At 42.3% G+C, this 144,179-nt stretch overlaps 1 protein-coding gene across 2 annotated transcripts; it reads left to right on the forward strand.

Annotated features, from left to right (window-relative positions):
• The first annotated feature begins 3,454 nt into the window (after positions 1–3,454).
• BASP1 (brain abundant membrane attached signal protein 1) lies at positions 3,455–105,268 on the forward strand. Of its 2 annotated transcripts, none has more exons than XM_075826768.1 (2): positions 3,455–3,523; positions 103,675–105,268. In XM_075826768.1, exon 2 carries the CDS (start codon positions 103,685–103,687, stop codon positions 104,396–104,398), a length of 714 nt encoding a protein of 237 aa, XP_075682883.1. In that variant the 5' UTR covers positions 3,455–3,523; positions 103,675–103,684; the 3' UTR covers positions 104,399–105,268. The 2 variants fall into 2 exon arrangements, with proteins under 2 accessions (XP_075682883.1, XP_075682882.1); XM_075826767.1 differs by lacking the exon at positions 3,455–3,523 and adding an exon at positions 3,896–4,056.
• The last annotated feature ends 38,911 nt before the right edge of the window (positions 105,269–144,179 follow it).

Genomic DNA, 144,179 nt, shown 5'->3' on the forward strand with positions numbered 1-144,179 from the left:
ATACACAAGTGTCCTGATAATGAATACACATGACCTCCAGCCTGGACGTCATGTGTACTCAGAATCCACACAAGCTGCGGATTTTAAAAAAACGCACCACATTTCAATTTCTGAGCATTTTTCTTCTTATGTATGCAGCGTGTGGATGAGGTGTGTATTAGGCCTTATTCACACTAGAGTATATATCACGTGCGTGTTAAAACAATGGACGTCACACGGACCTAAGCAATTCAATGGGGCTATTCAGACATTCAGTGTTTTTCACGCAGCGTCTGTCTGCTGCGTGAAACTCACAGCATGTCCTATAGTTGTGCGTTTTTTGCGTATCACGCACCCATTGAGGTCCATGGGTGCGTGAAAATCACAGACAGCAACGGACGCACATCTGTGTGCGGTTCGTGATCCACGCAACAGTTTCTAAAGGAATGATGAGAAAAAGAAAACCTCCTCCTTCAGTTTATTTTGATGATGTAAAAAAAACACGTGACATACGGATGACATGCGCGCGTAAAAAATGCAGACACGCATCATACACGCATATCACAGGGAACTGTAATGCAGGAAAAACTCAGCGTTTTTTACGCGCGCAAAATGGACATGTTCGTGTGAATAAGGCCTAAGGCCTTATTTACACGAGCGTCGTAAGCGGCCGTCCCACAGACCTTTGTAATTCAATGTGGCCGTTCACACAGACGTTGTTTCAACGGACCGTGTGAAGGGTCCGTGAGAAAATATGACATGTCCTATTTTTTCACGCGTCACGCATCCCTCCATAGACTCATCTATGGGGGATGCGAGACATCGCGTCCCACAGCGCAGAGCACGGATGCAACTCGGACGTGAAAAACTACAGTTTTTCACATCCGAGATGCGCCACGCTCGTGTAAATAAGGCTTTGTGCTGCAGATTTTACGCAACAAATTCAGTTGCGGAAAATCTACAGTATTTACGCAATGTGTGAACTGACCCTATAAGTGTGCATTCAAATTAAGCGGTCAATCACCGAGTAGGACTGTCCACGAGACTCCTAAGCCCAAAATGAGCAGAGGTTTAAACAAACAAATGGCAAGTTATACTGAATCTTTTCCCACAAAAATATACATCAATCTGCTCGGATCACCCTTGCTCTAGAAGGCCTTGCTCACACAGTGCAGATTTGCTGCAGATTTTGCATGCATTTTTAAGCCAAAACCAGAATGGGCTCCAGGAGAGGAGACACTTTAAGGCTGGGTTCACACAGAATCTGCCATAAAATTCCGTTTGGAATTTTGAGGCAGATTTTGCTCTGCCTGCACGCCGATTTTCGCTGCGTTTTTCGCCGCGGGCAAAAAACGCTGAAAAATGTTCTCTCTGCCTCCCATTGATGTCAATGGGAGGTCAGAGATGTAAACGCCTGAAGATAGGGCATGCCGAATCTTTTTCCCGCGAGCCGGGGTTTCCACGCACAGGAAAAAAACGCCTCCCATTGAAATCAATGGTAGGCATCTTCGGACGTTTTTTGGTGCGTTTTCCGCAGCAAAAAAAAAGTGTCAAATACTCTGTGTGAACTTACCCTAAGGCCTTCCTTTATTTATTTATTCCGTTCGTGTTCCGTTTATGGTTTTGGCTTGAAAATTAAAAACACAATCTGCAGCAAATTTGCACTGTGTGAACCAGGCCTAAGGGTGGATTCACACATAGCAAATTTTGTTGCAGAAGTTTCCGCCACTTGAATGGAGTGGTTTCTGCAGCAGGTGCATGGATTTCTGACGAATGGAAGTGATTTTCAGTCGCAGAAATTTCTGCAACAAAATCTTCTGAGTGTGAATCTAGCCTTGCCCGCAGATTGGACTGCATTTTCAATGTGATGGGTTCCCCTTTACATTTTTCTGTTCATACGACTCACGCTACTGTAAACCTAGTAATCAGTACGGCCTCACTTACACATTTGCATTAGTATTGTGAAACCAAACCAGGAGTGGATGCAAAGAAGAAGTAGAAGGCCGAATGCACACATTGGGTATAAGGGTATGTTCACACGTAGTCAACAAAAACGTCTGAAAATCCAGAGCTGTTTTCAAGGGAAAACAGACCCTGCTTTTCAGACGTTTTTTTACCAACAGCTGTCAAACGACGATGCGTAAATAACAGGTTGTCTGCACAGTACGTCGGCAAACCCATTCAAATGAATGGGCAGATGTTTGCCGACGTATTGGAGCCCTATTATCTGACGTAAAACGAGGCATAATACGCCTCGTATACGTCTGAAATTTGGCCGTGTGAACATACCCTTACAGTATCGGCAAAGTCAATGAGATTTTCAGAAATCTCATGTCCACGCTGCATTTTTTTTCTGCAGGTAAATTGACCCGCGGTGCGTATTTTCGGTACCGCAGCATGTCAATTTATCTTGCGATTCCATCTCCCTAGTTCTGAAGAAATATGCAGCAAAACCTGCAGCATGAAAACGCAGCAAAAAGTAAAAACCGCACCGAAAGATGCGCGCATTCATGATCTACAACTACAAAGATACATTTATAGAGTATATTCACATGCGTCAGATTTGTCGCATAAATTTCTGCGCCTGTCCCATTCAAATGAATAGGGTTTGCAAAAATCCGTGCACATGCTGCAGAAACAGCCCCATTCACGTGTACGGAACGGACTTCCATTCCAAGAAATTTCTCAAACAAATCTAGCAACTGCTTTGCAAAAAACAAACAAACATTTTGCTGTATTTTTGCAGCAGCTGCAGTAAAAAAAAACAACGCGGGACTTGACTGCACCGTTTGAATATATCCTCAGGGCTTATTCAGACTGTGCGGTTGTTGTCAAGCAGGTTGAGAACCACGCGGTTAAAATGCATGCAGTTTTAGAGCGAATCTGAACAAACCTAACCTGTCCTAGCTGCGGAATTGCAGCTGCGCGGTAACAACTGCAGCACAACGCATGGTCTGAATACACCCACACCCGTCAACACCACAACTCAACAATTTAATGTGGCGGCTTTCCTTTACTACCTTAGATAACAAACCGTCCTGTATTTAAACAAAATACCAAACAAATCAAATAAATATGTAGAAGAAGAAGACTCCACATACGAGCTACGGCCGAACACATGGAATGCATTTTAATAAAACACCGAGTTTGCGTAACATTTTTTAGATTTCATTGACTCATACACAACATGCCCTGCAGGGGGAGCCAAAGTGCTGATCCTTTCAATTTACCTAACATTTTCAATTCCTATTAAAATATTTGAATAAACACAAGTCTATAGAAATAAAATGTCACTTTTACATATAGGACTAAATTATTACAAATAAGCTAATAGTCTTAATACACTGGCAGCAATATATTACTTCAAGCACCCCCACCAATAAAAGGTGTACTATTTTTTGTTGTTGTTTTAAATGAAGCTGAAGACCTGTTTGCGTCCTGTAAGGAATAGCAGTCCATTGCAAAGAATCCTTCCGCTCTAGGATAGTCCAAGTAGTGCAATCTCCATAGGGGACGCCGACCACCTGCTCACTAATTGCCCCAGGTGAGTAATTAGGCGATTCCAGCCATCAGGGGTCAGTCTAGCTATGGAAGGAGAGACCACATACAGTCATATATATATATCTCCTCTACTTCTATCTGGACTCTGAAGAGCACCATCGCATCCAGGGGTACCCCAATATCCACTCCAATGCTGTAGTTGTAAGCCTGCCATCCACACTGCATGCCATATAAAGCTCAGGGTAGGTAAGGTGCTCTCCCAAATTTGAATGCAAGTATCATCAGCACACACTTTAATATTTATTACAAAAAAAAAAAAGCCCCACAGTTGCATATGGACAGGGGAGAGGGAGGGAGTGGGAGAGAATAGGGAAAGGGGGAGACGGGGGAGGAGAAGCACAAGGGGAGGAGGGAGAGGGAGAAATGCAGAGGCAGCAGCAGCACAGACATTGCTAATCACTACAGTGCCAGCCACCGAGCGAGGGAGACATAGGCACCCAGGCTAACCAGGGCAGGACCCTCTGTGACACCGGGGCACACTAACACAACCAGGACAGGCACAGGCTAAACTACAAGGTAAGCTGCAGACTATTCCTCCGCACTATATGGATGCAGCTCATCTCTCTAGAGCTGCCACTCTGCAACCTAGATGGGGAATGGGTTTTATTAACCAGTTAAATCCCTTGTACACATCGGCTCCAGTAATATATAATGAAGAGTAGGTGGAATCGCTCCCAGGAGCCCCGTGCAGGGCTGTGTAAAGTACACGTGTTGTATATAATTGATGGATGTCATAAGGGAGGGTGACTGCACTGATCTCGGCAGAAAAGGCTGGGGATCTGCACATATTCATCTGGAATCCTCCATTTGAGCGACGAATGACCTAAATGCTGTTGTTTTTAATGTGTTCTTTGTCTTGAGCCGTGCGGGTCTTGTATACTTGGCTTCTCTGATGTCCATACTGGGCGTTTCTGGCTTGCGATTGCTTGACAGCTCGGGGCAGGAATGGGTTAAATGTGCCCTGCCATCATGGTGAGGATCCAGTCACCCCCAGATCTGGCGCTAATAATGGCTGATGTGCTTAGTGCATATAATCGGACTAGCAGAATGTCGATGCTCCTGACTATTCCTGTTAGTGGGAAGCTTGGCTTGATGCATAGGCAACAGCTGGATGACATCTGTCCACAGGAGATCTGCTGCTGCTGCAGCCATTGCAAATCCCACTATTGTCTCGTCGTGTATTCCTAATCAAACACGTGAACATATCATGGGTTAATAGATATATGACCAGTATATAGGTGCTGCTCTGTGGTTATCCGTCCTATGGGCATGGATTATGGAGGCATTTGCAGAAATCAGGGCATTAAGATGTTAACATGGAGTGACCGGTATGGGGACTGATGTGATGATCCGTACATGTCGGTCTCTTGTCAGGTGAAGACTGCTGCAGTGCAAATGAATGAGACTTTACAGTAATTACCAATTCCTTTGTCTTTGACTCGCGCATGCGCAGAGGTGTGGGGCGTGGAGAGCTGCCTCTTCTTCTACGAGTAGCTCTCCTTGGTACCCTGCATCCCTCTCACTGAGAAGCCAAAACCTTCTGTCACAAATACATGGCACAAGCCTCATTGCATTAAATGAATACAAGTTTATGAAAATCTGGCATTCTCAAGTAACATGGCACCTCAGCCTCTAATCTGCGAGGAAGCCATGCCAATACCTAAGGCAGAGATTAATATTGAAATGGCACAGATGGAAAATATTTATACACTTGTCATTGAGAAGCAGCCGCCCATATCATGTTAAAACATACTAATACATTTAAAAAAATATATATATATGTATATGTTACGCATTTTTATACTGTATAATATATGGATAAATGTGTCTGTGTGTGTGTGTGTGTGAAATTCAGATTTTTTTTGATTAACCTGTGCAGGGGAAATGTGCACAGACAATTTTTCAGAATGGCGACGGCTGTCAGTCGACGACTGGATATTTTCAGCTGCTACTTAGAAAATATCACGTGTTCGTTCATGGGGTTGCCATCCAAGTGACGAAGCTCGTTCATCAGAATGCAACTAAAAATTTGTGGCGCATCTTGTGTGAAAGTGGCCGTATACGCTAATTTCTACCAGTGGACAAAGCTGTGCTGATGTTGATGATGGACGTGTTGGTGGTTTTCTGAGTCATGTGAACAAATGGTAGTCCGTTAGCTGCTAGGCTTGAGTCTAGCGTGTAGTCGACTGTGCCAACAGTCCAAACAACGGAACCCGTTCACAACGGTGACAAACGGAAACCATTAGCTAAGCTTCCGACACCATTGGGATCAATGGTGATGCAAACGGAAGCTAAGGTTTCCGTTTGCCTTTCCGTCGAGGGGTTACCCGACGGAAACCTCTGACTGAACCCCTCAACGGAACGGCAACGCTGATGTGAACAGGCCCTTAATGCTATTTTGGCCACGACTTGAAGACCTGAGAGAATGGGGACAGACTGGTTGCTAGGAACACCCTTCCTGACAACCCTATATATTAGTCTTTATTTACATGACTTGGTTACAGCTCATTTTGGATATTATATGTTTCATGACAAGCCCAGTATTGGTTCTCTTTCGTAAGCCCCTACTGGTTTTTGTCTTTTTTTTAGGGTAGGGTTTTGCTGATTTTCCCATGAGTGTATACGTTCCCATCACTCACACAGAGCTGTAATATGGCCAAATGAATAACTTGTAAGGCTGTAGCTCCTAGGCAGTGTATCCATAGTAACCAGATTGTCTCACATTGCTCAAGGCCGAATTGGAACTTTGCAGGCAAGGGGAAAAAGAACTTGGCAGCGTTCACACCATGCTATTCTATATCCCAGTCAGCAATATTAATATGAGAACCAAGAGGGAGATTTGTCAAAACTGGTGCACAAGAAAAATGGAGTACTTGCCCATGACAACCAATCAGGTTTCCGCATTCATTTCCCAAAGGACCTCTGCAAAATGAAAAGTGGAATCTGATTGGTTGTTATGGGCAACTACTTAACTTTTCCTTTGCACTAGTTTTTATAAATTTCCCCTCGTTTATCGGTGTAGAGCTCATCCTTTTTTTCATTTAAAGCTTTCCACACTTTCCTAGCATATTGGTGCAGGTTTTTTTTACTTTGTTGCCTGAAACTAATTTCGAATTAATGGTGGCTGGCAGATATTTCGGCCTACGCTTTGTTTGGTCCTTTGAACGATAGTTTAAATCTTACATGAACAATCAGTGGTATGTAAACATGTTTATATGTCCATGGTGACTATTTTACTTAATAATAACAAAATGATTGAAACAGAACGGTCATTGACATCGTGGAAACCGTTTGTTGTTAGACAGTATTTTTTTTTTCTCATTTTACATTTTTCTTTTGTATGTAAAGGGACAGGATGATCACATTCCCCTGCAAAAAAGTAGAGGAATGACCGCTCAGAGCAGTTGTATGTGTATGCAATCTTCTTCAAATGCAGCTGTGAACCTATTTATAGCATGACTTGCGCCAATTTATATGAATGGGGCACATCCGCACCCATTAAAACCCCCTGTTGAACAGACGTCGTGGCCACTTAATTGATACATATGCTTCTCTGTATACCCCTTTATAGATTGTAAAAACTATTTAAAGGGGTTTTCCGGCCCCTAAAAATTGATGGCCTATTTCTTCATTCCGCTGATGCGGCGGTTCACAGTATTCCAACCTTCTCCATTCACTTTAATGGGAGAAAAGACTGCAATGCCTGTGAATTGCTGCTAAATGTGTGTCGAAGATTCACAGTGAGCAAGAAGAAATGAAGAGGAAGCAGTGCTCGTATGAGCGCTGTGTCCCCTTCAAAACAGCTGATCGGCGGTGGTCCCAGCGGTCAGACACCAAACGATCAGCTATTGATGGCCTATCCTGAGGATAGGCCATCAATTTTTAGGGACTGGAAAACCCCCTTTAAAAGCTATTTCCATTTGTCTTATCTGCCAGGAAGAAAAAAATGATCATTTACATATCGCCTATTTTTTATCGGTAGAGTTTAATTGATGGTAATCAATTCAATGCAAAATAAAAATGATCACAGGGTATCCACCAAGATAGATAAAGAATAAGGCCTGTGCCCTTTAACCTCTAGTCTTTACTATGATTGCATCTTGAATGATCACAGTTTTGGGGTGTATTTTGAGGGAAAGGCAGAACATGAATAGAGGAAACCGCAACTGTCAATAAAGAATATGATGAATTCCTATAGATCTGGTTATTGGAACCTGCGTTCCAGCTCTGTTCAGGAGGTGTAATCTGAGTGTTAAGCTGGAGCCACCATACAGGCACATGAAAGTGCTAATGTCCATGCGTGTGACCCTTGTACTTCACTTGTAAAGATTACTGAGGGATACTTTGTGTTTTGATGGTGAATTAATAATTATTTTAGCCACACAATTTCAAAGAAAATTAATCTTATTTTAATATCATTTAATGTCTAATATAACCATTTTGATAGGCTATGTCATAAAACACTGGTTGGCAAAGATAGACCTCTCGCAACACAGGAGTGGACACAAAAGAAAGGAGATCAGTCTTTTCCTTATCTATCTTCCTTTTTAGATCCACTTCTGGCTTTGGCGGAAAAAAAATGAGCCAAAAACTGCATCAAAACTGTGTGTGTGATCCTGGCCTTAAAATGAAAATTTAGTAACTTTTTTTTTTTTCTTTTTTTAGTGGTGCTTTTCATTGTGTGAAAAAAATGGCCACCAAAAGTTTACATAGCCTTTAGGAGCTAAATGACCAGACCAACAAAAATATGTCCTATTGTCATGTAAGGAGCTGAAACGTTGCACGGAGGGTAATAAAGTATTTTTTCTGTGTTCATCTATAGATATAGCAAAGCTAAATTTGTAAATGTGTATGTCATATCGTGATGAGCTATAAAATTGCAGGTATACCTTCTGTATTCCACTAAATAGTAAGTTCTAATCATGAACATTGCATGACATTCCCCAATGAGTTGTGGCTGTTGCCTAGCAACAGGTGCTGCAGTCTTTAAGTGACGTGCCACCAGCACACCCTCCCCAAGTATTGGGGATTACTATTACAAGGTAACAGAAGCATGCCATTGTATATTGGCTAAAATATGCAGGAACCGTGACATATCAAATATTTCCAGGATCCTATTCACAATTAGCATTCTTGTAAGTAAAAATATGTCTCGGTCAGCTGCTGCAACGTATGAATACATATTCGCAGGCAAACATGACATATTAAAGAGGCTCTGTCACCACATTATAAGTGCCCTGTCTCCTACATAAGGACATCGGCGCTATAATGTAGGTGACAGCAGTGCTTTTTATTTAAAAAAACAATCTATTTTCACCACTTTATTAGTGATTTTAGATTTATGCTAATGAGTTGCTTAATGCCCAAGTGGGCGTGTTTTTACTTTAGACCAAGTGGGCGTTGTACAGGGGAGTGTATGACGCCGACCAATCAGCGTCATGCACTCCTCTCCATTCATCTAATAAAGTGATGAAAATCGTTTTTTTAAATAAAAAGCACTGCTGTCACCTACATTACAGCGCCCATCTCCTTATGTAGGAGATAGGGCACTTATAATGTGGTGACAGAGCCTCTTTAAAGGGTAACTAAACGTTCAACAAACTTCTGACATGTCATAGTGACATGTCAGAAGTTTTGATTGGTGGAGGTCCAAGCACTGAGACTCCCACCAATCGCTAAAATGAAGTGACAGGAGTATGTATCGGAGTACAGGCTCATAGACTTTCTATTGAGCCCGTACACCGCTACATTGATTTCCGGAAAAAGCCGAACAGAAACGTAGCGGCTGAGAGCTCACACGAGCACTTCTGCCACTTCGTTTTAGCGATTGGTGGGGGTCTCCATGCTCTGACTCCCACCAATCAAAACTTCTGACTGACGTCACTATGACATGTCAGAAGTTTGAACGTTTAGTTACCCTTTAACCCCTTAAAGACCAGGCCAATTTGAGTTTTTCATTTTCGTTTTTTCCTCCCGCTTTCCAAAAGCAATAACTTTTCTATTTCTTCGTCGACATAGCCATATGAGGTCTTGTTTTTTTGCGGGACAAGTTGTAGTTTTTCATGGCACCATTTATTATACTGCATAATTTCCTGGGAATCTGAAAAAAATTATTTGTTGGGTGAAATGGGCAAAAAACAGTGATTACAACATTTATTTATTTTTAGGGGTTTTGTTTTTACGGCGTCCATCAGGCGGTAAAAACTACATATTCACCTTATTCTACAGGTTGATCCAATTACGGCAATATGTAACATTCATATGTCTTATGTTTTACCACTTTTAAAAAAAAAAGAAAACTATTTGCTAAAAATTTTTTTTTTCTGTCGCCATATTCTGAGAGCCTTAACTTTTTCCCATCAATTTAGAGGTGTGAGGGCTTACATTTTGCGGGGTGAGCTGTAGTTTTCACCGATACCATTTTGGGGTACATACAACTTTTTTATCACTTTTTATTCCTTTTTTTTGGAGAGCTAAGGTGAGCAAAAAACAGCAATTTGCATAATATATATATATATTTTTTTTTACGGTATTCACCGAGCGGGTTAATTAACGCTATATTGTGATAGTTCGGACTTTTACGGACGCGGCGATACCAGTTATGTTAACTTTTATCTTTTTAACGTTGCTTTAGAGAAAAAAATGGGAAAAGGTGTGTGTTTTTGTTTTTTACTTTTAATATTCCTTTTTTTTTTATTTTTTTTTTAATTAGTCCCCCTAGGGGACTCGAAGCGGCGATCGTTGGATCGCTTGCATGATATGCTGCAACACTAATGTATTGCGGTATATCGTGATTCTGACAGTCTCCTTTGAAGCCCTGCCAGAGGTAGGGCCTCAAAGGTGTACAAAGAGGGCAGACCTGGGGGCGTTCATTAGGCCCCCAGGCTGCCATAACAACCACTGTAGACGGCTGATCGTGCCATGGGGGGAGGGGGGGCACGCAATGGCGTGTTTGAGGGGGCACCCCCTGATTGTAACAATTTAAATGCCGCGGTCACGATTGACAGCGGGATTTAAGGTGTTAAACGGGCTGAATCAAACTGATCTTTGATTCCACCTGATGCTGTGAGATGTCGGCTGTGTAACACAGCCGTCACCTGCGGAGTATGGAGTGAGCCCCCTCCATACTTCCCCTTACGGCTGCCGCGTACCGGTAAGTGACATGTCAAGGGGCATTCACAAAAATATTTGGACGTTTTCATATGAATTCACGTTTCAGTGGAGTTTTTGGTGCATTTCTATGTGGGTCAGCTGACATTCTCACTTACAGCTTATTCTGTGGTGTAAATACCTAGATGAACCGCCATAGTCCTGAATAATCTTCCAGACCTTAATCCTTATAAACCAGTCACATGCCTAAATTGCTGTGGCTGAATATATTTTAGATTAAATCTCACAGGCTTCAAGCACACGACCGTGGTTAACGATCTGTAATTACTGATGAAATTGCAGACCAATTCATTTCTATTGGCCACGGACACCTTTAGGGATGTGCGTCCGTGCCGTAGACCTAATCCGCAAAATATAGAATTTACCCTATTCTTGTCCGCAATTGCGGCACCGACTTGCCCATAGAGGTCTCTGGGCGCTTCCGTAATTTTGGACAGCTACTGATGTGTATCTGTAGCCGTCCGTAATTGTGGAAGTGTTGCTATGTGATGGTAGGGGATTCACCATGGAGAATTTTTCATGGGGTAGGCACATGTGAGTTTCATCATTTGTAGCCTCCTTTTTTTTTTTTTTGGAGGAGGATCTGTAAATACAGATGCATTATGGACCGTATTTGCGGACATCGTCCTAGATATGCGGATGACTTGCAGATGACTATGGATCCGTGTTTGGGGACAGTAGAAAACACTACGTCGTGTGCATGAGGTCCTACTTTGGGTAAAAGCTGACAGTTCAGATTCGTCCGTGGGTTCTGGCACTCTACATCCCCACAAAGTAGGATTTACCTTTGCTGTGCCATTGTTACGGAGTGGCCGTTTTATGATGAGCCAAAAGCCTATATAGGAAATGGCCCTTCCTGCTGGTTAGAGGGCGTTTTTCATACATAGACTCCTCAGTGGCTCATGACCGTGTAATAGCCTGTTACAGGCTTCACTTGCGGCCTAAAAGATGACAATGGGGGTCTCCAGAGAGTCCTACAAACCCTAGAGTGATATAAAGCACTATAACTCGGCCTTTTGAATGTTCATTTTTTGGACGTTACCTAAATTATAAATCCTCCCTAAATGGGTTGTCCAGGATTATGTTCTTCCAGAAACTGTGTCACACACGGGTTGGGTCTGGTATTGCAGCTCAGCTCCTTTGAAATGAATTGGATTTTGCTGCAATACCAGACACAAACTATATAAATGTGTGGTGTTCTTTTTAGAAGAAGCAGCCAAGTTTTTCTAATCATGGACAACGCCTTTAGGGTATGTTCACACACTTAGCAAAATCGTCTGAAAATACGGAGCTGGTTTCAAGGGAAAACAGCTCCTGATTTTCAGCTGTTTTTTGTTTTTTTTAGCAACTCGCGTTTTTCGCTACGTTTTTTACAGACGTTTTTGGAGCTTTTCTTCTATAGCGTCAATGAAAAACTGCTCCAAAAATGTCTCAAGAAGTGACATGCACTTTTTACGGGGCGTCTTTTTACGTGCTGTTTTTTCAAAATGGCCGCCTAAAAAAACGCCCCGTCGGAACAGCGCCATTTTTCCCATTGTAATTAATGGGCGGATGTTTGGAGGCGTTCTGCTTCTACAGCCTGAAAAACGTCTGAAAATAAGCCGTGTGAACATACCCTCAATCTATTCTTCAAGCCTTACTCCACTCACAGATCCACATTTCTGTAATCTAATGTCCCTTACATACCTTGGAATATGCTGCGGTGCTTTTTCCACTCAAACTCTACCTTCATGTTCTGATGACCTTCTCCAAAACTGTCAATGATTTCCTGTATCGCTAACTACACTGTCTATACATGCAGTAGCCAAAATATCTGTGGTTACTGGTAGTTATTCTGCGTATCACTGGACACTGTCCAGTAGGGATGTCACGATACAAGAATTTGGACTTGGATACCGATACTTCGTGTAGTATTGTGATACTCTATACCAAAACTATACTTTGCCAACAATAATAATCATAATAAAAAAAAACGTTCTTCCCTTTCTGATGTGAGGCGCGTTGTGTGATGAATTTTGAACCTCCATGTGCCTCACGTTAATAATAGTTAACCCCATCATGTTCCTCAGTCATAATGGACAACATTGGGTTAATTACTATTAATTACATTAAAAAATAAAATAAAAACTGCTTTCTTTCACTTATTAACATCATAAATGACGCTATAAATTTATTATTGCGGTCGCGATGATACCGAATGTGTGTGTTTTATGTATTAAGACTTATTTTAATGTTTACTGTAAAAGTGTTTTGTTTTTTTAAATTTATCATTACCTTTATTTTATTCTTTTATTTTTAAACTTTAGTGTACTGTCATATATCTATACGCCAGTACATAAGACTGTGTACTGATAGTACACAGGCAGTTGTGAAGGACTTACCTAAGGCCCTGTTCACACAGTTTTTTGCAGGCATAAAAATTCTGTCTTGAATTTTGACTTGCCTGCACACCGTTTGCTGTGTTTTTCTGGCATTTTTTGCCCGCGGCGTTCAATGGAAAACGCAGCGGGAAAAAACTGCAAATGGCGTGCAGGCAGGTCAAAATCTGCCTCAAAAATCAAGATGGAATTTTGAGGCAGATTTTTCTACCTGCAAAAAAACTGCATGTGTACAGGGCCTTAGTACACAGGCAGTTGTTAGCACATACCTATCGGTACGCTTTCTCTGCCGCCCAAAGATAGGGCATGTCGCTTCTTGTCATGTGGTCTTCGCCTCTCTTTGAAATCAATGGAAGGCGTTTTTTTGGCACGTTTTCCGATGCGGTTTCCACATAAAAAAAAGTGGCAAAAAACTGTGTTGAACTCTCCCTAAGGCCTCATTTACACGAGCGTGTGCGTTTTGCGCGCGCAAAAAACGCAGCGTGTTGCGCGCGTTGGCATTGCGTTTTGACAGCGTATACGCTGCGTTGTTGCGTTTTAAACGCGCGCACGACTAGCGTTTGCCACGCACGTCAAAAACTCAGAGAGGATTCATGGCAAGCCCGCCTACAAATAGGCCAGCTGGCCCAACCCCTGCTTGCTAGGAGAAGCAGGTTTAGCACCTTAATCTCCCGCCTCTGCCGAGCTCGTCGATGTGTGAAATGTGCCTTTGGCATTATGTCGAGCAGGTGGCGTGTCTTTCTGACGACAATGCCATTGTCCATGCAGAATGTGACACGTGTTATAGAATTGTGTGTCGGGCTGCATAACTTGTGACGCATTAATGATGCTACCTTTGATGCAGAATATATTCTTACACATGCAGGCAGCAGCCTCACTGTCCCGGTTCTTCCTCTCGGCCGATCTCTCTCATCCGGCCTTCGCGTGAGGGATACTTTGGCGGCATATTTTGAGTGTCGATCTGGAGCCGCACCGTTGGTGCGTGATGACCTTTGAAGGGTTCTCTGTTGTTTGTCGGCTTCCCTACACACGTCACATGTGGCCTGTGGTTTTTCTTTTTTTAGGGGCTTGTAAAACGAGGAGTCTTGACGCGGGTTGCGAGCTTAAATCTGTTGGGGTTTGAGCAGGACTTTTGCAAGTTGGCAACCTTCTTTCTGGAGATAGAATGTTGTGTGGGCTAAAGTTTGGAATGTCCAATTGCTAGTGTACATAGTTTGCCTCGGGGCCCATGACAGCACCTAAACGTTCGCACCTCTTGCAAACCATATCAAACCCCGATTGATTAACTAAAACCTCATATCACGTGTGTATGCATTGGACCCAAAGCCCAGAAGTGTGAGAGGGTATAGGCAAATGAAATGTGGCACAAACATTGTGTTGAGGGGTATCAATGAAAAACCACACGAAATCTAACCAATCAACATCCAATTTTTTAATACTGTGTTTTGCAAAAACACAAACATTTTGCTTCAACGCAAAAAACACCAACATGGTGTCTAATATACATCCAAAAAACAGAGGCTGGCGAGTTGCCTTCCCTGCAGCAAAAACAACTCTGGCGTCAAATATTCAGTCCTCCAACACACTCAAAGGTGTTGGTACTGGTGGCCCGGGGACGAATACGCCGGCATTTCAGCACCACTATGCTGGACCTGGAGTTGTGGAGGTTGTTCCTCGCCAGCATAGTGGTGCTGATGTTGCCCGTGGTATGTTGGGGCAGGGAAGTGGGGAGCCATAGGGCGCTTATAAGGATGCGGACGTGGCATCTGGGGGGCTGGATGGAATGGGCCCGGCACCTGGCTGAACTGCGCCACTGCTCAATGGCCGTGAAACACTGGTTGGGATTGTGGAGCGGTCTGGAAGCGTCGATCAACGTTACGATCGACGCTTGCAGACGGCCCATACGGTCCATGGGGACCAGCCGGAGTAGGGGAACGATGCTTCGCCCAAAGGCGTCGTTCCCGTCCTCATCTGCGGCTCGCCTCAGATACTCCAGGACCCGGGTATCTATTTGCCCAGCTGCGGAGGCCTGTTGAGCACGGGCCCGGCGAGTGCGGGTACGCACGGGGCGCTCCTCTGCCCGAGAGGCGACGGCCCGTGCAGACTGGCCAGGGGCGGGCTCCAGGGGTGTCGGCTATGGGCTAGGGGGCAGGACATGAGCAGCAGGAGGTTCCGGCAGAGACTCTCCAACGTCTGTCTCCTCTGTGGTATCCTCCAAATTGTCGGTTGTTCTATAATGAGAAAATTACGTTAGAACAGAATATAGAACAATGCCCACAACAACACGATGGCAAACAGGACATGGGCGAACACACATTAGACACATGCAAAAGCAGAAACTCTTACATGCGCATCTCCATGATGTCCTTCAGGAACATCAGCTGTTTTGTGTACATATAGGGTCGCTTGCGAGATCCGCCATCTCCGCTGCGTCCCTTCTCACCCATTTCACGGCGGAATTGGTCACGGCAGCTCCGCCACCGTGTTTTGATCTCTTGGACTGTTGGAGTAAAAAACAAATATCACGCGATCAGACCTATGCCCTCTCACTTAAATCAGGGGCCCTGCACTGCCAATTACATAGTCCACGGTGATGCGCCTGCTGCACCAAAGTTCCTCGGGCAAATGCGCAGAAGACACATACAGGGCCCCAGTTCTTCAATAGGGATGACATGCATTGACAGAAAAAGCCTGGTACTCACCCAACCGACTGCGGTCCTGGGTTCGGCCACTCTCCCACTCCTGGCCAAACAGCTCCCTCGCGACCTCCTCCCAGGCGTCCTCCTTGACCGTGCGGTCGTGGTACGCCTCCGAGCGAGTGTCCCAAATTGCAGGATGTCCCTGGACCAGGACAAAGAGGCGCTCCACGTCCATCCCACGCGGCATGGCAGCAGATGTTCAGTGGAAGATAACTTCAGTCTCCAGTCACTAGCCTTGCCCACTCGCAGTGGAAACGCAAGCACTTCCTGGTTTTTGTTTGCTTTGTCCAGCTTTATAGACTGTCTTTCATGGACATAACAAGTGATGCGTGATTTTCGCGCATGCAACGCAGGAGCGTCCGTGTGGCATGTGTTGTTTTCACGCACCCATTGACTTCAATGGGTGCGTGATGCGCGAAAAACGCACGATTATAGAACATGTCGTGAGTTTTACGCAACGCACACGCACTGCACAAATTTCACGCATCGTCTGCACTGCCCCATAGAGTAATATAGGTGCGTACGACACGCGTGAAATGCACGCGCGTATATTACGCTCGTGTAAATGAAGCCTTAGTATACCCTAACAGGAAATATGGTCAGACAGCCCTAGGGTCCTTCAATGGACCCTGGGCTGTCTGCCCATATAGGGCACGTCCCTCGATCGCGTCACAGGTATTCCCTGTGACGTGATCTAAAGGACACCCCCCCCCCCCTTCTCGTTTTCCCCTTGAATATTGCGCTCAGCTTTTGATCGCAGCATTCAAGGGAATAGCGGCGGCGATGATGTTTCTCTAATCTCCACCATTAGAGCGGGGCTGCGGCTGTGTATTACAGCCATTGCCCTGCTCCTGACAAAAAGATTGTGCGCGCGGTCAGAGTGAGTTAATGCGGCCAGTGCTGCATTAATGAGCGGCGGCGCAGGCGCTGAAGACAGAACATGGGCACCCGCCATGTTGTGTCTTCAGTGCCGGCGCTCATTAGTGCAGCACTAGTCGCATCACATCATGCTGATCGCGAGCACTTGTCAGGACTCGGGAGCAGGGCAATGGCTGTATTACACAGCTGCAGCCTCGCTCTAACAATATTCACGTGGTGCTTTTCTGTTTACATTCAGAGTTTGAATCACGCAGTTCGCACAGAAGTGCTTCCGTGCGACATGCGTCGTTTTCACGCACCCATTGACTTCAATGGGTGCGTGATGCGCGAAATATAGAACGTCGTGAGTTTTACGCAGCGGACTCACGCTGCGCAAAACTCACGGTCTGTCTGCATAGACTAATATAGGTGCGTACGACACGCGTGAAAAGCACGTGCGTCGCACGCACGTATATTACGCTCGTGTAAACGAGGCCTTGTACTAAGCTGTGCGACTGCACAGCTTAGTATCGAAATATATGAATTCAAGGTATTAAGCCGTTTGAGGGTGCACGGCATCTAAATAGTATCGATCTTTCGATGCATTGTGCAATGCTACTGTCCATCGTGGTAACTGACCAGAAGTCAGATGGTACCTGGTAAAATAGCCTGTATAGCAGTATGTGGCCAAATTCAGTGTTGTTACTTAATGGTTTTCAAGTGTCAGACTGTCATGTGCGGACATTAATAACCCATGATAGTATTAGTGGTGCTGGTAGACCTGACCAGTAAAATGGATCCCAGATTGAGTACACCATACATTAATGTCCATCTTTAAGATCATGGCATTGAGACGTTTGGCTAAAAAAACTCAACAATTTTGATCCATATTAAGTCCTAGTGAAATTACTCTTGGATATACTGTGTTTAGTAACTAATTTATATAATACAATATCCAAAAATGGTGACCGCACTCTACGAACACTAATGCCACCTAAACCCTATAAATGAATAAATAAATATGCATTGCTGCTGAATCTACTTACAATAGTGCGGTTCTTGGCGCACATTTAGATCAAATTGTGTGAGCCCACTTGCCACGACAAGGTGACGTCTATAAGGTGGGTCCCTACGCTAGCTTTTATGTTTCCTTTTTTTTTGTATTGGTTGCTGTAAAACTATTAAAGCTTCCTCTATATGAAATCTATAGTTACATGTTTTCACATTCAGACCCTTCACTTTAGTTCATTGTTTAGGTTCTAATGGTACATAAGGAATATCTCTAAAAAAAAAAAAATTTTCTCTCCAATGACCAATTATAATTTAGTTCTACCAGAAACCTTTACATTAATGTATATACAAGATCATCATACTTCAGACTGTCCTACATCTGTATTTATACAAGAATGTCAAACGTAGCCTTCAGAAAGTCCAGCTGTCATGTAGTGTATCCTAAATAAAACATCATGTGCTGACATTAACATGCAAAAGAGACACAAATGTCTATGTGAATGATTTATTTATAGAAAAAATGGCTGACGGTGCTTCGATAGACCTTGGATTATCATGCTTCGTGGTATGTGCGTCTTCACCAAGCATCAAATGGAAGTGTAGAGCTGTATTAAATATTACGAAGCCATCAACCTTGCAACGCTTGCTTTTCTTTATGACCCCCATACATATATAACACACTATGGACCTATGTGGAAAGAGCTGTTGCCATAGAAATAAAATAGACCAGGAAAAGCGATTGCATTTTTAATAATGCAGTGCATTACTGAGCTTTGCATACAGATGTAGTAGAGCTGGATCTTTATTTAAGAGCTGTTTTATCAAAGTTTTTTCCTTCTGTTTCCATAATAGGGCATTTATTCATTCGGTTTTCGGTTTTGGTGTTGGATGACTTTTTTTTTTATATACATTTGTTTTATCTTAAGAGTAAACCAGAGAACTTTATCTATTACCATGTAATTTACTTTTACAGTATGGTTTCCATACATTTAGTGTAAACGCTGGTAAAAGCTCCCGTTGTATATGTTAACTGTAGGTTGGGATGAATGTCGAAGAGTGGCATCTGTCACCTATAGACTATTATGTTCGTTTAAACTATCCTTCTTGAAAAGCTATTGAAAGCTCATGACGTATGTGCTTAACGAATGACGTGTGACGTTTAGCGTGTGAGTCGGTAGCTTTCCTGCCGTGCATGCTAAACGTAAAGCAAAAACGTGATGTGAATGTGGTCTTATTGGCTCAAAGCACACAGCACAGCTATGACATCACACCAGGAAGAGCATGCCCACTCAAAAGGCATAGAGAGCAAAAATTAACACTCTCAGAAACCAGCAAAGCGAAGGAAAAATACTATAAATATGCAGGTAAGGGCTTCATCACATTAGCGTTGTCTTTCCATCAGAGGCTTCCGTCGGGGGAACCCTTCAATGGAAATGCCAACGGAAACCTTAACTTCCGTTTGCAACACCATTGATCTTGTCAGGTCCATATTTCACACCGAATAACCACCTCTGTAAATTGAAAGCTGAAGGCATGCCTGGAGAGAAGTACACCACACAAATGTCTGAGGTACAGCTTCAATGTCAGCCAGGAGGAACTGAACTTTATTCAGAACAAAGAAACACACACAGAGAAGACGCATGCCCCTCCCTATAGATGTGGGACTTGCTTGAATCCCATTGGCTCTTCTGCTGTAAGTCTTCCTATACATTCTTCTGCACACTCCTCTTTGCATTCCAGGGGGCGGTGTCTTCCATAGGTGTGTCCGACATGAACAAAGAACTTGATATATATATCAGTATATTACACAAAGAACTGAAATGTATATACATATGTGTGAGGATAATATTTTTCAGACAATATACATAGTAATGATCCCTGACAATCTCAATGATGACGGAAACTTTGCTAATGGTTTTCGTGTGTCACCGTTGTGACAGGGTTCCGTTGTTTTTGACGGAATCAATAGCGCAGTCGACTCATCGGAAAGACAACGTTGATGTGAGCATAGCCTTAAGCCTTATTCACACAAACTTTTAATATGTCCGTGTTGTTTCAACGGACCGTGTGAAGGGCCCGTGAGAAAATAGGACATATCGGTTTTTTTGTGTGCTTTTTGCATCCCTCCATAGACTAGTCTATGGAGGGATACGTATTAATGCGAACCGCATCGTACAGCACAGATACACATTGAACGTGAAAAACATCAGTTTTTCACGTCCGAGGTTCGCAACGTTCATGTGAATTTAGCCTTCGAAACCAACATTTTATAAAACTCCTAATCCATGGCATCATGCAAGTAAAAGGGTGCAGCGTTATTACACTATTTTGGGTGGAAAAAAAAAGAATTGGTGTCAAGGGTCAATATGCATTTTGCATTATTACTTTGCTATTTTATCTCAGCCTGATTTAGGATTGCCATTGATTGAGGTTTCTTTGTCTGCTACATTATGGTGTGTCAAGAGCCTTTTACACCGGCCGACAAACGGCCGGTGCAGCAAACGCCGATCAACGAGACATCGTTGATCGGCGCTAGTTTGCTCCTGTCACACGGAGCTATGGATGGGGATGAGCGGTCGTTACTCCGATCGCTTGTTACTCCGATTGCTCGTCCCCATACATTATCATGTCGGCAGCGCAACACCCTGTTTACACAGGAAGATGTGCTGCCGACAACGATAATATTTCACTTTTTTAAAACTATACGATTAGAAGATGATCGAGCGTTTGCTCGTTCATTTGTTGATCTTTTAAACCAGGCAATTATTGGGAACGTGGGTTATATGCTCGTCTGCACGATAATCGCCCAGTATAAAAGGGCCTCTGCAGCACTACATTGCAGCTCTGCACATTGTGTCACAGCTGTTTACTCAAGTAACATTTCACAGGCAGCAATCTAGTCAAACAGGATGTTTTTCAACTACCTTATTTGGCACCTTGTTAAAGAATTCCAGGATCTGTTTTATAAAGAATCATATGACTCCGTATATGTGTGGCAATTAACTGCTACTGAACAATTGATACAGGTGTATCTAGAAGAAGTGATGCTGTTTTGAAGGAAAAGGGTGGTCACACCAAATATTGATTTGATTTAGCTTTATCTTCTGTTCATTCACTTAGTTTTTTTTTTAATCAATTATCAAAATACAAACGCTTCTATTTCCTAAAGCATTCTTACTTTTGCAGCATCTTTCCACAACTGCCTAAAACGTGTGTGTGTGTGTGTGTGTGTGTGTGTGTGTGTGTGTGTGTGTGTGTAATATATATATAATATTTTACAAAATGTGTTTTTTTTTTTTTTTTTTTTGTTTTGTTTTTTTTTTAAATGGCGTCTTGGTTTCTTGTATGTTATTTGGTCTTTTCTGTTACAGAAACTCCTAGTGCGATTTTGGTTTTAGCTAATACGAGCAGCAGGTGGTGCTTCAGGATAAAACACGAGGGAGGTATTGAGCAGCAGCTTCTGCATATGAGACTGGGTGTGTTTTTCAGACTACCTTACATTTAGGATCCTCCCAGAAAGATGCTAAAAGAAAATACAAACCCCAAGATTCGTGTTTATTGTTTCTCTTAACCTGCATTGCTTTATGCTACATATATTTGCTTTTGACTCATTGGTTCTGCCAACTCCCAGCGCGCTGCCCAATTTAGTACCACCAAGGCTGGAATTGCAGATTTTCGAGAAAAACACCGCGATCGATATAAACAAAATTAGATGTATAAAGTTGCCCATACACAATAGCTAGAACTTGGTCGACTATCTACGTGCACATAGCCCATCCAACTCTCCCTCTTTGGCAGATGTCGGAGGAAACCACGGTAGGGAATGTTGAATTTCAACATGCCTGATCCTTTGGTCTCAGAAGATAAGTCGCTGCCAGAGGTGTGTGACAGCGGCTTATTCCCCCTCTCCCTAATGAAATAAACATGCATGCTTGGCTGAGCCAAGTTTACATGTATTTGGAGAATCCAGAGAAATAACTGTTGACTGCACAAGCGTTCAGACAAAATGTATCTCCTTAGGTCTAATTTTTTTTCATCCTACTGTATTTGTATGGCTTTGGTAAAACAAAGCATACAAACTACATCTGTGATTCCTGCTCGGATCTAGTATGTGAAACTAATGCAATCTACTGTGTGAATAAAGTTTAAGGCCCAATCACACGAACATGATTTTGCGGCCGCAATTCCTTAGAAAATCCGCAGGAGAATTGCGGCCCCATTCATTTCTATGGGCCCATGCACACGACCATGGTTTCCACGGTCCGTGCGTGGCCAAGGAGCTGGAACCGCAAAAAGAACGGACATGTCTTCTTACAGCCGTGTTCTGCGGTCCAGGCTCATAGAAAATAATGGACGCGGCCATGTGCACGGCCCTCGATTTGCAGGTGACACTCCGCTGCCGGCCGACCCGAAAATCACGGCCGTGCACATGGCTACGATCGTGTGCATGAGGCCTAAGATATGTGCTTTTTCCTGTTAAATATATTGTCTAATTAGAACAAATATAATATTTGTTTTATTCTAGTGTATTTGGAAATTAATTTACACTTTAAAGAGCTTTAAAGGAAACCTTTGATCACTTTTTAATAAAATGATGTATTTTGGTGTTTAATGCAACTTTTGAATTGTTTTTTTATGAATTATATTTTTTTTACTTTTTATTTTTTTATATACATGGAAGCTGTATCCTTTGCTGAAACTCGAATTTGTCAGGTCAGCGGGACTGACGGCCTCAGTGACAGACACGCAGGATCCACCCGTTACCGATCACATTTACAGTGAAGGAAATAAGTATTTGATCCCTTGCTGATTTTGTACGTTTGCCCACTGTCAAAGACATGAACAGTCTAGAATTTTTAGGCTAGGTTAATTTTACCAGTGAGAGATAGATTATCTAAAAAAAAACAACAGAAAATCACATAGTCAAAATTATATATATTTATTTGCATTGTGCACAGAGAAATAAGTATTTGATCCCTTTGGCAAACAAGACTTAATACTTGGTGGCAAAACCCTTGTTGGCAAGCACAGCAGTCAGACATTTTTAGTAGTTGATGATGAGGTTTGCACACATGTTAGATGGAATTTTGGCCCACTCCTCTTTGCAGATCATCTTTAAATCATTAAGATTTCGAGGCTGTCTCTTGGCAACTCGGATCTTCAGCTCCCTCCATAAGTTTTCGATGGGATTAAGATCTGGAGACTGGCTAGGCCACTCCATGACCTTAATGTGCTTATTTTTGAGCCACTCCTTTGTTGCCTTGGCTGTATGTTTCGGGTCATTGTCGTGCTGGAAGACCCAGCCACGAGCCATTTTTAATGTCCTGGTGGAGGGAAGGAGGTTGTCACTCAGGATTTGACGGTACATGGCTCCATCCATTCTCCCATTGATGCGGTGAAGTAGTCCTGTGCCCTTAGCAGAGAAACACCTCCAAAACATAATGTTTCCATGTCCATGCTTGACAGTGGGGACGGTGTTCTTTGGGTCATAGGCAGCATTTCTCCTCCTCCAAACACGGCGAGTTGAGTTAATTCCAAAGAGCTCAATTTTAGTCTCATCTGACCACAGCACCTTCTCCCAATCACTCTCAGAATCATCCAGATGTTCATTTGCAAACTTCAGACGGGCCTGTACATGTGCCTTCTTGAGCAGGGGGACCTTGCGGGCACTGCAGGATTTTAATCCATTACGGCGTAATGTGTTACCAATGGTTTTCTTGGTGACTGTGGTCCCAGCTGCCTTGAGATCATTAACAAGTTCCCCCCATGTAGTTTTCGGCTGAGCTCTCACCTTCCTCAGGATCAAAGATACCCCACGAGGTGAGATTTTGCATGGAGCCCCAGATCGATGTCGATTGACAGTCATTTTGTATGTCTTCCATTTTCTTACTATTGCACCAACAGTTGTCTCCTTCTCACCCAGCGTCTTACTTATGGTTTTGTAGCCCATTCCAGCCTTGTGCAGGTCTATGATCTTGTCCCTGACATCCTTAGAAAGCTCTTTGGTCTTGCCCATGTTGTAGAGGTTAGAGTCAGACTAATTAATTGAGTCTGTGGACAGGAGTCTTTTATACAGGTGACCATGTAAGACAGCTGTCTTTAATGCAGGCACCAAGTTGATTTGGAGCGTGTAACTGGTCTGGAGGAGGCTGAACTCTTAATGGTTGGTAGGGGATCAAATACTTATTTCTCTGTGCACAATGCAAATAAATATATAGAATTTTGACAGATTTTCTGTTTTTTTTTAATTTTTTTTTTTTTTATATAATCTATCTCTCACTGGTAAAATTAACCTAGCTTAAAAATTCTAGACTGTTCATGTCTTTGACAGTGGGCAAACTTACAAAATCAGCAAGGGATCAAATACTTATTTTCTTCACTGTATGTCCCGCTGACTTGACTGATTCGGTTTGAGTGCAAGATACAGCTTCTATGTATCCAGGCAACATAGAACCTGTATCTCAAAACCAATTTTTTTAATAAAAAAAAGTTTCATTATATGCTATAATACATTGTTTTATTAAACAAAGAAAAAAAATTCTCAAAGGTTTCTAAAGCCTTTAATTTTTATTGAAGCTTCACCTTGAAACATTAGGTAGCCAATAAACTAGAATGTTTGAAATAAAGATTAATGTACGTTTTGTGTTATTGCTTATCTTTTATTAATTTTTTTGCTACATGAAAGCCATCAAAAATTAGGATCTTTCATGCTGACTTATCATGAGACAAATAAAGCAATAAAAAAAATTGAATTGCTATAAGCCAGATCTGTAACTTGAGGCCTCTGAACCCCAATGCAAGCACACTAGGGACCCTATTGCATGTCATTCATAGTACTGGTCTATTCATTTGGGGCAGGAGGACCATTTGGACCCTCTGAGGCTCCGGGGCCTGTGTGTCTCCAAGGCCCCTGTACTCCCTATAGTTGCAGTTAAAGGAAGGCTTTATTCGTGTCTATACCGTATTGTACAGGTTACAAAAGTAGAACTAAAATAAATTAAAGCAAATTTTTAAACCGAGAGGAAATTTTCCATAGGCAATGGAAGAAAATTTAATTCTGCTCACTTGCGTTTTTTTGTTTGAATGACCCCATAGTTAAGAATTGACTAAAATGTATGTAGTGACTTTAGACCAAATAAAGTCAGACTGGGAATGTAATTATTTGCTATTTTAAATATTTATTTGGCATTCATCCCGCATATTTTCTGTTAAGAAGAAATTGTGTTCTTAAATTTCAATATTTTATATTAAAGTAGAGGTCACACATTTCTCAGAGCCAGACATTGTCAAATAACAATCCAAGGCAAAGAGATAAGATAAATGTGTAGATTTCTTGAAAACGCTGAGCACATCCTCGGTTCACCACAGGAATGTAAATAGAGAGCCATTTGTGGAACATGTCATTTTCAATGAAGCTGCATTCTTTTCCAATTACAAAGCACCAGTTCAATGTGATTAACATCATCCTGCTTTCTGGAGACCTTAGAATTCTCCCGATTTCAAGCCAAGTTTATTAAATTCAAACTTAACGTTAAATCTTCATTGTGCTTGTTTTGTAAAATGAATTAGAATCTAATACAGAAGTAGGCAACATTTGACAGGTGGAGATCTACTGTTAAAACTTGGGAGGGTCTTGAGATCTAATTGGTATCGTGTTGCGACAGGACCATGGGGGTATGGTGAGTAAATTAACAATCTCTCAGTCCCATAGACTTTGGCTCAACACCATGCATGCTCACCTGCTGCTACATTCAAAGTTCTCCGCACTGCGGTTGTGCAGTGAGAAGGAATGGGGGTCTCGGGACACCCGTTCTAGTGATCGGTTGGGGTCCCAGCGATAAGACATTTTATCACCTTTTCCTGTGGATAGGTGACAAATGTCAATCTTGGGACAACCTCTTTAAATTCAGCTATACAAAACACCGTAGAATATAGCACTACACAACAATTGCATGCAGTGACTAACAGGTGACGTCTTCTTTTATTGTAGACATTCTCAGGTAATATCGCATCAGGGATATGACTAGGAATACTATAACTAACTTCTAATACACCCTGTGTAGAAAACATGTAATTTCCTCCATGTGCAAAGTTGGCAAAAAGAAAATGATGGGGCCAGGTGGCATCTACATATATAGAATCTCCTCACTCTTGTAAAATTGTCATCCGCTCTCCTAGTACCAAACCTGTCCCTGAGACATTACTTTCTCCAGTATTTATAGTGATTTTACAGAGACTTGCAGTTTGTTTTAAGATCCCTGTAGCCGAATGCTATTGTACCCACACGTTGCTGGTGTAATATGAATGTAATCCCGTTGTGGGTATCTCTGCCAGTCTGTAATGAAGGCTGAAGCATACATATAAACCTGCTCCATCTCCTGCTCCGTTCCCCGTTCCGTCCTTCCCTTGGAGTTGCTATAGAGACACCCACTATGTGGCCAGGCACTCATTTCTATGGCAACATTACAAATTCGCCCCCTCCTAATTTCTCCCAATACAGGTTTGCAGCTCTTGCGGTATCTCTCGTCAGTTGAGACATTTTCTCTTTCTTCATCTTCTGAAGCACCGTAAGAGGGGCGTGGCAACGCGACTAGGCACAGGATCAGTGATGCTTGGCCCTTCATTTGCTTGGAACCCATCGGCTATCCACCTATCGATAATGATCGTCAGGTTGCTGACCTCTGCTTTAGTAGATATTATTTTGTATAACGACTTAAAGAACTTTTTTAACTAATCAACATCAAAAAGTGGTCAGCATACATGTAGGAGAAGTAGATATATATGTAGGACAGGTAGATCTATTTGAAATTGCCCCTCAATGTGTTTTCCAGGGTCTTGGCAACCTAACTTTTCCTAACCTATGAATGTTTTCAGTGTACTGCCTTGTGGAGGAATGCTAGTGACAACTGGTCTTGATTACATCATAGCTCAGATATGTGGTTGTCACTCTTTTTTAGCCGCATCACAGAATTCTTTCAAACTGCACCATCCTATGAATTTAGTATGAAGTCAGGGGGAATCAAGAACTTCTGTTATATTTTCAGTCGTCATTAACAGTAACTAAAGAGGGTCTCACCACTTGTATTTACTTTTATGAAATAAATATAGGTTAGTGAACAAGTTCTCAACTCTAAGAGGTTTGGGAGTTTATAAAATACTCCATCTCAATATGCAGCAGAGTACAGATGCTACCAATGTTATAGTGTTCAGTGACACAAGAACATTTCAGTAATGTAACTGTTAAGGATCTGCCGGGCACAGCTTCTGTATCCACGCCCATAGGTAATCAGTCTGCACCTGCTTCTATGTCTGTGAGACTGACTCCATCTTCCACCACTCAGGATGGCAGGCTTAGGAGTGGGAGAGCCTATCACAGCCTGGCCAGACGGAGCTAGCTCCCACCCTCTGTCTATTTATACCTGCCTTTCCTGTTCCTCCTTGCTTGTGACTCTTCTCGTTTTGTTTCCTGGCCCTGCTGCAGCTTCTTGAACCATTTGACCCTGCTTCATATTGACCCTGGCTTACTGACTACTCTCCTGCTCCTGGTACCTCGTACACTCCTGCTTTGACTCGGCTCGTTCACCACTCTTGTTGCTCATGGTGTTGCCATGGGCAACTGCCCCTTTTCCCTTAGCTTTTGTGTACCCTTGTCTGTTTGTCGTGCACTTATTGAGCGTAGGGACCGTCGCCCAGTTGTACCCCGTCGCCTAGGGCAGGTCGTTGCAAGTAGGCAGGGACTGAGTGGCGAGTAGATTAGGGCTCACTTGTCTGTTTCCTTACCCCCATCATTACAGTAACAGACACAACATACCATGTAACATGACTGCAGTGAATTCCCTGTGGGATTCCAGTTTTGGCTCAAAATGATGTCACCCACCCTGCATCTGTTAATCAAATGACATCACTTCCTGTCTCAGTGACTATGAAGTCTAATATCCTGACAGACCTAACTGTTGTGGTCACAGCCAATAATTCACATAAGGGGCTGGTAGAGAAGAGGAGAGAGAAGCTACACCTATAAAACTAGCGGAAGTTATGAAAAATGGCTCCCAGTCTTTGGCTAGGTTGTAGGGACGCATGCATGAACTAGGGGATGGAATGTGGATGGATAGTAAAAAAGGTTAATGCACGCAGAGTTGAAAGTTTTGTTAGAATGTTAAAGGGGAGTTTTTGTGGTGGAGTTAGGCTTTACTTATGTTTCCAGGCAGGGATTAATACCAATCTACTTGTCGAAATCCGCTTTTTAGCCAATCCTACAATAAGTAGGGTTGTCCACCCATGTAATAATAAACTGTTACAATGCAGAATTCATGGTTCCTTTAGTAATGGCGAATTGTCTTTGTCCTGAGGAAGCTAAGCACATCCACATCATCATGTCGGACTGCTGATATGTCGTCTATACTGTGAATGCTACATTACGCAGATCCTCTAAAGTACAGCATTCTACAGTAAATACAGAACAGCAGTCCAACATGATGATGGGTACTGAAAGTACCCTTTAAGCAAAGGGTCCCTCTTGAGTAGCGTGAAAGAAATTTTATAATTTATCGTCTTAGTTTTAAGAGGCACAATGATGTTATATTATGTCCAGAATGAAAGGTCACGGGATTCTCAGAAATAAAACTGAAAAGTAAGACAAATCGCTTCAGCCTTGCAATCCATTGGCTCTATCCCAAACATCAGACTGGTAGCCTAAGCAACAATAATGATGTGATATGCATACCTGATTTATCTTGCTCGAAATATTTGGTTTGTAAATGTGGTTCTAGTCAGCGACCGCACGTGTGTTGCAATTGTAATTTACAGAACTTTCTCCATTCCTTTTTTATGTTTTCAATCCTATAAAATTGATATATACTGTTGGGTTAGAGTATAAATCCTTACATAACTTTGTTACCACATTACAATATAAACAAGTAGCAAAGATTTGGAATATTTCTTATTTCCATCAATGTATATTTGGTAGTAAATTCTTCAATAAGTAAATTTAAAAATGCATATTAGTTTAAGTAACTTGGTGTTTTTATGACGCTTTCTAAATAATCTGGTTTGCAATTTACTTGTTATAAGCTTACAGCTGGAAAGCTATTTTTTTTTTCTGTAAATGTTTACTTATAGCATGGGATATTTTACTTAATAATAAATGTATCTACAGAAGAAAGAAGGGATATTTCATACAGCTGGTGTATAAGTAGTGACTCCCTATATAAACCAGGACACTTGGTGACTATAGGTGATGTGTGGTTATTTCATGTCCAGGGCACCTTATGTTACTATGAGAATAGTGGTAAACAGAAGTGTATGTGTGTATTTATAGTTAGATATATTCTGTAATGTTATAATAAGACCACACAGTGGATATACAGTGAAGGAAATAAGTATTTGATCCCTTGCTGATTTTGTAAGTTTGCCCACTGTCAAAGACATGAACACAGTCACATAGTCAAAATTATATATGTTTATTTGCATTGTGCACAGAGAAATAAGTATTTGATCCCCTACCAACCATTAAGAGTTCAGCCTCCTCCAGACCAGTTACACGCTCCAAATCAACTTGGTGCCTGCATTAAAGACAGCTGTCTTAAATGGTCACCTGTATAAAAGACTCCTGTCCACAGACTCAATTAATCAGTCTGACTCTAACCTCTACAACATGGGCAAGACCAAAGAGCTTTCTAAGGATGTCAGGGACAAGATCATAGACCTGCACAAGGCTGGAATGGGCTACAAAACCATAAGTAAGACGCTGGGTGAGAAGGAGACAACTGTTGGTGCAATAGTAAGAAAATGGAAGACATACAAAATGACTGTCAATCGACATCGATCTGGGGCTCCATGCAAAATCTCACCTCATGGGGTATCCTTGATCCTCAGGAAGGTGAGAGCTCAGCCGAAAACTACACGGGGGAACTTGTTAATGATCTCAAGGCAGCTGGGACCACAGTCCCCAAGAAAACCATTGGTAACACATTACGCCGTAATGGATTAAAATCCTGCAGTGCCCGCAAGGTCCCCCTGCTCAAGAAGGCACATGTACAGGCCCGTCTGAAGTTTGCAAATGAACATCTGGATGATTCTGAGAGTGATTGGGAGAAGGTGCTGTGGTCAGATGAGACTAAAATTGAGCTCTTTGGCATTAACTCAACTCGCCGTGTTTGGAGGAAGAGAAATGCTGCCTATGACCCAAAGAACACCGTCCCCACTGTCAAGCATGGGGGTGGAAACATTATGTTTTGGGGGTGTTTCTCTGCTAAGGGCACAGGACTACTTCACAGCATCAATGGGAGAATGGATGGAGCCATGTACCGTCAAATCCTGAGTGACAACCTCCTTCCCTTCACCAGGACATTAAAAATGGCTCGTGGCTGGGTCTTCCAGCACGACAATGACCCGAAACATACAGCCAAGGCAACAAAGGAGTGGCCTCATCAACTACAAAAAACGTCTGACTGCTGTGCTTGCCAACAAGGGTTTTGCCACCAAGTATTAAGTCTTATTAAGTCTTGTTTGCCAAAGGGATCAAACACTTATTTCTCTGTGCACAATGCAAATAAATATATATAATTTTGACAATGTGATTTTCATTATTTTTTTTATTTATATATATATATATATATATATATATATATATATATATCTCTCTCACTGGTAAAATTAACCTAGCCTAAAAATTCTAGACTGTTCATGTCTTTGACAGTGGGCAAACTTACAAAATCAGCAAGGGATCAAATACTTATTTCCTTCACTGTAAAACAAAGGGCTATCTTGCTATAGCGTTCTATCTGAAGGATATAACACTATATGGAGGGATAATGCACACAGGTTTCCTGATGTTTCTAGAACACCAATGGGGCTCCGAATCTAATATCCTTATCACACACACAAGGGCTAGCTGAAGAATAACGTTCCCTAATATTCAGAGGAGAGCAGCGGTGACTCTATGAGGTGGCCCACAAGTAGTAATATCACTAGAGTATTAGGGGAGAATGGTTCATTTTCTAATATGGATTTCTATGGAAAGCTTTTGTTCAGCTGGTTTATGCTTCGGCGTCAGGTGCTATATTTGGGTAGCAAGATATTCTAATAAGGATTGAAGCAATGTTTATATCACATAAGTTGTAATGCAAACACAAGCTTATCATGTAGGTGTGGTGCTATTTCATTATCATTCGTCTCTGTTTGCTGGGCATGAGGTAATAATGCCAGCAGGTAGTTTGATATGCATTTGTTTGTGGTAACGTTGGATTTGCTATTCAGAGTATTTGTTTACTTTATTCTTTTATGATCTCTCACCATTATTACAGGGGTATATAAAAAATAATTCTGAAACTATATAACAAATCTAGATAAAGTGCTGCGTATAATAGTATATTGCTCATACACATTTTTTGTGTTGCTCTAAGCGGCTTTTTATAGGACTTTCTCCTCATGATCTTTGTGAACATCTGCTGGTAGTACTCCTTCCTGTGAAGGTTCATGTGGCCTACTGACAAAAGTTACCATTACCTAAAACTGGCATGTCTGACAAGAATAATAGCTGAGGTTTAATTTTATGGTGTACATTTGCCACAAGAAATATTGAGTAAAATAAAGGATTGTGTTGAGGGCCATTTGATGTGTGTGTATATGAGGCCAGGGACTAAAGTGTCCCTGTACTACAACATAAAATCTAGCTGTCCTACCTTTTTTTAAGGTCGAGTTCAGACGTAGCGGATTTGCTATTGGAGAAAAGCATGTCAATTATATTGTGGATTTTTTTTGATTTTATTTTCACAGCGGATTTCAGCCCTTTATTGTATAATGTGATATCCGTGGTGAATCTGCTGCACAATCTGCACCGAACAGGTTTTTTTTTTCTGCTATGAGTGGATGTACCCTAAGGGAACCCTCCAAGCAGAACTGATACACTATATTATTTACTAATACTGTCTCTACTTTAGACCGCTTATAATTAAACTAGTTTCACCAAATTTATGGCGGTCGCTTATGCTGGATAATAAACTTGGTCCATCTTTACACACTTCTGTCTAACTTATACGAGCTTGTGGTAGACCAGTATTTTTGTGCCAAAATGTTGGCGCATCTTAAGCCATGCCCCTTTTTCCCATTAAGTCACGCCCCTTGTCACGTGAGTCACAGCAAGTATCTGAAACACTTTATAAATGTGACGCATGGCATGTGCACCAGAATTCTGCCTTTAATTTGAGCCAGAATTCTGGCGCATTTGATTAGTAAATCTGCCTCTGTGTATTAGTTTTGTCTGGAGTGTTCCTTCTAAGGGTATGTTCACACGGCCGCGTCCGTTACGGCTGAAATTACGGTGCTGTTTTCAGGAGAAAACAGCACCGTAATTTCAGCCGTAATGGCATGTGCAGGCGTCTTTCGCTGCGTCCATTACGGACGTAATTGGAGCTGTTTTTCCATGGAGTCCATGGAAAACTGCTCCATTTACGTCTGAAGAAGTGACAGGCACTTCTTTGACAAGGGGCGTCTTTTTTACGAGCCGCCTTTTGACAGCGGCGCGTAAAAAAAATGACCGTCGGCACAGAACATTGTAAGACCCATTCAAATGAATGGGCAGATGTTTGCCGACGCTTTTGAGCCGCATTTTTGGATGAAAAAAGTGTGTGAGAACCCAGCCTAAGGATCGCATATAAAATCACATTATTTAACACAATTCAATGTGCGTCTAAATACATGTCATTTATTTCTATATGGAACTCTAATAAGAAAAATGTTGATGTTGCCTTTTGAAAGGGAGTTTCAGCAACGATATCTGCTAGTTCCCTTTTTGTCATATATAGAGAGCACTATGACCTTTTATTACTTACTATACGACTGTTTAGGTGCTCGTGGAATATTGAGTTCCAAGTAGCAGCTATAGGAATGCCCCATGTGTGTCATTATCCGCAAGTAAGGAAAGCAAAATCTGATCTATATTCCTTGTACAGTGCTTTAAATGCTGAAGATAGCACTGCAGACTAAATGGCAATGTTACGAAGAAGTGCATCACAACTCTTATATGGAAAACTTTTCTACATAAACTAGTTTGTCAATCACTTAACTCGAGGAATGTACATTACAATATGGCAGCCTATAATATCTAGCATTCTTGCATATGGACAATGGTAGAAAAGCAATGTACTGTATGTAAACCATGAATCAGCCGTAATCACATCCATTACATGACCACTATACAGCACTGTAGGTCTAGGTTAAATAATTTCGCTAAAACTTAGTATAGGTATCAATTTGGTAGGCCACAGTAGTAACATTGTACTAGGAACTAGTGACATTAATGAGCCTTTAACTCACACTAATAAGGTCCGAGAGACGTTTTAAGGTCGCAGGTGGAATTGGCAGATCACCAATGCTGCAAAACCAAACCCATATTTCCTTGGGACAATGTCCTTTTTAACCCCTTGCGTACCTTCGCCGTAATAGTACGTCGCTGGCCGCATATTCCAGCGTACCTTCGCCGTACTATTACGTCGAAGGATCAAACTGTCACTATGTGAAATCACAAAGTGATAGCGACATGGCGGCAGCTGTCAGTGATAGCTGACCGCCTCTGTTACCGGGCTGGGGACAGATCTGCATGCCCCGATGTCGGCGATTGCTGTGATTGGTCAGTCTTTAGAGACTGACCAATGACAGATATCTATGACGTAGGAAACCGGAGAAAGCTCCTGTCAGCGTCTCTGTTCTCCTCATTTCTGTGAGAATTGTGAGGAGATCGGAGAGTGACAGAAATACAGTCGAAAAACAGTGAAAAAACATCGTTTTTAGTGCCCATCTGCCATTTTTAGTGCCCATCTGCCCTTTATAGTTCCCATCTGCCCTTTATAGTGCCCATCATCCCTCAGAATATAACTAATAATATTCTTTAGTGCCCATTAGGGCCCAGCAGCCCTCTCCAGTGCCAACCAGCCATTTTAGTGCCCACCAGCCCCCTTTGCTGCTCATTATAGTTCCCATCAGTCCTCCCTAGTAGCAATCAAACCTATATAATACTTTTCTTTAGTGCCCATCAGTATATTAGCCCCCTTTAGTGCCCATCAGCCCTCTTTACTGCCCTATCCTTTAGTTCTTCATAAAAAAAATATAAAAAAACAAAAACAAAAAAAATACAAAAAACGTTTTAGTAATTTAGTAGTAATTTTGTGTGCTACTTTTGCACGTCACAGTTTCCTTGCCAATACTGTTCAGGAATTTAGTTTTGCACGTCAGGGTTAGTGCAGTGTTATTACACACCCATAATGTCTCGTCTATTTAGCGTGGAGGAGGCATATGCCATTTTATGTTCAGATACAGAAAGCGCCAGTGAGGGTGTGTCTGAGTTTGTGTTATCCTCCTCCAGTGATGATGAGGAACCCCCTCAGAAACGAAGCAGGGCTAGTGATCCGAATGAGCCCAGCACAAGTGACCCCATATGGCTACCGCCTACCTCTTACACACCTGAAATTCCTGCGTTTACCTCTGCCCCTGGCATAAAAATAAATCCAACTGACTTTCAGGAAATAGATTTTTTTTAATGTTTTTTTTCGGATACTTTAGTTGACCTAATGGTTGTGCAAACAAATTTATATGCACAACAATTCTGACATCCCATTATGCCAGAACCCAAGCTTGGCACCCAACCAATGCAAATGAAATTGCAACCTTCTGGGGGCTCTTGCTCCACATGGGCCTTGTAAAAAAGCCAACCATCAAATCGTATTGGTCCACAGATATTTTGTACGATACACCTGTATTCCATGCTGTGATGCCGCGAAAACGTTTTGAGGCCCTTTTAAAGTTTTTGCACTTTGCTGACAATGAGCAGTGCCCCCCCCCCCCCGGATCATCCAAATTTTGATAGGCTGTTCAAAATTAGGCCCATCATCACATATTTTAATTTGGTTTTTGCAGAAGTTTATGTTCCTGAAAAAAACATAGCCATTGATGAATCTTTAGTCCATTTCAAAGGACGGCTTCATTTCCGACAATACTTGCCAAACAAAAGAGCCAGATATGGCATAAAAATATATAAACTGTCCGAGAGCCAGTCTGGATACACACACTCCTTTCGTGTGTACGAGGGGAAAGACAAACAGATTAGTCCCCCAGAGTGCCCCCCAGTTCTTGGCACAAACGGTAAAATAGTGTGGGACCTGCTGCATCCTCTGATGGATAAGGGGTACCACCTATACCTCGACAACTTCTATACCAGCGTTCCGCTTTTTAAGTGCCTTGTTGAAAGGAAAACAATGGCCTGTGGCACTGCTCGCAGGAATCTAAAATACCTCCCAAAGCCTTTTCTTGCTGAGAAACTGTCAGTTGGCGAAACCAGGGCACGATATGATGAAAATGTGCTCCTTGTAAAATTCAGGGACAAAAAGGAGGTCCTCATGCTCTCCACAATGCATGGCAACACCACAAGCCCAGTTTCAGTGCGTGGAACAAGCACCACTGTTTCAAAGCCTGTATGCATACAGGCCTACAACAAGCATATGGGAGGGGTGGATTTGGGAGATCAACTAATGAAGCCATACTGTGCCATGCGAAAGACGAAAGTATGGTACAAAAAACTGTCCGTATATTTAATTGAAATGGCCCTCCTCAATTCTTTTATTTTGTACCGAAGTGCTGGCAATCGTTCTAGGTACCTCGAGTACCTTGAAAAAGTAATTAAAAAATTTATTTTTAAAGACCAAGAGGAAGGAGCGAGTAGCAGGGCTTCAGGAAGTGAGGCAAATAGAATTGTCCCTGGCCAGCACTTCCATCCAGCCATCCACAAAAACAATGTCGTGTGTGCGCGAAGAGGGGTATCCGAAAGGATACAATATATCAATGCAGCACTTGCCCCTCCAAACCAGGGCTTTGCATGAAAGAATGTTTCAGAATTTACCATTCTTCAGTGGACTACTAATTTTTTTCATGCCATTTTCAGGATGTCCATATAAACTTCATCTTAAATTTTATGTCACCTTCATTTAAAAATTGTCCACTTGTGCACCAATTGGATATATAAAACAAAACAAAAAATCATTATACCCCTAGATGAATACCACCATGGTGGCCCAAAATCACCCAAGCAAAAACTAGGCCTTGACGAGCCTCATGGTACACCTTCACTTCCGGGCCTCACCGTGTGCCTCAATACAAAAAGGTCCTATATAGGGTATCAATGAACACAGGAAAAAAAAATGAATGAATTGTGAGTTCTTTTTTTTTCTCATTGGTGCTTGATACATCCCCAAAATGTTTCATCAAACTCACGCGTTTGTAAAATAAATAAAAAATAAAATTCTAACAATTTTGTTTTAATTCCTAATCTGAAAAGTAAAATTTCTCACTATACCCCTAGATGAATACCTTGAGCGGTGTCGTTTTCTTAATTGGGTCACATCTTGGGAGTTTCCTCTATATTGGTACCTCATGGGCTCTGAAAACACAATATGATGCCTGAAAAATATTCCAGCAGAATCTGATCAAAAACCAAATGGTGCTCCCTCCTTTCTGACCCTTGCCATGTGCCCATATAGCAGTTTACAGCCACATATGGGGTATTGCTGTAATCAAGAGAAAATGGGTAACAAATTGAGCAGTGCTCTTTCTACTATTGCCCTTTGTATAAATGAAAAGTTTGGGGCTTAATCGACTTTTTATTGGAAAAAATGCAATTTTTCATTTTCACTGCCCAATGTTTATGACTTCTATGAAACATCTGTGGAGTCCAAATGCTCACTACACCCCTAAAACAAAATCCTCAATGGGTGTAGTTTCCAAAATGGGGTCACTTCTTGGGGGTTTCCACTGTACTAATACCTCAGGGGCTCTTCAAATGCAACATGGCGCCTGAAAACCATTCCAGCAAAATCTGCGCTCCAAAATCCAAATGGTGCTCCTTCCCTTCTGAGCAGAAGTTTATGACCACATATGGGGTATTTCCGTAATCAGGAGAAATTGCTTTACAAATGTTGGGGTGCTTTTTCTCCCTTTTTTCCTTGTGAAAATTCTATGTTTTTTCAGAAAAAAAGTATATTTTCATCTTCACAGACTAATTTCAATAAATGCAGCGAAAAACCTGTGGGGTCAAAATGCTAACTATACCGCTAGAAAAATTCCTTGAGGGGTATAGTTTCCAAAATGGGGTCACTTTTGGGGGGTTTCCACTGTTTAGGTCCCTCCAGGGCATTGCAAACATAACACGGGACCGAAAACCATTCCAGTAAAATCAGCACTCCAAAATCCAAATGGCGTTCCTTCCCTTCTGAGCCCTGCTGTGGGTCCAAACAACAGTTTATTACCACATATGGGGTATTGCCGTAATCGGGAGAAATTGCTTTACAAATGTTGGGGTGCTTTTTGTCCTTTATTCCTTGCAAAAATTCGAAATTTCTACGTTTTTAAGAAAAAAAAGTATATTTTCATCTTCACAGACTAACTCCAATAAACATAGCAAAATACCTGTGGGGTCAAAATGCTAACTATACCCCTAGATAAATTCCCTGAGGGGTGTAGTTTAAAAAATAGGGTCACTTTTGGGTGTTTCCACTGTTTTGACACCACAAGACCTTTTCAAACCTGACATAGTGCCTAAAATATATTCTAAAAAAAGCAGGCCCCAAAATCCACTAGGTGCTTCTGAGGCCTGTGTTTCAGTCCATTATCACACTAGGGCCACATGTGGGATATTTCTAAAAACTGCAGAATCCGGGCAATAAATATTGAGATGCGTTTCTCAGGTTCAAATTTCAGCTCTACTTTCCTTCAATTCCTGTAAGACGCCTAAAGGGTTGAAACACTTTCTGAATGCTGTTTTGAATACTTTGAGTGGTGCAGTTTTCAAAATGGGGTGTTTTATGGGGGTTTCTAATATATAAGGCCCTCAAAACCCCTTCAGAACTGAACTGGCCCCTGTAAAAATAGCCTTTTGAAATTTTCTTGAAAATGTGAGAAATTGCTGCTAAAGTTCTAAGCCTTGTAACGTCGTAGAAAAATAAAAGGATGTTCAAAAAACGATGCAAACATAAAGTAGACATATGGGAAATGTGAAATAGTAACTACTATCTGTTTTACAAGCAGATACATTTAAAATGTGAAAAATCATAATTTCTTCATATTTTCTCTAAATGTTGGTGTTTTTCACAAATAAGCAATAAATTTATCGACAAAATTTTTTCACTAACCTAAAGTACAATATGTCACGAGAAAACAATCTCAGAATCAATTGGATAGGTAAAAGCATTCTGGAGTTATTACCACATAAAGTGACACATGTCAGATTTGAAAAAATGGGTCTGGTCCTCAAGGCCAAAATGAGCTGGGTACTCAAGGGGTTAAGGAGCTTTTCTATTTTCCCCCCCATTAAACAGGACCGTCTACTTCAATCTGTGACATTTGGGTTACCTATATTTAAGACAGAGGTACAGAGTAAGTTCTTTTATTACCATAGATGGATCCGTTTTGTGAGTAAAAAATTGGAAGGCTACATATGAATTTGGCTAACTGGTGATATAAGGAAGTTTTTTGTGTGTTTTTTATTTTTTTCTTTACTAGCTCTTTAAAAATGAGATTTTGTCTACTAAATGTGGCCACAGTCATGTGTCGTAAATCCTGGTTTCTAAATGTGTAAAACGGAAGACAGTCATAATAATCATTTTGGGTAATGTGCAAATTTCATCACATTTATTTGACATATGACATGATTGTCAACATTTCAACATGTTCTGCCTAAAGGAAGTTCAGCTTGCATGTATATTCCTACTCAACAGAGAAGTACCCATATATACAAGATACAGATCTAGGTTACACCTCTTAACAAATGAGCTCCATATAATATCCTGTATCACGAAGGGTCTGTGGACCCACTGGGCCGTACCACCTTGGCGGTAAGGCAGCTGGCCAACAAGGAGCAGGTGACTGTCTATAGTTCTATGGGTACCTGTGGCAGCTCCGACAGCAGCAGGGCAGGCTCGGCTGGGACTTAGGTAGCAGGCGGACATCAGGCGAGGTGAAGCAGGTCAGACGTGGATGCAGCACGGCACGACTATGGCACAGCTCCGTGCTAGACTAGGAAGGTATGGATTGCTAGGAACAGGAACTGGAAACCAGTATAGGGACAGGAGCTGGAACAGGAAACACACTAGGCCATCACATAAACAAACTATAGGGAACACAACAAAGCTCAGGCATAGAACTAGGGAGCTGGACCCCTCTTATAGTCCAGGGTACTCACGGGTCAAAGCTCGTCCACGAGTGCCGGTGTGCGCGCTGCCCCTTTAAGAGCGGGGACGAGCGTGCGCACGCACCCTACGGGATCCGGCAGAGGTGAGTGTACGCGAGCGCTGGCGTCTCCTGAGGAGGAGGCTGGGGCCAGCGCTTGCCGACTCGTGGCTGCAGCTGTCAAGGGGAGGTTGGAGCTGACAGCCCAAAGCCACGGACATTACATCCTGCTACTTGAAAACAAAGTTACATAGTTGTATCAAGGTAACAAAATCTAGATTGTACGTTCCTAATAATAAGTTTAATTGTAATAGATACGACTGCATTGCGAAGTGGAAGATTATTTTTCGGTAAACAGATGAACCACATGATTGTCAGGTGTAGGTTTGTTTTCAGGTACTGAACAGGTGATATGTACAATTGTTTTCAGCTATGAAAATAGAACTTGGCAAAGAAACATTACAATGTTGCGATCAAAGAAATGTTTCTATTGTTGTAGACTAAGTAAAGTGAATAAATAGATCATGTTTAGAGGCTGTTTTTCAACAAATGTACAAGTGACCTCATGACCAAATGTTGGAGAAGATGATTATTTGCAGGATCACCTCTACGATACTACTTTTTGAAGGCAGTAGGTCTGTAGTCAGACCTGACCGCAAATATATGGTCTGTCATATGAGGGGCACATGTCTCGGAGTTGTGAGACGCTTTTGCACATTGTTTTTGGAGACACATTTTATTTTAAAAAATTCTTCTAGGATGTTGGTTTTAAGGGAAATATTCTTCTTGCTTACATGGGGAGATCTCTATTTGTATGAATAGGTACCAACAAAGCTTCTATTGCATTGTTAACCCCTTCGCGCTCAGGTCAGTAATAGTACGTCCTGCTAAGTAGAACGTTCGCGCTCAGGTCAGTACTATTACTGACCTGAGTAAACACGGCGCCATTTAATCCCGGCGCGTGCTTGAGCTGTGATAACTGCTGTTTCTGACAGCACGCTATCACAGCTCAATACTCCGGGACCAATTGAAGTGGTCCCGCCCCGGCGATCGCTGCTATTGGTTAGTTAGTGACTACTAACCAATAGCGGCGATCGCATACATCATTTCCTGCCCCAGACTCCACATCCTGCCGCACCCGCCCTGAACTTCTCTGTTGGCGTAGGAGATTTGTTCAGAGCGGTTGTGTAGGAGAATTGTGTTAAAAAAAAAACGAAAAAAGTTTCAAAACCTTACTTTTTTTGTACTTCCCACTTGCTCCATCCACTTCCCACACCTGTCCTCCTCCTCCTCCTTGTGTTCCCCTTGTCACCCCCGTTTTTTGGTCAGTGACCTATAACTGACCATTGCTTAGTCTTCAGGGCCACATTTTTTGGTCCCTGTGGATTATTTTTTTTTTTTTCTTCTTTATAAAATACAAAAATAAAAAAAAAATATATAAAAATTTATTAAAATTTAAAAAAAAAATTTAGAAAGTTATCATCTAGCTAGTTTAGTATTAGGGTTAGTTAGTGTCAGGGAACAGTCAAAAAGCGTAGTGAGGTTTAGTGTCAGGGAATTTAGCGTCAGGAATCCGTCACCGTAGTTAGTTTTAGCGTTAGGGATCTATCACTGTAGTTAGCTTTAGTGTCAGGGAAGCTCAGAATACTCTAGTTTAGGTTTAGTGTCAGGAACCCGTCACCGTAGTTAGGCTTAGTGTCGGAATTATCTAGTTAGCTTTAGTGTCAGGGAATCGTCGCCGTAGATAGGTTTAGCGTTAGGGAAGTTAAAAAAATCTAGTTAGCTTTAGTGTTAGGAACCCTCGCCCTAGTTAGCTTTAGTGTTAGGGAAGGCCACTTGTTCTCAAAAAAAAACAAAAAATACAAAAAAAAAAGTAGCATCTTATTGCTTTGAGTTAGGGTTTTTTTTATTTTTTTCCTGTATACGTTATACACGTGTCTCATCACACAAATTACACGTGTCGCACAAATAATAAAAAAAGATGTCCCAAAGGTCATTTTCTGCTGAAGAGGCCTATGCATTCCTTGCCTCCGACACAGACTCGTCGGATGGTGAGACTCTTTTTTATTTGTCAACCTCCTCATCTAGTGATGAAGAGGAGGGACCACCTAGGAGACGTCCCAGGACATCCACCACACTTGAAACCCCCGAGAGAAGTGACCCCGTCGCAGTTGAAGCCCCAGAGCGAAGTGACCCCATATGGATCCCCACACCAGAAAATTATGAGCCCCAAATCCCCGAGTATACGGGCAGTCCGGGGATCAAATTTAACACGGCAGGGCTCAGTGAGATGGACTTTTTCAAGAAGTTCTTCACTGATGAATTTATAGAACTAATGGTCTCCCAGACAAATTTATATGCCCAACAATATATTAGTAAGAACCCCACCTCATTTTATGCCCAATCCAACAGGTGGACCCCTGTAGATGCAGCAGAGTTGGGCAAGTTCTGGGGACTTCACCTGAACATGGGGCTTCTGAAAAAGCCGTCCATTAGGACCTACTGGAGCACGGACATCCTATACCACACCCCGATGTACCGTATGGCCATGTCCAGGATGCGTTATGAGGCAATACTTCGCTTCTTGCATTATGCTGATAATGAGCAGTGCCCACCCCGAGATGACCCCAGTTATGACCGTTTATATAAACTGAGACCCCTATTAGACCATTTCAGTGCCCGGTTTGCCCAAGCATACACCCCCGAGAAGTGTATTTCCATTGATGAGTCCTTGGTACATTTTAAAGGGAGGCTTCAATTCCGCCAGTACCTGCCAAGTAAGAGGGCAAGGTATGGCGTGAAGATCTATAAGCTGTGCGAGAGTGCATCAGGGTATACCTACAAGTTTAGGATATATGAAGGGAAGGACAGCAGTATTCAGCCCCCAGAATGCCCCCCCTTACTGGGAATTAATGCAAAAATTGTGTGGGATTTGGTGCACCCACTGCTGGACCAGGGTTACCACCTCTACCTGGATAATTTTTATACTAGCGTCCCACTCTTCAAGTGCCTTGCTTCCAGAAGTACTGCGGCATGCGGCACTGCTAGAAGAAATATAAGAGGCCTCCCTAAGACTCTGCTTGGGCAAACACTAAGAAGGGGTGAGAGCAGGGCACATTCTAGCACCAACATATTGTGTGTCAAGTACAAGGACAAGAGAGATGTCCTTGTATTGACAACAATACATGGCCACACCAGTACCCATGTACCTGTACGAGGTACCAGTACAGAGACCCTAAAACCAGACTGCATCCTGGACTACAATAGGTACATGGGAGGGGTGGACTTGGCAGATCAAGTCCTGAAACCCTACAGCGCCATGCGGAAATCGAGGGTGTGGTATAAGAAGCTGGCCGTGCACATCATACAGATGGCATTGTACAATGCGTACGTGCTACATCGATGTGCAGGTCAGAGGGGAACTTTCCTGGAATTTCAAGAGGTGGTTATCAAACACCTAATATTTAGGGACCAGGAAGGGGGGGCACCCAGTACTTCTGGAGGCGAGGCCACACGCATCGTACCAGGGCAACACTTTCCAGGAGAAGTTCCCCAAACTGCCAAGAAGGGAAAGAATCAAAAGAGGTGCAGAGTCTGCACTAAGAGGGGGATAAGGAAGGACACAACATACCAATGTGACACGTGTCCTGAAAAACCAGGGCTCTGTATGAAAGATTGTTTTAGAATTTATCATACATCCCTTGATTTTTAATTTACACCAGTTTTATTACCCTGATGCACTCCGCACAGCTTATCCCCCTCATCTTTCCCTTCTGAGCCCTGCCGTGTGCCCAGGCAGCTGATAACAGCCACATGTAGGGTATTGCCGTACCCAGGAGAACCCACATTACAATTTAAGGGGTGTATATCTCCGGTGGCGCATGCTGGGCACACTATATTGGACACTGAAATGGCATATATATATATAAAATTGCAAATCTCACTCTGCACCATCTGCTGCGCATTATCTTTTACACAGTACCTGTGGGGTCAAAATGCTCACTACACCTCTAGATGAATGTCTTAAGGGGTGTAGTTTTTAAAATGGGGTCACTTCTCGGGGGTTTCAACTGTACTGGTACCTCAGGGGCTTCCGCATACATGACTTAGCACCAGAAAAGCTCCAGTAGGCCAAATGGTGGTCCTTCCCTTCTAAGCCCTGCCGTGTGCCCAGGCAGCTGATAACAGCCACATGTAGGGTATTGCCGTACCCAGGAGAACCCACATTACAATTTAAGGGGTGTATATCTCCGGTGGCGCATGCTGGGCACACTATATTGGACACTGAAATGGCATATATATATAAAATTGCAAATCTCACTCTGCACCATCTGCTGCGCATTATCTTTTACACAGTACCTGTGGGGTCAAAATGCTCACTACACCTCTAGATGAATGTCTTAAGGGGTGTAGTTTTTAAAATGGGGTCACTTCTCGGGGGTTTCAACTGTACTGGTACCTCAGGGGCTTCCGCATACATGACTTAGCACCAGAAAAGCTCCAGTAGGCCAAATGGTGGTCCTTCCCTTCTAAGCCCTGCCGTGTGCCCAGGCAGCTGATAACAGCCACATGTAGGGTATTGCCGTACCCAGGAGAACCCACATTACAATTTAAGGGGTGTATATCTCCGGTGGCGCATGCTGGGCACTCTATATTGGACACTGAAATGGCATATATATATATAAAATTGCAAATCTCACTCTGCACCATCTGCTGCGCATTATCTTTTACACAGTACCTGTGGGGTCAAAATGCTCACTACACCTCTAGATGAATGTCTTAAGGGGTGTAGTTTTTAAAATGGGGTCACTTCTCGGGGGTTTCAACTGTACTGGTACCTCAGGGGCTTCTGCATACATGACTTAGCACCAGAAAAGCTCCTGTAGGCCAAATGGTGGTCCTTTCCTTCTGAGCCCTCCCATGGGCCCAAACAATAGTTTATCACCACAAATGGGGTATTGCCGCACTCAGGACAAATTGGGCAACCAAATGGGGTATGTTGTTCCCTGTGAAAATAAGAAATTGTGATCAAAAATGACATCTTATTGTAAAAAATATCATTTTTTTCATTTCACAGCCCAATTCAAATAGGTGTTGTGAAAAAACTGTGCGGTCAAAATGATAACAAAAACCATAAATGAATTCCTTGAGGGGTGTAGTTTCCAAAATGGGGTCACTTCTGGTGGGTTTCCATTGCTTTGATACCTCTGGGGCTCTGCAAATGCGACATGGCAACCGAAAACCAATCCAGCAAAATCTGGACTCCAACAAACACATAGCACTCCTTTCCTTCTGAGCCCTCCCATGGGCCCAAACAGCAGTTTATCACCACAAATGGGGTATTGCCGCACTCAGGACAAATTGGGCAACCAAATGGGGTATGTTGTTCCCTGTGAAAATAAGAAATTGTGATCAAAAATGACATCTTATTGGAAAAAATATCATTTTTTTCATTTCACAGCCCAATTCAAATAGGTGCTGTGAAAAAACTGTGCGGTCAAAATGATAACAAAAACCATAAATGAATTCCTTGAGGGGTGTAGTTTCCAAAATGGGGTCACTTCTGGTGGGTTTCCATTGCTTTGATACCTCTGGGGCTCTGCAAATGCGACATGGCAACCGAAAACCAATCCAGCAAAATCTGGACTCCAACAAACACATAGCACTCCTTTCCTTCTGAGCCCTCCCATGGGCCCAAACAGCAGTTTATCACCACAAATGGGGTATTGCCGCACTCAGGACAAATTGGGCAACCAAATGGGGTATGTTGTTCCCTGTGAAAATAAGAAATTGTGATCAAAAATGACATCTTATTGGAAAAAATATCATTTTTTTCATTTCACAGCCCAATTCAAATAGGTACTGTGAAAAAACTGTGCGGTCAAAATGATAACAAAAACCATAAATGAATTCCTTGAGGGGTGTAGTTTCCAAAATGGGGTCACTTCTGGTGGGTTTCCATTGCTTTGATACCTCTGGGGCTCTGCAAATGCGACATGGCAACCGAAAACCAATCCAGCAAAATCTGGACTCCAACAAACACATAGCACTCCTTTCCTTCTGAGCCCTCCCATGGGCCCAAACAGCAGTTTATCACCACAAATGGGGTATTGCCGCACTCAGGACAAATTGGGCAACCAAATGGGGTAGGTTGTTCCCTGTGAAAATAAGAAATTGTGATCAAAAATGACATCTTATTGGAAAAAATATCATTTTTTTCATTTCACAGCCCAATTCAAATAGGTGCTGTGAAAAAACTGTGCGGTCAAAATGATAACAAAAACCATAAATGAATTCCTTGAGGGGTGTAGTTTCCAAAATGGGGTCACTTCTGGTGGGTTTCCATTGCTTTGATACCTCTGGGGCTCTGCAAATGCGACATGGCAACCGAAAACCAATCCAGCAAAATCTGGACTCCAACAAACACATAGCACTCCTTTCCTTCTGAGCCCTCCCATGGGCCCAAACAGCAGTTTATCACCACAAATGGGGTATTGCCGCACTCAGGACAAATTGGGCAACCAAATGGGGTATGTTGTTCCCTGTGAAAATAAGAAATTGTGATCAAAAATGACATCTTATTGGAAAAAATATCATTTTTTTCATTTCACAGCCCAATTCAAATAGGTGCTGTGAAAAAACTGTGCGGTCAAAATGATAACAAAAACCATAAATGAATTCCTTGAGGGGTGTAGTTTCCAAAATGGGGTCACTTCTGGTGGGTTTCCATTGCTTTGATACCTCTGGGGCTCTGCAAATGCGACATGGCAACCGAAAACCAATCCAGCAAAATCTGGACTCCAACAAACACATAGCACTCCTTTCCTTCTGAGCCCTCCCATGGGCCCAAACAGCAGTTTATCACCACAAATGGGGTATTGCCGCACTCAGGACAAATTGGGCAACCAAATGGGGTATGTTGTTCCCTGTGAAAATAAGAAATTGTGATCAAAAATGACATCTTATTGGAAAAAATATCATTTTTTTCATTTCACAGCCCAATTCAAATAGATGCTGTGAAAAAACTATGCGGTCAAAATGATAACAAAAACCATAAATGAATTCCTTGAGGGGTGTAGTTTCCAAAATGGGGTCACTTCTGGTGGGTTTCCATTATTTTGATACCTCAACACCTCTTCAAACCTGGCATGCTGCCTAAAATATATTCTAACAAAAAAGAGGCCTCAAAATGCACTAGGTGCTTCTTTGCTTCTGGGGCTTGTGTTTTAGTCCACGAGCGCACTAGAGACACATGTGGGACATTTCTAAAAACTGCAGAATCTGGACAATACATATTTAGTAGTGTTTCTCTGGTAAAACCTTCTCTGTTACAGAAAAAAATTTAATAAAATTGAAATTCAGCAGAAAAAATGAAATTTGCAAATTTCACCTCCACTTGGCTTTAATTCCTGTGAAATACCTGAAGGGTTAAAAAACTTTCTATATGCTGTTTTGAATACTTTGAGGGGTCTAGTTTTTAAAATGGGGTGTTTTATGGGGGTTTCTAATACATAGGCCCCACAAATCCACTTCAGAACTGAAGAGGTACCTTAAAAAAAAGGCTTTTGAAATTTTCTTAAAAATATGAGAAATTGCTGTTTATGTTCTAAGCCTTGTAACGTCCAAGAAAAATAAAATAATGTTCAAAAAACGATGCCAATCTAAAGTAGACATATGGGAAATGTGAACTAGTAACTATTTTGGGTGATATAACCGTCTGTTTTTCAAGCAGATGCATTTAAATTCTGAAAAATGCTATTTTTTCTAAATTTTCTCTAAATTTTGCAATTTTTCACAAATAAAGATTGAATATATCGACCAAATTTTACCACGAACATGAAGCCCAATGTGTCACGAGAAAACAATCTCAGAATCGCTTGGATAGGTTTAAGCATTCCGACGTTATTACCACATAAAGTGAAATATGTCAGATTTGAAAAATGGGCTCTGAGCCTTAAGGCCCAAACTAGGCTGCGTCCTTAAGGGGTTAAACTCAGTTTTCTTTTTTCTAATGGTAGAAAATGTTAATATTTTTTGTAAATAACTTTTTTTTTTATATGAATATTTGCGTTGAATACAAACTATACATAAAGCATAATACAGATTGCACGATCAGAAGGGGTAGACAGCGTGTTGTGGGTTTCATAGCTTGAAGTACGGATGTAGCTGAATGTCAACGCTTAGTCAATCCATTGGTTGAGCATCAACAGCTTTTACCGTGGTCCGTGTCGAACGCATGAATTTTGGGTCTATCCTTTAGAACCAGGCTTCGCAATCTTTTTCTACTGGGGTCTCCCCAACCAGAGCATGGCGATGCCCAGAACTTCCCATTGGTTGTAGTCCATGCCAATATACTTCAAAATTGCCTCAATTTATCCTAAAATTTGTATCCTGGACCCATTAAAATGGGCACTAAAGGAGTCTGTTATGTTACTAAGCCAGAGATTAGTGCAACCAGAGAAAATAATCACTTCTAAAAGAAATGCTTCCCCTGTTGCGCCTCAACAAAACCTGGGGACGCCTCATCCGTAAGGCCCGCCTCACAGTTTGAGAAGCACTGCCCTAGAACAAATACATTTCCCTTTTTCATTTAATTATAAAAAGCAGTTCTTTCAGACACCGGACATATAATCCATTAGCACTAATAAGCCCAAAAAAGTGATAAACCCCAGAAACATGTAAACTGGTCCGGCACCAGCTCAGTTGTCCAGTACAGGACCTCATTGCCCCCATTGAGGCTGGGCCCCATTATCACTTCAAAGCCTGAGCCTACTGGAGGTTCCTCTTGTTGGCCTGTCCAATCTTAAGCAGAGTAGAAAGGAGCTACCGGTAGTCTTTCAGCCTTAGGAGTATAGTTTATTCTATATGGAGCATTTTCATATGGTTTGGGAACAGATAAGAATATCGCAAGTCTACTATTTATTTATGGTTCATATCAGGCTGTCTTTGAAGCATCCAGCTAAAATATATACTTGCTTATTTTTTAAATAACTGCAAGGAAAGTTATATAAGCTTATAAATGAGTGAACGTTTTTTTTGTAGCTGTCATTCGTTTCAGTGGAGAGGAATTATAGGCCTCTCCATGGAAAACGAAAGTCTGGATCGGGGAAGGTCAAACCTGCATCCCCCTACAATCTTTTGTAGGATTATTTTTACTAATATTTCTTCTATTACATGAATGATGGCGTGCATAATAAGGATTATCTTTGTTGAACAGCTATTTTCGGAAACCCACCATATTCTAATCACTACTTTACCGGAAATACTATGCGGGTAAACCCTCCCTTTCACAAGCTTCTCTTGAATATCTTTATCTCTGAGATGCTCCTCACAATTTTTTTTTCTATCTGGAAAATTATTTAAGAACTAAAGGATCTTCTCGATTGGCAAGACTTCAATCCCTAATTCACTCAGGATTTAGTTCTTCCCTGAAGCACTGAAGAAGTGTCATTCATTTACTGGGTACCCGGTGCTGAATGTGTTCAATGGACTTTTAATTTAATTATTCTTATAATATTGTACCCTCCCTTGTCATTTTGATCAAGATGAGCAGATCACTCCTTGCTCCAAATGTAATGTCCGATATTTATTGATCTCAGTGGGCACTTCATAAACTCCTAATTTCTGCAGGTGAAATGAGTCTTTACAGTCCGTTAATAATTAGCTTGACTCAGAAAGGGGTTATCCAAACGAGACCACCCTCTAACGAGGTTGTCCGAGATTAGAAAAATGGTCAGCTTTTTTTTTTTTTTTTTAAAGGAACACCATTCCTGTCCGTGGGCTGTGTCTGGTATTCACTCTTAAAGTGAATGGCGCTGAGCTGCAATACTAAGCACTGCCTAGACAATAGTGGTTTTAGTTTTGTTGAGTGATCTGACGGGTGCACGCTTCAAATTACTTGGTATCTTTAGGACTTCTACATCAGACAATTGATAGGTAAATTTTGGATTTACATTCGTAATAAATCACTTTCTGTCCGTCTGTAAAAAAATGTTCTCCAGAAGAACACATTTGACTCGTACAGGAGGTAATTGTATTTGCATATTACACCTTTTAATTTCTGCCTTGGCAACATTTGTGGAAATTCACGGTAAGATATTTGATCGGTTGCTATGTGTCCAATCCTGTTTGTTCAGTGAAATACAGCTTTACACTTGCCAGTAATGGTCGGTGGCAGGCACTGGTCACCTGTGTTTGCATTTTTCAATGTGCCAGGATAACTATTTGCACATCTAATTTTACTGTGTCACGGCCTGCTTGCATATTGCTATCATACCGACATAGAATGTGTTAAACGGGCCGTTTGCGTGGACATGCCGAGAGATAAGATTTCATGAGAATTCGATTACAAAGATTTTTCCTGTTTAGTAAGGTTAATAAACTCTGTTTACCTCTATTATATCTTCGTTTTGAAAAGACCTTCAGAAAAATCATAGCTTTGGATCTGATCGGTTATTATGGGTAACTCCTTCACTTTTCTCTTGTATCAATTTTGATAAATGAATGTGATTGCAGAATCTTACTATTTACAATGTTGCTGTCTGAGGGTTTGTCTGTAACAACCATATGCAGTGATTTGCATCAAGCTATTTGCAACCCTAAAGCGACATTCATCCCGGGTGATTTCACAAAGAATGGCCTCGTTTGACCCGCCTGAAATTACTGAGGCATCTGCACGTATTTAGAATATAGATTAACTATTTTATTTGTACATTTTATTGGCCTGTACAGAAGCAATCTATGTAATACATGGAGAGGCATTTTAATAGAATTTGTAACAAACATTCAGTTTGTAGATCTTTCCACCCAGTAGATCAGATTGGATGGCTGACTACGTATAATTCTATGTACACTACCGTTCAAAAGTTTTGGGTCACCCAGACAATTTAGTGTTTTCCATGAAAACTCACACTTATATTTATCAAATGAGTTGCAAAATGACTAGAAAATATAGTCAAGACATTGACAAGGTTAGAAATAATGATTTTTATTTGAAATAATACTTTTCTCCTTCAAACTTTGCTTTCGTCAAAGAATGCTCCATTTGCAGTAATTACAGCATTGCAGACCTTTGGCATTCTAGCTGTTAATTTGCTGAGGTAATCGGGAGAAATTTCACCCCATGCTTCCAGAAGCCCCTCCCACAAGTTGGATTGGCTTGATGGGCACTTCTTCCGTACCATACGGTCAAGCTGCTCCCACAACAGCTCTATGGGGTTGAGATCTGGTGACTGCGCTCGCCACTCCATTACAGATAGAATACCAGCTGCCTGCTTCTTCCCTAAATAGTTCTTGCATAATTTGGAGGTGTGCTTTGGGTCATTGTCCTGTTGTAGGATGAAATTGGCTCCAATCAAGCGCTGTCCACAGGGTATGGCATGGCGTTGCAAAATGGAGTGATAGCCTTCCTTATTCAAAATCCCTTTTACCTTGTACAAATCTCCCACTTCACCAACACCAAAGCAACCCCAGACCATCACATTACCTCCACCATGCTTGACAGATGGCGTCAGGCACTCTTCCAGCATCTTTTCAGTTGTTCTGCGTCTCACAAATGTTCTTCTGTGTGATCCAAACACCTCAAACTTCGATTCGTCTGTCCATAACACTTTTTTCCAATCTTCCTCTGTCCAATGTCTGTGTGCTTTTGCCCATATTAATCTTTTCCTTTTATTAGCCAGTCTCAGATATGGCTTTTCCTTTGCCACTCTGCCCTGAAGGCCAGCGTCCCGGAGTCACCTCTTCACTGTAGATGTTGACACTGGCGTTTTGCGGGTACTATTTAATGAAGCTGCCAGTTGAGGACCTGTGAGGCGTCTATTTCTCAAACTAGAGGCTCTAATGTACTTGTCTTGTTGCTCAGTTGTGCAGCGGGGCCTCCCGCTTTGTAGGAAATTTTCAGTTTCTTGGCAATTTCTCGCATGGAATAGCCTTAATTTCTAAGAACAAGAATAGACTGTCGAGTTTCACATGAAAGCTCTCTTTTTCTAGCCATTTTGAAGTTTAATCGAACCCACAAATGTGATTCTCAACTAGCTCAAAGGAAGGTCCGTTTTATAGCTCCTCTAAACAGCAAAACTGTTTACAGCGGTGCTAACATAATTGCTCAAGGGTTTTCAAGTGTTTTCTAATCATCCATTAGTCTTCTAACACAGTTAGCAAACACAACGTACCATTAGAACACTGGAGTGATGGTTGCTGGAAATGGGCCTCTATACACCTATGTAGATATTGCATTAAAAACCAGACGTTTGCAGCTAGAATAGTTATTTAGCACATTAACAATGTATAGAGTGTATTTCTGATTAATTTAATGTTATCTTCAAAAAAAATGTGCTTTTCTTACAAAAATAAGGACACTTCTAAGTGACCCTAAACTTTTGAACGGTAGTGTAATTGTCCACCTTAGACTGAGCAGACACTGTGGGAGACTTATTAAACAATTTGCACCAGATTCCTGATTGTTGTAAAGTAGCAAATTTTGTTGCATGTCTCTTTTGCACAAACAATTTTCGCCTTTTATTCGGTTTTACGCCGCTCTTGCCACTCTTCTAAAAGTGGGCAAGGTTTAGCGAGAGGGGAGAGCCACCCACAGACAGCCAGATTTACTATGAGCAGGTATAGATTGCCGCTGGAATCTCATTTTCTTGTGCACGTACAGCCCAAGATGTGCCGTGTTTTTTAAAAGCCATGCACCTCTTAATAAATTAATCTCATCTTTCTCCAACAGGCTTCTTTTCAAGACTGGCGTATGAAACGCCAGTCCTGAGAATTCCCCAGGGACTGTTTCAATGACCTGTTGCAATATGAAGGAGATATGTTCTTCTCTGGAATGCTATTGAAACAATTCAACATGTAACATAACGCGTGGCAACCTCGCTCACTTATTGAAAATGGGGGGACAAGGGACTCCTCTTCTTATGATGGATGGGGACTCCGTTATCAGACTCCATGCGGGAAAACCCCTTAAATGTGGTCAAGTTTTATATATAAAAGTTACGTTTTGCTATGTTTTACTATCAGGTCAGCGACCTAATTTCACCTTTGGATACAGATTACATATAGGAGGAATCCACCAAAAAAGTTGAGCAATTTTGCAAGTATATTGCATTACTTATCTTGTATTGACCTTGAGTTATAACATGTCTTATACCTCATTCTCAGCCACAGCCGCCTTTGATATTTTTCATTGCTGTGGTGATTTACAGTTTGGAAAGTGTAGGCTGCTGTATACCAGGCACTGTTCAGTAATCTGATGACAGAAAATTAAACTACCAGTATGTAGTGCAGCACAGAGCGTTACAGGAGCTCTGATGAGAAGTTTCTCTGTCGACCGCATCCAGCGACAAGCAGCAGAACTGAATGCCTTTTAGGACTATAATACAGGCAGTAAATCGGGATTGGTGCATAATAATTAATGCAATGTGCGAACAAGAAACGACCATAGAAGCAACAGTACATTTACGAACAATCCCTTTATGTGGTCTCATTCTTGCAGGCCTACTGTCTGTACACATAGGTCTGCATAGGAGCTGTATACACAAATTCGTAGGATAATTTCAATTCAAGACAATGCAGTGTTTCGTAATTTTTTTTTTTTTTTGGAACATTTGAGCAATAAAGACAAGTGTTACTAAGATGAACATAGCCGTCACAGCTAAAATTAGTTTGAGGCGCACAAACAGTTAAGTTTAGCCTTTGAAATATTACACAATGTAACAATGCCAAATCCGACTGATAATGCATTGTAGAAATGCATTGAGGCGATGATTGTTTGCCACAAGAAGAGATGAACTAGTTTGGCATATGTAATTTCACTGGCTGCCAAATAGGTTGGGTGCATATATTTTCTAACACAGTTCACGTAATTTAATGAGTTTCCAGTTCTTACTAGAAAATGCCACGGTCTGAGTGCTCCTAAATAGAGCAGGGTTTGCCAGCCCCGCTGCTGTTCTGCTTGAGATGAGTGTTTGGGGAGCAACTATCCTCGATCCGTAATTCCGAATGTGTCATCTGTACATGTTGTACATTGAATTAAAATCACATAAATATGTAACGAACACACATTGCCAAGCCATTAACTTTTCTAGTTCCAAAACCCTACAAACTTTTTTAATCTCTCCCCAGCAAGCTATTGTTTATTTGTACTCCCATACTGACATAGTTTGTACATGATGCTCCCTGTAGGTACTAAACATAAGAATATGTTGATACTTTGCATATACGCTGCAGATTTTCCATCTGGATTTGGAGGTGGAAAATCTGGCACGTATTACAGCAGCAGACACGCTGGGGAAAAACTTTGCACAGAAACCGCGCATAAACTGACCTGTGGTGCGGATTATAAATTGACAGCATTTCAATTTATACTGCACGTTCATTTTAGAATTTCCTCATTGAATTCAATGGGAAAGTCAAATTCCGCAACAAGTGCGATTATTTGCGGAATTTGCTGCAAATTTCGAAGAGTTAAAAAAAAAAGGAAGCCTATATTAACTTCTCGCGGTGCTGCCATAGCCATGCATCCCTGCTCTTCTGGCTGCTCTGTATCCAGGCTGCCCCCCTGTGGTGACATTTTATCACATTAAAGTGTAAAAAGATCAACTGCACACTCCAAATCCTCAATTACAACAGTCACCAGACTGGAAGAGGAAAAAATATAATGGTTATACCAAGCAAAATGTGCATGCCACTTCACCCTCAATCCCTGTGGAGCCTCCGTACTCTGTCCATCCAGAAAAAATGGCAGCATCAAGGCAGGTGTCAAGCTTGACAAAGACTTCTGTGCGAGTAGAAACGTTGCTTTTTTTCTATGATGTGCTGGTTATAATAAAAGGACATTCTTTTGCTTACACCTGCTTTGATGCTGCCATTTTTTCTGGATGGACTGTGACATTTAATCACATGTGACCACTGCAGCCAATCACCGGCTGCAGTGGTCACATTAGATAAAACGTCATTACAGGAGGGAGCCTGGACACAGAGCAGCCGCAAGAGCAATCCTTTTTCATTTGTGTTCTGGGTCGTATATGCTGTGGGCTTTCCGCAGCGTATATGCCCTGTGTTAATATATCCTAACACTAAGTGGCCTGAAAGGGAACCGGTCACATTGAGCATGCTTTCCTATGTGTATCATGTTATAGAGCAAGAGGAGCTGAGCAAATTGATTATATACTTTTGTGCAAAAAATATTCAGGATAACCTGTAATTTATCCCTGATCACTGTTGGCTAAAGAGTCCAGTGGGCGGTCTTAACTACTGATTAGCAGCCTTCCCTGTTTGAGTGTGAATGCAGAAATAGCTGCCAATCACTGAGCAGGACTGCCCCCTGGACTCTTAAGCCCGAAGCTAGCAGTAATTTAAATGAATAAATTTACATGTTATCCTTTTTTTTTTTTTTTTGCACACAACTATATATCCATCTGCTCATCTTCTCCAGCCCTATACCGTGCTGCCTGCAGATTGGACGGCATGTTTGCCGTGGCCGGTTTTGATTTAACCCTAAGCCTCTCTTAGCCTACAATGCAAATTCATAAAAGCTTCTTTCAATATGGATCTCTAAAAGGGCACAGTGCTTTTTGTGAATGGAATAGATTTAATTTGATTACAAAATGGAATGGCATAGTTTCACATTCGGACTTTGCTTTACTTATCTGGTACTGGATCTGAGTTGCAGCCTGTCCAGAGCTGCACTGAAAAGTTTGCAAGTTGATGACTTCAGATCTGTGCATTTCCCATGATCTGGACATAAACATTCTAGGTATGTGTCACAGGGACTACAATAAAATTACAGTCACTAAAACAATCCAACATACTGTAGCAGATCAACGTTTCCACAAAATTGTCTTTGGTCGGTGTTGGTCAGGCTCGTTCATGTCACGAAAAGGCACAGACAGTTGGCAGAAAGTAGTCTAAAACGTAGTCCTAGACTTTTCAGCCATCCTAAATCTCTAGTGTATGAACAGCTTTACATGGCCATGCATTGTAAACTTGTTCACAATACTAAAAAAAGTGAGACTGTAATAAATCTTACCCCTGTAGTGATTACCAGGGACTGTGTGAAAACTTTAAACAGCACATAGCACGGAGTTCTGCACAGGAGAACAGCTCAAGGCTTAAGGGGGTTTCTAAAACTTGCTACGCACTTTTTTTTTTTTTTTTACGCAAAAATTGTGCAGTTTTTCTATTTATACGCTACCACGTTCCAAAATGGACCGCGCTTTGTGGAAGGGGGCAGGGTCATCACAACATGATACATTTTATCACAATTTATGCCAGAAAGCTGGTGTAAATTATAGCACCAATCTACACCAGGCCCTAGCTGGTGCAGATCTGGTTTTCTGACGCACGGACGGCCCGAGATATGCCTAATTTATTAAGAGGCATGCGCCTCTTAATAAATTGAGGTTCATTTTTCTCCAATTTTCTTTGGAGACTGTCACCAGTGTACCAATTCCCTATGTCCTAACTAATTTAACTGGCGCGTTGATGTTGATAACTACAGTGTGATTTGTTTAAAAAAAAACAAAAAAAAAACGTATATTATTTGCAAAGTTATGAGTATTTTTCTAAATCTGTAAATGAGCCTTTATTAGGCACTGTTCATATCTGCGTTTTGGTCCGGTTCTGACGTTCCGGCAAAACGACGGGTCTGGTGCACAACAGAGAAACGGAAACCACGGGCACCGGATCCATCACCATTGAAATCAATGGTGATGGAAACGGAAACCTCTGGGTCCCATTCTGACGGAAAGCTCAGACGGATCGTCAGAACGGGACCCCAACGCAGATGTGAACGAAGCCTTAAACAAGTGGGAGGTAACCGTAGCAATTCTCCTGAGGTGGAGCTTATCTCACAACCTCTGACACTGTGAAGCAGCTTGATGCTGATAGGACACAGTGTGAAACTGAAGCTGGAGGGAAGGGGGAGCACTTCAAATAGCCATACCTCGGGAACAGCGGTTCTTGTATTATATGAAAGAGGAAATTCTAATCTTTCATATGACACCAGGATCGCAGTTCTAGATGTGACACAACCGGAGATATCGCCAGTTGAATACACAGTCGGGAAATGGAAGCTGTATACTATATGATCACACTGTGTTGCTGGGCAGGGAAAGGGGAGAAGCTGTATGCTGATTGGACAGTGTCATACAGAAAACATTACTCCGCCCAGAGGGAAAAGAGTCCCCTCCTATTTGGCTATTACAGTCACATTAGCATATTTAGAAAAATGCTCATAACTTTGCAAATAATAAACGTTTTGTTTTTTAAACAAATCACACTATAGTTATCAGCAGCAAAGCGCCTATTACATTAGTTAGGAGATAGGGAATTGATAAACTGGTGTCCGAGTCCCTTTTAAATTAAGGCTGGGTTCACACGACCTATTTTCAGACGTAAACGAGGCGTATTATGCCTCGTTTTACGTCTGAAAATAGGGCTACAATGCGTCGGCAAACATCTGCCCATTCATTTGAATGGGTTTGCCGACGTACTGTGCAGACGACCTGTCATTTACGCGTCGACGTTTGACAGCTGTGAAATGACGACGCGTTAATGGACTGCCTCGGCAAAGAAGTGCAGGGCACTTCTTTGCCATGTAATTTGAGCTGTTCTTCATTGAACTCAATGAAGCACAGCTCAAGATTTACGAGCGTCTCAGACGGCTCGCAAAATGCGAGGAGGAGCATTTACGTGTGAAACGAGGCAGCTGTTAAGTCTGTCTTTTCACACGTAAATGCCTCTCATCGTGTGAACATACCCTAAGACTGGAATATGTAACACCAGTCTTTAATAAATTTCCACCATAGATTCAATCAGACATATCCTACAGAGTGAGCAGGTTGTAGGCCCTCAGTTTGACCAGCAGGAAGCTGATATTGCTGAAAGTAGTAACTACTTTTATCAGAAAATGTAGACAAATTGCATAATTAAACGTAAAGATACAGGAGCACTGACAACGGTTCATTTTTTTTGGAGGTATGCTTTAAAGAGACTGTCACCACATTATAAGTGGCCTATCTCCTACATAAGGAGATCGGCGCTATAATGTAGGTGACAGCAGTGCTTTTTATTTAGAAAAACAATCTATTTTCACCACATTAGGAGCTATTTTAGCTTTATGCTAAGTCTTTTCTTAATGCCCAAGTGGGCGTGTTTTTACTTTAGACCAAGTGGGCGTTGTACAGAGGAGTGTATGACGCTGACCAATCCGCATCATGCACTTCTCCATTCATTTAGTCAGCGTTAACGAAGTGCAGGGATTGTGAATAGACATCACGTCCTGGCTGGAAGGAATGTCTAGTCACTGTCTAAACACTTCAGTAACGTTAAGATGTCAGTATAAGACAGCACATCGTGAACAACCCAGTGTCACTATGCGCTGTCTAAATGAATGGAGAGAAGTGCATGACACTGATTTGGTCAGCGTCCTACACTCCTCTGTACAACCCTCACTTGGTCTAAAGCAAAAACACGCCCACTTGGGCATTAAGAAACTAATTGGCATAAAACTAAAATTGCTCCTGATGTGGTAAAAATAGATCATTTTTCTAAATAAAAAGCACTGCTGTCACCTACATTACAGCGCCCATCTCCTTATGTAGGAGATAGGGCACTTATAATGTGGTGACAGAGTCTCCTTAAAGCATACCTGTCAGAAGTTGTGATTGTTAAACAAAGAGGCGGAAATGCTGTACCCCTTAGATTTTGATCATCTTTAGAAAGTCTGTGGCCTGTATACCACTAAACCTGCCTCTCCCAGGCTTAGCTGAACAAAATCAAGCTTCTTCTCAATCAAAGCCAAAACTTCTGCGCCTATTTTTTTATAGCAATTGGTGGGAGTCTTCGCATCTAGACCCCATCAATCAAAACTTCTGACATGTCAGTTTCCAATGACAACCAGCACAATTGTGAATCTAGCTCTGTAACGTAGTATATGCTCTATCCACGGCAAAATAAGTACAGCACTGTATATGCAAAGTTAACAGGATAGATTTTCCTGACTGATCCATTTTGTGTGCTTGTACAGGTAAGCAGCACAAGAGTTAGGGCTGATTCAGACGTGCGTGGCGTTTTTGCGCACTCAAAACACGCGGCGTTTTGCCTGCGCAAAAGCCACTTACCTGCTCCGTGAGGCAGCATCATATGATGCGCGGCTGCGTGCTTTTCGCGCAGCCGCCATCATTATGACCCTCCATTCGGATGTTTGTAAACAGAAAAGCACGTGGTGCTTTTCTGTTTACATTCTTCCTTTTGACAGCTGGTGCGAGAAACAGGCAGTTTGCACGGAAGTGCTTCCATGCGACCTGCGTGGTTTTCACGCACCCATTGACTTCAATGGGTGCGTGATGCGCAAAATACGCGGAGATATTGAACATGTCGCGCTTTTTGCGCAGCGGACAAACGTTGCGCAAAAAGCATGGACTGTCTGTACTGCCCCATAGACTTGTATTGGTCTGCGTGGCGCGTGAAAACCATGCGGCCCGCACGGACGCAATACACGTTCGTGTGAATCCAGCCTTAAGGTAATTACATAACAATCAAGTTGGGCCAAACCAACTGTTCTTGTAAATAGGGGGATCCGTATGGAGACACAGCACTTATGGCTCCATAATACAGGTATTTGGAGACTCCATTTGTTGCCGTACAGGGTTCGCCATGTGCATGGCGTCTAAGCCTTAAGGTGGTAGGACTCTCATTTCTGTTTTCATTATTCAGTCATTAACCACACACACGTTTCTTCCAGACAAGTGAGAAACGATTGTATCAGAATCGGACAAAGAAAATCTGGTTGCTGTGGGAGAAAAGTCTGTGCATTTATAGCAAGCTCAGCCCAACTAGAATCACATATCTTTCGGTTCAACCGCTTTCTCACCCTAGTTTTATTATCTGTATGTCTCATATGTCCTGGATGGAGACCAGTTTGTTCAATGACGCCTCAAGGTTGCACAATCAATAATATCGATACAGTTGTGGAGATCAAGCCGGGTCCCTCGATATAACTGCTTTGCAGGCACAGTCTCAACAGTTGGTGAAAAGTACTTTAACTAGATTTCCTATACACACCTAAAATGAGATTTATATCTAGCAGAACAAGTCTATATTCCCGTACCTTGTTTCATGAATTGCGGTTATGAATGTATTTTTTTTTTTTTTCCTATAATTTTTAGATAGTTTGTCCATTACTTTTAGATAAGGCCCCATGCACACGAACGTGCTTTTGCGGCCGCAATTCCCCCGAAAATCCACAGGAGAATTGCGGCCCCATTCATTTCTATGGGGCCATGCACACGACCGTAGTTTTTACGGTCCGTGCACGGCCCGGGAGCCCGCACCGCAGAAAGAACGGACATGTCTTCTGCGGTCCGGGCTCATTGAAAATAATGGCCGTGGCCATGTGCATTGCCTGCGATTTGCGGGCGGCTTGCGGCTGACAGTCCGCTGCCGGCCGACCCGAAAATCACGGCCGTGCACATGGCTACGGTCGTGTGCATGAGGCCTAAAACCCCTTTTTCAGCCTAGTCCAAATGTACCTTGTGATAGTATTTGTTAATATAGAGTCAGGACTATCCTTCGGTTGGATGGTGCCCTCTGCAGTACCTTCTTTTGACACCCCCCGCCGTGTGTGTGTGTGTGTGTGTGTGTGTGTGTGTGTTTCCATTTCCTTCCTTCCCAAATAGTACAATGATATCGTGTACAAATGAAATTGCCTTAAGTTGCTCAAATAACACTTCTAGGCCCAGACAATTAATAAACGAAGTAGTGCCTTTCCATGGTGTGGGATTTGGAGTGCAAGCTTTGGGTGACTATGCCATCAATACCACTTGTGCCCCCTCCAAGTAGTGACAAGTGATGCGCCCTGTGTGACCGCAGGCTGGCCCTGAATAGAGTGATGGTTAATATAATCTTCAGTCGGCCAAATAGCCCTGAAACTCTCCTAAATAAGTTTTCCTGCGCAAATGTGAATTACATATTTGGGGAAACCTTAGCAGTTAGGCCTCATTCAGATGGATGTATTTTGTCCATATGTAACAGTCCGTATTCTGGATGTATCCCCTGAAACCCCCATAATTCAACAGAACAAGACCGCTCCATAGTTCAATTCAGTAGAACTACGTGGGGTCCAAGTGTTACACCCAGAATTAGGACTTTTCAATAGGGATACAATACACCCATCTGAATTCGGCCTTAAACTGAGAGTATGATGTCAGATTGGAGAGATATAGCAAAATATGAAGTTTCTTATATGACCGCAATTATTTCCCATGTGACAAAAAATGTCTAAACTGGAATATACTGCATTAAAATGGAACTGTTCACTCAATGTAGAATAGTGAAGCAAGTGACCATGCTGAAACCTAAGGCCTCATGCACACGACCGTGTTTTTGCGGCCGCAATTCCCCCGAAAATCCACGGGAGAATTGCGGCCCCATTCTTTTCTATGGGGCCGTGCACACGACCGTAGTTTTTGCGGTCCGTGCACGGCCCGGAGCTCATTGAAAACAATGGCCGCGGCCATGTGCATGTCCCGCGATTTGCGGGCGGCCTGCGGCTGACAGTCCGCAGCCGGCCGACCCGAAAATCACGGCCGTGCACACGTCTACGGTCGTGTGCATGAGGCCTTAGATGTGCGGAACGTTCAATCATTTGTGTTGGTAATCTGCCTTGGATCCATAATAATTTTTTTCTTCATTCTTTGCCACAGAGACAATGTTATCTCCTGTAACTGCCATCTCATGCCTTTCCCACACTTGTCCCTTGCTTCTGTTATTTCGTTTGAGGTTCTGATCTATGCTTCCTCCCAGTTCTCACATGTTTTATTGTTTGTCATGTTTTGTTTGTCCTTGTATGTGTATTCAAGTTACTTGTAAAGTGCTGATTTAGACTTAGGCTATATTCACACGAGCGTGGGCAACCTCTGACGTGAAAAACTGCAGTTTTTCACGTCCGAGGTGCACCCATGCGGGACGCGTTATCATGGATCCCCCATAGACTGGAGTCTATGGAAGGATGCGTGAAAACGCAGGAAAATAGGACATGTCCATATTTTTCCACGGACCCGTCACAGGCTCTGTTGAAACAACGGCTTTTTGAACGGCCCCATTGCAATACATGTGTACGTGTGACGGACGTTGTTTTAACGGCAGTCACATGGATGAGTTACACTCTTGTCTGAATGTAATTGTCCCATATAAAGTTTGCATTTGCTTGTTTTCTATTTTTATTTTTTGTATAATATTAAAACATTAACCTATTGTTGCATTTTTTTATTTTAAATTAAATGTTACATTAACCCATTAATTAGGCAGCATAGTTTGGGCTTTAAGGCTCAGAGCCCATTTTCAAATCTGACCTGTGTCACTTTATGTGGTAATAACTTTTGGAATGCCTTTATTAATCCAAGCGATTATGAGTTTGGTTTCTCGTGACACATTGGCCTTTATGTTAGTGGTAAAATTTGGTCGATACCTTCAGTGTTTATTTGTGAAAAATAGCTAAATTTATAGAGAATTTGGAAAACTTAGCATTTTTATGAATTTTAATGTATCTGCTTGTAAGGCAGATGGTTATACCACACAAAATAGTTACTAATTAACATTTCCCATATGTCTTCTTTTATGTTGGCATCGTTTTTGAACATTCTTTTATTTTTCTAGAACGTTACAAGGCTTAGAACATAAACAGCAATTTCTCATATTTTCAAGAAAATTTCAAAAGGCTTTTTTTTAGGTACCAGTTCAGTTCTGAAGTGGCTTTGAGAGGCATATATATTAGAAACCCCCATAAAACACCTAATCTTAAAAACTGGACCCCTCAAAGTATTCAAAACTGCATTTAGAAAGTTTCTTAACCCTTTAGGCGTTTCACAGGAATTGAAGAAATGTGGAGGTGAAATTTTGCAAATTTAATTTTTCTTGTAGAAATTCAATTTTAATCACTTTTTTTTCTTTCTGTAACGCAGAAGGTTTTACCAGAGAAACACAAATAAATATATATTTCCCAGATTCCGCAGTTTTGATAAATGTCCCACATGTGGCCCCAGTGTGATACTGGACTAAAACGCAGGCCTCAGAAGCAAAGGAGCACCTAGTGGATTTTGGGGCCTCTTCTTTTTTTTTTTTTTTTTTATTTGAGTATATTTTAGGCACCATACCAGGTTTGAAGAGGTCATGTGGTGCCAAAACTTTGAAAACCTCAAAAAGAACCCATTTTGCAAACTACACCCCTCAAGGTATTCGTTTATGGGCATTGTCACCATTTTGACTCAACGTTTTTTTCACAGGCCAATTCAAATAAGTTCTATGAAATTTTTTTCAAAAAAATGTTTTTTTTTCCAATAATATGTAGTTTTTACAAAAAATTTCTTATTTTCTCAAGGAATAAAAGACACTATTTTGTTGCCCAACTTCTCTGTAGTGCGACAATACCCCATTTGTGGTGATAAACCGACGTTTGGGCCCATGGGAGGGCTCAAAAGGGAAGGGGCGCTATGTGTTCTTTGGAGTCCCAAATTTTGCTGGATTGGTTTTCGGGTGCCATGTTGCATTTGTAGACCCCAAGGGGTACCAGAATAGTGGAAACCCCCAACAAATTACCCAATTTTGGAAACTAAACCCCCCTAAGGAATTTTTCAAAGGGTATAGTGAGCTTTTTGACCTCTCAGGTGTTTCATAAAATGTATTAACATTAGGCCGAGAAAATGAAAACATTTATTTTTTCCAATAAAACATCGCATTCTCTCAAATTTTTATTTCCACAATGGGCTAAAGGAGGAAATGCACCCCATAATTTGTTACGATATTTCTCCTGAGCAGAGAAACACCCCACATATGAATGTAAACTGCTGTTTGGACACATGGCTGGGCTCAATATGGTATTCATCTAGGGTGTTAGTGATAATAATGTTTTGATCTATGAATTAATGCAAAGCTGGTATGAAAAATGTCAATGTAATTTTTTTCATAAATGCTTCATTTATAGGACATATATTTTGCACGTAGCACATTAAACGACAGAAGACCACCCCAATATTGATTTGCCTGTTTCTCCTGTGTTCAGAAATAACTCTGCTTTGGCTGTAATCTGGTTCCTGGCCACAAAGTGGGGTTGAAAATATAAGAGACACCCTGTGGCTTTCAGGGCACAATTCTTGCTTGAGTGATTTTCAGACACCATTTAATTTGCTGAGGTTCTGAAGTGTCAGTACAGTTAAAAAAAATTCAAAAATAATCAATATTTGTAAAAAATATGAATCTAGGGGTATAATGGGGATTTTAGTTATATTTTAAATTGTACAATAATGAGGGTAAATTTTGTTTTAGTTGGTATAATCTGGACAAGACGGGCTACGTTTTCCAGAAAATATAATTAATTCAAATTAGTATGGTACTTCTTAAAACACTCTTTTCTACAGAGGCCAGGTTGTGCTGGACACGTTTCACAATGGTAGTGAATTTCCTTTCTGATGCCTTTTTTGTAACACGCACGGCATCGTTTTGTCGGCATACTTTTTTTTTTTGGGGGGGGGGCGGGACTTCATTAGGAAAGTGCTGTCCGGGCACTATCCTTGAGGCCTCACTTATTGAAGCTGCAGTGGGGCCTGCCTCCTCCTGGTCTCCATATATGAGGGCCATTATTAAATTTTCTTGAAAATCAAGACATTTTCCACCACGGCCAGCACTTCGGTGAAGCACGAGTCCATTATATAATGCTACCTGTGTGAGATGGACCACCTACTTTTTATACCACATGCGAGATTTTCGTATGGCATTGTAGGGCTTGAGTACCTGGTCTGATAAATCAATCCCTCCCATAAGTTTGTTGTGTTCTTGAATACAGACTGGTTTAGGGGCTTCAGTGCCTGTGCCTCCAACGTGGACAGGGGTGCTTCTGTCACAATATATTGTGGTCAGGATTAGCACATCTACACAATACATTGTCGCTATAAAGGGCTCTGCTCTCTAAGCATTTGCCCCAGTAGTGTTTTCGGGAGTCCTCTTTAGTCCTTTCATATTGTGCCACATGCTACCGTACGTCTGCCAGCAATGCATTTAAAAAATAGTTTTAAAAGAATAAAAATTGTCAAGATAAAGTTGTTAATATATTTTGGAAGTAGGGAGAAAGGAAAAGAGTTGTGGTTCCTATTGAAAATTGAAAAAAATAATAAATTTTATTAATATATTTAATTTAAAATATTCCTAAAATGTTTATTTCTCAATGTAGGTCAATTATTCAGCAGTGCAGAGGACCCCTTGTCCTGCACTTAAAGAACAGAATTTGTCTTTTATGCTACTATCATACAACAATATAGTTAGACTTGGTTAATAGCTGAGGTAAGTATAAATTCGATCCCATAGGCATATTGTATGCTCTGTGTGAATCAGTGTTAGCTGTCAATCATTTAAACATTGTATCAGTTTTGTATGCACTGACATTTGTAATGTTTTCTATTTGTAAATAGACTTTGTATCAATTCAATTGCTGTGCAACACGTACTTTATCTATTTCTTTTGTGCTTTGCACTGATTGTTATAAACCTGCTATTGCTGTCTGCTTTTTGTAAACCAGCAAACAGCAGCAGATTGCAATTTGTTGCATATATCAGTGTTAGCTGTTGATTCGTATTTTTTAGGATAATTTGCAACAGTCAATGTTGGTATTGAATTTTAATTGTAATATTTATTTTAAAGGTATTGTTGTCTATCATACAATTTTTCAGCAGTCCACATTTTGTTATAACACGCTGGCTTCCTCTGACAGAAGTAGTAACAGTGCGGTAGCTTGTATGAGTGAGCACTATAGAGAATGCTATGATTGTAGTGTGCTCTAATTTAGTTCCCTCCTTGAATTTGTAAGAGGCTATTCACAGTGGCACTATGCAGTATTTGAGCTGGTTAGCTTGTGTGTTATATAGAGCTTGCAACAACGATCCTCTGTATTGGGATCAGCAGCAAATTTAGCCGCTTGTTTCTCTTTTATTATGGACTGATTGCTGTCTGTTTTCTGTGAAGAGCAGCAAATAGCAGCAGATTACAATTATATAACAGGCTGCTTGTATATATCGACGTGCTATGTTCTGACCAGGACACTTTTATATATCCTCATGTTTTATAAGCATTGTATTTTCAGTTAGGATTACGCTTAATAGTGTGCTTTCTTAGAAAGCTATTTGCTTCTTTATTTCCTTATATCTCAGTTTTTACAGAAAAGGCCGTCAGTGGCAGCATTACTGGTGGTCTGATTAACTTGCTCTGCAAGTCAGCTGTCTTTGTACGCGCTGTCAGGGATTCAACCTGCAGCGCTTGTCAAAATTCAAAAATTCTTAATTCACGTCCCGCTCTCCTACAGGGAGCAGTGCTTTTATAAGTGAGTCTTTGCAGACTTATAGTTCTTGAATTGTTGTTGGTAGCAGCATTGAATTAGGCTAAGACCTTATGCATTGAGTTCATTAATATGACTGGACACCCGACGCGCGTTTCGCCGGCATTCCGGCTTCCTCTTGTATAGCACGTCGATATATACAAGCAGCCTGTTATATAATTGTAATCTGCTGCTATTTGCTGCTCTTCACAGAAAACAGACAGCAATCAGTCCATAATAAAAGAGAAACAAGCGGCTAAATTTGCTGCTGATCCCAATACAGAGGATCGTTGTTGCAAGCTCTATATAACACACAAGCTAACCAGCTCAAATACTGCATAGTGCCACTGTGAATAGCCTCTTACAAATTCAAGGAGGGAACTAAATTAGAGCACACTACAATCATAGCATTCTCTATAGTGCTCACTCATACAAGCTACCGCACTGTTACTACTTCTGTCAGAGGAAGCCAGCGTGTTATAACAAAATGTGGACTGCTGAAAAATTGTATGATAGACAACAATACCTTTAAAATAAATATTACAATTAAAATTCAATACCAACATTGACTGTTGCAAATTATCCTAAAAAATACGAATCAACAGCTAACACTGATATATGCAACAAATTGCAATCTGCTGCTGTTTGCTGGTTTACAAAAAGCAGACAGCAATAGCAGGTTTATAACAATCAGTGCAAAGCACAAAAGAAATAGATAAAGTACGTGTTGCACAGCAATTGAATTGATACAAAGTCTATTTACAAATAGAAAACATTACAAATGTCAGTGCATACAAAACTGATACAATGTTTAAATGATTGACAGCTAACACTGATTCACACAGAGCATACAATATGCCTATGGGATCGAATTTATACTTACCTCAGCTATTAACCAAGTCTAACTATATTGTTGTATGATAGTAGCATAAAAGACAAATTCTGTTCTTTAAGTGCAGGACAAGGGGTCCTCTGCACTGCTGAATAATTGACCTACATTGAGAAATAAACATTTTAGGAATATTTTAAATTAAATATATTAATAAAATTTATTATTTTTTTCAATTTTCAATAGGAACCACAACTCTTTTCCTTTCTCCCTACTTCCAAAATATATTAATTACATTATTTGGTGGTGTACACCTTGTGGTTCCCCATAACTCACTTTGTATATATATAAATAAGTGAGGGTATCAGCAAAATCTATATTTCAAGATAAAGTTGGCAGCTTTTATTCAACAGTGAGTGTATCGTATCCCATACAATTTTTCCGCTTATTCCAAGGGTTGGCGGACATTCTGGGGGCTCGATTTGTGAATCCTTCCCCTCATATATTTTGAAGCGATGTGTATATCCAGATTCACTTCCACACAATTTATAGATTTTGATTCTGTACCTTGCCCTCTTTTTAGGCAGATACTGTCGAAAGTGAAGCCTCCCTTTTGAAGTTAACTAGCGATATGTCAACTACAATCTGTTTTTCGGGGGTGTACACTTCCACAAACTTACTGTTAAAATCTGTGATTATGGGCCTTAATTTATGCAATCTATTAAAATTGGGATCATTTTGGGGTGGGCATCTTGTATTATTGTAATGAATTAATTTCTTGATGGCTTTAATTGGCATACTAGCCATGGCTGTACGATACATTGGGGTGTAGTAAAGTACATCTGTACACCAGTATGCCATAATAGATGGCTTTTTTACAAGTCCCTCGGCTTGTGAATCGGTGCATGCGCAGTTCAGCATTGAAGTTTCACATGTCAAATCGGCTGTACTGCGCATGCGCCGATTTACGTCACACTTATACCCGGATTAATGTGGCGTAATCAGCGCATGTGTAGTAGAGCCGATTCGAGCAGTGAAACTTCAGTGCTGTACAGCGCATGCGCCGATTCAAAAGCAGAGGTGCGCTCAGGGGAATGCCTGGCCCGGTCAATCAGATGAGGAAGGGAGGGATGGACTTTTTAGAGACAGTAGAGATTTTTGGAGCAATGATGATGCCCTCGTTGCTCCAAACAGCCCATTTGCATAAAAAGAAACTTTCTGCAACGGAGTCACACATCTGAAAAAGGAAAGCAGCGTTCTATTCAGGGGAGGCTACACGATCTTACAGTGTTGCTGCTTTTATGGGCTAATTTCTGGTGACAGACTGCCTTTAATCCTTAGACCGCCTTTTTTTTTTTTTTTTTAGTTCTTAATGGCACCATTTAATGTAGAGAAAAATTATTTGTGGGGTAGATTGGGAAAAAAACAGCGATTCCTCTGTTTCGTATTTACGTTGTTTACCGTGCCGTAAAAACAACATGCCATCTTTATTTTGTGGGTCAACACGATTAAAGCAATACCAAATTAATGTATTTTTTATTTTTTTTTTATTTTTTTTATGATGTACTATTTTTACAAATAAAAATAAAATTGTCTCCATATTATGAAAGCCATATTTTCGGTCAATTGAGCTGCGGAAGAGCTTCTTTTTTTGCGGAGTAAGCTATAGTTTTTATCGGTACCATATTTGGGTACATACGACCTTTTTAATCACTTTTTTTTTTTTTTTTGGGGGGGAGCTAAGGTGACCAAAAAACTGCGATTCTGGCATTCTTTTCTTTTTCCATTTTTTTTTTGTCTTAAATAATTATTATTTATTTATTTTTTAAGCCCCCCTTGGGACTGGTACAATATGCTGCAATAACTATGTATTGCAGTGTATTATAGTTTTTACTGGCTCCTATTAAACCCTGCATCTTTATGACAACCATCGGTACTCCACGATCGCGGCGGGGAGGGGGGTGTGGGATGACGGGTGAAGTGCAGTAAAATGTTGGGTGTAACATATAAGCACGCTGGATATGAAGTGGGCTCTGCCTGTGAGCCTGCTTCATACTCCCTGTTCCCGGCCATGATGTATAGTTGCGTCAAATGACGGGAAGAGGTTAACAATGAACAATAGTATTTCTTATGTTTATTTTGTTTGTGTTTTTCCTATAGATTCTAAGTCTGCTGAAAACTTCTCTGCTTGTTCCTTTTTTGTATACCAGAATTTCTCATACAACATCATCTTTTTAACATGCTTTACCCAGTTTATATTAGTTGGCGTCTCTGGCTATGATTAATCTAACCGTTTATAGAGCACTTCCTTATACTTTTTAATCCCTATCATTACCTCCATAAAGTATATCTCGGTATACCGAACCTAAGGTCAACCAGTTTGCGACACTTGAAAATATCACCCGTCTTGTCCCAATATATGAGGATACCAGAGATGGAACCCCAACCTATTAGGTATTTATGGCTTATCCTGTCGATATGTCATTAAATGTCTCAGATGGGAATATCCCTTTAAAGGATCACTCTGGTAAAACAGATGCACTGTTTTGCTTCTAGTGCAAGGCCTGAGTGGGCTGCATAGATTGGCATTCGGGGCCACATTGTGTACCCATAATTTAGGGAATCTAGAGAAGGACCTGATCCTAGCTATTTAGTCAGAGTATAGTATTATTAAAAAAATTGTACAGTAAATTGTTTACTGTAAATTGGACAAGTATTTCGCCATTGCTTTTCAGGCTATTCCCCCTATATTCCTCTACCACTTTTCTTTACAATGATGTGATCTGTAATAAGACTTATGGTACATTGAACAATCACATTCCTCTGTATATGGCTAGATATCAATTACACACCAGTGGGCGTATGTATGAACCCACTGCTCCATGCAAGCAATCGTGATGTCATGTTCGGGAGGCGGCGTGCAAACCTAAAGATTTCCTCGTAATCCAATCCCAGAGAGAGCGGATTTGTTTGACCATGAGATTGTCTGTCTGAATAATAATAGTCAACAAATAACTCAATTTGATCTTCAATAGTACAGTAAACACTCCTGAAATATTTCTATTTTGGACAGTCCATTATTCTTTGGTCGTTTGTAACATAATTATCATTTATTTTACCTATTAACTGTTTTTTTAAGTAGACTTGTAATTGTAAATTATATTTTCTTAATGACCTGATACAAATGGGTTCAGAGTTGAGGAATTTTGAGATTAGAAAAAAGGGACTGCTTTTTTCCAGAAAGAATGCCACCCTTGTCCATAGGCTGTGTCAGGTACTGCAGCTCAGCTACACTCACTTGAATGTAATGCCAGATACCGCCTCTGAACAAAGCAGCTTGTTGAAATTTGTTTTTGAAAGTTAACCGAATTGACCACGTTGTTAAGTTGGAGCGATAGGCACGAGAATTTTGTCTGTGGATCCCAACAATCTGATTTCTATGGCGATAACTCACCTGTCCCTCACCATCTCAGTGGAAAGAGAGAATCGGCCCAGTTGGATTCCAATCCTGTTTCCCCCGTCCATCCATAGAGATACCATGTAAGTTTTGGCCTGACTATTAATTCTGCCTATATCTATGTCTAGAGATTAGACCTCGTGTTTCTTTCAGAGTGGTATTGATGATGGGCTCACCAATAGTGCAGGGACCAGTAACCAGAAAAACGATGCAGGGGGGAAACCAAGTAAAATGCTTCACAGAACAAATTCAATGTTTGTAGTCTATTATGTTTGTGTTTACTTGCCACAATTTATCCCCAAATGTAATAAAACAAGTCACTATACACCATCTACCATGGAGAATAGCAATGCTCCTGTGATTTCTATTTTGCCATGCCTTTTCTATGATATACACAGAGCTCAATAGAGTAACATGGAAGATAAGATCTGAGAACAAGCGTGATAAACTTTTTATATATATATATATATATATATATATATATATATATATATATATATAGAAAGAGAAACAGAGAACACAGTAACGGCACCAGGACTTCAAGGCAGATGAAAAAGCAGGGTGGATTTATTCACCTCAACACAGCAACGTTTCGGTTCAACAGGAACCTTTCTCAAGCCATAAAAAAACTGAACAAAGTGTCAGGTATAAATAGGAGGAGCATACATTAATCAGCAATGAAGTAATTATATGTACAATTCCAATATAACGTGTATATATCTACATCCCAGTGTATCAAAAAGATCGATCGTGAAGTGCACATATTTTTTCAATATCAAACAAACCTAAACAATCTAAAATATATGTTTGGTGAATTTACAGTATTCAAAACCAGTGTAAAATAGGGCAATTAGGATAATTGGAAAGCATAGCGGAGGCCAATTCAATTTTTATATAAATAAACTTACTATTCAGTAATCGGTCCATGCAGGGAGGGAGACATCCACATGTCAGGTTCGCGCGTGTCTACTGCGCAGGCTCCAAAGATGGCGTCCACACCGGATGTTTAGTCCGGTGTAACGCATCGAGGAGCAAATCGTCATTGCGTATGCGCAGAAACGGAACATGTGTTCCATTCCTACTGCGCATGCGTCAACGGCGATATCAATATATAGAATTCAGACCGATTTCAAAAGGGAATCATAAGCATAACTGGACATAGTCCAGATGATTCAAAGGGCGCAACTCAGGAAATTTATCTGATTTTTTTAAAAGAAATGATTTTTTTACACCATAGCGTTCATAAAATAAGGCGAGTGCAATAAAAAAATGACAGTACTGTCAGTAAAACACTGACTCCTATCAAAAGTGATTATCGCAGCTAAAAATCGTCCTAGTTCAGTATGATGTGACTATAGTCACCATTTAGAGTAGATAGTTATAATGATATAAGGGAAAGTTATCATCTCAAACAGGGATATCAAACACTTCCCTAAAAAAAACGCATCACGGAAAAAACGCATAGTCTGAACATAACGGACCAGCATTAGTTATCAATATAAACTCACTTTTATTAGAACGAATATGGTATAAACATATAAAAAGGAGAAGGTTCCACTCTGAATCTCAGCTGAATTATAAAATCTATATACAGACACATATCCAAACTTCCTCACTGCATTATAAATTGAATCGATTAGCCTGAAGACTCTGTTGACTTATATTCCCAATAAAGGGACATTGTAGTCCCAAAGACAAGACCTCTGCTGCTTTCCAACATCTCTCATATTGCTTGACATACAGTTGTGTATCTGGAAAATATTGAAAAAGAAGAAAGGGGAAAATAAATATTAATATACAATATCTGTGTAATATAAAAATGAACATAAAATATGTATATTCAAAAGAGAGGTCAAAATAAGACCTCAAGTTACTTATACATACAAGACACAAATTATACCATCAAGGACGTAGACCGATCTCATCCCTATATTTATTATAAGGGGCAAGTTACCCACTTCTATATCAAATATGTGGGCCACAAGGGTATTCTATATTTAGCCCCTTAGGAGACATAGTTTCCAATCTAAAGATCCACTCTAGCTCTTTTCTTTTAAGAGCCAGACCCCTATCACCACCTCGTCTCAGTTGAGGCACGGAGTCAATAATTCTAAATCTCAACTGTGATAAACTGTGTTTTTTTTCCACAAAGTGTCTTGACACCGGTAAATCCTGTCTCTTAGTATTGATGTTTGATTTGTGATTTCTCATCCTGAGGCGTACTTCTGTGGTGGTCTCACCAACATAATACAAGCCACAAGGACAACTCAACAAATAAATAACATAGGAAGATTGGCACGTAAAGAAACCTTTTGATATTCATTATTTTCCCTGTTTGTGGATCAATAAAAGTACCCCCCTTAATCATATCACATATGTTACATCCTAGACATGGGTAACAGCCATGTTTCGGAGGGGCAAGATACATTTGACCTTTCCGGTTTGACCCAATATCGGCCTTGACCACGCTATCTTTGATCTACCTTTCCTAAATGCCATCATCGGCCTTTCTTGAAATTCCGCAACCTTAGGAAAAGCTCTGCTCAGTATCTTCCAATCTTTCCTCAAGATCTCACCGACCTGTGAGCTTAGAGAGGAAAAAGTGGAGATAAATGGTAAACGGACATTTTTGTTCATAACCACCTGTCCACTGAGGAGATTCTGTCTATCCAACACTACAACCTTTCGTCTATTAAAATCTAGGATATGACTCGGATAACCCCGATCAGAAATTTTTTTGCACATTTGGTTGAGTCTTGAGGATAATTTGTCTTCCTGACTCACCACCCTCTTGACTCTAATCTATAGTCACATCATACTGAACTAGGACGATTTTTAGCTGCGATAATCACTTTTGATAGGAGTCAGTGTTTTACTGACAGTACTGTCATTTTTTTATTGCACTCGCCTTATTTTATGAACGCTATGGTGTAAAAAAAAATGTTTCTTTTAAAAAAATCCGATAAATTTCCTGAGTTGCGCCCTTTGAATCATCTGGACTATGTCCACTTATGATTAGGATTCCCTTTTGAATCGGTCTGAATTCTATATATTGATATCGCCGTGGACGCATGCGCAGTAGGAATGGAACGCATGTTCCGTTTCTGCGCATGCGCAATGACTATTTGCTCCTCGATGTGTTCCACCAGACTAAACATCCGGTGTGGAAGCCATCTTTGGAGCCTGCGCAGTAGACACGCGCGAACCTGACATGTGGATGTCTCCCTCCCTGCATGGACCGATTACTAAATAGTACGTTTTATTTACATAAAAATTAAATTTTGCCTCCGCTATGCTTTCCAATTATCCTAATTGCCCTATTTTACACTGGTTTTGAATACTGTAAATTCACCAAACCTATATTTTAGATTGTTTGTTTGTTTGATATTGAAAAAATATGTGCACTTCACGATCGATCTTTTTGATACACTGGGATGTAGATATATACACGTTATATTGGAATTGTACATATAATTACTTCATTGCTGATTAATGTATGCTCCTCCTATTTATACCTGACACTTTGTTCAGTTTTTTTATGGCTTGAGAAAGGTTCCTGTTGAACCAAAACGTTGCTGTGTTGAGGTGAATAAATCCACCCTGCTTTTTCATCTGCCTTGAAGTCCTGGTGCCGTTACTGTGTTCTCTGTTTTTCTCTATTTCAAATTGGGGAAGTGATTCATCCCCTGGTGACGAGCACATGGCCTGATCTTGGAAATATTGGAGTTCTGTGTTCATCTATCTTTGGATTGTGTATATATAATATATATATATATATATATATATATATGTGTGTGTTAATATAGATAGATAGTGGTTTTGTGTCGTGAGTTCATAAGGAACTGTGAAGAAATACTAATACACATAGCAAACCGCCATAAGTGTTCTTGAGGTTGTCTTTTGACTTTGTTCTAAGCTCTCTTCTTTTTTTAATGAATGTTTTTACAATGTGAACCCAGTCTTCAGATTCTTTGCAGAGAATCACGTAGATAACAACTTTTTTTTAAAAGTGTTGCCAGGAATACACGTTGATGTAATCCTTACCCTTGTGCCGGAAATTCTCCACTCGATCAATTTTTCTCAGGCAGTCGACAATCTGCACCACCTCTTTAAAGGAGCATTAACCTAAAATAGAAGACTATTTGATATAATCGTGAATATGTAAATGTTTCTGGAGTTGTCAGAACTGGATGTCTGTGAGTGAAGGTCCTCTTACATGGCCCGTCCTGGCCGTTTAAACGAGCGCCGATCAACGAGACAGCTCTTTTGCTCCTTTCACAAGGAGCTAGTGTGGGGACGAGCGCTCATTAGTATCATGTCGGCAGCACAGCTCCCTGTTTACACATGGAGATGTGCTGGCGACAACGATAATATTTTAGGCAGATAAAACTATAAGATCAGCAGATGAACAAGCGTTTCATCGGTCATCTGCTGACCGCAGCCCTGTTTACACAGGGCAATTATAGTCAACGAGCGTTATATGAACGAGCAGATGCCCGATAATTGGCCCGTGTAAAAGCTTATGTTCACACAGCTTATTTTCAGCCGTTTTTTTGGGCTGTAAATGCCCTGAAAAACAGCTGAAAATACAGGGGCTGAACGCCTCCAAACATCTGCCCATTGATTTCAATGGGAAAAACGGCGTTACATTCCCAAGGGGCATTTTTACGCGGCTGTTTTTAAAAATGCTTTTCATTGGGTCAATAGAAAAACGGCTCAAAAAACGGCTGTAAAAAATGCATCCATGCTTGATTCTTAAAAAAAAGGCTGAAAATCAGAGGCTGTTTTCCATTGAAAAGCGTTCCGTATTTTACAGCCGTTTTTTTTTTAGCGTGTTTACATACCCTTATAGTAGAGATCATGGGGCTGACATGTTTAGAAATTCCTGAACGTAATCCCATTGACCGTCCTGAGTATACGTTTGGTGCATGCGCCGGTAGCTTTTCCACTGCAAACGCCAATAGTAGGGCATAAACGAGATGTAAACAGAACCTTACACTCTCTTCTAAGATTAGGATGTGGGGAAAGGAATGTAGAAGATAGTAGATGTCCAACTGGAATTGTCCAGGCACAGCCTCTTCGATTTACTAGCATTTGTAGAGGGTACAGCAGTGAATTCCTTACTTATTACCATTGGAAAAACTCTGAAAAATGTTTTCCACTTCAATTCTTATTTCTACCCTAAAGAAGCTTGGTGAAGCGGTGGGTAAAGCATTCTACAGGGTGGGCCATTTATATGGATACACCTAAATAAAATGGGAATGGTTGGTGATATTAACTTCCTGTTTGTGGCACATTAGTATATGGGAGGGGGGAAACTTTTCAAGCTGGTCATGTGACACATCAAACTTATCGAGAATTTCACAAGAAAAACAATGGTGTGCTTGGTTTTAACGTTACTTTATTCTTTCATGAGTCACTTACAAGTTTCTGACCACTTATAAAATGTGTTCAAAGTGCTGCCCGTTGTGTTGGATTGTCAATGCAACCCTCTTCTCCCACTCTTCACACACCGATAGCAACACCACAGAAGAAATGCTAGCACAGGCTTCCAGTATCCGTAGTTTCAGTTGCTGCACATCTCGTATCTTCACAGCATAGACAATTGCCTTCAGATGACCCCAAAGATAAAAGTCTAAGGGGGTCAGATCGGGAGACCTAGGTGGGCATTCTTCTGCGGTGTTGCTATCAGTGTGTGAAGAGTGGGAGAAGAGGGTTGCATTGACAATCCAACACAATGGGCAGCACTTTGAACACATTTTATAAGTGGTCAGAAACTTGTAAGTAACACATGAAAGAATAAAGTAACGTTAAAACCAAGCACACCATTGTTTTTCTTGTGAAATTCTCGATAAGTTTGATGTGTCACATGACCCTCTTCCCATTGAAAAAACTACAGTTGGATACAAAATAGCCGACTTCAAAATGGCCGCCATGGTCAACACCCAGCTTGAAAAGTTTCCCCCCTCCCATATACTAATGTGCCACAAACAGGAAGTTAATATCACCAACCATTCCCATTTTATTTAGGTGTATCCATATAAATGGCCCACCCTGTATAATCTATATTCTGTTCAAGATTTGTCGATTTGCTCTGCCTGACCCCTTGCTAAGCATTATTGAGCAGGCTAAAAAAAATTCCCTAATGTAGAAGTGTCAGCTCTGCTGCTGCTGCCTTCTGGGAATCCCTGACCGATTTCGAGTAACCCCAGGGAACACTGTTTGGGAAATGCTGGGACATTAGATACAAAGTTTATCTTATCTTCTTTACAATATGATTGTATAGCCATATTATAATGCACAGTTCTTATCATGTGCGTTTGCTATTGAACTTGCATTGTGAACTTCTTAAAGTTTTGTTTTTGTTTTTAAAACGTTTAAAAATGATAACTTGGTCAAAAATAGTTTTATGCTAATTTTGTTTTAAACGCCCAAACGGAGCGTTTTTTTTTTTTTTTTTCACCAAGTGGGTGTTGTAGAGAAAAGTGTATGACGCTGACCAATCCGCGTCATACACTTCTCTTCATTCATGCCCAGCTTGTTTCACAGCATAGCCTTATCTCGTGAGGTCACGCTGTGACGTCACTTCCTCCCGCAGGTCCTTCACCGGAGCCATGGAAGACAGAACAGACATCGCCTCCAGCCGCTGCAAATTCGGATAAACGTAATGGCACGGCTGGAGGCGATGTCTGTTGACTCCTCCGTCGCACTGGTGATACCACGCTGGAGGGTGGATCACAGACATCTCGCGAGATCACGCTGTGCTGTGAAACAAGCTGGGCATGAATAAAGAGAAGTGTATGACGCTGATTGGTCAGCGTCCTACTCTTTTTTTCTTTACAACGCACACTTGGTGAAAAGTAAAAAAACGCCCAGTTGGGCATTTAGAACAAATTAGCATAAAACTAAAAATGTTCATAACTTCGTTTTAAAAAATAAACCAATATATTTTTGACCTACAACTGTTATCTGCATTAAATAGCCTATTCGATTAGGTAGGAGATGGGGCAGTTCTAAAATGGTGACAGGGCCTCTTTAACTGTGCTTGACCAGTCCTTCTCTGAAGTTGCCAAATCCAGGACTGTTTGTGCCATGGCCTTTTCATGTATCCAACGTACTAATTAAATCGGCTTGTCCACTAGAAGACTGGCCAGGAATGTCTGATTGCCAAAACATTGAGACTACATGAATCGCTCCATTGTGTTAGTAATGATTTACAATAGAACATGTTTTACATTCTCCTTTCAATGTGTTGGCTTACTGAAGAGCATTCATTGATGAAGACCTATACTTATATAAGTTCACATCCTGTTAGGAATTAAATTTCACTTGGTACAAGGTTTTCTTATCAGTCTGCTAACAATATTTGACTACCAGCCTATTGTATAAATGTCACGTTTAGTTAAACCATTATATTTTATCAATACTGTAGGTCTTTATACATTTTTTCTTTTACATTTAATTCAAGATAAACTTGTATTCCGTCAGTGTCTCATTCCCGATCCCATTTGTACCCACATTTACAAACCTGAATTTACCTTTATATTACGGACTTCATCTTTTACGGACTTGTCATCAATATGGTACCTGCTCTCGGCATTTCTACAGATTGACAGGTGACCACACTAGTTATATATGAGTAACGCACTCTGGCGCTGTCCATGTGTCCTACTGTGTTTGTTGCTAGGTTATGGCTCAGTCTTGGTTATGGACTGCACCCAAAGAGGAACAAAAATTAATTATTATGGACATTCTTATAATTAACTACAACAAGAAATTACCGTTTATCTCAAGGTTTGCCTTTATTTTTTTTAAAGTGACTGTTCATTATATTTAGCTTTTAACATTTTTTTTTATTTTTATTGGTGGTTTTTAGCTACTAGCAGTATTCCAGTGTTAGTCATGGCGATAGGCTAGTGCTTCTCCCCAGTGGCAGTATGTGGGAAATGGTATTCAGACTGTGCTAATGCCTGTGATTAGATGTCCGCATTGTATAAATCATGGCCTTTAAATATTTTTCTACTGGGGCCTCGCTAGACTAGGCATCCCGTGTATGGTAACACGGCCCGCAAAATGCAAAAGAACGGAGATGTTCCATAATTTTCTGAACATTTCTATGGCACGAAAAGGTGTCCGCGTTCAATGAAAGTGAATGGGTCCGTTTTTGCGGTCCGCAAAAACGGAGGTTTTTTTTTACGGTTGTGTGAATGGGGCCTTAGTCTTCTCTCTTCGTCAGCCTGGATCGCTGTGAGAGGAGAGTGAAGAGGGCTATAAGGCCATATTCACACGACGTGAAAAATGCTGTTTAAAGCTAATCAACTGTCCGTTTTTGATTAGTGTCTCGAAATTTAATTCCATTTCTCAGCTGTCTGACCATTTTTAACCGCCATTTGCTATCTGTTTTTCATGGCCGTTAAAAAAATGGATGAGTTTTATTTGTTAGGCCTCATTCACACGGCAGGGTCAGAGTGTCGGCCGGGAAAATCGGCCGATTTTCACGACCGGTTTGCATCCGTTCTGATTCCGTTCCGGGCCGAGTTGCCGTTTTTACCGGCCGATTTGGACCCGATTTGCATCAGTTTTTTCCCTGTCCGTTTTAAAATCGGATGAATTTCATTTAAATTTGTTGCCACACACAGCCCTTTGTAGATAATGCCACAGCCCCCCTGGTAGGTGATGCCACCCAGCCCCCTGTAGGTGATGCCACCCAGCCCCCTGTAGGTGATGCCACCCAGCCCCCTGTAGGTGATGCCACCCAGCCCCCTGTAGGTGATGCCACCCAGCCCCCTGTAGGCGATGCCACCCAGCCCCCTGTAGGCGATGCCACCCTGTCCCCTGTAGGCGATGCCACCCTGCCCCCTGTAGGCGATGCCACCCTGCCCCCTGTAGGTTGCGCCCACCCCCCCCCCCTTCCAGGAGAAGTCACTGACTTCACTGTCCATATATGGACAGTGTAGTCACTGACTGACTTCTCCTGAAGAGGAATTCCCTGCCACACGTCGGGAATTCCGCTTCAGAAGTGAGTGACGTCACTGTGTCCATATATAGACAGTGTAGTCACTCACTTCTCCTGTAGCGGCATCCCCGGCCATAGAGTCGGGGATTCCGCTGCAGAAGTGCGTGACTTCGCTGTGTCCATATATGAACAGTGTAGTCACGCACTTCTTCTGTAGCGGCATCCCCGGCCATAGAGTCGGGGATTCCGCTGCAGGAGTGCGTGACTTTGCTGTGTACATATATGGACAGTGTAGTCACGCACTTCTCCTGTAGCGGAATCCCCAATCCCCGGCCGGGGATTGGGGATTCCGACTCCTACAGCGAGCAATAAAAGACCCTCCTCCTCCTCCTCACATGCACTCTGCACTGTGAGGAGGAGGAGCGAGAGTGCGCGAGCGACGGTAGACCCGGCCATCACTCGGGACACATTCCGGTGATGGCCGTGTATTACCCGGCCCCATAGACTTCTATGGGGGCCGGGCGGCCGGGCACCCGGCCGAAAATAGAGCATGTCCTACTTTTTGACGGCCGGTTTTCCCGGCCGTCAAAAAATCGGTCGTGTGAATAGCCCCATTAGGGGTCTATTATTCCTAATGCAGCCGGGTGCCGGCCGATTTATGAACGGCCGGCACCCGGCCGGGAAACCCTGTCGTGTAAATCCCGTTTTTTTGTTCCAACCCCCTGAAAACACCACAGTGCCCATGTAGATAGTGCCACAGTGCTTGCTCTAGATAGTGCCTACATAGTGCCACACACAATGCCCATGTAGATGGCGCCACAGCCCATATAGTGCCAGACCCTCCCTGTGGATAGCAACATTCCCCCCCTGTAGATAGCACAACCCCCCCCCCCCCCCCCCACCACACCTGTAGATGGTGCTGCCTAAGCTCCCTCTAGGAGTGGAATCCCCGGTCAAAGCATCGGCAACACTCTGGCCGAGGACTCCGCTCCAAGAGGGAGCCCCTAATGTCATTGTCCATATATGGACAGAGCCCTGCTATCTACAGGGAGCTGTAGTCCGGGAATTTCAAAGCCCCGACAGATATGAAAGTGCAGCGCTCCTTCTTTTTTTTTTTTTTTTTTTTGTTGAATCTTCTCCAATTAATAATTAATAGTATATGGGGCTCTTCATCAGGGTACAGGACAGTCACATTAAGTAAACCCTCTTGTGTACTAATGCTTAGGCCTCATCCACACGGCCATGCCCGTGATCACAGCCCGCATTTTCGGCCCGTGCTCCCATACAAAGTAACGGAAAGGCGTCCGCGGCCAATAGAACTGAAAGGGTCTGTAATTGCGGACCGTATTATGGAGATTTTTTACGGTCGTGTGCATGGGTCCTTAAAGGGTACCTCCGTTTTTGGATATACTTTAAAAAAGTATATTCGTAACCATATCAGCCGGAACTGTTGTATAAGGCAATACCCTAATAGAATCTAATTAGCAGAGAGACTTCTCTAGAAATAGTGCAAGGTGGCCAGAGCAATTTCTATACAATCCCTTGGTTAAAGATATATTGCTTGTGAAGGGCAAAAGTTTGTTACTATAATTTAAACTATTGCACATTGCGTCATTCAACGCTGAGACATACAATTACTGCCTTCAGCATAGGCACAATGTTGAAAGGGTTTTCCAGTCTCTAAAAATTGATGGCCTATCCTCAGGATAGACCTTCAATAGCTGATGGGTCCGGCCCCAGGTACCACATGCCGATCAGCTGTGTTTAAGGAGGTGCAGCAATCGTACGAGCGCTGCTGTTCTATTTCTTCTTGCTCACTGTAAATCGTCGACACACGTGTAGCGGCGATTCATAGGCATTGCAGCCCTCTTCTCACGTTCACTTCAATGAGAGAAAAGGCTGCAATAATGTGAATCGCCGCTACATGCGTGTTGACGATTCACAGTGAGCAAGTGGAAAAGAAGGGGAAGCACTCCCTTCAAAACAGCTGATCGGCGGGGGTCCCAGGAGTTGGTCCCTGACCGATCAGCTGTTGATGGCCTGTCCTGAGGATAGGTCATCAATTTTTAGGGACTGGAAAAGCCCTTTAATGTAGAAGCTTTCTGCATGACTGGTGCCTTACTGGCATAGGTAGCAGGAAGCCAGAAATTAAACCATGTCCACTCTTGCTGTATTCACTACCTGTGCAGAGTAGAACAGTAGCCTTATTCATACTGTGCACTAGATCAGTACACAGTGAAAATGTTTTCAGAATCGCCAGATTAACAAGTCAATCATATTACAAACATTCCCGCTATCTCCGTGAATACTACTTGTTCTTGCAGAGCTTACACAACATGCAAGTCATGCAAATCCCCATACAAAAGATAATCTTAATGATCCACAATGCTGAAAATTGTATGTATAGTTGTATCTGTTAATAGTTGTAAAGCTCAGTACCGTGAATACAAGGAGCAATACACCAGATGGTGCACAGATAAAGTTATTTGCTTTTATTTTTATGTATGGAGGGGGGGGGGGGGGTATAGTATTATGTAAAAATAAAAAAACATGGTCTATCAAGTTTAGTCAGGTTTTTTTCTCTCTCTTGCCGAGCTTTGTTTATTGATCAACACACATGTAGCTAAGTATTTAATCTGTAAACTGGTTGGAGAGCAATAATTCCTATCATAAGGCAGCAGGGAAAATAACGAAAAACCTCTCGGGACATGTCACATGAAATGTAAGAATTCTCAGTCTTAAACTAGTAAATACCGAGGGAGACCGGTCAAGTCACCTACTGGTTGTCATTTGGCTTGCTTAAATTTAAATTGCTCAAAAGACTTTCAGGGAAGCAGCTTCCTGGGACTGAGAGTACTATAAATAATAGGTAGACCAAAAGTATTTCTTATGGTCCAATGACTTTTAGTTCATAATGAAAATATTAAAATCCTATGTAAAACCACAGATGGCACATCATGGATTGAGCCAAATTCTGCTCTGGAACATTTGATCAACTTTGATTTGGTCAGAATTTAGCTTAGATGAGCGTTCAGGAGGGACTGGAGAGTGAGCCGACAGGGAGCTGGCTGCCAGAATAAGCCCAGAATAGATTTTGTTTTCATTGACATAATTTTTGGGTACATGGAACTTATTGATTTTAAGTTTTTACTTTTTATACACTAAAAATAGTTTTATTTTGTTCTTTCAGTGCAATTGTTTCTCTTTATTTTTTAATAAAACGTCTATTTTAGTCCCACTAGGGGACTTCATAATGCGACCTTCTAATCACTGATAATAAAGCTTTAGTATACTCCATATACCAAAGCATTACTGCTTGTCAGTGTAAGGGCGGATTTACACGAACGTGTAATACGTCCGTGCAACGCGCGTGTTTTTCTCGCGCGTCGCATGGACCTATGTTAGTCTATGGGGCAGTGCAGACTGTCAGTGACTTTTGCGCAGCGTGAGTCCGCTGCGTAAAACTCACGACAGGTCCTATATTTCTGCGTTTTTCGCGCATCACGCACCCATTGAAGTGGGTGTGTGAAAATCCCGCGCACCACACGGAAGCACTTCCGTGGGACGCGCGTGATTCGCGCAACAGCAGTCAAAAGTATGTTTGGAAACAAAAGCACCACGTGCTTTTCTGTTTATAAACATCCAAACAGAGAGTCATAATGATGGCGGCTGCGCAAAAATCACGCAGCCGCACATCCTATGTGATGACACACGGAGCTGTTAAGTGCCTTTTGAGCACGCAAAATGCTGCGCGTTTTGCGTGCGAAAAACGCACTTCGCTCGTGTAAATCCGCCCTAAAACTGACAGGCAGTCTATTAGGATTTGCTTCTGGCATGGCCTAATAGTCATATAGTCATGGCTTGCTTTGGGGCTTTTGTTAGGCCCCAACTGCCATGGCAACCCATCGGCGGCCAGCTTTCGTGGGCCACTGATGGGTGACTGAAGGAGCCCACTCCCTCTGTTAAACCACTAAAATGCCACGGTCTCTATTCACTGTGGCATGTAAGCGGTTAAACGGCCAGGATTAGAGGTCACAGCTGGGCTCCTGCAGGCATCATGCAGGCGCACAGCTGTGTCCGCTTGATCACCATCACGTACATGCACAGAGGAATGCCAAAAGGGGATCCTTCACATGACATGCATGTTTGTGAAAATGCAATAAGGGGTTAGAACATGTAGTAATTGTTTTTTGTCTTTTGGGGTACGGTTCTGTAATGAAATGTAGATGAATCGGTGACCAGGCACATTTTCAGATTGACAACATAAAGTAGGCAAACAGGGCCAGGACATGCCCACATAATACCAACAATACACAACTTTACATTTACTACATATATAACACTTTCTCCATACACATACAAAACATAGCAACACATACATACTGTATGAGTAAAATACTCATGCGCATATGCACACATACCTACTCACCTTGAATCAGATGTAGAAACCCATACATCTTATTTGTTTGGCCAGCTTAAGCCCAGGAACTTACTTGTAAGCAGCAACTAGCTGGTCGTTGTCCGCAAAGGTGCCTCTTTACATCAGACAAAAGTTGTGAAACGTGAACGATTTCGACTATTACGAACGTTTGCCACTTAAAATTCTAACCAAATGATGGTTAATGAGTGTACAATAAGAGTTTATGAAGATGACGGTCTGCCATCTTCTAAAAATCAGGTCAGCTGTGTTGGAGATATTGGATCTAAGGCTCCATGCACACGACCATGCCCGTAATTACGGGCATGGCCGGCTGCGGCCAGCCGTCCGTATTTACAGGCCGTGCTCCCATTATAAAGTATGAAAATATGGCCCGTAACTACGGCCGATCTTACAGTCGTGTACATGGGGCCTAAGTATTGTAGAAATGCTGAATGTGTCTGGTTCATTCAGACGACCGCACACGATCATCCGGCAATATCCTCTCACAAAGGAGGAGAGTAGGGAAGATTAACTTCAAGCAGTCGTTGCGTTCCTAGGCGGCCGTTACGGTCAATATCATCTAAAATGTTAATAGACAAGTCGGCTTAATGGTTATTTATCGGACGAACGAACGTCCAAATATCGCCTTCTATCTAATGTGTATGGGTACCTTAACTTTCTGCTGGTGGAGGACCGCAGCAATATAGCAAAGTATATTACTGTGGCTTACACTGTTATGAGGACACTATTATGAGCGTTTGTTATTTGAAAACTCTGTACACATAGAGTAGCTCTGCATATATACCTGTCACACTTTCCGGTCTTGAAAAGTTAGCTGATTTCTTCACAATGTAATGGTCACATCTCTTAGATAACAGGCCTATTCCGTACAGAAAATGGTTTCTATTTTTTTTTCCATTAAAGTAAGAACTGAATCACAATGCTTCAGCTAGTAAGGTGCAGTATTCAGGATAATGACCTTGTCGAAGGGTGAATCTGACATGTAATACCGACTTGTGTGTTCACTGTCCATTGCCGTACGCTGATTTTCTTATTTTTTTTGCAACAGATTATTTTCAAACCATAAACGCTGCCATCTTTAGGATTACTGGCCACCAATGTTGAACTGCGATCAATGTTATAAAGTAAAATAGCTGCATGTAAACCGGTGATATGCAAGCTGTTGGGTAATCAGGGCATTTTGGGAGTTGTAGTTTCCCAAAGCTAGAGAGCCACCGGTTACAGACCACTGAAGCAAACTCTAATTGTGCACTTCTTCACAATCCTCAAAATAAACGGATCACAAGTTAGATCTTTGCAGAATTAAGTGATCTTTTGCATATGTTGCATTGCCAAGTTTGTCTTTCTCTGTTTTGTCGGCTTTATAGTATTAGAGATTTTTAGTTCATCCGTACCATGCCCTGGTGTGGTGTAAACAATGGTTCGTATTGTTTTAGATAATATACAAGGGAAAGAAAATACAAACGATTGGTATGAAACGGTAGGCCTGTACTATGGACTAATAGAAAAGCCTTTTCATTGCAGGTCACGTGAAGAGTAACAAAAAAAACATCTAGCCTATCAAAATGTAAGCTTAAAATGCCTCTTATTTAAATGGTAACTCTGGGCGAAACTAAAAATTCAAGTAGAAGCCTATGTCTTTACTATGTCCTCAGAATCTTTCTTGCCTTTGGTACAATACAGCAGAAACTTTGAGGGCCCCATCCACCTGTACTGTGATATCATGGTTTAATTTAGTATTTTTATCCACATATAAAATTACTGAACAGGCCATACTTGCTCAGAAGGGCAGGTTCCTCTACATATATAGCATTTAAAAAAACGTATATAATTACGGTAACAAAAAAATAATATAAATAATATAACTAATAGTGTAGTATTATAGCTCGCAATGGGGTAGTAAATATAAGTAAGTCAAAGGGTTTGTCTCACTAGAGACATTGATGGCATATTGCTCGGATATGCAATTAATGTCCATTGTCGGTTAGGATTATAGCAATTGGACACCCGCCGATTGGACATTCATGGCATATCCTAGCGATATGCCATCAGGGTATTTCCTGAGACATCCCTTAGGCCAGGATCACATGCACCGTTTTAATACAGGTTTGTGACCGTCATGGCTCTATTTTTTTTTTTTTTAGCCAAAGCCAGAAGTTAATCCAAAGGGAAGGAAGGGTATAAAGAAAAGAGCGATGCATCTTTTTTTCTTTTGGGTCCACTCCTGTGTTCAGCTCAAAAAAACTCAGCCAAAAACTGCACAAAAATGTGTGTGTGATTCTGGCCTTGAAGGGGTTTTCCCATCTTGGACATTTATGGCATATCCACAGGATATGCCATAAATGTCCGATAAATGCGGGTCCCATTTCTGGGACCCGCACCTAGCTCTAGAATGGGTCCCCTAAACCCCGTTCTAGCTTACTCTGCTCCGCTGCCTCTCGGCCACTTCCTGGTTAGCTGGTCGGGAGTTACGTAAATGGCATAGAAGTGAATGGGAGTTACTGAAACAGCGTAGCATGGCGAGCTACGCTGTTTCCGGAACTCTGTAGATACGGAAACCACGTAGTTCACTGTGCTATGCTGTTCCTGCAGCTGCCATTCACATCTATGGGCGTTACAGAAACAGCGTAGCTCAGTGAGCTTGACGGTTTCCCTAACGCCGGGAGGTAGTTGAGCCGAGTAAGCTAGAACGGGGTTTAGGGGACCCGTTCTAGAGCTAGGTGCGGGTCCCAGATGTGGGAGCCGCGTCTATCAGACATTTCCAAGATGGGAAAACTCCTTTTAGTTGAGTTTTAAAAAAGGATATCTAAGCCACTGATTACCTGATATTTATTATTTCAGCATTGGCTGCTTTTTGCATTAGAGCACAGCTGTGATCAGTAACTTCAGCTTAGCTGAATGGTAGCCTGTAGTCTGCAGCTGGCCATGCGTATTCGATAAAATTCGGCCTATCGAATGTCCACTGGCGACAGATGTCAGAGAAAAGGAGGATTGGCCATGTTCGATTTCAACATGCCCGATCCAATGTTTCTGCTGGAGATAAGCTTCTTCTGGAGCTGTCTGGCAGTGGCTTGTTCACCTTACCCGATTGAAATAAACATGCACACCCGGCCTAGCCAAGCGTACATGTTTATGGGAAAGTTGGATTAAAAAGCTGTCGGCTGAACCCTCGTGCTATTGATTTTATTTGGCCAGCTTAATGTAGTGTCATGAGGTGCCGATAGACTAACAGAAGGCGCTCCCTGCCTCTGACAAACTTCTGAGATGTCGCTATTAACCACAGCATTAAGGGGTTAACAGAGTAGTGTAGTTAGCACGGGGCAGGGAGGGTGGTGGCCCCGAGCCCAGACGTCATCACGCCGATCTGCGCAGAGCGCCACTTTGCACAGAGCTGAGAAGCCAAGGGATCTCCACTCATCGTGGGAACGGGAATAGGTGGATATATATTTTTTATTAGGCACTATGTGGCATTATGCTGTGTCGTGGCAGCTAAGGGGGAATTATACTGTGTGGGAGGCACTATATGGGCATTATACTGTGTGGGGATAGCTATTGTGGCATAATACTGTGTGGGGACAGCTATAGTGGCATAATACTGTGCGAGGACAGCTATAGGGACATTATAATGTGTGGAGGGCAGCTATGTGGACATTATTCTGTGGGGAGGCACTATAGGGGTATTATACAGCGTGGGGCAGCTATAAGGGCATTATACTGTGTGGGGGCCACTAAGGGGTCATTATATAGTGTTTGGGGGCAACAAAGGGGTCATTATACTACGTGGAGGCAGCTATGGGAGCATTATTCTTTGGGGGCAACCATTGTGGCATTATCCTGTGTAAGGGCAGCTATGGGGGCATTATACTATGTGGAGCACCTTAGGGGGGTCATTATACTGTGTGGGGGGCCCACTCAGATGTGTTTTGCTTCTCAACCCCTAGCTACACTCTGGGTTAATAGCACCGATTGGTTATGCCCAACTTACTCCGCACCACTATGTTCGTTCTTGAGGCAAGGAGTGAGCAGGGTGATAGAGAAGATCCCCGGAGCCACTTCCTGTGGGGGCTCCCGCAGAGTCTTAGTCACATCTTAATGGAAAGTGACACTTTCTGTTAGTATGTGAAAATGCAGCACGGTGACGGTAAGCGGTTCAAGTTGATGTGTTGGAAGCAGGAAAAATTTAAAAGCCTTAGGATGTAAACGACCCAAAGAGCCAAGAATGATCAAAAAGTCACATCTACATCAAAATGGTACGAATAGAAACTACAAGTCGTCTCGCAAAAAAAGCCCTCCTACAGCTGCATCGGCGGAAAAATAAGTGTTATGGCTCTTGAAATATGGAGACACAAAAACAAATAATTTTGAAAAAAAAAGTGTTTTTACTGTGTAAAAGTAGTAAAACATACAACAGCTATATAAATTTGGTATCGTTGCAATCGTAACAACCCGCTGAATAAAGTTATTGCCGTACATTTAGGTCACAAAAAAGTGTGGTGAAATTGCTGGGTTTAGGCACCTGACTTCATCGTACCTACAGTCCTGGCCAAAAGTTTTGAGACTGACACAATTTTTGGTTTTCACACAGTTTGCTGCTTCAGTTTTTATAGTGGCAACTTGCATTATCTCTAGATTTGTCATGAAGAGTGGTCAAATGAATTGCAGTTAATTGCAAAGTCATTCCTTGCCATGAAAATCAACTTAATTAGAAAAAAACCATGTCCACTGAATTTCAGCCCTGCCACAAAATGACCTGACATAATTTCAGTGATCTTCTCGTTAGCTCAGAAGAAAGTGTTAACGAGGACAAGGCAGCTAATCACTCTGTCATGCTGGTTGCTTTAAAAGGGGGATGGTGCTTGAAATCAATGTCTTCTTCTGTTAACCATGGTTACCTCGAAGAAAACACGTACAGTCCTCATTGATTTGCGTCAAAAGGGCTTTAATGCTTGGAAGATTGCCCCTAAATCAACAATTCAGTATACCAGGGCGAGTTGCAGAAGTGTTCAAAAAGAAGGGTCAACACTGTAAATATTGAGTCTTTGCATAAACTTGATGTATTTGTCGAAACAAGTTGAAAAACCTATGGAATGCTTATAGTTGTACTTCGGTATACCATAGAAACATCTGACTAAAAGATCTAATACTGAAGCTGCAAACTTTGTGAAAACCAAAATTTGTGTCAGTCTCAAAACTTTTGGCCAGAACTGTACCGAAAGTGGTTGCAAATGAATACTGTGTTGAACCGGCAACAGGGTCATGGGTGCCCAAGACTCGTTATGTGTGGGGAGCGAAGTCTGGGCCGATCCCACAGGAGAGCTACTGTTGCGCGAATTGCTGAAAAAGTTAATTCTGGCTATGAAAGAAAAGTGTCAGAACACATCACAACCTGCTGCCTTTGAACATGCGTAGCCGCAGACCTGTCGAGTGCCCATGATGACCCCTTTCCACTACCAAAAGAGCAATGGGCACGTTGAAGAATGACCATGGAGTAATGGCAGAAGTTGGCCTTGTCTAATGAATTAGGTTTTCTTTATCATTATTAGAGATTTATGCACTTCCCGAAATTTGTTTTGGGTCCGACCCCACCAAGCGGCCGACTGGCTCGATTCGGTCCCAATAAATTTGTTTAGAATTGTGTCCAGATTGCCCTGAGAAGTAGTGTATGACACTATGAGGTCTTCGAGGATTTTATCCAACCCCTTTCAAGATCTTTACCGCCAAGACAGCATTAGCAGTAATGTTAAAGTGACAGCAACATATATGGCTATGGGTAAATGGGATAGTAGCCGGTGCTAACAAACAGCCTGATTAAAAACACACAGCACTGGTTCTACATAAAAAAAAAAAAATGGTAGAAAATGTATTCCTTTTTAATGGCAGATGCCTGCTGGTATTTCTACACGCACAGTGGTATCGGAAGAAGCAATCACATTTTAAAAAGCAGTTAAAAAAATATTTTGGGGGCAGATGATTGCTGGTCTTTATACACGCATGATGGTATCGGATGAAGCACAGGCTTTTTAATAAATCGGTCCAAAAATTGCTCCCAAAAGAAAAATAAAAAATGGGATGGTTTCAGGTTTGTTATATTTACTTCGTGCAGGGTTGGATTCCCAGCAGTACAGTATGGAACACAACAGACAAGGCAGAAGAGGTGTGGCTGTCTAGGGCTAGTAGTAGCAGCCGGACTCTATCAGCACCAGGATTTAAATTGAAAAATTAGCACTTAGACACAAACTGATATAATGGCGCTGTATAACTGTTTGTTGCAGAGTAATATGCCAATTTTTGGTGCCACTATTATTAGGAATTAGATGCATGCAAAACAATGAGTAATGGGATGTCTGTATGAGTAAAAAGCGGTATCTGCACAAGGATTTAAATTTTAAACTTTACTGATCTGAAATTTTTTTTCACTTGGACACAGACTGAAGTAGAACTGTGCTGTAAAAATGCTTAATGCAGAACAATTTTTGGTTGCGTTATTAGATACATGCAAAACACTAAGTGACGTCACGTCCGTGACGCCTGTCTCAGCAGGCACGCATTTAGAACCAGGATTATTGAAGAAGATTTGTGACTGATATTATTTACAAATAAATGTACAAATTGTATAGCTGCAGCAGCATTCACGCACAGCAATGGCTCGCTGTGCATGTCTTACATGCTGACACTGACTGACTACTACTACTACTACTCTTTCTAAAATCTAGCTCTCTATAAAATTATTGTAAATGTAACTATTTATTCCCTTCTCACTATGAAACACACTCCCTTACACTCAGGGCTGGCCTTAGGATAGAAGGCGCCCCGTACGAAATTATCTTTCTGCGCCCTACCCACATAAAAAGAAATGCCCCATAAAAAAAGTATAATGCCCTATATAGTGCCCCCACACAGTATAATGCCCCTTTTAGTGCCCCCTTACATTATAATAAGTTTTAATAATAAAATATATTATGTCCACTTAGTGGCCTCCACACGGTATAATGCTGGCCTCCACACGGTATAATGCCCCCCTCCCCTGGCTGCCACACACAGCCCCCCCCTGTAGATTGTGCCACACAGCCTCCTTGTAGAGAGGGCCACACAACCACTTGTAGGTAGTGCCACACAGACCCATTTGTAGGTAGTGCCACACAACCCCTTTGTAGGTAGTGCCACACAGGTTCCCCTGTAGGTAGTAGCACACAGCCCACTAATAGGTAGTGGCACACAGCCCCCTTATAGGTACCCCCCCCCCTTCCTGTAGAAAGTGCCACTGTAGCTCCCTGAAAGAGCGGAATCCCCCCGTGGTTGGGGATTCTGCTTCTGGATGGAGTGCTTGTCTCATATATGGACAATGATATCAGGGGCAACTCCTGAAGCGGACTCCCTGTCCTCAGCATTGCAGACGCTGTGACCGGGGATTCCACTCCAGGAGAAGCCCCTGACGTCTCTGTCCATTTTTAGACTGTGACGTCAGGGGCTTCTCCTGGAGCCAAATCACTGCGCCAGCAACGCTGTGGACAGGGGTTCCGCTTCAGGAGTTTCCCCTGATGTCACATTCCATATATGGACAGAGACATCAAGCGCTCCATCCAGGAGTGGATTCCCCGGCCATAGTGGCGCTATGTACAGGAAGGGGGGTGGGGTGCCATCAACGGAGGCTGCAAAATATCTCCTCCTCACATGCACTTCGTGCTGTGAGAAAGAGGCGAGAAAGCACGGCCGTGGTTCAGACGAGTGTCGCGGCACCCCTGGATGGTTCTCGCGGCACCCCGGTTGGGAACCGCTTGCCTAGTAGATTGCAGAGCAGGGTGATATATACAAATACATTTTTTTCCCGATTTATGTTTCAAATGCCATAAAGTTTTTATTTTTCCATAGACATAGCAGTGTGAGGGCTTGTTTTTGTGGGACAAGTTGTAATTTTTGATGGTACCATTTTGGGGTACATATAATTTACTTTTTTTATAAACTTTTTTTTTGAGTGCAATGGGAAAAAAACTGAAATTCTGCCATTCTATTTTGCATCTTAAATTGATGCCGTTTATCGGGTGGGATAAGTAATATAACTTGATTCTGTGGGTCCTTAAGATTACGGCGCTAGCAAGTTTGTATGTCGTTTTTTTTTTTAATGTTTCTACTACTTTTACACAATCAAAACACTTTCTACAAAACTTGTTTTTGTGTTGCCATGTTCCCAGAGCCATCGTTTTTTTTTTGTTTTTTTCCCGCCGACGCTGCTGTATGAAAGCTTATGTTTTGAGAGACGATTCGTTTTTATTGGTACCTTTTTGGGATACGTACAACTTTTTTTTAGCTTTTTTTTTTTTTTTTTTTTTTAAGCGTCTGTCACTGGTTTAGAACTTCCCTATCTCCTACCGAATCTAATAGGCGCTTTGATGTAGATCACTACTGGTTTTTTTTATTTTTGTTTTTAAAGCATTTGTTATTGAACAAGTAAAGAGAATTTTTCGATTTTATGCAAATTTTTTCTAAATGCCCAACTGGGTGTTTTTTTTTCTATTTACCAAGTGGGCGTTGTATAGAAAAGTGTATGACACTGACCAATCAGCGTCATACACTTCTCTTTATCCCAGCCCAGTTTCATTCACCGCACGGCGTGATCTCGCCGCGGGATCACGCTGTGACGTCACTTCATCCCGCAGGTCCTTCACCGGAGTGACGGAAGACTGAACAGACATAGCCTCCAGCCATGCCGGGACGTTTATCCCAATCTGCAGCGGTTGGAGGCGATGTCTGTTCAGTCTTTTACACGGACATTTACTATTACACTGCAATACGAAAGTATTGCAGTATATTATAAAAGCAATCAGATGATCGCATAGTGAAGTCTCCTACTGGGACTAGTAAAGTAAAAAGAGTTTAATAAAGTTAATTAAAAAAATACGTGAAAAAAAGAAAAACACACACTTTCCCCTTACAAAATGCTTTTATTATTTAAAAAAACTAAAAAGTTACACATATTTGGTATCGCCGCATATTTGGCGATACCAAATTACATATATTTGGTATACCTGTAATAACCCCAACTATAAACTTATTACATTATTTAACCTGCACGGTGAATGCCGTAAAAAATAAAATAAAAGACCATGCAAAACGTTTTCTGTGAATCCTGCCTTAAAAAAAAATGTGATAAAAAGTCACATCTACATCAAAATGGTACGAATAGAAACTACAAGTCGTCTCGCAAAAAAAAGCCCTCCTACAGCTGCATCGGCGGAAAAATAAGTGTTATGGCTCTTGAAATATGGAGACACAAAAACAAATAATTTTGGAAAAAAAAAAGTGTTTTTACTGTGTAAAAGTAGTAAAACATACAACAGCTATATAAATTTGGTATCGTTGCAATCGTAACAACCCACTGAATAAAGTTATTGCTGTACATTTAGGTCACAAAAAAGTGTGGCGAAATTGCATTTTCTATTCCCCCCCCCAAAAAAAAGTTAATAAATAAATTCTATGTACCCCAAAATGGTGCTATTAAAAAAATACAACTTGTTACGCAAAAAACAAGACCTTATACAGCTGTGTCGACGCAAAAATAAAGTTTATAGCTCTTTGAATGAGACAATGGAAAAACGTAAAAAATAGAATGGTCACTAAGGCCTAAAATAGGCTGGTCATTAAGGGGGTTAACCCCTTAACAACCGGCATATAGTGTTTTTACGTCTGCCATTCAGGGTAGTTCTTCTGAAGCGACGCGTTTCCACGTCGGCACTTCAGTAGAACTTTCCCCGCATCGTAACAGCCACGGGCTCCAGGGCAATGATCGGAGACGACAAGCAGTGTTCTCTGATCATATTTAACCCCTCAGATGCGGTGCTGAATAGCGAGCGCCGCATCTGAGTGATTTTAGAGGGAGGGGGCTCCCTCTCTCATCCCACTGGCATCGCGAGGTGCCGATGGGTTCTATGGCAGCCTGGGGGCCTAACAAAGGCCCCCAGGTCTGCCTTTAGTGATTGCCTGTTCGGCTATGCCAGAGGCATGACCTAACAGGTGCCTGTCAGTTTTAGGCTGGGTTCACACAGAGTTTTTTTTCAGGCGGAAATTCTGCCTCAAAATTCAGTTTGAGGCAGATTTTCCTCTCCCTGCACGCCGATTCTTGCGGGAAAAAGACGCCTCCGCTTCAAAAAGCGGTTTCCGCTTAAAAAAAACTTGTAAAAAAACTCTGTGTGAACATAGCCTTACGCTGACCGGCAATAATACACTGCAATACAGAAGTATTGCAGTGTATTATAATAGCGATCAGCAGTCTGCATAGTAAAGTCCCCTAGTGGGACTAAAAATAAAGTAAAAGAAAGTTAAATAAAGTTTGAAAGAAATGTCCCAAGTAAAAAAAAAACTAAAAAAAACAACACTTTTTCCCCTTACAAAATACTTTATGAAAAAAAGTTACTCATGTTTGGTATCGCCACGTCCATAACGAACCCAACTATAAAATTATTACATCATTTAATCCGCACGGTGAACGCCGTAAAAAATATAATAAAAAACAGTGCCAGAATTGCAGTTTTCTGTTCATCCTGCCTTCAATAAAATTTTGATAAGTGATCAAACCGTCACATCTACTCCAAAATGGTACAAATACAAACAATAAGTCGTCCCGCAAAAAAAAAGCCCTCATACAGCTGCATCGGTGAAAAAATAAAAAAGTTATGGCTCTTAAAATATGGAGACACAAAAGCAAATAATTTTGAATAAATATTATTTTTACTGTGTAAAAGTAGGAAAAGATAAACAAATCCATATAAATTTGGTATCGCCGCAATCGTAACGACCCGCTGAATAAAGTTATGTTATTTATACCACACGGTAAATGGCGTAAAATTAAGAGGCAAAACAAATGGCAAAATTTCTGTTTTTTTTCTCTAGTACCCCACTAAAAAAGGTTATTTAAAAAGTTAATCAATAAATTATATGTAACCCAAAATGGTGCTATTTTTGTAATGTCGGGGTAGGGAAACCGACAAGTGAGCCCTAATCTACCCGCCACTTAGTCCCTGCCTACTTGCAACGACCCGTCCTAGGCGACGGGGTACAACTGGGCGACAGTCCCTACACTCAATAGGTGCACGACAGACAAGGGTACAAAGAAGCCAGGGAAATGGGGAAGTTGCCCACGGGGACACCATGAGCAACAAGCGAAGTGAACGAGCCGAGTCAAACCAGGAGATGAGCGAGGTATAAAAATGCAGAGCAGAAGAGTGGTCAGTAAAGTCAAGGTCAATCACAAGCAGAGGATCAGTAGTTCAAGAAGCTGCAGCAGGGCCAGGAAACCAACAGAGAAGAATCACAAGCAAAGGAGGAACAGGAAAGGCAGGTATAAATAGACAGAGGGCGGGAGCTAGCTACGTCTGGCCAGGCTGCGATAGGCTCCCCCACTCCTAAGCCTGCCATCCTCAGTGGTGGAAGATGGAGTCAGTCTCACAGACATAGAAGCAGGGGCAGACTGATTACCTATGGGCGTCGACACAGAAGTTGTGTCTGGCAGATCCTTTACAATTATAAAATACAACTTGTCCTGGAAAAAAAAAAGTCCTTATACAGCTATGTCGACGCAAAAATAAAAAAGTTATAGCTCTTTGAATGCGACGATGGAAAAACGTAAACAATTGCTCGGTATTAAGGGGTTAAGTTCCATCCATGCCTTTGGCTTACAAATACGAATGCAAAATACTGATCAAGTACGCAAGTGTAAAAAGGCTAGTTTCACGCGAGTATGCCGAATCTGCAATATGTCCATTTTAGGAATCCGCAACACACCTGTATTACAGATCATATAGCATCAGTATTACAGACCCGTAATAATGATAGGCTGTACAGTCCTGGACGAAAGTTTTGAGACTGACACAAATTTTGGTGTTTTTAGATCTTTTAGTTAGGCTCTGTTCACATCTGCGTTGGGGTTCCGTCTGAGGTTTCCATCAGAACAGGACCCTGAGCAGACACAAACTGACACCGTTGTTTTTCCGGAAGCAATAGCGTAGTCGACTGGAAACGTGTCAGTTTGTGTCTGCTCAGGGTCCCGTTCTGATGGAAAACTCTCATGGAACGTCATAACGGGACCCCAACGCAGATGTGAACAGAGCCTTAGATGAGTATTTTTATAAGTTTTTAAACTTTTATTGAAATACATAAAGTTTATGCAAAGACTCAATATTTACAATGTTCACCCTTCTTTATTCTGAAATTCGCCCTGGCATACTGGATATCAGCTTCTGGGCCAAATTCTGACTGATGGCAACCCATTCTTGACTAGTCAGTGCTTGAAGTTTCACAATTTCTGTGGGGTTTTTTTTTTTGTCCACCCACTTTTTGAGCAACCACAGGTTCTCAATGGGATTTTCTAAATCCGATTTCGTAACGTGTATATAGCCTAAAGCTACATTCACACGAGTGTATCATATTCACGCGTGTGAATCTGGTGTCTCTCTGTGTGTGTGTGTGTGTGTGTGTGTGTGTGTGTGTGTGTGTGTGTGTGTGTGTGTGTGTGCGCGTGGTGCAGGTGGCATTACTTTTTCACGCACTCGCAAAATACATCTTTTTTTTTTTCAATGGAATTGATGCGCAAATCACGCACCGCATACGGATGTGCGTCAGTGTGTTGTGCGTGATTTTCACGTACCCATTGACTTTAATGGGGGGGTAGGTGCATGAAAAAACGCACCAATATAGGACATGCAGTGAGTTTCAGGCAACGGACTCGCGCTGCGTGAAAACTCCTGTATGTGTGACTGGCCCCATTGAAAACAAGTTTTACGCTCGTCTGAATGAGCCCTAAGGATGTGTTCACAGTGAAAAATGGTAGCATGTTTAAACATTAAATGTTGAATTTGTAAAAGTAATGATTACTTATAACAGCACTGGGCATTATAAAAGAAGAGTCCACATTAAAATAAATTATCATACTTAAAGAGGCTCTGTCACCAGATTTTGCAGCCCCTATCTGCTATTGCAGCAGATAGGCGCTGCAATGTAGATTACAGTAACGTTTTTATTTTTTAAAAACGAGCATTTTTGGCAAAGTTATGACCATTTTTGTAGTTATGCAAATGAGGCTTGCAAAAGTCCAAGTGGGTGTGTTTAAAAGTAAAAGTCCAAGTGGGCGTGTATTAGGTGCGTACATCGGGGCGTTTTTAATACTTTTACTAGCTGGGCGCTCTGATGAGAAGTATCATCCACTTCTCTTCAGAACGCCCAGCTTCTGCCAGATCACGCTGTGACGTCACTCACAGGTCCTGCATCGTGTCAGAAGAGCGAGGACACATCGGCACCAGAGGCTTCAGTTGATTCTGCAGCAGCATCGGCGTTAGCAGGTAAGTCGATGTAGCTACTTACCTGCAAACGCTGATGCTGCTGCAGAATCAACTGTAGCCTCTGGTGCCGGTGTCCTCGCTCGTCTGACACGATGCAGGACCTGTGAGTGACGACACAGCGTGATCTCTCGAGAACACGCTGTGTCTGCACTGCCAGAAGCTGGGCGTTCTGAAGAGAAGTGGATGATACTTCTCATCAGAACGCCCAGCTAGTAAAAGTATTAAAAACGCCCCGATGTACGCACATAATACACGCCCACTTGGACTTTTACTTTTAAACACACCCAGTTGGACTTTTGCAAGCCTCATTTGCATAACTACAAAAATGGTCATAACTTGGCCAAAAATGCTTGTTTTTTAAAAATAAAAACGTTACTGTAATCTACATTGCAGCGCCTATCTGCTGCAATAGCAGATAGAGGTTGCAAAATCTGGTGACAGAGCCTCTTTAGGCCATTTTTTTTAACGGCCGTCACACAGCTGCATGAAAAAAAAATCAATGTACTTTTATAGGGCTATTCACATGTCCTATTTTTGGCCATTTTCACGGATCACAAGTCTATGAGGGATCTGTGAAAACAAGTCTCGCACGGATGCAAATCGGCCATGAGAAGCTTCAGTTTTTCATGACTGATTTAACACATTCATGTGACTGCCTGGTAAAATCTCTAGTAATTGTTTAAGGCTGTGACAAAACAATTTTTGTTTTTAATTTAATCACAGCATTATTAGATTATTCAATAATGTGTCATAGAGGATTTTGTCCCTTCCCGCAATCCAGTCCTCTGCTCTTGTGGTCCGTTGCCTGCACGAATGCTGATTGTGTCTTCATGCTGCCATGGTAGCCCTGACTTTGCTCTGGCCTCTCTTGCCTAATCCGTCACATAAATCACATGTTTCACTGTGTCTCCTATTATTGGAGTAATTATTTACAACTTCACGCTTTTTTCCATTTTGTTTTGCATTACACAATATAGTCGATTCAAAGGTAGATAATCATTAACATGCAATGTTGGTCATGAGGTCAGAATCACATGGAAAGACCAGGCATTCCTAAGGTCATATGTCTCTGTCAATACTATAACTGACTCTGTCCCTTGTTAATTTAATAATCTGTACCTCATTCTAAACCCTGAGAATCGGTAATTAATGCTGCATTACTATATTTCTTCACTGCAATAAAGGGTTATTCCCAACATAAAGTTCAATATCCCAGGACCTAGAAATTAATAACTAAACCTCTTTCTAAATGCCTTCTTTTTTCTGTAGTGCGCCGCTTCTCAGATATGCCCTACTCTGAAGCGCATGTCATTTGTTGAGTTGTGTCGATCGTTTCTATGGAAACTATCGCCGCCGGCGTTTCATTCATTCATTCTATCGCGCCTGCGCACTTCTCCCTTTTTCTCCTCTCTTCTATAACATGAGGGCGCATTACCGACACGTGCGCTCTTTATTGCTGGTATCGCTGATAAAGTGCTAGTTACGACGGCTGGGTAAGGGGTAAAGATGGCAAAAATACTTGCCACCATTGAAGCGCTCTGTGGGGGCGTTCTGCAAGAGAGCTATGCTGCTACGAATGCAGGATAATAGCAGTCTCGGGAGCGCGCACATACAACCAGCAGCATTGTGAATTTATTACAGCACCACTTGCTGGTGAAAAGTGATAGAAACACACTTATTTAGTATAATAAGAAGAACATATTCGAGTGAAGTTGCTGAAGTAAAAAATTATATTTTACTGCCAAATAATTTTTGGGGTAAAAAAACTTATTTACTAATATATGTAAAATATTACATAAAAAAATATGGGCCAACTTGGGAATATCACTTTAAGGCTATAATTGTATAAATAGTAGAATGTTCTTGGGGTGCAGTCACATGCGGCAGAACATAAAATCCGTTCCATTCACTAAATTGGGTTGTTTCTGCGGCAGGTGTATGGATTTCTGCAAGTTTTATTCAGATGTAAGTAACTGATTTTCAGTTGCAGAAATTTCTGCAACAAAATCTGCCGCATGTGACTGCCACCTTATATACTGTTAGGCCTCATGCCCACTTCAGTTTTTTCCTTCCGGGTGCTATCCGTTTTTGTCACTGATGGCACCCTGAACCCATTCATTTCAATGGCCCCATGCACACTTCAGTTATTTAAACGGATCCGTTGTTCCGTTCCGTGCAAAGTAGAGCATGTCCTACTTTTCAATGGGTCAGTGAAAAAAACTGATGGCACACGGAAGGCTTCCGTGTGCCGTCCGTTTTTGACGGATCCGTTGCCATAGCAACGGCTGGGTGAGCAAAAGTTCACAGACTACAGTAAACATTCATTCCTGAAGATAGGCTCATATTTTCACTCCAAAAAAACAAAGTAAGCCAAGCAGAATAATCTCAAACTGTTCTCTATGCTCTGAAAGCCACAGAAAACCGCACCAAAAACTTCTTGTAAACTTTCTATGGGTGTTTCCTGGGACATGTGACAGGTTCAAATGAAGTTCACATCCGTTTTTTAAACGGAAGCAAAACGTCCGTGTAAAACGGAAACTGAGTGCACACGGAAACAAAAACGGACACACGGATCCGTCAAAAACGGCCGAGAAAACGGTGATGGAAGTGTGCATGAGGCCTTAGGCCCTGTTGACACTGAGATTTTTGACGCGGAATCGGCACCAAAAAAACGTTTGAAACAGCCTCCCATTGATTTCAATGGGAGGAGGAGAAAGCGTATTTTGCCCGTGGCGCTTAATAGCCGCAGCCAAAAAACGATGCGAAAAACTGCAGGCAGGTCAAAATCGTTTTTGTTTTTTTTCTGCCTGCAAAATAGTGAACAGGGCGAGTTACATATGTTCCACTTTTGATTACATGTTTTATTTCTCCCAACTCGTAAATGTGTATTCAAGATGAACATGATGGATAAAATCCTAAGGCTGGGTTTCCACCGATCGGATACGCTGCATAAAACAACTCGTGGTGCAGTTTTTCGGGTGGAATTTCCGTTGCGGAAAGCAGCGCTAGAAAAAAAGTTCATATTTACATAGTCATGGCGACGCATCCCTCTATTGACGAGTAGTCTGGCCTCCCGGGATGACGCAGCAGCCCACGTGACCGCTTCAGCCTGTGATTGCTGCAGTAGTCAAGTGGGATGAAACGTCATTCCAGGAGGCCGGCCTGAAAGAAGAACAGAAGATAGCGTCGCTATGACAATGCCCGGGTTGTAAGTATGAACTTTTTTTTTCTGAGTTCCGATTTTTTGCGGAAGTTGCAATGCTTGGCTGTTTGTTGTGGGTTTCACATCCCCACTGAATTCAATGGGGAAAAGGCGCAACAAAAACGCAGCATAAATTGATGTGCTGCGGAACTTTTACACTGTTTTTTATTTTATTTTTTTCACAGCGTGGGCATGATATTTTCTGAATCACATACACTTTACTGCTACTGTAAATGCTGTGGAATTTTCGCACAGAATTCCATTGCAGAATTTCTGCAGCGTTTACGCTACCTGGAAACCCGGCCTAATAATACACACAAGGAGTAAACAGAAGAAAATGTGTTGAAACTATGGAAATGTTGGCAACAATGAAAAATCAGCCAGCACCTGGGGTTTCTGTGTTTTCCTTACGATTACATTGCATAGTATTTGTCTTCCCTGTTATTTGTGGGTACTACATATTTTCTACATTGTGACTACTACTGTATCTCCATGACTCCATTTTTTCAGGCCAGCAATTTAGTCCGCTTCATGTTAATTACCTCTCCTTACATTGATATCAGTGGGCAGGTGCACACATCCATGCCCCTCCCAGACTGCGAAAATGTAAAACTGGCAGCATCATGGGGCCTGACTGACTTATTCGTTCCTAATTTTTCTTTCTTAACATTATCCAAGCCCCATCATCACTTATGTCATATTAGTATCCTGCAGGGGAGTAGTCATCATTTTAAAATGTATGTGATTCTGTTTGTATGTATTTCCTCTACTGAAGCGGCTCAGGACAGCACTGCTCTGCTATTGTGGCAGCACAGGCTTCAGCTGCGGCCTAGTAGGGGACCCCAGGGATCTCTGTAACGGCACCATTCAGGTACACACAACTTTTGCAGTCTGAGGGCGGATTTACACGAGCGTGTGCGCTTTTGCACATGCAAAAACGCGGTGTTTTACGCGCGAAAAAGGCACTTAACAGCTCCGTGAGTCATCACATAGGATGTGCGGCTGCGTGATTTTTGCGCAGCCGCCATCATTATGACACTCTGTTTGGATGTTTGTAAACAGAAAAGCACGTGGTGCTTTTCTGTTTGCAAACATACTTTTGACTGCCGTTGCGCGAATCACGCGCGTCCCACGGAAGTGCTTCCGTGTGGTGCGCGTGATTTTCACGCACACATTGACTTCAATGGGTGCGTGATGCGCGAAAAACGCAGAAATATAGGACTTGTGAGTTTTACGCAGCGGACTCACGCTGCGCAAAAATCACTGACAGTCTGCGCTGCCCCATAGACTAGCATAGGTCCGTGCGACGCGCGTGAAAAACACGCGCCTTGCACGGACGTATTACACGTTCGTGTAAATCCGCCCTCATAGTGTGCCATGACTGCATGACCAAAAGCAGAATTTTTATTTTGTGACTGGAGTGACTCTAAGTTTAACTGTAAGGTACTTGACAACGTTTTACTAAAAACAACCAGAAAAGGCCAAAAAGCTGCACCCTTTTTTACAAAGCCAGAAATGATTAAACGCTGTAGAAAATCAATCTAGATAAAATGGCCCATTACCTATTCGAGTTGGGAGATGTTCACATCTGTGCCGTGGCTTCCATTCATAATGGAAGCCACTACGCACTGCTGGTCCATTGAACAACTTACCCTTAAAAGCGCAACAGGTTCTGTCGGGGTTCTATGGCGGTCTCTGTTGTTTTGAAGGAAAACTGACCGAATTGCAGACAGAGGCTCTATACAGAGCATCCAACAGAGATGTAAACGGCCTTAAATGAACGTACTGGACTGAACTCCAAATATGAGATTTTCCGAGAGACGTGCTGCTCTGTCCTCTGACTACCAGGATCCCTGATCAAAAATGTGATGGGAAATTTTAAAAATGGCGAGCTCTAAGGGATGTTTTGATTGTCTCTTTTAAAATTTTAATTGTTTATAGCTTACAGTTGTATCCAAAATGAAGAGAAAAAAAATAAAATTTTAAAGTTTTAAAAAATAACTTTGTACCTAAAACAATTAATTTCATTATATTATTTACATTTTTTACTTGCTGATCTTTTAACAATCGTAACATTTTTATAGACCTTATAGCATTTGTTTAGTATCTGGAGTATAAAATGTTAAGTTTCTATGTATATTCTGCTGCTGGTTTTTAATCGTTGTTATCCGCAATAAATCCTAAAACTACTGGTTCCATGATGTTTGGCACACACATTTCACACTGGAGGCTTTGTTCCTCCACTAAGTCTGTTATTAAGGGGGAGGATCTGACTTTGTCGTTCCCAGTATCTAGTCCTAAGATCAGAAAATACTAACGCTAGCATAGTTTAATTCATGATTTGTTGTCAAATATGTGCATTAAGTACAAGGAAAACCACTAGAGAAGAAGGCCCCAGTCACACCTACGTATATGGATACGCCTGACGAAGACCTCAGTACGAGGTTGAAACGCGTTGCAGCAGCAATTTTTATTGTTTTTTACTATGCTATCCAATAAATCCTTTTAATTCATATCCATGACTTAGTGGACCATTCACACCAGAGCGCCCGTTACAAGGAGCAGTTTTTTTCCCGTTTCCTTCACACCTACGTATAGTAATATGGAGTTAAATAGTAAAACTAAATCCAATTGTATTGTCCGCTTTCAGCTCAGTATTCATCGATATTATTATCCCTATTGTTATTAGTATTTTTCTCCATGTTGCCTACACAAATGCTTATCGGCAATACTGATGTCAGATGTACAATATGGATCCAGGTTGTTTTCAAACTTGACTTCTATGAGGAGAATATGAAGTGTATTGGGAAGTACCAAATTTATGTAGACCTGCAGCTGTATAGAAATGCGGATGTGTGCATGGCTTTATAAAATTGTATTAGTTCAGTATTTGCAACTTATTCTATATGAAAAAAATACAGAGACAAATTACACAGGTGGCAAAATAATTCTATAATAGATTAGAAAAACATGGCTGCTTTCTTTCCTAAACATGACAACTCTTGTCCATGGGCTGTTTATGCAGCTCAACGCCATTTTTTTCGATTTGAGGCAGAACTGCAATCCCAGACAAAGCCCATGGACAAGAGAGGTGCTATTTCTGGAAGCAAACACTCTCCTTTTTTTTTTTTTTTATAATCCCATTTAATCCTTTAAACCCCACTTTACAGTGGAACATGGCTGCCTCCCTTTCTTCTCCATTCTTTTTTTTTTTTTGTTTAATACTGTAGTACAGTGATTTGCTTCAAATACCTTAAATTGTATCATTTTATAGATATACATATTGTGTGTGTGTGTGTGTAATAAATATATAATCTTTATGATCGAATATACTCTGGAAGTGAATTATTGGTTAACTATTGGAGAACAAATTACTTCAATGTTGTTATTACGCAAGAGTAACCCTTGAAATGCTTCAACCTACCTGTCACTTGATATTAAAAAATTGTGTTTAGTTGCTTATTTAATGTGACAGTTAGTCAACCCTGGATTTTGTAGAAGATTGCTTTTAGTGTTTTTGTGTGGCAGAATGAGGACACTTTTACATATTTAGTTAGATGACTTTTGATGTATTTTCTTTATATCTATATGTTTTAGTTCTGGAGATAAATGATGAACCTGGGTAAATCTAACATTTCATAACCTTGACTTTTAATTTGCTTCTGGGTGCAATAATCAACGCTATGGCTGCCCTGGGAGAGTTCACAAGTTGAAGCTCAAATCACACTGTTTACTATGTCTTATGATTGGTTGACTAAATATTCCATTAAAACCGGCCTTCAGGTTTGATCTGGGTAAAATGATCTGCTTAATTTGAGGGAATATATTTACTTTTAGGGAACTCCAACCCATCATTGTGAGATCTATCCTGCAAGTTATTGTCAATAGAAGAATATAAAAATGTAATTACTGACAGGCTAATAAGTAACTTTAAAAGATACTGTCAAATGTTTAGTTCCCTTTGCACATTCCAAGCATTCCTTACTTTGATCTTGGGGCATTGTTTCAGTTAAATCAATACAAAATAACCAACATATTACACAATACGACCTCATTGATTCTAGTTTAACCAACTTCTATATTGGGGAACCAAAAAGTTAATGACCTTTTGCTATGATTCATTTCTTTATTAATTCTTTTGGATTTGTTTTTTTTTTCTCCAAAAACTGTTTTATCTCCTAAAGTCCCTCTTGAGTACACCAGTAACCTTTTTGTCGTCTTTGATTCTAGGGCTTCAATCATGGGAGGAAAGTTGAGCAAGAAGAAGAAGGGATACAATGTAAATGATGACAAATCAAAAGATAAAGACAAAAAGGCAGATGGAGCAAACACAGAGGAAGAAGGGGCAACTAAAACTAATGAGGAGACTCAACCTGTAGAAAATGCTGATGCAAAAGAAAATAAAGAAGAAAAAAATGACAAGGAACCGCAGGTTGCTGAAAACAAAACTGAGGACAAAGAAGCCGAGAAGGATGCAACAAATAAGGATGCAGTACAAAAAACAGAATGTGAGAAGACAGAGGCTTGCTCCGATGCCAAGGTGGAACCTCAGAATGCTGAACCTCCTGTATCCAAGCAAGAGGAACCATCTGTTGCATCTCCTGCTCCAGCTGCCAATAGTGAAGGTACTAAAGCCTCTGAACCTACCACTGAGGCAAAAACTTCCCAGCCTTCAGAAGCATCAGCACCAAGTAAAGTAGATGACAAGAGCAAAGAGGAAGGGGAAGCCAAAAAGACTGAGGCTCCCTCCGCACCAGAGGCCAAAACTGAGACCGCTCCAGCTTCAGACTCAAAACCTAGCAGTGAGGCTGCTCCATCTTCCGTGAAGTCTCCAGAACCCGAAGCACCTAGTTCTTCTACTAAGGCCTCTGAGCCTGCAGGACCAGCTGATGAAGTTAAAGCTACTGAAACTCAAGCAGCTAATTCTGATCAAACCGTAGCAGTTCAAGAGTAAGATGGACAGCCTGTTTGAAATAACCACTTAAAACAACCTGCGATGATGTTTTCTTTGTTTTTGATTTATATATTTTTATTTTTTTTCAGCTATACTAACAAACTTGGTTTAGATTTGAAATAAGTACATGTAATGCCCAAAAATTATATAAAAATCCAAATAGTATTTTTGTGGGGGAGAAAATGTACAAATGCACATTCCACCAACTCTGTCAATTAATAAGAAAGATTTAGATATAGATGTTTGAACATTTTCTTTATTTTTTACATCTGAGCAGCAGCTACAAAATGAAAAGTCCACACACAGTTATACCTTTTTGTTTTCCCTTCTGCAATAAAATTGTAGGAGAAATGTTTTTGAATTTGCCCGTAGGGCTTGTGCCAAGGCAATCAAATCTTTTTAGGATTTAGCTTTCATTTGCAGTCAATTTTTTTTTTTTTTTTTTTTAATGCAGTGAATAACGGCCAAACTTTTCCAACAGAACCTACTCCTAGCTGTCTCTTATTCCTCTCCAGATATTTTGGAAGTAACAACATCCTCATTCTACTTAGTCTACCTAGATTTTTCATGATGAATTAATGCATGTCTGTGGTTGGGTGCACCTGTAGTTCTGTTTATTGGTCAGTGGAAATAATAATAAAAAATAAAGTCTGCGTTGATTTGCAGTTCCAGTTTTTCTTCCATTCTATGTCACAGACACCAACACAACACTCATTGAAAAGCAAGTAATTCATGAAAATGTAAAAAAAAAGTGCAAAATAATAAAAAAAAAAACATAAAAACAACGGAAGATGTAAAATGGATGCATTGAAAATATATGTAATTGTATAAATGGTGCAACAGTAATAAAAGTAAAATAATTAAGAAACACATGCTTAGCAGTTGAGTTGTTTGTTTTTATTTAAACTTTTTTCATGAATGAAAATAAGTATTGATTGTTTTATCTTACCTGATTTTTTTATTTATTTATTTTTTAATAATCAATCCTTATCATTCCAAGTATAAAAACATTTTCTTTTTTTTACCACTGTTAACACAATGACCAGGAACCCCTTGCATGTGCCTGGGTCTCTGAACTAATCCACATGGTACTCGGGCCGTTAGCACCATATCTTTTTTTTTACGTTCTTGACAATATTGTAGACACAATACTCATGCACACGGCCGTGTTATGTTTCTGCCTTGTATGGAGCCATAATAGGGCTTCCATAGAGGCAAATGAGGCCTCTACTGTACCTCTGTATGTCTACAATTTCACACAGTCATGCAGAATTTTTCTTCTGTTTCATTCCGTATGAATCTGACAGATACATTTGTGGCTTTCTCCATTGGAGTCTGTATGTACAGAGGTATTCTCTCCTAAATGCATTGCTTCTAGGGGAGATTATCTCTAAACATATTGCACCCAACAGAGCCTGTAGAGCAGCACATGGAGGATGCGTGGCTCTTTACCCAGGATCCATACGGCCTCCGTGCATTGCTGTACAGGCTCCATGCGAAAGGGCTTGGACGTGAACATGGAGCCCTAAGTGTGCAACATTGTCGCTACCTCCAATTACCCAAACAGGAAAGATAATTTCTTCTGATACGCTGCTAGTCAGACTGCTACAAACAGCATTAATAGATCAGGTTAACAAGTATCAGAGTGATTTGTTAGTTGACTGTGTGGTACACAACCAGAGAAAAGTCTGCAAAGCCATGGTGGGTACATATGCCGCACGATGATGGAGGGTATGTATATTGCAACAGGAAAAAGAGCAATTTGCTCCTTTTAAAAAAAATATATATATATATATATATATATATATATATATAGTTATGCCTCTTAGAGAAAGCCAGTTTACTAGTTAAAGTTTAAATGAAGTTCCCTTTTTCCTGTGTGGGTTTTCTTCATGTAAAAAGTATGTATGAGAGCTAGATCGGGTTCAAAGGCAGGCAACTTAATAAATGGGATGGGAAGTGTCTCCTCTTCTCTCAGATGCTGGAAAAAGTAAACTTTTTCAGCTTGGAAAAAAGACTCGGTGAATTTATACATGTTTAATAAAATAATTTCTAATAAATTCCTAAACTTTGTCAAGTTTTCTGCTTGCTTCAGTGAATGGAAACCTTGTTTTGTCCTGAAACCTGTTCTGATCATGTCTTGGATAACACGGGTGCACGAGCTCTGATGCACTTAACTAGCCTTGGACCTGTGTCAATTGAACGTGCATACCTCCCAAATTTTTGAATGGCAAAGAGGGCCAATCTGGGTATATCACACGTGTAAGATTCATTGCAGAAATTTCTGTGACTGAAGAATCCACTCAATTCACCTGAATGGGGTTGTTTCTGCAGCATGTTCATGGATTACTGCAATCCCCATTCAGATAACTGACACAGATGCAGAAATTTCTGCAACAAATCTGCCGTGTGTGAAAATAGATTAAAAGGGTTTTTTCCATAATCCTTATTTATCACCTATCCGCAGGGATCCCACTGATCATGAGATTGGACCTTCTTTGCCATTCCTGGGAGCCCCATAAGAATGGAGTGGTAGTGCACCTACTCAGCCACCGCTCCCTTCACTTCTATAGGGATGCCTAAGATGGCGCTCGAAAGCCCCATAGAAATGAATGGAGTGGTGGGCAAGTACGCGCAATACTGCTTCATTCGTATGGGGCTCCAAGGAACGGCAAAGTAAGTCTGTTCTCGTAATCAATGGCGGTCTCAGCGGTCAGAACCCTGCAATCGGCTATCCATCACCTATCCTATGGAAAGTTGATTAAACAATTATGGGAAAACCTCTTTAAGCCACCCTGCACAAGTAGCAGATTTTTCCTCCTGATTTGCATGCGGAAAATATGTAGTGAGACTGTTGCATCCACATGCTGCTGAACATTTTCTGCGTGGAAATTTCACACTTTTCAATGTAGAGAGAGACTAAATCTGTCTCAAAATCCGCACATAATGTGGGTACCCCAAAACCGGGTCCAGACGTAGCAGAAATGCTGCATATTTTCCATCTGGATTTACACGCAGAAATTTTGTAGTGAATTACAGTATGAGGATGAGATTTGAACAAATCTCATTTACATGCTGCAGAATCTCTGTGAGGATTTTGACCTGCAGTGCGGATTCTAAAATCTGCAATATGTCCATTTCTGTTACCGATTTTCACAGCGGATTTCATCCCTTTCAATGTAGAGGGGTGAAATCTGCAGCAAATCCACGTCAAAATCCATTCTTCCACGTGTACACCTACCCATTTGATTCATTGTGTGAAAGGTCAATTCTGGCATTCAGGTTTGAGCGCAAGATACAGCTTCTATTTATCCAGGATACATAGAAGCTGTATCTAAAAAAGTTTTAAAAAAAATTAATAAAAGCCAATCACAAAGTTGCACTAAAAACCATAAAACATTGTTTTATTTTAAAAAAAAAAAAAAAGGTGTTCAAAGGTTGCTATAGACTTTGAGGTCCTATTACACGGTCGATATGGGCCGGGAAAACGAGCGCTGATCAACAAGGCAGCTCATTGATTGGTGCTCGTTTGTTCCTTTCACAAGGAGCTATGGTCCGTAATGGGCCTGGGTGATTGTTAGGCTGGGTTCACACGATCTATTTTCAGACGTAATGGAGGCGTTTTACGTCTCGAATTACGTCTGAAAAAAACGACTCCAATACATCGGCAAACATCTGCCCATTACTTTCAATGGGCTTTACGATGCACTGTGCCGACGACCTGTCATTTTACGCGTCGCTATCAAAAGACGGCGCGTAAAATTACAGCCTCATCAAAAGTAGTGCAGGACACTTCTTGGGACGTAATTAGAACTGTTTTTCATTGACTCCAATGAAGAACAGCTCCAAATTACGTCCGTAAAAGACGCCCCGCAAAACGCGAGTACATGCAATTACGAAAGGAATTCAGGAGCTGTTTTCTCCTGAAAACGGCTCCATAATTTCAGACGTAATTGCAGTTATCGTGTGCACATACCCTTACTACGATCGCTCGTCCCCGTGCATTTCCATCACGTCAGCAGCACATCCCTCTGTTTACACAGGGCGATGTGCTGCCGACAAAGATAATATTTCTTGCAGCATAAATGATACAATCAGCCAATGAACGAGTGTTTGCTAGTTCATAGGCTTATCGTTGTCCTGATTACCCACGGCAATGATCGGGAACGAGCTTTCATATGAACGCTCATTTGCCCGATCATCGGCTCATGTAAAAGGGCCTTTAGCCCGCCATCACAGCAGCAATGTCCCGGGCGTGATGCTGCCAACATCCACGCTGTCACCATGCTCTGTGCGGCTGTCAAATAGGCTGTTAATGGCCGCGTGTTGTAGGTAAAACTGCCCTTTAGCTGCAAGATCGTGCGGCCATAATGGGTGTATTAATGGCCGCACAATTTTGCAGTTAAAGGGACGTTTTGCGTGCAACAACACGTGACTATTAACAGGCTATTTGACAGCTGCGCCAAGCATGGTGTCAGCTTGGTTGCTGGCTTCATCAGGGCCGGGTCAGTGCCGCTCTGTGTGGGCTAACCCTTAGAGTGTCGTTTTTGGTGGCATTTTTTATTTAGTGTAATTTTGTACATACGTTTTTTTCTGGCCTTTTTGATCTCTTATAGAGGAGCCTATGTAAAAAAAGAAGCCACATCCAGCAAATTATGCGTTTAAGACAAAATGACACGGACCACAAAAATGCCCCCAAAAAAGCCACAAACAAAAACGTAGTCTATATAGTGCATTTTATATTTTTACTTTTTTTTAATTTATTTTTTTTAAAAAGCCCCACAAAAACGCAAAAACAAATGCAGCAAAATGCTGTGTTTGAGTCACAGTAAAATTGCGGCTTTATTCTCCTAGGGCTTGTTTGACACACAGATGACCAGGTGTCGTTTGGGATCCCTAGCCTAGATACTCTATGTCAAGGGTGAGGGGAGGGGGCTCTAGATAAATTTTTGTATCATAGAATTTGTGAACGCCGTGTTTCAAAATAAAAGCGGTTATGTTGTAATGAGCTCAGGGGACCCTGATCATTGAACAGTATGGGGCCAATATTTCATAATGGCATCCCTGTCCCCAATACTCAATTTGTTAGAACCGGTTTAATATCCGTATGATCTAAAGAAATGCATTAATTGAAGGGGTTTCTTTTGTGGTAAATCTTGTATGTGCATGAAATACGTACCATAGACTGAAGGCCCTTTTACACTTCTCAATAATCGGCCAGTGCAGCGAGCACTGCTCAACGAGACATCATTGAGCTGCGCTTGTTTGCTCCTGTCACACGTAGCTATGGACGGGGACGAGTGGTTGTTACTCAGATCGCTCATCCCCATACATTATCATGTCTGCAGCGTTTCTCCCTATTTGCACAGGGAGATGTGCTGCCAACAACGATAATATTTTACATTTTTAAAATAAAATGACTAGCAGATGATCGAGCGTTTGCTCATTCATCTGCTGATCGCTGCCCTGTTTACACAGGGCAATTATCGTCAACAAACTGCCCAATAATCGCCCAGTGTAAAACCCCCTTTTTAGTTACTGGTTTTTGTCCGTTCCGCCACTGATGGTTTCCTGGGCTCCCTGATGCTCCTTTTATTTATTGTCTGGAGTCATGTCTGTCGTCCATAACAATGTCAGATCACACTGTGGTAATGTGACAGACAATGTTATGGACGATCCACTATGACACCAAGTTATATAAAAAAAAAAAAGAAGCATCAGGGACCCAGGAAACCAACAGTGGTGGAATTTTCTCCTAATACAAACTAATGCAAGCTTTAAAAAAATAAATACATAAAACCTCTTCAACTACAGAATAGATCCCGTCCACATTACCATGCGTGACCTGCCCCCTTCTGCTTCTACAACAGGATTTTCAATGGGCTGCAAAATGCTCTTAGATTCACTGTGCGTCCTTAGGACATAGATACAATTGAATACTATGGCAGAGCAGGAAACTATCCACTTCCTGCTCTGCCATTCACTCCTCCTGGAGCGGAATCCCTGCCCAAAGCATTGCCGACGCCCTGGCCGGCGATTCCGCTGCAGGAGGTGCCCCTGACATCACTGCCTTTATATTGAAAGTGAAGTCAAGGGTTCCCTCTATGGGTGGAATCCCCGTCAAGGGCGTCTGCAATGATTTGGCCGGGGATTCCAGGAGGAGCCCCAGGCTTCACTGTCCATATAAGGGCAGTGATGTCCGGGGAAGCTCATGCAGCGGAATCCCCAGCCAGAGCATTGCTGACACTCTGGCCAGGAATTCAGCTCATAGAAGGAGCCACTGACTGTCACTGTCCATATATGGACAGTGAAGTCAGGGGCTTCTCCTGGAGCGCCGTAATCATCAGGCAGAGCCTTGACTACGTTCTGACCGGGGATTCCACTACTGGAGGAGCCCTTAGCGTCACTGTTCCTATATAGGACAGCGATATCAGGGGCTCTTCCAGGAGAGGAATCCCCGGTCAGAGCGTCGGCAACACTCTGGCTGGGGGTTACCCTCTTAAAGGGAACCACAATGGCTCTATTTACAGGGAGAGAGGTGTGTGTGGCATCATCTACTAGGGTGGGTGTGTGTGGCAATATCTACTGGGGGCAGTGTGGAGCACCATCTACAGGGCGCCTGTCTGGCAATATCTATACATCATTCCTGTATATAACCCCCTCATCACCCCTGAATATAACTGATGGGGTTACATACAGGGATGATGGGGGTTATATCATCCTTGTGTATCACCCCTGTGTGATAATTAGTGTTTGTGACAGTTTGCAGGGGGGGGGGGAGCTGGGTATGACCCTGTGAACATAGACGGACTTGGCGGAATGCAAAGAGCAGAGATGCTGTGGAGGTAGGGGGGGGGGGGATCTGCAAGCCGTATTCTCAGGTGCAGTAAGGGATCATGGGTATGGTGGGTTACAAGAAAGGAAACCGGACCAGAGGCAAGGGATGTAAACAAACAGAAACAGCTACAGTGATGATTGAGATCAAACAGAAACTGGATAGAAGGTTATTGGGGGATTTTAGGGAAGGCAAACCAAGTCTGGGGGACACTTTTTAGAAAATATTTTTTTCCTGGCCAACTTCTTTAATATACTTTCATTTTCAAAACTGCTCAGATGTCCAGATTCCTATGCCCTGTCGTGGTCCTTGAAGTGGAGCTCCTCCCCTTAGCTGTGATGTGCCGACACAGTAGCTCCCTCCCTTTCTCTGTGAGAAGGTGACGTGATAAAGAGGCTGGCTGCCTGGCTCAGTTTGTTAGATAAGCCAGCCCGCCGTTTTTCTTTCACGGCTGGAAGACCGTAGCCCCCTGTAATAAAAACGGCTCACACTGAAAGAGGGTAGATCCTTGCTGACAGTCAACGGGGGGGGGGGGGGGATAACCGGTAATAAGAAAAGCAGGAGGAGGGATGCTTGCAGACTAGACATGGTCTGCTGTGTTCCCACCCACTCTCACATAGAAGGGGCTGGCTGCTTTGCTCAGTTCATTAGGTAAGCCATGGACACACAGAAAGGGAGGGGCTTCCTGCATTCTAAAGCTGTGTCGACCGTCACAACTATGGGGAGAAGCTCCACTTCCAGGACCACAACAGGGTATGGAAATCTGGATATCTGTGCGACTTTGAAAATGAAAGTATACAAGTAAGGCCGGATTCACACGAGCCTGTGCGTTTTGCGCACGCAAAAAAAGCAGCATTTTGCGTGCGCAAAAGGCACTTAACAGCTCCGTGTGTCATGATCATATGGTGCGCGGCTGCGTGCTTTTCGCGCAGCCGCCATCATTATGACACTCCGTTTGTATGTTTGTAAACAGAAAAGCACATGGTGCTTTTCTGTTTTCATTCATACTTTTCACTGCTGTTGCGCGAATGACGCGCGTCCCACGGAAGTGCTTCCGTGTAGTGCGCGTGATTTTCAATGGGTGAATGACTTCAATGGGTGCGTGATGCGCGAAATACGCACAAAGAACGGACATGTCGTGAGTTTTACGCAGCAGACTCACACTGCATAAAAATCACGGCCTGTCTGCACGGCCCCATAGACTAATATAGGTCCGTGCGAGGCGCGTGAAAATCACGCGCGTTGCACGGACGTATTTAACGTTCGTCTGAATAAGCCCTTAGTGACTTCATTTTACAATGAGGTATATTTTCTGGTTTCGGACGACCCCCCTTTAAGCACCTTTTGTCGTCTGTCTAGCAATGTATCAGAGATTACACATGCGTGTGCGATCCCAACATGAAAACATCACTCTTTTAACGACGGCTGGGTTTAAAGACTAGTTACCTCTGCCACCTTCAGGCCGGATTCCCACAGGTCGGATACCCTCCGTAAAAACTGAGCAGCGTATCCAACCTGGAACCTGCAGTACATTCCGTCCGAAAAACCGGACCACATTGCCTGAAAAAACGCACAGATTTTCTGCTGTGGAAAGCAGTGGTAAAAAAACACTCATACTTACCTAGGCCATTGTTATGGCGACGCATACCTCCTGTGCAGTCCGGTCCGGCCTACCTGGATGATGCTGCAGCCCATGTGATCTCTGCAGCGGTGGTCACATGGGATGTAACGTCATTTCAGGAGGGAAGTTCTCTGATGTCATCCAGTCTGGCCTCCTGGGATGATGTTCCATGTGACCGCAGCTACAGCCTGTGATTGGCTGCAGCGGTCACATGGGATGCAACGTCATCCCAGGGGACTGGACGAAGAAACACAGACTTCTGGGTATTTTTCCGTAGTTGCGATTTTTGCGTTGTAATCGATGCGAATACGCCGCAAAAGTCGCAACAGTTGGTTTTCTGTTGCAGGTTTTGCATCACCATTGAATTAAATGGGGAAAACCTGCAACGGAAAATCAACGAAAACGCAGCATAAATTCACATGCTGCAGATTTAAATTCCGCAGCACAGGTCAATTTATGTGTGTTTACGCTGCGTTTTTTTCCCGCAGAGTGGGCATGAGATTTAAATGCTGTAAATGCTATGGAATTTCGGCACAGAATTCAGTTGTGGAAATTCTGCAGCGTTTACGCTACATGGGAACCCAGCCTTCTATGGCAGGCGGAGGTAAACAGGTTAAGGATGGGCCGCTATTCATGGGCCAGTGCTGTGTACTCTTCCCCCCCCCCCCCCCCCCCAGGCCTCAGATTACAGGCAGTGACTGGTGGAGAAGGGCCTGTGGCTCTCTCCATTCTACTCTATGGGAGTAACGCAAACAGCAAAGCAAGCACTGCTCGGCTGTTTCCATATCTTTCATTGACTGGAGAGAGCCGCACGTGGCCTCCTATGCTGCCCGTTCTTGATATAGGTGCGGGTTCCAGAGCTGGGACCCGCACCTATCAGACATTTATAGCATATTCTGTGCATATGCCTTAAATGTCTAGGTTGTGAATACTCCTTGGAGACACAGCCATTTTTCAGATTTTCATTTTAGTTTTTTCTTCCCCGCCTTCCAAAAGCCAAAACTTTTATATTTTTTCATTGACATAGCTATTTGAGGGCTTGTTTGTTTGTGGGAGAAGTAGTAGTTTTTGGCTGCATTATTTAATGTGCCATATAATGTACTGGAAATGGGAAAAAAAATATTTGTGCTGTGGAATGGGAAAAAACTGTGAATCCACTTTTGTTTTTGGGTTTCGTATTTACCACGTACATCGTGCGGTAAAAATAACATGTTGACTTTACTCTATGGGTTGATACGATTAAAGCGCTACCAAATTTATATAGTTTCTTTCATGTTTTACCACTTTTATAAAGAAAAAAACATCACCAGCAGGCTGGTATTATTAGACTGGGAAAGGCCAGAAACAGTGACCCTTCCCACCCTGGTAATTCTAGCCTGCTGCTGCTTTATTGTGTCTGGTTGGTTATCAAAAATGGGGTGGACCCCACGTCGTTTCTAAAATAAAAATAAATAAAATAAAAAAGACGATGTGGGGTTCCCCCATTTTTCAAAGCCTTCCAGGAACAACATAGCAGCACCAGGCTAGAATTAACATGGTGGGAAGGGCCACTGTTTCTGGACTTTCCCAGTCTAATAATACCAGCCTGTGGCCGCCCCAGTGCCCATACATTACTACAGATGGTCGGGTACCTGGCTCTTCCCAGTACCCCTGGTTGTGGTGGGTACCAGGGTAATAATAGGGGTTAGTGTTAGCCTCTTCACCAGCTAACACTAAGCCCCACCTTAGTAATGGATACTGTCAATCAGCCAGCGGCCATTACTAAGGCGGTAGTAATAACGTTTAAACAAATACAAGGACATAGAAAAAAATTTTAAATAAAAAATCCCACACAATCCTCGTTAACCATTTTATTGAGAATAAAAAAGCATTGTCAACTTAGTCCTCGAATCCAAAGTAGTCCAACAACCGAACCTGCAAAAAAAAGCAATACAAAAAAGCAATACAATTATTATACTTATCTTTCCTGGGTCCGGCACTGGAGCCGCAATGTCAGCCAGCTGGGCCCTATATCTAAGCGTATCAGATGTGATAAAGTCTGCTGAGCCACTGTATCTAAGGGTATGTTCACATGCAAACTCAAAAACGTCTGAAAATACAGAGCTGTTTTCAAGGGAAAACAGCTTCTGATTTAAAGACGTTTTTAAGCCACTCGCGATTTTCTCTGCGTTTTTTACGGACTTTTTTGGAACGGTTTTCAATAGTCTATGAAAAAACGGCCCAAGAAGTGACCTGCACTTCTTTTTCGTGGCCGTTTTTTTAAAGACTAAAAAAACAGCCCGTCGGAACAGAACACTGTTTTTCTCATTGCAATATATTGGCAGATGTTTGGAGGCGTTCTGCTTCCGATTTTTCGTCCGAAAATGGGCCGTGTGAACATACCCCAATTCTATCCATAGCTATAGGGTAGTAGTTGTATAGATATGCTGTCTCATATATACACATATAAAATACACATACACATTTTTTCTCAGGAGGAAATATGTATTGGGGCTATTTCCCCTGACATTTTATGTCCCTAGTGATTCCCCTGGCTGCTAGTGCTGCATGGTTGGGTCACTTAGGAGACCCACTGACGCAGCTAAAAGCTGCGTGCCGTCGGCCATGAGAAGTTTGGGGTGAGGGGCCCTAGAAGAACTTTTGCATCGGGCCCATGAGCCTTTAGCTACGCCCCTGATCACAGGGAAGGGCTCTCCACGTCTCATTGAACATCTTCTTAGTCATCATAGAGGTAAGGGTATGTTCACATGATGTGAACATACCCTTACGTTTTCAGACGTAATTCGGGCCATTTATGCCTCGAATTACGCCTGAAAAAACGGCACCATTACGCCTCCAAACATCTGCCCACTGCTTGCAATGGGATTTACGGTGTTCTGTTCCCACGAGGCGTAATTTTACGCGTCGTTTTCAAAATACGGCGCGTAAAAAGACGCCACGTAAAAAGAAGTGGAGGTAATTTCTTGGGACGTTTTTGGAGCCGTTTTCATTGACTCCATTGAAAAACAGCTCCAAAAACAGCCGTAAAATACGCCACGAATAACGTGAGTTGCTACAAAAACATCTGAAAATCAGGAGCTGTTTTCGCTTGAAAACAGCTACGTATTTTCAGATGTTTGAGTGTGTGTGTGAACATACCCTAACTCTAAAGCAATGTCCTTTGCTGGTCTTAAATGTGTCAAACAAAGCACCTCTGGAGGGAACAAACACAATATGTTGCTCCAAGCAGAAGCTGAATTGATTCTACGAGCGGAGGCTCTAGGTCCGCTGAGTCTTAGGGCTTATTTACACGAACGTGTAATACGTCCGTGCAACGCTATGTTAGTCTATGGGGCCGTGCAGACAGTCCGGACATGTCCTATATTTGTGCATTGCTCGCGCATCACGCGCCCATTGAAGTCAATGGGTGTGTGAAAATCATGCGCGCCACACGGAAGCACTTCCGTGGGACGCCCGTGTTTCGCGCAAGAGCAGCAGCATTTTTGACCTGGCTGCGTCCTGTTGGGATTATACCTGCCCAATTTGTGAGTATGGCCATTTTTTGTGTTTTTAATCTTATTATATGTTCCACTTTTTTTCTGTGGTTAGCTTCAAGTTTGGAATTGGAACGAAAAGTTCCAGTTAGGGACTCGCAAGTGTGGGGATCCGTGACGAGGATTGCGAGCTTGCGTTCTTTTGGCCCAAATTACAACCAATACCCCATGTATTTTCCATGTTTACTTGTATTAAATTTACTACTTTTTGGACGCAGCCAGGTCTTCAATGCTGGGAGAGCATGGTGTGTTGCGGTCTGGCATAGCAAGCAGGGCAGCCCGCTCTATGTACTATCATGGCGTTACAAATAGGCTGCTACCAGGCTATATAGGCTGTGCCTCATGATTTACGCATTAGCCCTCCATGTTTTAAACACTGCACCCACACTTCATGCATCACTCACGTTCCTGACCCTTTAAGTACTGCCCCCTATATTTTACACTTTATTCACCACTCACTATACTCAGTACTGCCCCCTATATTTCACAAATATTATTACTACTTGCACATTATACACTATTCATTTACTTTTTACTACATATCCCATGCACCACACGCCACTCCCCTCAAGGCTAGTGGGAGTGGCTATTATTATTTAACACACCTGAGCACTTTCCTTCAGCAGCATTTTTGACCTGGCTGCGTCCTGTTGGGATTATACCTGCCCAATTTGTGAGTATGGCCATTTTTTGTGTTTTTATGCTAAGCTCTATGCAAAATAAAATGGTGGACAACAAATGCATTTCTACATCGACTAGACCTTATAGAAACATATACCCTTTTTCTATAGCGGCTAGTCTGTTTAGAAATGCTATTGATTTTCTCCATATTTCATGGTATTTATCTTTTGGAGCGTAGATTTTGCTGGAATGGTTTGCGGACGCCATGTTGCATTTGCAAATCCACTGATGTACAAAACAAAAGTGACCCTGTTTTAGAAACTACACCCCTAAAGGCATTTATCAAGGGGTGTAGTGAGAATTTAGACTCCACAGGTGTTTTTCAGAAATGAATACGCAGTGGATGGTGCAAAGTAAAAATTGCAATTTTTCCACTGATCTGCCTATTCACCGCACAATATGTTGTGCCCCTAGAGAATCTTACCCCATAAATTGTTAAGCGGGGTTTCCCGGGTATGGTAATGCCTTACTTGTTGCCATAAATTGCTGTTTGTGCACACTGTAGGGCTAAGAAGGGAAAGACCGCCATTTTGAGCATGGATTTTGCTTGGTAGTAGTTCTGTTTGGGGTTTTGCAGGTATTTGGTTTATAATGTGGTGGCATATGTAATCTGTGCGGAGTACATCAGGGCATAATAAGATGGTATAATAATGGGGTAAATAATACAATTATCCATAGAAGTGTGTTACGATGTCAAGCGATCCGTTATTCACAGGCCGGTGTCACACTGATAAACGGTTTTCTTTCTTATCCCCCTTTTGTAACGCTCTGCACATTTTGGGGACTTTTTCTCCTTTGTAGTTTGGGAAATATTGCTGGGAAAGTTTTGCGCTGGTATAATACGGGCGCCCTCGCTTCCAACGGATGTGCTATGTCCCTTCCCTTTCCTAGTTCCTAAATACTAGGGCCCTGAAACTGAAGGAATGTTCCTCTCCGGCCTGCGCATTGAGATGTTTTTTCATCACCGCATTACTAGTGCCATCAACTTTTTTATTTTTCAGTTGATTGAGCGGTGTGCGGGCTCGTTTTTTGCGAGACGGGCTGTCGATTTTATTGGTACCATTTTAGAAGACATACGACTTTTTGATCACTTTTTATTTCATTTTTTGGTAATTTTTTGGAAATTACCAAAAACAAGCAATTCTGGAATAGTTTTTTATTTTAATTTTTTTTCCGGCATTCATAGTGCGCCATAAATTACATGTTAGCTTTATTCTGCGGGTCGATACGACTATGGCGATACCAAATTTATATAGTTTTTTTTATGTATTGCAGCTTTTGCACAATAAAATCACTTTTTTTATAAAATCATTTGTTTTCTGTGTCGTCATATTCTAAGACCCATAACTTTTTTATTTTTGCATGCACAAAGCGGCGTCAGGGATTATTTTTTGCGGGACGGATTTTCATTTTTATTAGTACTATTTTGGAGTAAATGTGACTTTTTGATCGCTTTTTATAGCATTTTTTGGAAGGAGATGTGACCTAAAAACAAAGATTCTGGCGTTGTGTTTCATGTTTTTTTTTACGGCGTTCATCGTGCGGGATAAATTACATAATAGTTTTGTAGTTTGGGTCGTTACAGACGCGGCAATACCAATTATGTATAGTTTTTTTTTATTTTTACGGTTTTTCCCATAATAAAAGACTTACTATGGGAAATAAGGCAGTTTAGCTTTTTTTTATTTTATTTGAAACGTGTGTGTTTTTATTGTTTTACGACATTTTTCTTAACTTTTTTTTACTTTTTTTACTTGTCCCACTAGGGGACATGAGGGCCTGATGCCCCGATCACTACTCTAATACACTGCACTACATACGTAGTGCGGTGTATTAGCGCTGTCAGTTATTCACTGACAGCAAGCCTATGAGGACACGCCACAGGTGGGTCCTCATCAGCTCCCGTACAAGGCAGACTCGGACGCCATTATCTGGCCTCCGATTGCCACAGCAACTGTAAAGGAACTGCCAGACACAGCTTCTGTGTCAACGCCCGTGGTTAATCAGTCTGCACCTGCTCCTAAGTCTGATAAAGTGACTCGATCATCTACCACTCGGGCTGGGAGGCTGAGAAGTGGGAGAGCCTATCACAGCCTGGCCAGACGAAGCTAGCTCCCGCCCTCTGTCTATTTATACCTTCATTTCCTGCTCCTCCTTTGCCTGTGATTCTGCCTGTTTCCTGGCTCTGCTGCTGCTGCTTGTACTATTGACCTCTGCTTCATATTGACCCTGGCTTTACTGACTACTCTCCTGCTCTGCGTTTGGTACCTCGTACACCCCTGTTTTGACTCGGCTTGTTCACTACTCTTGTTGCTCACAGTGTTGCCGTGGGCAACTGCCCCATTTCCCTTAGCTTCTGTGTACCCTTATCTGTTTGTCTGTCGTGCACATATTGAGCGTAGGGACCGTCGCCCAGTTGTACGCCGTCGCCTAGGACGGCCGTGCAAGTAGGCAGGGACTGAGTGGCGGGTAGATTAGGGTCTGTCTCCCTACCTCATCATTACAGCAACCCAGCGATTGTGATGCTGCGCAATATTGAGAGCAGCATCTGAGGGGTTTGGGGTTATTTTGACAGTGACACACGTTTTGGGATTTTAGTAATTTACCAAAACATATTAAATATGCAGTTATATAATCAATATGGGCTTAAAGTGCAGACTCAGCTTTAATTTGAGGGTATTCACATCCTAATTTGAGGAAGGGTTTGGGAATTACAGCTCTTTAATATGTGTCTCAAAAGCTATTTACTGGGCTACATGGGCTATTCCCTTGTTAATCCATCATCAATTAAGCAGGTAAAAGGTCTGGAGTTGATTCCAGGTGTGGCATTTGCATTTGGAAGCTGTTGCTGTGAACCCACAACATACAAACAGACCATCGTTTTCTTCTAAATACCGCTCCCATATATGTAAACAGCTGATTATAACCACATATGGGGTTTTACCGTACTCGATAGAAATTTCTTTACATATGTTGGCGTGCTTTTTCTTCTCTATTCCTTGTAAAAATGAAAAATGTTGATCTAAAACTACATCTTGTTGGAAAAAATATATATTTTTCATTTTCATGGCTAAATTCTAATTAATTCAGCAAAAAACCTGAAGATAGCTCTCTACATATAGCGCCCCCTGTATATAGTGCCCCACATATATTCCCCCTGTAGATTGTGTCCCACATAAAGCCTCCCCTGTAGATTGTGTCCCACATAAAGCCTCTCCTGTAGATTGTGCCCCACATATAGCTCCCCCCTCCTGTAGATAACAAACTTTACATACTCACCGTAATCCCGTTCCCACGCCGTCCTGTTTCAATGCAGGCCTGCTCTCTTCTGAGCAGATCTGCTGGGGCTGAGCGACGCAAGCGGTGCGATGTTGCATTCGCGCCGCTTGCATTCTTGAAAGGCGCTGATTGGCATGGCAGAATGACATGCCCCGTCAATCAGCGCCCTTCAACAATGGAAGCGGTGCGACCATCGTTGATTGCAGGGCAGAATGACTTCCCCCGCCTATCAGGGCCTTTCAACAAGTGTAAAGGCGCTGATTGGCGGGACAACTCATTCTGCCCTGCCAATCAGCGTCGTAGTAAGGCGCTGAATGGTCGGACATGGAACGTACCCGCCTATTCAGCGCTAATGCATGTAATTGTACCTGCGTTCTATAGAATTAGTGCAGGAGGGGGTGGTGGCGGCTGTTTCAGTTGCGCATCCTCCCCCCAGAGAGGAAGCAGGGTGGACAGTGTGGCCCTGCCCTCCCCATTAGCAGCAGCACTATTCCCTCCCAGACCCCCCTCCTCCCCATTAGCGGCGATAGCGCGCTGCAATGTGATTTTTTTTTAATTATGTGCTGTTCAGACCGCCCATATAATGATCCGCCACTGGTGATACCGTATGCTTAGGCTTCTCTGTGCAAGATCGTCTGGAACCAACCTATTCTTGTGTTTTTCAAGCTCAGTCCTTGTTTGCTTCAGTGTTCGGTCTTGTTTAGTTGCTCAGTTTTATACTGTATCAATTGTTCACTTTTCTGCTTGCCTTGTTTCACTGGGTTTTGGATCTGTTTAGTTTAGTTTTTATTGCCTAGTGTTTTTCTGGTGTTTTGAGGACAGTGTCTGCAGAATAGGGGCTCCATTAGTTACAGTGTTTGGGACAGTAAGGCTTTGTGGTGTCTGGTGTAAGGACCAGTGTTTAGGGATAATAGATCCAGGGGTAGATATAGGGCAAGCTCTACGCCAAAGAGGCACTGCCAAGAGAGAGGGAAAAGAACAAAAAGAGACATAAAAAAAACCTGCACACACACAAAAAAAGCAAGATTAACCCCTTCCCGCTGTGGCCACTTTTGACCTTCCTGACAGAGCCTCATTTTTCAAATCTGACATGTTTCACTTTATGTGGTAATAACTTTGGAATGCTTTCACCTATCCAAGAGACTGTTTTCTCGTGACATATTGGACTTATGTTACTGGCAAAATTTGCTCGATACATTCAGTATTTAATAGTGAAAACAACAAAATTTAGCGAAAATGTTTAAAAATTACAATTTTTCTAAATTTAAATGTATCTGCTTGTAAGACAGGTAGTTATACCACATAAAATAGTTACTAATTAAAATCCTTTATATGTCTACTTCAGATTGGTATCATTTTTTGAACATCCTTTTATTTTTCTAGGACGTTACATGGCTTAGAACCTTAGCAGAAATTTCAAAAGGCTATTTTTACAGGGGCCAGTTCAGATGTGAAGTGGCTTTAAGGACCTTATATTTTAGAAATCCCCAATAATTCATCCCATTTTATAAACTGCACCCCTCAAAGTATTCAAAACAGCATTTAAAAAGTTTCTTAACCCTTTAGAAGTTTCACAGGAATTAATGAAAATTGGTGGTGAAATGTACAAATTTTTTATTTTTTTTGCAGACATTCATTTTTAATCAATTTTTTTCTCGAACACAGAAGGAGAAACGCAACTCAATATTTAGTGCCAACATTCTGCAGTTTTTAGAAATATCCAACATGTGGCCCTAGTGTGCTTATGGACTGAAGCACCGGCCTTAAAAGCAAAAGAGCACCTAGTGAATTTTTGGGCCTCCTTTTTATTATTTTTTATATTTTAGGCACCATGTCATGTTTGAAGAGGTCTTGTGGGGCCAAAACAGTGGAAATCCCCCAAAAATGACCCCATTTGGGAGACTACACCCCTCAAGGAATTTATCTAGTGAGCATTTTGACCCCACAAGTTTCTTGCAGAAAAAAGTAAAACAATACACCATATGTGGTCATAAACAGCTGTTTGGACACACGGCAGGGCTCAGAAGGGAAAGAGTGCCATTTGGCTTTTGGAGTTCAAAATTCATTGAAAATGAAAACAGTCATTTTTTCAAAGAAAATGTAGGTTTATCTAATTTTTTTTTCATTTCCACAATGACTATTGGAAAAAAAACACCACAACATTTGTAAAGCAATTTCTCCCAAGTAAAAAATACCCCATATGTGGTCATAAACGGCTGTTTGGACACACAGCAGGGCTCAGAAGGGAAAGAGTACCATTTGGCTTTTGGAGTTCAAATTTAGCAGGAATGGTCTGCGGAGGCCATGTTGCATTTGCATAGACCCTGAGGGACATAACAGTGGAAACCCCCCTCAAGTGACCCCATTTTGGAAGCTACACCCTTGAGGAAATTAGTATAGTTAGCATTTTTACCCCACAGGTTTTTTGCAGAAATTTTTGAAAGTAGGCACGTGAAAATTAAAATCTACATTTTTTCAAAGAAAATGTAGGTTTAGCAAAATTTTTTTCATTTCCACAAGGACTAAAGGAGAAAAAACACCACAACATTTGTAAAGCAATTTCTTCAGAGTAAAACAATGCCCCATATCTGGTCATAAACTGCTAATTGGACACACGGTAGGGCTCAGAATGGAATGAGTGCCATTTGTATTTCGGAATGGTTTCTGGGCGCTATGTCACATTTGCTGATTACCTGTAGTACTAGTTTAGTGGAAACACCCCAAAAGTGACTCCATTTTGGAAACTACACCCCTTGTGGAGTCATCTAGGGGTATTGTAATGATGGGGGTAGGGAAATGGACAAGTGAGCCCTAATCTACCCGCCACTCTGTTCCTGCCTATGTGCAACGACCCGCCCTAGGCGACGGGGTACAACTGGGCGGCGGTCCCTACGCTCAGTAAGTGCACAAGACAAACAGACAAGGGTACACAAAGCTAAGGGAAATGGGGCAGTTGCCCACGGCAACACCGTGAGCAACAAGAGTGGTGAACGAGCCGAGTCAAACCAGGAGGTACCAAACGCAGAGCAGGAGAGTAGTCAGTAAGCCAGGGTCAGTATGGAGCAGGATCAAATAGTCAGAAGCTGTAGCTGGGCCAGGAAACCACACAAGAAGAATCACAAGCAAAGGAGGAACAGGAAAGGCAGGTATAAATAGACAGAGGGCGGGAGCTAGTTCCGTCTGGCCAGGCTGCGATAGGCTCTCCCACTCCTAAGCCTGCCATCCTGAGTGGTGGAAGATGGAGTCAGTCTCAGAGACATAGACTCAGGTGCAGACTGATTACCTATGGGCGTATACACAGAAGTTGTGCCTGGCTGATCCTTTACAGGTATAGTGAGAATTTTGACCCTAAAGGTTTTTTGCTGAATTAATTAGTATTGAGATATGAAAATGAAAAATGTTACTTTTTTTCCAATAAGATGTAGTTTTAGATCAACATTTTTCATTTTCATAAGGAATAAAGAAGAAGAAAAAAACAGCATTTGTAAAGCAATTTCTCCCGAGTATGGTAATACCCCATATGTGGTTATAAACTGCTGTTTACATATATGGGAGGTTTCAGAAGAAAAGGAGTGGTATTCGACTTTTAGGGTATGTTCACACATAGAGTCAAAAACATCTCAAAATACGGAGCTGTTTTCAAGGGAAAACAGCCCCTGATTTTCAGACGTTTTTTTGAGCAACTCGCGTTTTTCCGCGGCATTTTTCGCTGCGTTTTCACAGCGTTTTTACGGCCGTTTTTGGAGCTGTTTTCATTGAAGTCTATGAGAAAACGGCTCCAAAAATGACCCAAGAAGTGTCCTGCACTTCATTTGACGAGGCTGTAATTTTACGAGCCGTCTTTTGACAGCAACGCGTAAAATGACAGGTCGTCAGCACAGTACATCGTAAAGCCTATTGAAAGTAATGGGCAGATGTTTGCCGATGTATTGGAGCCGTTTTTTCAGACTTAATTCGAGGCGTAAAACGCCTCCATTACATCTCAAAATAGGTCGTGTGAACCCAGCCTTAGAGCGTAGATTTTGCTGGAATGTTTTGTGGACGCCATGTCGCATTCGCAAAACTCCTGATGTACCAAAAAAAGTGACCCCATTTTAGAAACTACACCTATGAAGGCATTTATCAAGGGGTGTAGTGAGAATTTAGATCCCACGGGTGTTTTTCAGAAATGAATACGCTGTGGATCATGCAAAGTGAAAATTGCAATTTCTCCATTGATATGACTATTCACCGCAAAATATGTTGTGCCCAGCTTGTGCCACTGGAGAATCTTATCCCATAAATTGTTCAGCGGGTTCTACTGGGTATGGTAATGCCTTACTTGGGGATATAAACTGCTGTTTGGGCACATTGTAGGGCTAAGAAGGAAAGAAGCACCATTTGGAGCATGGATTTTTCTTGGTAGTAGTTTTGTCTGAGTATTACTGGTGTTTCAGTTTATAATGTGGGGGCATATGTAATCTGTGCGGAGTACATCAGGGCATAATAAGAGGGTATAATAATGGCATAAATAATACAATTATCCATAGATCTGTGGTACGCTGTGAAGCAATCTGTTATGAACAGGCCAGTGTTGCACTGATAAACGGTATTCTTTCTTATCCCCCTTTTGTAACACCCTGCACCTTTTGGGGACTTTTTGTCCTTTGTAGTTTGGGAAATTTTGCTGGGAAAATGTTGCCCTGGTATAATAAGTGCACCCTCGCTTTCAGCAGATGTGCTATGTCCCTTCCCTTCCTACTTCTTAAATATAAGGGCCCTGAAACTTTAGGAATGTTCCCCTCCGGCCTGCACATCGAGATGTTTTTCATCACCGCATTACTAGTGCCATAACTTTTTTTATTTTTCCCACTAGTGCAGTATATTAGAGCTCTCAGTTATTCACTGACAGCAAGCCAATGAGGACCCGCTCCGGCAGGTCCTCATCTGCTTTTGTACAAGGCAGACTTTCAGGCCATTATTTGGCCTCCAGTTTCCATAGCAACTCAGCGATTGCTTCGCTGGGTTGCCGGTCAGGTGAAAACCTATAATAGAGAATATTAATCGATTTTTTTGTGACTTCATTTTACGCCGTTTACCATGTGATATAAATAACATAATAACTTTATTCAGTGGGTCATTTAAAGCTAAAAACAGCATTATATGCAACCAAATAATTAAAAGCGTTGCCTTGTATAAAAGTTGGATAACGTAGTGCCTTATTAAATGCAGTAATCCTTCACAATTTGTCTAATGTGATTATTCATGTTTCCTTTCTCTAATATACAGTAATATTTTGTTTATATCAGAAATAGTTTCCTGTGAGAAATATGCAATATTGAGGTCATCTGGAAAATAATTTTCTCAACACAGTTTATAAAGGGGTTTTCTAATTTCAGCAAATATAGCTTATTCATTGTATAATGAAAAGTTATAAATTTTTCAGTTATGTTTTCTGTATCAATTCAGATCCAGTAATCAGCATCAGGAAGCAAGTTCAGGGTCTGGCCATAGGTCGGTACACATCGGTGTAACTAGGAAAGACTGGGTCCCATAGCAAACTTTTGATTGGGCCCCCTCCCCTAGGTGCCACACGCAGCCCCCCTCATAGATAGTGCCCCATGTAGATTGTACCATACAGCCCCCCTATAGACAGTGCTATACAGCCCCCCTGTAGACAGTGCTATATAGCTCCCCCTGTAGATTGTGCCATACAGCCCCCCTGTAGACAGTGCTATACAGCGCCCCTGTAGGTTGTGTCACACACCACTTGTAGATAGCATCCCCCACCTCCCCCTTGTAGATAGTGCCGTACAGCCCCCTGTAGATATCGTCATAAAGCCCCCCTGTAGATAGCGCGATAGAGCTCCCAGTGTATAGTGTCACACAGCCCCCTCCCTTGTATATAGTGCCACACAGCCCCCCTTAGTAGATAGTGCTACACAGCCCCCTGTAGTTAGCGCCACACACAGACCACTGTAAATTGCGCCACACACAGATCCCTGTAGATAGCGCCACACACAGACCACTGTAGATTGCTTCACACACATCCCCCTATAGATTGCGCCACACAGCCCTCCCCCTTGTAAATAGTGCCATACAGCCCCCCTAGTAGATAGTTCCACACAGCCCCCTTAGTAGTGCCACACAGCTCCCCTTAGTAGTGCCACACAGCTCCCCTTAGTAGTGCCACACAGCACCCCCCTTTGTATATAGTGCCACACAGCTCCCTCTTGTAAATAGTGTCACACAGCACCCCTTGTGTATAGTGCCACAAAGCCCCCCTTGTATATAGTGCCACACAGCCCCCCCTTGTATGCCCTCCTTGTATATAGTGTCACACAACCCTCCCCCTGTATAGTGCCACACAGCCCACCTGCCTTGTATATAGTGCCACAAAGCCCCCTGTAGATAGCACCACACACAGCCCCCTGTAGATAGCGTTACACACAGCCCCCTGTAGTTTGCTCCACACACAGACCCCTGTAGATTGTGCCACACACAGCCCACTGTAGATAGAGCCACACAGCCCTCTCCCTTGTAAATAGTGCTATACAGCCCCCTTAGTAGATAATGCCACACACCCCTTCCCCTTAGTAGTGTCACACAGCCCCCTTAGTAGTGCCACAAAGCCCCCTTGTTTATAGTACTACACAGCTCCCCCCTTGTATAAAGTGCCACACTGCCCCTCCCAAGTACTTAGTGCCACACAGCGCCCCTCTCTTGTATATAGTGACACACAGTGCCCCTCTCTTGTATATAGGGACACACAGCGCCCCTCCTTTGTATATAGTGCCACCCTGCTCCCCCTTATATATAGTGCTACACAACAATTCCCCGCTGTATATTGCCACACTGCCCCCCCCCCCCGAAAAAATATTGCATTTACCTTGCCCCGTTCCTGCGATGGACGGAGCGCTGCACATCCTCCGGGCGGGACGCTTGCGTAAGCCAGCGGGATGCAGTGATGTCATCACACCGACCTGTGCAGGGAGTCTTCCCAGAGGCTTATAGGCTGCAGGCCTAACTTTGCCTGCAGCCTATAGTAATCAATTAATGAATAGAAATGTCAGCTCAGAGAGGACGGACGTCTTATGTATTGTGTTCACTTTAAGCTGTTCGGCCTTCCGCTGGCTATCTAATTAAATAAAGAAGATTTATTTTCCAAATTCCACAAGGAGTGCTGATCTTTTTTTCTTGAATATAGTAATCAATTGTATCTGTGTCCCCAGGATGCAGATACAAATGAATGTGACTGTCACTAGCACCGGGGCTCCCTCCAGTGCTATTGATGCCACCGGACATGAGGGGACCTATGCTGCCCGGCCCATAAATGTTAGAGGCCGGGAGGTGCGGGCCCCATAGTGGCGTCGCTACTGCTGTAGCACCCATAATGGCTGCTAGCGGTGCTACCTGTCATGGGGGGGCCATGGTGTAGGTGGGCGGCACAGGCCCCCTTATGACACGGGCCCCGTAGCAGCGACTGCTACAGCGGTAGTTACGCCACTGTCTGTACACGAATAAGTTAGATAAAGTAAAATATGGAAAAAAAATGGGTCAAACACAGGAAAACATTGGGAACAACAGGAAAAATTCTAGGAATCTCACATACAGGGTTGTGACGATGCACTGTAACGCAGGAGCGCTTCCCCTTTAATGTCCAGGGGGAGTGACTTTAATTTTAAGGAGGAGTGAGGTCATGCACCATGCTGGGTCCCAAGGATACTAAGTCTCTATGGCTGGAGCCAATTAGCACAACCATGGGGGAGCGATTACGTCCTGTTGTCATGATGATGCCACAGCTTCGGGTGCGGCGACATGTCGCCCGCCGAGCAGGGACAACACTCTGGCAGCTCGTCATGGCACAAAGTGGACATGTACACCACTTGGAGCATGATGAAAAGTGTGACATTTTCTGATTAATCTTGGAGCGTGGGTATTGTGAAGAGGCCGCTCAAAAATTTTCCTCAAGCCCAAAACCCTTCCAGACAATCAGATATTGCAAGCTCCCACTGTACTTTCTGCACCCCAAATGTACCGAGTTACCAAAGACAACAGGTCAGAAGACTCCCTGGCAGAATCAGACCATGGAATAAATGGTTTTATCAGTGACATGAGAAAAACTGAATAGATTGACAATGAGGGTGACAATTAAAGCTTGAGGGTGATCAGATTGATTTGTTTGATGATAATGGAAGGTCCAATATACCTTGATGCTAGTTTCTTGGAGATTAAGGGACAAGGTTGCGTGTGGATAATCACACATTGTCCCCTACTTGAAATTTAGGAGAATCTTGCCTCTTTGGATCTGCATGGAACTTGTGACGTTCCTGGGCCTGTTTGAGAAATTGCTTGAGACCATTATATTATTCTGAAAAAATTGTAGCTTATCTTGGACAGCGGGTGCAGAGATCTTTTGTGGAAGGCTAATTATCATGGGATGGAAACAGTAATTAGAAGAGTTTGATTGATGGATGAATTTAACTAATTATAAGAAAATTCTACCAAGTGCAAAACTGAGGATCCACTAATCAGGAGAAGAGGAACAAGAACATCAGAGATATTGTTCCAGAGTTTGGTTTGCTCTTTCCATCTGTCAATTGGTTTGATGAAATGCAATGGACATGGAAATTTTGTCTCCCAGAACTTTGCAGAAAGCTTTCTAGAATTGGGCCGTGAGCCTGATCTCAGCAGTTTGAACAGCTGATGGGCTATGAAATTAGCTATCTTATTGTACCGGTGAACAACTACCAATGTCATGGTACTTTGATAAAATGTATATAAATTGAGCTCAAGGGTTTCGAAGGGACTGTAAGAGTTTGGAGAAGCACAACTGGTCTAATAAAGGAAGTCATATTCCATGCACAGACTGAACAGGACATGATTAATGGTCTACATTCAGGGACTAAACAAGGCCACCAAAGAGTCTGCAAACTCTTTTGGCGATCTTCTTAATTCCCCCATGGCCAGCAAAGGGAAAGTTATGCATCTGAGCGATTACAGTTCGTCTCACAATTAAAGGAACAAAAATTTGTTTTTCGAAGACATGAAGATCATCTTTGGATTGATAACGATCTTGATTGCTGTCACGATCTGTGGGTGTGTGGACCCACTGGGCCATTCCGCCTGTAATGTCTGTGGCTGCGGGCTGTCAGCTCCAACCTCCCCCTGACAGCCGCAGCCACAAGTCGGCAATCGCTGGCCCCAGCCTCCTCCTCAGGAGACGCCAGTGCTCATGTCCACTCACCTCAGCCGGATCCTGTAGGGTGCGCGTGCACGCTCATGCCCGCTCTTAAAGGGGCAGCGCGTACCGGACATTCTAATGAACCTTGACCTGTGAGTACCCTGGACTATAAGAGGGGTCCAGCCCCCTGCTTCTATGCCTGAGCGTTGTTGTGTTCCCTAGTTTGTCTATGTGATGGCCTCCTAGTGTGTTTCCTGTTCCTGTACCTGTACCTGTCCCAGTTCCTGTTCCTTCATTTCCATACCATCCTGGTCGAGCATTGTGTTGTGCCAAAGTCGTGTCGTGCTGTTTCTACGTCTGACCTGCTTCACCTCGCCTGACGTCTTCCTGCTGCCTGGTCCAAGCCGAGCCTGCTTTGCTACTGTCCGAGCTGCCACAGGTACCCTATACGAACTATTGACATTGCCCTGCGCCCTGTTGGCCAGCTGCCTTACCGCCAAGGTGGTACTGCCCAGTGGGTCCACAGACCCTTCGTGACACCGCCGTAGCGGTATAGCAGCTGGCCAAACAGGGTACAAAGTCAATGTCTATAATTCGGATAGAGGTACCTGTGGCAATTCAGACAGTAGCGATAGTTTAGGCTTGGATGGAACTCTGGCAGCAGGCAGACAACAGGTGCGGTGAAACACTGTGGGTGTAGGAGGCGGCACAACATGACTCCAACTCTGTACAGCACAGGAACATGGAAGCACGGGATACAGGATACAGTTAGCAGAAACGGGAACACTGAGAACTGGAGAACACTCAAGGGACCATTTGCAAAGACTGACACGGGTAGGTACAAACAACGCTCAGGCAATGGGCCCTTCTTATAGTCCAGGGTGATCTGGGAGCAATCAGCTCAATCTCACAGATGTGTGCGCTCTGGCTTTTTAAGGCTGGACTGAGCTCGCGTGCGCACCCTAGTGGTCACTGCGGGACAGGACAGCCGCATGTGCTGGCATCTCTGGAGAGAAGGGCGTCGGCAGGATGAGAGGGCTAAGAGTCTTAGAATAGCAGTTCAGGACCACAGGTATCAGAAGATACACGTGAAAGGAGTTAGGGATCCGGTGGGTAGAGGGCAGGCGAAGCTTATAAGAGACTGGGTTGATCCGCTGCAGGATCTCAAATCGTCCCAGGATCCTGGGAGCGAATTTGCATGACGGTACCCTCAGCCGGATATTTCTTGAGGACAGCTAGACCCTGGTACCCAGAAGAAACTGAGGCGGCTCTCTTATCCTCGTATCTGCCTTTCGCTTCATGCGATCGACTGCCAGCAGAATAGAGGACCGGGTTTGCTGCCAGATCTGTAGAAAGTCCCGGAATGCAGAGTCAGCTGCAGACACCAGGGATGAAGCAGACACAGGGAGAGGAATACGTGGATGTTGGCCGTAGACTATAAAGAACGGTGTGGAGGCAGTGGACTCACTTGTGTGGTTGTTTTAGAAGAACTCGGCTCAAGGAAGAAGCTGCACCCAGTCATCATGCTGCCTGGAGATGAAGTGTCGTAAGTAGTTCTCCATGATCTGATTGATCCTCTCAACCTGGCCATTGGACTGGGGATGGTAGGCTGAGGCAAAGTCCAACTTTATATCAAGGAGTTTACAGAGAGCCCTCCAGAACTTTGAGGTGAACTGAACTCCTCGATCAGACACGATATGCAGAGGTAAGCCATACAGGCGGAAGATGTGTTAGATGAAGAGGTTGGCCAGTCGAATAGCAGAAGGTAGGCCTTTCAGCGGAACAAAATTAGCCATCTTTGAGAATCGGTCCACCACCACCCAGACCCTACTGCATCCAGCGTGCCCTCCCAGTTTATAGCTGTGTCCCCAGCGGAGGATTCTTTTTCTGTCTGCCAGATGCACAAAAGTCCTCCCCGGTGGGATGTCTCTAACTTGCAGAGGGTTGACAGAGATGATGCAAGATGTGTCAATGATATTTTTGGGAGACTCCATGGTTCCCTCTGTCTTGCACGACCTGGACAAGGCATCGGCCCTGACATTCTTGTCAGCAGAGCGGTAGTGGAGCTCAAATGGGAACCGGGCAAAGAACAGCAACCACCTGGCTTGACGGGGGTTCAGCCGTTGGGCCATCTGTAACTAGGTGAGGTTCTTGTGGTCAGTGAATATTAGGATGGGATAAGCTGCGCCCTCTAGTAGGTGTCTCCACTCCTCCAGAGCCAGTTTGATGGCCAGTAACTCCCAATCCCCAATCGATTAGTTGCGCTCTGCGGAAGACAAAAGCTTGGTGTAATAGCCACATACCTCTGTCTTGCCTTTGGGACCTCTCTGGAGCAGAAGTGTGCCTGCACGAACAGAGGAGGCGTCCACCTCCAACGAAAACTGTTGAGATACATCAGGATGATGGAGGGTTGAGACTGACGTGAAGGCACTATTCAAGCTATTAAATGCCTGATTCCACTTCTGGAGTCCACACCTTGGCGTTCATGCCTTTTTTGGTGAGGGTGGAGATGGGAACTGTCAGTGAGGAGAAGTTTAGGATGAACTGCCGGTAGAAATTGGCGAATCCCAGGAAACGCTGTCTGGCCCTTAAGCCTTGAGGGCGTGGCCATTGCAGGACGGCCTTTATCTTCTCAGGATCCATCTTGAGACCTTGATCCGAGATAATGTAGCCCAGGAAGGTAGAGACTTTCTCTGGAACACGCGCATCTCCAGCTTGGCATACAGGCGATTCTCCCTTAATCGCAGCAAAACTTGACAGACATGTCTCTGATGAGTCACTGGATCTGGCGAAAAAATCTGAATGTCATCGAGATAGACCACAACACAGATGTAGCGCCCATGGCCGCGGGCCGTCGGGTTCACTCACCTCCCAACGCCCGCAGCCATGGATCTGTGAGTTCTGTCACTTCCGCTCCGTCCGGCCGGGTCCCGTAGGGTGCGCGCGCACACTCGCGCCCGCTCTTAAAGGGCCAGCGCGCACACATGAAAACAATGATTATTAACCCACATGATTCCCTGCTCTATAAGAATGCCCCAGCCCTTCTGATCCTTGCCTGAGCGTTGTTAGTCTTTCCCTGTCTGTCTCGCAAATGGTCCCTTAGTGTCTCCCGTTCCAGCTGTTACCTGTGCCCTGTTACCGTTCCTGTATTCCGCATTGTTCCTGTGCCAACCTGTGTTCAAGTGTCATCTGCCACGTCAAGTGCCATCTGCCACGTCAAGTGCTATCTGCCACGTCAAGTGCCATCTGCCACGTCAAGTGTCATCTGCCACGTCAAGTGCCATCTGCCACGTCAAGTGCTATCTGCCACGTCAAGTGCCATCTGCCACGTCAAGTGTCATCTGTCACGTCAAGTGCTATCTGCCACGTCAAGTGCCATCTGCCACGTCAAGTACCATCTGCCACATCAAGTGCCATCTGCTCATCGGATACTGCCCGCCACGTCTGGCGCCACTTTCCGCACCTGCCTCCATCCGTGCTGAAGCCACAGTCACCGTCCGGACTATTTCAGGTACCTAAGCATTACTGTCTGCTATCTTACTTTCACATAGACTGTGACCTGGTCAGCTGCCTCCCCGCTATGGCGGAGCGGCCTAGTGGGTCCACAAGCCCAGTGCCCGTGACAACAGACATAGAGGATATCTCGGAAGATGTCATTGACAAACTCTTGGAAGACTGCGGAAGCGTTACACAGACCGAAGGGCATTAACAGGTATTCGTAGTGCCAGTCTCGAGTGTTAAATTCCATCTTCCATTCATCAACCCGACGAATCCGGATTAGGTTGTAAGCCCCCCACAGGTCTAGCTTAGAAAAAAAATGTGCTCTTCGTATGCGATGAAACCGTTCTGAAATCAATGGCAACGGATATCTATTTTTTTACTGTCATCTGGTTGAGACCCCGTTAGTCGATGCAGGGTCGAAGAGATCCGTCCCTCTTTTTGATGAAGAAGAACCCGACCCCGGCCGGAGAGGAGGATTTCCGTATGAAACCCCTCTCCAAATTTTTCTTAATATAGGCAAACATAGACTGAGTCTCTGGCAAGGAGAGAGGGTCTACCCCTCCACGGGGAAGGGATGCGTCAGGAACCAGATTAATATGGCAGTCATACGCCCAGTGTGGAGGCAGCGTCTCAGCCTCCCTCTTGCTAAAGTCATCCGCAAACTGTGAGTAGTGAGAAGGCAATCCTGCCAATGACTGAGACTGGGGAGACTGGGCCGGATGGATCTGACCCAGGCAGCGGTTGAGGCACTCGGAACCCCACTGGAGAACCTCTCCAGAATTCCAGTCCAGAACTGGGGCATGTAGTCGGAGCCAGGGCAGGACCAGCAGCACAGTGTTGACGGCCTTGGACAGGACAAAAAACGAGATGAGCTCAGAATAAAGGGCTCCCACTTGGAGCTTCAGTGGTTTGGTCACAGCTACAATAGGATCAGGCAGAGGCAGTCCATTCACCGAGGCAATGATCAAAGGCCTCTCCAGGGGGGTTGTGGGCAACTGGAGAAGATCCACCAGGTCTCTCTGAATGAAGTTAGCTCCGCATTCAGAGTCCAGATAGGCAGGGACCCGGTGAGTTCTCTCGCCGGACACTATGGTCACGGGGGTGGACAATTTGGAAGAAAGTCCCTCCTCACCCAGGGTAGTCTCTCTCTAACCAATCCTAGGTTCTGGGGCTTTTGGGGGCACAGACGCACAAGATGGCCTCTGAGGCCGCAATACAGACAGAGTCCCGAAGTGCATCTGCGTAGTCTCTCCTGGGTAGACAGCTTGAGATGGTCCACCTTCAAAGACTCCTTAGGTGCAACAGCTGATGAGGACAGCAGGGGTTGCTGAAATGTGGGAGCCGGACTAGGGAGTCCTCCCTCCCGACGAGCCTCTTGGAACCGTTCTCGGATCCTTATGTCAATCCGGGCAGCCAGAAGAATGAGATCGTCCAGGGTAGATGGCAGATCTCGGGCGGAAAGCTCGCCCTTTATCTCGGGGGACAGTCCCTGCCAAAATGTTGCCACCAAGGCCTCGTTGTTCCATAACAACTCGTCCAATCATGTTCTAGATAATAATTACCTTCGACAATCGGGGATTAGCCGGCGGGAGTGTCTGTGATGTCCTGCAGTCTCGTGTCTCTATCTGGATGGGCGGAGCCTGAGTAAAGTCACTTTCGCTCTCTCTCTGGCCCCTCCCGATGATGTAACACCAGGAATCACATCGCCGGACATCTCCGTACCTGGCGTATACAGCCATATAGAGGCTATCCCCTTACTAGACTGACACCCTATACATCCTGCACATGATTGGATGTTGGCAATGTAAATAGCAGCTTTCGCTGGAGAGACACCACCTTATTAGAGGTCCCTTATATTACATGAACTTGTGTTGTTACTCTCAATGATTACCTCATGTTTTTCTTGAGCCAGTTCTAACTACATGCATGGGGATTTCTGCCCACTATAAAGCTGCATGTACTGTGATATAATTCCCCTGTGGTCTATATTTATATCCACATATCTTGCTATACCCATATGCTTCCTGCTTTGTAGGACACCTTGATGTTGCACTGCATGTTTCATTTTTTAACCTGTTTTTGTCTAATATATGTCAACAATAAAGAATATTTTGTATTTTCTCAAACAATCTTGTGCTAATTGACCTTATCTGTAGGCTAAAACTTGCATATAATAGGTCAATGCACCAAGTCTTTGCTTGGTTATATATTAATCTTTTACTGACAGTCAAAAGATTTCTTCCCTGGATGTACAAATATGCTATATCTTCTAATTTATGCTGTGTTCCTCACAGATAAAAGGGCTTCAGGATCCATGGATTACAAAGCTAGGGAACGTATCTGGCGCTCCCAAATGGATCAGGTTTTTAATAATGAATCATCTTTGCTTGGTTTTAATGGTCAGGGAAATGTGAGCAAACTTCAAAACAAATATAAAAATCTACTCTATCGCAGAATGAAGATTTGGTGGAATAAACTTTTCTTAGAGAATTATATATTATTATGTAATTATCTATAATTATTATATAATTATAAAGAAAGCTCATCCCTAGAGGGATGAACTCCCCAGTAGTCTTAAGGTAATTAATTTATCCTCATATGAATTTACAACTTCATATCTGGCCGTACTAAGAAAGGGGTTAACTTTCTCCCCCTGCGCTAGATTTGACACTTTCGCCGCAATCAAAGACCTGCATATTTTTGGTAGGCTGCTTATTTTTTTTTTAATTCTTCCATAGGTCTAAATATGACAACATTTTCACTACTTCCGAAGAACAACAAACTTTACATGCCCTAGAAGAACTTTTGAAGGAACAGGATACTGACCCATCAGTTAAAGTACCTATACCATTGAGAACGAAATCAAAATGCTTTCCATCATGGGCGTTATGTCCAGCTGAAGATATGTTTGTCAAGTCAGTAAGCAGAGAATTTGAAAAAATACATGATAATGTCAAATGTGATACTCTGACGAATTCAGAACGACAGTCTAAATTTTTTTTCGAAAATGGACGATATTATTTTTAAAGTGGCTGATAAAGGTGGGAATATAGTTGTCTGGCCCTGCAATATGTACGAGGCTGAAGACTATCGACAACTTCATGATAGAAATTGTTAGAAAAAACTGACCTTTAATCCTTTGTCTGCTTACAGACTTGACTTGCAGAAAATACTCAATGAAGAGGTACGGAACAACATCATCTCAAAAGAACTGAATGAAACATTGACCGTCTCTGAACCCACGATCCCAACACTGTATTTACTTCCCAAAATCCACAAGAACACCACAATTCCACCTGCAAGACCAATCATTTCAGGTAGGGGAAGTCTGACTGAAAAGATCTGTACTTTTATTGATTACCATCTCAAAGGGATCGTAGAAAATTTTCCGTCATACATACGGGATACAGCAGATCTTTTACAAAAGATTGACGGAATTAACATTGAGGAGGACATGTTATTAGCCATCCGTGACGTCGAATCATTATACCCGAGTATTCGACACACAGATGGCTTAAAGGCGGTAGCCTTGTTTATGACTATGGGGAATGTGGAAACATCACTTGCCAATCTAATTCTCACCCTTCTGGAATATGTTTTGACACACAACTTTTTTATATTCGATGGGACTTTCTACCTACAACTTCATGGAACAGCAATGGGGGCGGCATGTGCACCCTCCTATGCCAACCTGTTATTAATAATCTAGATAATAACAATTTGAATGTCAAATTGACATACCAATATGACAATTGTCAGACTATCCAAAGATACACACAGGTTTTTTCAACCCAATGTTTTCAGAAAATCAACTGCAGTAAATGCATTACTCCATGCATCTTCCTCTCATCCCACACAGACCATACAGGCTGTACCCACGAGACAATTTATTAGGATCAGAAGGATATATTCTTCAGACAAAGTATTTGAGAAACAAGCTTATGATCTTACAAATCGTGTTCTGAGTCGTGGATCCATAAAAAAGGCCTATCATCATGCAAAAAATACTCCAAAAGAAAACCTCCTATTCCCTAAGAGTAAGAAACAAAATTATTCACGGGTAAGATTTACCACTAATTACCATTCACGTTGGTCCCAGATGAAAGAGATCATGAGACAGTTTTGGCCTGTTCTCCTATCAGATCCCACCATTGAGAAATATATCACTAAATTTCCATGCATTTCTGCTCCATGCTTACGAAACTTGAAAGATTATATTCTAAGGAGTCATTACCAATCTAAGAACTCCGAATTTCTCTTTGGTACCAAGGGCCCCAAATGGGGGTGTAATCCATGTGGACATTGTGTCGCCTTTCAAAATAGCAAAAATACAACCACTTTTGTGGATGCAAGAGGTGAGAAAACCTTTGACATCACACATCACATAAACTGCTCCACCAGGGTGTTTGTATATTATGCCACATGCCCCTGCCCTAAAATATATATTGGCCTTACTTCCAGGGACTTCAGAGTATGAGTAAGGGAGCATGTACGAGACATCCTGGGAGCAGTCGAAATTGAAACCTTGGAAACATTGAAACCAATACCCCGACATTTTAAGACTTATCACGCATGTAATCCCACAAGTTTGAAGGTAAGGGGCATTGACTGTATCAAGGTGGGCATTCGGAGGGGTAACATATGCCAAAAACTGGCACAATGTGAATCAAAATGGATTTGGACTCTCAATGCCATGCACCCACAGGGGTTAAATGAAAATCTTAGCTTCGCTCCTTTTCTCTGACCATGGATCTCCAGCGGGTCTACTTGTCCTTTTTTAACTTTTAGTTGTCAATATTTTTTATCTAGCTATTTTCTATGTTTTATATGTTTTTTAATTTAGTCTTTATTCATTCTAATATTTATGCACATAGATAAAGTTGAGAACGTATCTTTTGTTGAATTGACGGACTTAGATATTATGGGATGGTTATTCAAAGAGAAGTTCCGCCTTTGGACAGGACTCCCAAAGACGCCTCACTTACTACCTCCTTTAACTCCTTAATGACCAGCCTATTTTAGACCTTAATGACCAAGCCATTTTTTAAGTTTTTCCATCGTCGCATTCCAAGAGCTATAACTCTTTTATTTTTGCGTCGACATAGCTGTATAAGGTCTTGTTTTTTGCGGGACAAGTTGTACTCTTTAATAGCACCATTTTGGGGGACATATTATTTATCGATTAACTTTTATTAACTTTTTTTGGGGGGGAATAGAAAAAAACCTGAAATTTCGCCACTCTTTTTCACGTCTTAAATCAACGGCGTTTACCGTGTGATATAAATAACACCATAACTTTATTCAGCGGGTTGTTACAATTGCAACGATACCAAATTTGTATAGTTTTTGTATGTTTTACTACTTTTACACAGTAAAAACGCTTTTTTTTCAAAATTATTTGTTTTTGTGTCTCCATATTTGAAGAGCCGTAACGTTTTCATTTTTTCGCCGAAGCGGTTGTATGAGGGCTTTTTTTTTGCGGGAAGACTTGTAGTTTTTATTGGTGCCATTTTTGAGTAGATGCGACTTTTTGATCACTTTTTATAACATTTTTTTAAAGTCAGGATTCACAGAAAACAGCAATTTTTCCATAGTTTTTTATTACATTTTTTTACGCCGTTCACCGTGCGGGTTAAATAATGTTATAGATTTATAGTCGGGGTCGTTACGGACGCGGAGATACCAAATATGTGTAACTTATTTACTTTATTTTTGTTTTTTAATAGTAAAGCATTGTGTAAGGGGAAAAGCTGGGTTTTTCATTTTTTTTCACATTTTTTTTTTCATTAACTTTATTAAACTTTTTTTTTACTTTTTTACTAGTCCCACTAGGGGACTATAATATGCGATTCTCCGATCGCTATTGTAATACACTGCAATACTTTTGTATTGCAGTGTATTACTGCCTGTCCGTTTAAAACGGACAGGCATCTGCTAGGTCATGCCTCCGGCATGATCTAGCAGGCAGTCGCTCCAGGCAGACCTGGGGGCCTTTATTAGGCCCCCGGCTGCCATTAGAGACACAGACACTCGGCAATCGTATCGCCGGGTGTCAGTGGGAGAGAGAGGGAGCTCCCTCCCTCTCTCCAAAACCACTCAGATGCGGTGCACGCTATTGCGCACCGCATCTGAAGGGTTAAACGGGTGAGATCGATACTAATATCGATCTCACCCGGCAGAGCAGGGACGCTCCCAGCCCTCAGCTGCCTCTAGCAGCTGAGAGCAGGGAGATTTGACACTCCCTGCTCTGTTTACTTTATCCTGATGCAGTGCCGTAAAAAGGCATATGCATCAGAATAAAGCCCGTTAGTGGCCGCCGTTAAAAGGCGTATTGGCGGTCACTAACGGGTTAATACATATTATTCAAAATTTCTTTCTTGTCATAAAGTGAGATATATGGCTTTCGTTCCACATGGACTTATGGGTTCACATACCATTATAAATAGCATTATTTTCTAATTTTCAAATTGTTTTGTAATCATTTGAATTTTTAATTCATATTGGTATATCTTAAGTTTGTATATACATATGGTCACATTTTTCAATCATATACACATATATATATATATTTTTTTTTTTGCACTATATGTTTCACCCATTACATATTTGAATTGTCCGTCTCCCTTTATCTATCTCTTCCCCAAGTGTGTGTTCTTTTGATTGCACTCGTCCAATCATGTTCTAGATAATAATCACCTTCACCAATCAGGGATAAGCTGAGCGCGTACACACCGGGGGGAGTGTCCGTGATGTCCTGCGGTCTCGTGTCTCTATCCGGATGCGGCGGAGCCTGAGTGACGTCACTTTCGCTCTCTCTCTAGCCCCTCCCGATGACGCGACACCAGAAGCACATCGCCGGACATCTCCGTACCTGGCGTATGCCACCATATAGAGGCTATCCCCTTACTAATCTGACACCTTATACCTCCTTCACATGATTGGATGATGGCTAAGTAAATAGCAGCTTCCGCTGGAGAGACACCACCCCCGGATGAAGGCATTCCACCGAAACGCACGTCGGGCTGGTGTCTCTACAGTGCAGGAGCAATAATATGGGTAAGTAACCTTGCTTACCTTGCCACTTATATAGGTCTGGTCGAGTAGATATCCTTATTAGAGGTTCCTTATATTACATGAACTTGTGTTGTTACTCTCAATGATTACCTCACGTTTTTCTTGAGCCTGTTCTAACGATATGCATGGGGATTTCTGCCCACTATGAAGCTGCATGTACTGTGATATAATTCCCCTGTGGTCTTTATTTATATCCACATATCTTGCTATACCCATATGCTACCTGCTTTGTAGGACACCTTGATGTTGCACTGCATGTTTCATTTTTTTACCTGTTTTTGGTCTCATATATGTCAACAATAAAGTATATTTTGTATGTTCTCAAACAATCTTGTGCTAATTGACCTTATCTGTAGGCTATATCTTGCATATAATAGGTCAATGCACCAAGTCTTTACTTGGTTATATGTTAATCTTTTCTGACTGACAGTCAAAAGATTTCTTCCCCGGATGTACAAATAGGCTATATCTTCCATGAGGTGTAGTAGGAGGAACGGCAGCTTGCATATCCAGCCGATGGGAAATAATGTTCAATGCCTGGAGGAGTTGGTCCTGTCGAGACCAGAGGTCTAGCATATCCGCGCGCATCACTAGTGACGTCGTTATGGTCTTGAATTGACCAGCGGGGTCCATGGCCTGAGTGTACAGTCACGATCTGTGGGTATGTGGACCCACTGGGCCGTACTGCAGTAGCGGCATAGCAGCTGGCCAAACAGGGTACAAAGTCAATGTCTATAGTTCAGATAAAGGTACCTGTGGCAATTCAAACAGTAGCGGTGGTTTAGGCATGGATGGAACTCTGGCAGCGGGCATACAACAGGTGCGGTGAAACACAGCAGGTGTAGCAGGCGACACAACACAACTCCAACTCTGTGCAGCACAGGAACACAGGATACATGATACAGGTAGCAGGAATGGGAACACTGGGAACTGGAGAACACTCAAGGGACCATTTGCAAAGATTGACCTGGGTAGGTACAAACAACGCTCAGGCAATGAAGGAAGGGGCAGGGCGCTTCTTATAGTCCAGGGTGTTCTGGCAGCAATCATCTCAATCTCACACATGTCTGCGCTCTGGCTCTTTGAGGCTGGACTGAGCTCGCGCACGCACCCTAGTAGTCACTGTGGTTGGTCACTGCGGGACAGGACGGCCGCATGTGCTGGCATCTCTGGAGAGGAGGGTGTCGGCAGGATGAGAAGAGTTTGTGGTCAGCGACTGCGGACGTTACTATTGCCCATCTCAGAGGCGGACTGTGTGTAAGCATCTTTAAGAATGGTTATCAGATCAGGAGATGTAGCAAGCAAGATTGGAACATCAGCATGATGAGAGACAGGGTCAGTGAAATGTAAATGGGATAAGGCATCAGCCTTACCATTCTTTTATCCCGGAATTTCTTACAGAATATGTTTAATAACCAACATTTTTATCACAAGCAAAAAAAAAAAAAAGGATAGACAGTAGTGATGAGCGAATTTCACGAAATTTGTTATGTGTCCGATTCGGTCAAACCAGTAGTCAGATTTGGTTCGGTACGAATAAATTTGTTGCAAATCAAAAGTGCCCTGATTGCCCTGAAATGTCGTGTGTGACACTCTGATGTCTTCTGGGACTGTATCCAACCCCTTTCAAGCTCTTCAATGCCAAGATGGCATTAGTAATGTCAAAGTGACAGCAATATATATGGCTAAGGGTAAACGGACGACAGCCAGTGGTAACAAACAGCCTGTTTAAAAGCACACTGCCCTGCGTTTTTTTTTTTTTCTTTTTAAAATTTAGAAATTGTTATAAATCTTACTATTCTCTACTCCTTACTATGAAACACAATCACTGACACTAATCCACTGTGATCTATCTGTATTCTGGGTTTTACTATCTCTCACTCTCTGTCTGACATATGTCTCTCCTATCTGTAACCACGAAAAGCAGTAGCATTTCCTGGTTTGGCTGTTTATAGTAGCTATGACATATGACTTTCATCCACTGAGTCATCAGTCATTCACACCTATACTCCACATGATTGGCTGTGCTAGAGGGAGAACTGCCTGGAAGGCATTATTGCGGAGCCCGTCAGGCCGCCGGCTGAAGTCATGTGATCATCCACCTCTGTCTTCGTGTCTTCTTCTTATATGTAAAATGGCTGCTGCAGAAAAAAAATCTTTGTGCAGAAGCTGGCTTTGTTCTGGAAAATTGGACTTGTCTTGGATATAGCACACGGAAACTGTAGTCATCACGGACACTGGACGTGGCACAGACATCGGACAAGGACACTGAAGTTATCTCGGATACTGGACTTTGCACAGACTCTGATAATGAAGTTGTCACGGACACTGGACTAGACACCGAACACGGATTAAGGATAACGCTAGGGAACCTTTGCAGACCAACGCAGGGTTAGACACAGTATTGCTCAGGCAATGGGGAAGTGGGCAGAGTTTGGGTGTGCTGGGTTTGTTTAGGGGTGATGTTCCTGTGCTGGTCATTGAAGACTGGGGACGAGCGTGCGCGCACCCTACGGGCATTAACCAGAGGAGAGAGCAGTTTGCGCCATCGTCTCCAGGGAAGGAGATGCCAACAAGGCTTCAGAGTCCTGTGGTCGCGGCTGCCGGTAAGTGAGAAATGCCAGGGATAAACGACCTTGGGCATTACAGTACCCCCTTACGCCCCCTCTTCTTAGGTCCAGAGCGTGGGAGTAACTTCTTGATGAGAGCTGGGGCATCCACATATTCTTCAGGCTACCAAGACCTCTACTCAGGACCAAAACCCTTCCAATCCACAAGGTAAAACGTCTTCCCCCCTACCTTCTTGTAATCCAGGATCTCCTTGACCTCGAAGACATCAGAAGAACCACTGGGAGCAATTGCAGAGCCAGGAGATTTACTGTACCAGTTGAGGACCACAGGCTTCAGGTGGAGCACATAGAAGGAATTGGGAATCTTGAGAGTAGGGGAAAGACGTAGCTTGTAAGACAAAGGGTTGATCTCGTACAGGACTTCAAAGGGACCAAGAAATTTGGATGCAAATTTGTAGGAGGGAATTTTCAGATGCATATTTTTAGAAGATAAGCAGACTTTAACTCCAGGAAGAAACTGAGGAGGAAGCCTTCTCTTCCTATTGGCATATTTCTTCATGCGATTCACTGCATGCAGGATCACAGACTTGGTGTGCTGCCAAACCTGAAGAGCGCTTATGAAAGAAGAATTCACTGCAGGCACTTGGGATGTAGCTGGTAAAGGAAGAGGAACACGTGGATGTTGGCTGTAAACAATAACAAATGGAGAAGTAGCAGTAGACTCACTCGTGTGATTATTTTTAGAGAATTTGGCCCATGGAAGAAGATGTACCCAATTGTCGTGTTGAACAGATATAAAATGACAAAGATAATTTTCTAGCACTTGATTAATCCTATCAACTTGGCCATTGGATTGTGGTTGGTATGCAGAAGAAAAGTCTAATTTCACATCCAAAAGTTTACACAGGGCTCTCCAGAACTTAGACTTGAATCATACACCCAGATCAGACAGGGAGGGGCAATCCGTGCAAATAAAAAAAATGTGTTGAACAAATAAATTTGCAAAGGGAGGAGCTGAGGGAAGGCCAGAGAGAGGAACAAAATGTGCCATCTTGGAGAAACTATAAACCACAATCCAGACAGTGGTACAGCCAACAGAAGGAGGAAGGTCTGTTATTAAATCCATGGCAATATGTTGCCAGGGACAATCTGGAACAGGCAGAGGTTGAAGTAGACCCACAGGCTTGGAATGGGTAGCTTTCTTTGGGCACATTTGGTACACGAGGATAGGTAGTCCACAACATCTTTGGGCAGCGTGGGCCACCAGTAGTGACAAGAAATAAAGTCGTGAGTCCTACGAATACTAGAATGCCCTTCCAACTTGGAATTATGACACCAGATGAGAATTTTCTTCCTGTCAGTAGGATGAACAGAATTTTTTCCAGGAGGAATGTCTTTAATCTGCAGAGGGTTAACAGAAATAAACCTAGAAGTGTCAATGATATGCGGAGGATCCTCTTCAGAGTCATCTGTCTCAAACAAATGAGACAGTACATCAGCCTTTATATTTTTATCAGCAGGACG

Source organism: Rhinoderma darwinii, chromosome 5 (assembly GCF_050947455.1).
Source record: "Rhinoderma darwinii isolate aRhiDar2 chromosome 5, aRhiDar2.hap1, whole genome shotgun sequence".
In the NCBI taxonomy this organism is placed as follows: Eukaryota; Metazoa; Chordata; class Amphibia; order Anura; family Rhinodermatidae; genus Rhinoderma; species Rhinoderma darwinii.

Bases quoted from the DNA above. Each gene is read 5' to 3' on its own strand.
- BASP1 (XM_075826768.1), top strand. From the start codon at position 103,685: ATGGGAGGAAAGTTGAGCAAGAAGAAGAAGGGATACAATGTAAATGAT.